General features: G+C 43.2%; 3 protein-coding genes and 1 pseudogene across 7 annotated transcripts in view; 2 read left to right on the forward strand and 2 right to left on the reverse strand.

Moving 5' to 3' along the window:
- The first annotated feature begins 2,135 nt into the window (after nt 1-2,135).
- Nucleotides 2,136-20,896, forward strand: anpepb.1 (alanyl (membrane) aminopeptidase b, tandem duplicate 1). Its single transcript, XM_061821663.1, has 21 exons — nt 2,136-2,779; nt 3,743-4,049; nt 4,435-4,577; nt 4,684-4,820; nt 5,852-5,978; nt 6,480-6,634; nt 9,414-9,527; nt 9,623-9,766; nt 9,905-9,970; nt 11,414-11,479; nt 12,084-12,259; nt 12,882-12,958; nt 13,930-14,063; nt 14,155-14,210; nt 16,627-16,774; nt 18,134-18,225; nt 18,561-18,668; nt 18,755-18,922; nt 19,018-19,158; nt 20,099-20,180; nt 20,531-20,896. Exons 1-21 carry the CDS (start codon nt 2,440-2,442, stop codon nt 20,687-20,689), a joined length of 2,940 nt encoding a protein of 979 aa, XP_061677647.1. The 5' UTR covers nt 2,136-2,439; the 3' UTR covers nt 20,690-20,896.
- A 4,489-nt stretch (nt 20,897-25,385) lies between these two features.
- Nucleotides 25,386-52,591, forward strand: LOC133501922 (aminopeptidase N-like; annotated as a pseudogene).
- Nucleotides 52,592-58,102: 5,511 nt separating this feature from the next.
- Nucleotides 58,103-90,160, reverse strand: LOC133501998 (synaptic vesicle glycoprotein 2B-like). 2 transcript variants are annotated; one of them, XM_061822238.1, is made up of 15 exons: nt 89,919-90,160; nt 87,920-87,931; nt 86,864-87,087; nt 82,350-82,530; nt 75,528-75,679; nt 75,304-75,437; nt 74,996-75,085; nt 70,910-71,023; nt 68,452-68,540; nt 68,270-68,345; nt 67,940-68,028; nt 67,081-67,214; nt 66,184-66,381; nt 63,178-63,337; nt 58,103-61,394 (listed from the first exon to the last, which is right to left on the reverse strand). In XM_061822238.1, the coding sequence occupies exons 1-15, from the start codon at nt 90,158-90,160 to the stop codon at nt 61,211-61,213; spliced, it is 2,079 nt and encodes a 692-aa protein (XP_061678222.1). In that variant the 3' UTR covers nt 58,103-61,210. The 2 variants fall into 2 exon arrangements, with proteins under 2 accessions (XP_061678222.1, XP_061678221.1); XM_061822237.1 differs by lacking the exon at nt 87,920-87,931.
- A 53,813-nt stretch (nt 90,161-143,973) lies between these two features.
- LOC133502609 (dual specificity tyrosine-phosphorylation-regulated kinase 4-like) overlaps nt 143,974-144,179 on the reverse strand; it is a 36,284-nt gene continuing 36,078 nt past the window's right edge. For all 4 annotated transcript variants that reach the window (XM_061823614.1, XM_061823612.1, XM_061823613.1 and 1 more), the window contains one exon: nt 143,974-144,179. This exon is cut by the window's right edge and continues 1,100 nt beyond it. The gene's annotated coding sequence lies outside the window, so the exon portion shown is untranslated.

Below are 144,179 nucleotides of genomic sequence, written 5' to 3' on the forward strand. Positions count from 1 at the left end.
ACGCGCGCTCGTTCTGCAATAGAAAGGTATCAGGAAGCCGGCATTTTCACACGAGTGGATTTATTCCTTCAACAAACACCTGGGTCTCGGGTCCCTCTCATTACAACCCTGTACGTCTCTGTTCCTTGCAGCCGACGTACTCTACATCCGAGTTTCCCAGAACAATTTTTAAAGTAAAATCTACTAATTCACTATTGGTTCTGTGTCTCCTTCAGGTATCCTTGGCGCTCTCTCATTGGTCTCCTTTGGTCCGCCGGATGTTGGCCCGACTCCTCTCCTGCAGACTCGCGTGCTGGCTCCTCCTGGTGAACCTTTCCTGACAGTAGTTTTTCCACCAACTGCCTCTGAGCCCTCTCGTCTCCCCACCCTCCTTGCAGTTACCACCGTCTGTTCTAAAACATTCCCTTCTTGCACATTCTTGCACCAAATACCCTGTTTCGTTCCACCAGTCACACACTCAGCACTTTACAGTCTCACACTTTCATACACAGGATGTACCAACATCTAATGAACTACTTCAAGCTCAAACTCTTATATTCCTTTAATACCCACATGCTATCTTGTGAATGTAGTTAATATAACGAATTCGAGAGGTTATTTTTGTTGTGGGACTCAGCTGTTGCTATGTAAAGAAATCATTATCACTCAGAAATCAATTTGCTGACTGCTATACTAAATTCTTATAGCTGGTCAAATACGACTGAAAGAGCTGACATAATAGGAACCTTTGCTTCAAGTTTATATTTTTACAGCCTTCACAAAGACGTTTCCTGCCAGCCATTCTGAAGAGAACAATTATCCTTTTATATTGTGCTCAAGGTTAGGTTGTGTACAACATTGGTAGAGTTGTAATTAGATGGAGATAAGTCTTCAAAAATCACTATCTGCTCAACATCACTTTTGTATTGGGAAAAGTAAATCATTAATTTACACTTGATTGTATATTTGTTGTTAGAATGGAACAAAGGCTATTCACCTCTGCTGTGTTTTACTGCATGCAGCTTGCTATTCAAAAGATAACACGATTGTTAACTTCTGTTCCTTTTCCTGCCGCTTTACAGATTAGGAAGCAACCCAAGCGTAACCCTTGAGAGATAAGATATCGCGATAATCTATATCATCTTTGTCTATCACTGGTATAAGCAACCATTCAGGTAAAATGTGAGAGAGCTAAGTATATACAGGGTGACCCAAAAAGATGCGTACCCATATTTTATTCGATAAAAAAATCATTTTTTTAACGAATGTCTTTTCTGTTGCAGGACGTGAAAGGTGAACCTATGGATGATCATTTGCAACTGTAGTTGCCCCGAAAATGTCTTGGACAAATCAGCAGAAGATATTCTCCCTGGAGACGTATTTTGCGACAAAATCATACCAGAGTGTACAGATTCAAGTTTCGAAAGTGTTTCCATTGTCGCAACTTTCCATCAAAATCAACGATTGTTAGTTGCGAAAGAGGAGTGTATAAAAGTGATTCAAAACTTTGCCAGATGAGGTCTTTAAGGGTCAGAATTCTAGCTGATAGACAGGTGTTCAAATACTTATTTGCAGCTGTATCACTCAAATAAATTTTTATAAAATCATACATTGTGATTTTTCTTTTTCGATTATCTCTCTCACAGTGGACATGCACCTACAATGAAAATTTCAGACCCCTTCATGATTTCTAAGTGGGAGAACTTGCAATATAGCAGGGTGTTCAAATACTTGTTTTCTTCACTGTATAAGATATCCATCTATTTTCCTCACCACTTATCCTCACAAGATTCACAGGAGTGCTGGAACCTATTCCAGCTGTCAACGAGCAGGAGGCGGGGTACACCCTGAACTGGTTGCCAGCCAATTAATTGCAGGGCCCATCGAGACAAACAGCCGCACTCACAATGACACCTCGGGGCAATTTAGAATGTCCAATTCATGCATGTTTTTGGGATGTGGGAGGAAACTGGAGTGCCTGGAGAAACCCCACACAGACACAGGGAGAACCTACAAATTCCTCACAGGCGGATTTGAAGCCCAGTCTCCAGAATTGTGAGGTAGATGTGCTAACCAGCTGGCACTGTGCTTCTAATCACATACAAAAATGGACATAAAAAGTCGCATCATAATAGTTAGCTATCTTAGTTAGTTATAAAAATATCTTTTTATTTTTACTTCCATATTGCTAAATATTCAGATTATGCCTTCATCCTGATAAATAACACACATGAGATCTGGTTGTGCTGTACGCAATACTTGCTACTTGCAGAATCTATAACAATTAGTAAATACTAACAAGTTTTGCAAATTGTTAATAATGGTTGTGGTAGTGAAGTCCCTCTTTGGTGCCTGCTTGTTTAAGTTGAATTTCACTGTTAAAGCATCACGTGCGACAGTAAAAAGGGAGGAGAAATGCTGTCCTTGTCTACATATAAAAGTTGACATTTTCTCTATTGCATGCACTGCTTCAGAGTGCGTGCAGTTTCAGGTGGAGAAATGGGGAAAGGCTTCTTTATCAGTAAAGGTGTTGGAGTTGTTTGTATCATTCTTGGAGCGGGAGCAGTGGCCACTATAATTGCTTTGAGTGTTGTTTACTCCCAGGAAAAATCTAAAAATGATCAAGTCTCCCCAACAAATGGAGCAACTACAGCCAAACCCCCTGTCATCACAACTCCCCAGTCCAACAATCCTTGGGACAAATATCGACTTCCCAAGACCCTGGTACCAGAAACCTATCATGTCTCACTGTGGCCCCGGCTTATTCAAGATTCAGTGACTGGACTCTATATATTTACAGGTAAGATCTTGATTTATCTATCTTCTCTCTACTCGTCCCGTAAAACAGGACTGATTTCTAGACAAGTGAAAATTTTTATCACCCAACTGCTTGTCATTGTTGTCAATTTAAGTATATATTTGCGACAAATAATAATACACATAAGCCTAATGATGACTGAGGGGGGTTTTATTTGGGAGTTGTGCACATTCTTTAACTACTGTGATCATGTATTAATCTCAACATATTGCATTAATGCATCCTGGTAAGTGCTTGGGTTACAAAGAATTTATCATAATCATTGAACAGCCGGAGAGCTGACTTTTTTTTTTGGAAAAAATGACTGGGACCTCATTGTTCGTCATACAGTGTCCACAGTGAAGGCGCAGTCAATATAAAAGTGCAAAGAAATCCACTGTTATCGTTGCCACACATTTTTTTTTTCTGAATAAAAAGTATATTTGACTTTTCCTTTTTTCATTTACACATTATAAATAGACTTTTACTGGCAGGGTTGCCTTTATGCGGGAGCCTAACCCAGCTTGACCGGGTGAGAGGTGGTGTATACTATGAACTGGTCATCACCCATTTGCAAGGCACATATAAACAAACCATTCATACTCATATTCACAACTACGGGCAATTTAGTGTCTTCAATTAACCCCCTATGCATGTTTTTGAGATGTGAGAGGAAACTGCAGTATCCAGAGAAAATCCACCACCTCTGTGAGGCTGATGCACTAACCAGTCGCCCAAGGGTGGAAATGTAACTTTAAATCTGAAAGAATCCTTAAATTCCAGGATGAAGTTTTGACACATGATATCCTTCGTCAACTGAATTTTCGCAATCTCAAATTATGTCACCTGTCCTATTATGACACATATTTGTATGTGATTACATTTATTGAACATAATTTTAGTTCATCATTTTCATTCAGTCATCTTCACCTTCTTCCCATTATATTATGCTAACTCTCATTCTAGGTGAATCCAGTGTCGAGTTTACATGTGCTGAAGAGACAAATCTGATTCTTATCCACTCCAATAAGCTGAACTACAGCAAATATGAAAATGACCAAATGGCGCAGCTCATCGCGTTGGATAGTGAACCCAAAGCTCCCTCAATAGTATCATCCTGGCTCAAGAAAGAGACTCAGTATATGGTCCTCGAGCTGGACGGTAAATTAATGAAGAACCACCGCTACAAACTTGAAACAAATTTCACTGGAGAGCTGGCTGATGACCTTGGAGGCTTCTACAGAAGTGAATACATGGACGATAAAGGGAAAAGGTATGTGCACCACTTTCTATTAATGTGTATGAACTATAGTGGGGAAAAAATGCATGACACTTGAATAACCCTTCACTTGTAAGATGAACTGCTTACCTATTTTCTTATCTATACAACTCTTTATTGCATTTGACATGGTTGATAAAAAAAAAACAAAAACAAAAAAACAATTCGACTGCCACTGGTGTGGGAGCAGCTTTTGTTATAGTTATCATAGGACAAGTCCCACAGATCCTGCTGTGACCCTGAAAAGGAGAAAAATTACAGAAAATGGACATAGAGGAGTATTATTCCTCTCTAATAGACTGGTTTAGAAGTGGAGGTTTTTCTGAGAACTTTGCTTAATTCAGTGAAATGATGAGTTAATATGTGCTTTATTCTTCAGGATTGTTGCAACAACGCAAATGCAGCCAACAGATGCCAGGAAGGCCTTCCCTTGTTTCGATGAGCCAGCTATGAAAGCAGTTTTCCACATCACTCTGATACACGACCATGGCACTGTGGCGCTCTCTAACGGCGAACAAAGAGGTTAACACACACTGGCGTGATCGTTCATCCAGATTGTGGCTATGTTTATTTATTCATTCATTTTTTTGTGGCAATTGATGATAATCTATGGTATTGTTTTTTGCAGAAACAAAAAATGTCACCATTCATGGTCAGTCTGCACAAATGACAGTTTTTGAACCAACAGAGAAAATGTCCACCTATCTTTTGGCGTTTATTGTCAGCGACTTTGCCTACATCAACAACACCGTTAATAACGTCACGGTAAAGTATTTAACTCGATTCCAACAATTGTATTGCCATTTTGATGTTTTATTGTCGAGGTTACTAAAGTATAATCATGTATGTATGTATGTATGTATGTATAGTTTTATGTAAATGTATGTATAGTTGCATTTTCTACAGTGGGGAGCAAAAATGTTCGAAATGAACAAAATACAGTGGAAACTTTTGAAATAATCACAATTGATTCTAGGTTGCTTTTTGACCTCTGACTTGGAAATAAGGCACAAATACAAATAATCCGGTTTAGGGCCAAACTGTTGACAGACAATGTTTACAAAAGTTACAGTTTAGCATTGTTAACCGTCATAGCAAGTTTACAAATACATTAGTAATGTTAGCATTAAAAATATGATATGATGCGTACTGAGGTTAGCCCTTCTTTTGGAGTACAAATAGAAAATCTGAAGCCATACAAAGAATTAAACCCTAGATTGTCAGGGTTACGTTGAAGGGAGCACTCAAGAGTGGAAATGAAAGAGAACAAACAGATTGAGATGATCCAATATTTCGTCACACCATTGGTGGAATGGTTGTTTGGTATTGAATGTTTTAAGCACAAATAGATTGAGTTGCTGGATGTTGAGTATTGACAATCGGGGGGTGTGGTGCAGCAAAAGGCCATCATAAGAAGGGCACCTGATTGCAAAAGGTATTCATTCAGTTGCTTAGTGACTTCAACTTGACACACTACAAGGACTTGCAAAAACTCACACATTCTGGGACAGACGTCAAACTGCTGAGACAGCAGACCTGACGTTTGAAGCTTGCTTAACGAACGTGAGCAATATCAGAGTCTCATGTGACCTCCACACTCCCACTCCTATAAATTTTGGTAAAAGTTTAAATTCCACAAAGTAAACTCAGGTTTACACTTTATTAATGATTACTAAAGGCAGTTTTTCCAAGTACAATATTACTGAGGCTAGCATTCAAGTTAATTTGATGGATTTCACTTCACGTGATGTGTTTAATATGTGCATTAGTTTATGTTCTGAGTTGTGTTGGTTTAGATCCGGATCTATGCCCGCAAGTCTGCTATTGAAGCTGGCCAAGGAAATTATGCCCTTAGCAAAACTGGAATAATCCTTCAGTATTTTGAGCGGTATTACAGTTCCAAATACCCTCTGCCTAAATCAGGTAAGTCAAATGCACAGTGTTTACTTTAAAGGGTACGTTAAACAACCTTTAATGAAATTTTATTCTTAGTGCAGATGATTAAAGTATATTCCCATTTTATATTTGTGTAGAGGTGAAGAGCACAGAGAACCCTTCAAAACAAAATTCTGTATTTCTCCTCTACTTGGGTGTGTGAACATAACTTGTGATCAAAATGAGCTTAAAATAACTTACAATCATATACTTTAAATTGCAAGTACAGCAGTCTTGCAAACATACGTTTGCTTTTAATAAACTGTTGTGCAAGAACTGTAGACTCATTCAGCAACAGTGTTTGAAAGATATGAGATGTTATTTTAGCTTGTCACACGGACATTTTTTTTTATCTCTTTGACTTTCATGACCCGATCAGGAACATAACTTGTCATAAAATTATAATGTTTGACAGGAACAACAATCATTGAAAGGCTGTGTTTTGCAGACAAGAACAATTTATTTTTATTGTACTCTTCCTGAATGCAGATCAGATAGCCCTGCCAGACTTTAACGCGGGAGCCATGGAGAACTGGGGTCTAATCACCTATAGAGAGACAGCTCTCCTCTATGATGAAGCCTTTTCCTCCAATGGAAACAAGGAGAGGATCGCTTCCATCATCAGTCATGAACTGGCTCACATGGTTAGTTTCTACACTACCGTAAAAAAAAAATGTATTTGCCCACTCCCTAATTTATTTTCTTTTCAAATCCACCACACACAAAGGTTTCAAATCATCAAACAAATTTTGATATCACTCAGGCAACCCAAGAAAATACAAAATGCAGTTTTCAAATGACAATTGAATTTATTAAGGCAGAAAAAAATTCCAAACCTTTTAGACAAACTGTGAAAAAGCAATTTCGCCCCTCTTGTTAAATCCTAAAGTCCCTGTGAGTAACCACAAATGTAGGAAGGGTATGTTCAAGCTAGAGAGGTTTGCCTGATTACCACCATACTTGTTGAATCAATAAATATCTTAAGTAGAATGTGTCAGAGAACGTGAAGTAGGCTACAAGATCTCAAGAACCAATGCCTCAAGCCATGATCCAAAGAAATTCAAGAAGAAATGAGGAAAAAAGTGATTGAAATCCATCAGTCTGTAAAAGATTAAAAAGGCATTTCCAAGGCATTGGGGCTCCACTGAACCACTGTCAGAGCCATTATCCTAAAAATGGAGAAACTGGGCAGAGTAGCAAACCTTCCCAGGAGTGGTTGGCCAACTAAAATTACTCCAGCAATACGACAACGACTCATCCAGGAGGTCACAAAAGAACATCGAAAAACATCAAACAACCTGCAGGCCTCGCTGGCCTCGGTTAAGTGTTCATGACTCTTCCATAAGAAAGATATTGCCTGAAAATGGCATCCATGGGAGTGTTCCCAGGTGAAAACTCCTGCTGTGTCACGAGTGTGTTGTCTTGTCATATTATATAACAAATAGTCGAGGCGTATTACCAAGGATTCCATCTTTATTTCCGAGATGTTGAACGTGTACTAGCTAACTGCACTTTGGCTACCTCTGTATCCTCTCCATCTGGCTACTGTCATGTCCCATCGGAAACGAGAGTAGGACCCAAATGCAGGAACTCGGAAGATGCAAGGTAGTTCAAGAATAGACACGTTTATTACATGCAGAGGTAGGGGATTGAGCAGGCAGTCCGGTGCAGCAGCGGTAGTTGGGACGTCGGGCGAAGAGAGTAGATGAGCGGACAGGCAGGAGTCGGTACACAGGAGAACAATCAACGCAGGCAGAAGTATCAAAGGAGTCAGGCTTACAAGGTTGGTCGGAGAACGGACGAAGGTCGGTACACACAGGTTCAATCAGGGATACCGGAGCACACGAATGGGACATGAAGATCATATGAACTGGCGCCGGCCATTTGTCATCGCGGTCATATAAATCCATAGCATAATCAGGCTGCATGAAGCGCAGGTGTGCACCTTCCAATCAGCGCACCTGCGCGGACACCCGCACAGCTCGTGCTGAAGCGGCAGGATCATGACAGCTACTGAGCATGCTGGGTAATGTTGTTGTCGTTCTATCTAAGTTATAACACCACATCTCCCCCCATATAAAGAAATATCAACCACTTAATAAAAACTTAAAATCAACATATGATTCCTGTTTTAGCTTTACTCTGAGCATTGTAACTGATTGTAAACAATTAACAATCTGCGTAAACATTATTTTCCATTGTAAAATAAAAACAAAGTACAGGTACCAGTTCTCAAGGCATCTGGCCAACAGCTTATCAACATGTCAACAATCCACTTTTTTTTAAACATATATTGCATCTGAACAGCAACTCAGAATACTCCACAAAGTGTTCAACAGCTCTCGATTAGCCTCTTAGGTGGCTGAACATGTCTCTTAGGTCTCGACAGTCTCTTAATAGCTGGTACTATCTTAATAACTAATGATCTACGGAAAAATCTATGCAAAATATTTCTAGATTTGACTTTTGTTGGAACTTACAAGATTCCATCATTAATTTGTTTCTAGTAGTAAACCCATCTCAAATCTTTCTTTCATAGCCAAGATTGTTGGGACAGTTATTTTTAATAAACTCACCAATTTCTTAAATTTAAATTGACTTTTTGAATTGACGTTTCTAAACTCATCAGAGTACAGTAGTTGCTCTTATCAAAATGCTAAATTATATCAGGTTAAATACTGGCTTGGGAAAGGTGTCAATTCAAGTCTTCCTGGATCTCAGTGCAGCTTTGATAAAGTAGATCAAGGTTGCCCAATGATTTGATCCCGATCTACCTTTCGATTTCTGAGGCAGTTTTGGCCGTTGTTGGTTTAACCAATCCCGGCCTCTCTTGATGTCACTGCATATGAGCACATAAAGGCGTGTTCTCGCGAGATGGGTTCCTATTTACTGCCTGTCCTTTGCTTTCTCCACAGCAGTCAAAGCCCCCAACAACCATTGTTTTTTAGATGCATTTATTCATGTAAAGCACATAGTTATGTTGTGTATGGAATGCATTATAATAATAAACTTGCTCTGCTTTACTATAGGCGGCACGGTGGAGGAGCTGTAAAGTGTTGGCCTCATAGTTCTGAGGAAAGAGGTTCAAATCCCAGCCCCGCCTGTTTGGAGTTTGCATGTTCTCCCCGTGCCTGCGTGAGTTTTCTACGGGCACTGTGGTTTCCTCCCACATCCCAAAAACATGCAACATTAATTGGACACTCTAGATTGCCCCTAGGTGTGATTGTGAGTGTGACTGTTGTTTGTCTCGCTGTGCCCTTTGATGGGCAGGCAACCAGTTCAGGGTGTTCCCCGCCTCCTGCCCGATGACAGCTGGGATAGGCTCCAGCAATCCCGTGACCCTCGTGAGGATAAGCGGCTAAGAAAACAGATGGATGCTTTAGTATAATTTCCCCTTAATTGTTTTCCTTTTGTGCTCTTTAGTGGTTTGGAAATCTGGTCACCATGAGGTGGTGGAATGACCTGTGGCTGAATGAAGGTTTTGCCTCATATGTTGAGTATCTTGGAGCTCACGAAGCAGAACCTGAATGGAATGTGGTGAGGATTGTTTTTTTTCACAAAAACTCTTTTGGGTGATAAATTAGTTATATCACTGCTGGTTAGTGACAGTAAGGTTTGTCATGCTTCAACAGAAAGACCTAATTGTGCTTAGTGACATGCACAGGGTGTTTGCTGTTGATGCTTTGGCGTCATCTCACCCTTTGTCCTCAAAAGAAGACGATATCCAGAAACCAGCACAAATCAGTGAGCAGTTTGACGCCATTTCATACAGCAAGGTGATCTCAAACATCAGTCCTTTCTCACATACCTTTGAACTCTTTCTCCAATTAAGACAAATCAAGATCTTTTTATTTGATCAGGATATAAGAAACTGAATCCGCACATTATTGGTGACTTTATTCCTTTATCTTTAGGGTGCATCTGTTTTGAGGATGTTGTCAGATTTCTTGACTGAAGAGGTATTCACAATGGGCCTCAAGGTAAGTATTTTTTTGCACCAATATTAACAACATGACAAATACTCACATGATGCTCTAAAGATTTAAAACTTTCACAATTTGTCCTTGACAAATATATTAACACATTTGAAACCCTATGTTAGATGGGACAAAAATAGGTATTTATCCATAGTCAGAGCCGTCTCTGACCAAAATGAGGCACTCAGTGAAATTTTATTTGAAGCCCCCCCCCCCACCACTCCCTGTCACAATTTTGGGTTGGTTGGAGACTGGTAGTTAAAAATTTGTAGCATATTTCAGACTGCTAAAACTAGGAATAGGTGAACACAGATACAAGGTATAGATACAGATACAATGCTGGCCTTACTTCAAGGTATTGAGTACTCGTGAAGGCACCCAATACCAGTCACCGAAACATCAGGCAAAAAAAAAAAAAAAAAGTCGCCCTTGCCAGTATTTGGTGCTGAACTGCACTGGTTTGACACACTGACAAATCATCATGTGTCAAAGAAAGAAGGAAAGGTCTTCATTTACATTTATATGTCATTGTGTTAATTGAAATTTTATGAATCATGTACTGGTGATATCTGTAGTTAGTATCACTGAGTACGCAAGAGTGAAAACACATTCTGGTATTGTTCTGGAAAACAAGTGCTGTGGGAAATCCCAAGTTAAAACTGTTCCCCAAAAAAGACAAACTATTGTTACACTTTCCTAATAAGAAGAGATCAGTGCCAAGATATTTTTGTGCAGTTATGTTCATCCTCAGAGTAAGGCTCTGAAAGGATGAGTAGATATATTTTACAATATGATGTTCATATTTTGAACCATTTGTAATTTATTGTTCAGATCAGATTAGGTTGGGACTTGGAAGCAATAGAAAAATGTTTGAGATGAGTTATCCACCTTCAACTGGAGCATGCACTTCCTCTAGTTTTGTTTTTTTTCCCACCCTCTTACTTATTCCTGACACATCAACTCAGTCTTTGTTCTGTAGTTTGCAAGCGCCAACAGGAGCAAAATGCATCCCTTTGATTGGTCAGATATAGAGTGCCGTCACTACAGTAACCATTGGCTACCTCCATCCTGCTAATTATGGTCCTCTTGTGTTAGATGAAGAGCACCTCAGCGGAAGGCATATGCCAAGCCTTGTCCATATAATATACTGTACGTCCATTGGTAAATGCGTCCCCTTGCCCAACATGTGGCCCCTCATGGAAGATGAGATCAAATGCTTTGTGCTTATGGGGTCAGATTATTTTGCACAGATCACATTTATCATGCATTATTTTAAATCCAAGTATGATGGTTGGTGGCCTTAACATAATATGGCACGCCACAAAGTTATGTTGGGTCAAAGATTAAAATAAGCAATTCTAAGGTTGCCAGGGGAAAAAAAAGATTCTAGACATTTAGAGTGTTGATCCACTGTCTTTTTTCTTTTCCCTGTCCATGTTCTTCTAGACCTACCTGGCGACATTTGCATTTGGAAATGCAGATTATAAAGACCTATGGAACCATCTGCAAATGGCAAGTATTTTTTTACGTATCACATATACAATTTTTTTTAAAAAAAAGGTACTGAGCCTGTATCTCGTAGTGGCCTTCAATTTACTAGGCGCACTGTCCGAATTACTCGTGTGTGTTGCCCATAAAAATAGATACTTGGCTCTCCCCAAAGTGTAAATCTTTTTTCTTGATTATCTTGACTTGGTTGTCATGGGGACAGTTGATCTGGTTAATGGTGGCACAATGGGTGTGTAGCTCTGTGTGTCACAAACTTTTTTTAGCCGAGGCACATTCTTTATTTTTTAAATCATGTCACTCTAAACTAACAAACAAAAATGTCACCAAAAGTATAAATATATGCTCATTGTATAAAATTATTGGCTCCACAGTTTAAATACATTTTCTGCCACGTGTTGGAAGAGGATTTCATTTTTCAGCCCATTAAATTCGATCCATCCATACATGACATCTCATGATCTTTTTCAATGGTGTAGCTGATGGTAGATTAGCACAACAGACCTCTGCACGACAGACAGTACAGTCCTGAAATTGTTCAAGTTTATAGCAACAGGTGGTAATTTGTGAGTCAACTGAACAAAAGAAGAAAACAATTCTGTCTCTGCAGGCTGTTGAGGTTGCCGGCCTTGGTGACCTTCCTGAAACTGTTCATGACATCATGAACACATGGGTGCTGCAAATGGGCTTTCCCGTGGTTACAATCAATTCCACAAGTGGAGTAATAACCCAAAAGCATTTCCTCCTGGATCCCGACTCTGAAGTTACTGTACCATCTCCTTTCAAGTATGAACTGTGTTCGCTTTTAAGTAGTTCAGAATGGTCTTTTTCAACCAAATACAGACATAATAATCAACAATCAAAACTTTCTTTCTGAACATGAATAACTTTCATTTGGTCTTAATAAATACATGAATGCATTTTTGTTGAACAATTTTTAAAAAATCATGAATAACAGACAGTTATATTTTAACAATACAAATCAATTTAGCAATATTATACTTACTGGGGTAATTAACTCTATGGAAGTAAATATGTGCCACCAGAATTTGAATTAAAAATGCCACTGAAAATTTGATGTTGTAAAATTCACATTGTTATTTAAAAGCGATCAAATTTTCAATAGCTGTATTTCAGTTTAACTTTTCAATGTTAACAAATTCGCCAATTGAAAAAATTCAACTTTTAAAATTCAAACGCAATATTTTTGTCTCCTGAGATTCAACTGACTACAATTTGCTGTCTAAATTCAGTGTTAAGAAGGCAGGGGTACTTCAGGTCAAAACCAACACATGAACAATCAAGTTATGCTTTCTTAGTCACGTGACGTCACATACTAAAGGCAAAGAAAGACAAAAGGAATTTAGCAGTGGTCCAACAAATTTCTATCTGCAATTGTCTTTTGCAGTTATGAATGGATTATACCCATCAGGTGGACAAAGACTGACGTCACCCAAAATCTACTATGGTTGGCAAATAAAACAGGTAAAATGTATTTATAGTTTAAAAAAAAGTTTGTTCTATGCTGTTATCAGTATTAGGCTTATAACTGCAAAACTATACAAAGATATAGCCATATCATATCCCTCCACAATTCCCCTAGCATTTGATTGCACCAGCAAATTAACTACTTTTGATGAAGTAAAAATATGTAGGTGAGTAGATATGCTGGTCTGCATCCTTTGTACAATTTACAGATAACATCTATCAATATAACAGTACATATGTATTTTAATAGTAGTCGTCGTGTCTCCATAAGCTATATGGTTCGCAGTCCAAACAAACAAATGCCTTATCTCAAATTGATGCCTCAATTGTACTCCTTCACGAGGAAAAAAATACCACATGGTGCCATGAGGCAGTTGAAACTACCTTGACTGCATGAACTTTCCGTTTGATATGTTCTACCCCAGCACATCAGCGTAGCGCATATCTGCATGAGCTCCTAAAGTGATATGACTTCATAGCAATAGGATGGCAAGCAAATTCAAAAAAGAAAATAAGACTGCAAATGTTTATTTTTTTATTCTCTATCCACCCTAACCCCCAGTTCTTTGATTTTCATTCTAGTCTTAGTCTCCCACATTGATACCAATACCAATGATTTAGGGCATAGCAAAAAAAAAAAAAAGTCAGTTCGGAATTGAAGAATTACAAATGACCTTATGTCATGGAATTTTATATCTTTTTTACTTGTTTATTTTTCTAGCTTTTCTGCTTCAAAATAGTCAAGTGAGTATCTGTCTAACAATGTATATAAAAGTAAATATCTCGGGAAAAGCAGACTTTTTGAAACAGCTCAGTTAAAGGGTGTTCAGTTGAGGTCTGTGGCTGTGTTGTCACCTACAATATCAGGTTATGTCTAATGTCCTCTTCACATCGCCACTGTATTTATAAACCTTGTACATATAGTATAGGCTAAAAGAAGTCACTAACATGTTTACGTTCTTCTCTAGATACAATAGAATCAATGAAGTTATCAGGGTCTGATTGGCTGCTGGCCAATCTTGGTGTTGTGGGTTACTACAGAGTTAACTATGACCAAAGAAACTGGGACAAGCTGTTGGAGGTTCTGAGCACCAACCATTCTGTAAGACGCTTTGTGACATCATCACATTGTTTCTCTCCACATTTTGACGAGTTTTTGTCAAGTGATAAGACTTTTCTTTTATTTTTCCAAGGCGATATCAGGGATCAACAGAGCTCAGTTAGTGGATGACGCCTTCAACTTGGCCAGGTACACAGTCTTTGTAACGTGCCTCACAGACATTTAGTTCCATTAAAAAAAAACCTTCTTATCTGCTTTGAATATGTAGCGGTGGCACGGTGGATCAGCTGGTTAGAGTGTTGGCTTCAGAGTTCTGAGGTCTGGGGTTAAAATCCCAGCCCCGTCTGTGGGAAGTTTCCATCTTCTCTCCGTGCCTGCGTGGGTTTTCTCCGGGCACTCCCGTTTTCCTCTGACATCCCAAAAAATGCAAGATCAATTGGAGACTCTAAATTGCCTTCAGGTGTGATTGCGAGTGCGACTGTTGTCTGTCTCTATGTGTCCTGCGATTTGCTGGCAACCAGTTCAGGGTGTACTGAACTCCCGGCCGACAATTTCTAGGATAGGCTCCAATAGATGGATGAAGTACATAGCATAGCTATTAAGACATGGCTTGGCAAAGAATAGAGTGAAGACTGCCCGGGCCTAGTGTACAACATTTCTTGACCAGCTGAGATCCATGGCCACTGTGTTCACATTAATTTCTCAAAGGATGCAACTTTAAAGTGGGACAGACATCCCTATAAACATTGTAAAATAGATATTGTAATGAAAACTACATATAACAGTATTCACTTCAATGTCTATACGAAAAACAAAAGTGAGCAGAGAGCGCGTCATCCATGCACAAAGTTGTGCAATTGTGGGTCCCTCGACATCCAAGTGGTCGCCATATTAGTCGCGTCCTCTGTCCTTGACGTCATCGTCACTTCCGCCGTTGAAAACGCGCAGTGCCTGCTACTATGGAAGCCGAACAACAGAGATATTTGCATTTTTCCCACACCCATTCTGACACCAAAGCTCTTTTCGAAAAGGACAACAGCACACAACCGAGTGAAGTTACCGGGGCAATATTACACTATTGTTTCGAGCACTCAGGGCAATATTACATTATTGTTTCGAGCCATATTCAGATGATATCCGATCACAGCCAAACCGCATCCCTTCCGATCCACTCCCGCGGCGGAGATGAACCATAGGGGCTCATCGCAGCTGGCCGGTGTGGCTTATGACGCACGTGACTGAGTAACGCATTCTCGGCTGGGTTCTTCAGAGCCGGTGTGGCTGAGTTTAGGTGCCAGTGGTGGCATATAAGGAGGAGGTGGAGCCATGTTGCTTTTAGGGGTATGTTCAAAGTCACTCAGTACGCGATGAACACTATCGAGACATTGTTGGCTGGGCGACCCGCACATCAGCACATTTCATACGCGGATCTTTTGTTCCGTTATGAGAGGGACCGATTACTGTCCGCCCCCAAACTATTATTTTTTTTCGTAGTTGTATGCGCACATCAACACATTTCATACGTGGATCTTTTGCTACGTTATGAGAGAGACCGATTACGTAGCCCGCCCCAAACTATTTTTTTTTTTTGAGCTGTATACACACTTACCTGTTATTTGGAACCCACGAAGCTCTCGTCCTCTACACTCGTGCAATCCATTTTTCACAACGAACAGGGTCTCTTTCAAACTTATGAAGGGTAATTCCATTCTCCCGAGTGTTCAAGCAATGTCCAGCAATGCAATGAGCCGGCATTTTGGCTAACACGAGGGAACAACGAGCTACCGTCCCGGAGGTAAATCTAATGGAAACAAATGAGTCCAAGAGGAGGCGCCACTGTCCTTTACGTCACTTCCTGCTTCTTCTTGAAAACAAATCCCACGAGAGGATTTTCATGGCAGGAGTTACAAAAAGCTGTATACGTCAAAATCATGTTTTGTGGTGAAAAAACACATGGGACCATACTGGCTGTGGGTTTTTCATTAATAATGTACCAAAAATAATCCGTTTGATGACACTTGACCTTTAAGAGACTTCAATTGTTTACTTAAGGTCTGTGATACCATTTTTCACACTCTAAATGGATCTCTAGGTGAAAATGCCAATAGAGGCAGGGAGAGGGCACAGAGATCAGAAATGACATTGACTGACACGGATAGTGAATGCAATTTCAGTTAAAACCCATCCATCTTTTCTCAATACCGCTTATTCTGTTTAGGGATGTAAGGTGCTAGAATTTAGCCTAGCTGACTTTGGGTGAAAGGTGGACTACACCCTGAACTGGTCACCAGTCATCGCAGGACACATGTAGATATGAATAAACTCAAATTGACACCATCACTTAGTGGAAGCAGAACTCGTGCTGCCTGCATCAGAGTCAGCCATATGTGCCAATACAACTGCAAATAAATAAATTCATATTTTTATATTTAATTAAAAATGTATTGACCTTTTATCCTCTTTCAAGGTAGTGACTTGGCTCACCAGTTTTTATCATTTATTTATCAATGGTGTTGTCACATATTAAATATCCATCTGAGATATGATAAAATATATAAACTGTATAATACCTTTCTGACATTCACAATGCTTTTAATCCAAAAAGGGCAAAGATCATCCCCACGGTTCTGGCTCTTAAAACCACCAAGTATCTGGATAAGGAGAGGGAATACATGCCCTGGCAGTCAGCCCTGAAGAACCTGGACTTCTTCTACCTCATGTTTGACCGTAGTGAGGTTTATGGTCCCATGCAGGTGGGCTATCTTTGTTTCCTTAAAATTGCAACAAATGTACTAAACTGATTAAATGAGGAAGGCACACCTCTTAATCATTTAATCAGTGGTTGGGTGAGACCCCTTACTTTCCCCTGAATTGACATTTTGGACAATTCGATGATTGGTACATTGCAGGAGAAGTTGAGTGAAAGTCTCAAAGCATGTCCCATATAGCAAGGATAGATGACTTTGCCAAGAAGTGCCTTGACTGGCCCACACCGATGAAGCAGTTTTGGATGACAGAGATTGTGATCCAACACCAGTGGCCTCTCAGTTCACTGAATGTTCTGCTGGATGAATTGACAAATATTCCAACAGACACGTTCCAAAATTTTGTAGAAAACTCCCTAGAAGAGTTTTAGCAGTAGCAACCAGATTAAAGAACCAGATATTAGCACACTTATCCATAGATCAAACTGCAGGACTTTAGCCCCAATATTTGCCCGATTAGCTATCACGCGTGATTTTCAGATCGAGCTTGACATATTTTGTTGGGAATGACAGAACTCGTTGTAATATGACATCATCCACAGCCAAAATGAAATGTAAAGCATGTTTAGTTTTCGGGATATTTTCCATGTCGTATGAAATATCGACAACTCTTGGCAGTGCACCTCGACGTCTGCCCGTAGGATTGCGTATGGTGACTGGCACATCGTTTCCAGTGCTTCCTGTTGTCAACATACTTGGTCACCGTTGTCAAGCTTTATTCACATGCACAAATTAATATTTACTGAAACTTTATTGCATTATTTGACAGAATGCTGCATGTTTACCTACAACCATTAGTGCTAGCACTAGCTTGTTAGGTTACAAAGTGTTTTGCTTTCTACTTGCGAACTGTTTTCTATTATAATATACAGTATGTGAACATACCTCAAGCAATCCTCAAATTAAGAAACCCAAAATATCATCGCCTCAGCACCCGGTGACACCGCATGCCATTTTTTTTTTTTTTTTTACAGTATTGAAGCTGTGATCTATTATTTGACAACTTGTCTTCGTGGTTGCAGCTATATCCAGTTGCGGTGAAGTGTGACCCTATTATCTGGTCCTACCTCCCCGATGGTGTTTAATTTGACAAGATAAAGTCCAGTGATCCTAAAAGATGGGGTACACTGATATCAGCATTGCGTGGTGTTGCCACCTTCTGAGCGATATATGGCAAAATTTAAAGGCAGTAGTTTGACATACACTTAGTGCCATGATGAAAGGCCAAATTTCTCTTGCAGTCTGATCCAGGCAATATTCGTATCGTATACATGCATGTACAATATGCTCATCCTAATGTTACGTTCTCTTTGCACATCAATCATTCAAGCTTCTTGTTTGTTTTAGAATTATTTAAATAAGCAGGTCATCCCACTGTTTGACCATTACAAGAAAATCACTACAAACTGGACAAAAGTACCAGAGGGGCACATGGACCAGTAAGTAAAGATTGAAGCCAATATTTGTTTGTGTATCTGCAACCAAAGATTGATTCTGTCACCTTTTGTATTAGACCAGACAAATGACACTTGGAGTATATCATGGCACTATAATGGCATAATTTCACATTTTACCAAGCTATCACTGGCCATGCCTGTGTGTATATTCGTCATGTACCCTATTTTCAATCATAGTTTGTCATGCTTCATGCTCACAAGTGCTCAACGTTCAGATTGCATTTCTAATCCTTTTCCCTAGCTAGTTATTGTACTGTCACACTTATAATAACAATGCACTCTTTACCAGTTCTTCCTAACTCTGGATTGACGTGCAGGTACAACCAGGTGAATGCCATCAGTCTGGCTTGCAGAACTGGTCATCAGGAATGTCAAGAACAGGCCAAGACGTGGTTCAAGCAATGGATGGATGAGAAAAGAAACCCGTAAGTGAATAGTGATGTGTCCATTTTGGCTTGTTCAAGTGCTGTTTTTACTGTTTCAGGCTTACTGAAACATCATCTGTCTGCAGAATACACCCCAACCTACGCTCCACTGTTTACTGCAATGCCATCGCAGCAGGGGGCATGAAAGAGTGGGAGTTTGCTTGGTCTGAATTTAAAATCGCTACTATTGCTACTGAAGCTGAAAAACTCCGTGCTGCTCTGGCCTGCACAAAGCAGCCTTGGCTCCTCAATAGGTATGCTCAGCCCACATTGCTATGATTGGATATGATACAGTAAAGAGGTGCAAATTTCTTAAACAATGCAAATGAATGTTATCGGGTGTTCTCAGGTACCTGGAGTACACTCTGGATCCCAGCAAGATCCGAAAGCAGGATGCCACCTCTACCATTGTCTACATTGCCAACAATATGATTGGACAGTCTCTGGCTTGGGACTTTGTCAGGGCTCATTGGTCATACATTTTTACTCAGTGAGTATAGTATTTATTAATTCCTTTTTTTGACAAATACAACCTGCTCATCATTGCAACCACAGCAATTTCATAGTGGAAATGTTTAAAGCTACTGAAACGAGCATTATAACTTTTAGTGAAGCTATTACATTATATGGTATGTCAGGTAACGTTTTTACATGTCATTTAACTACAACACAGTAATAAAAGTGTCTCACAAACTCAGCTCATATGCATGTCACAGATGAAAAGTGAACGGCAGCTTTACAGACAAGTTCATTGTGAAACCTGTCGTAATTCCATGTGTGCTGCACCGTTGCTCTCTGGGCAAGTGCAGCATGTTCACGTTACAAAAGACACCAACATGATGGGGATTCTATTTCAACTTTTGACAATATGACTTTTGAAAACTTTGTATTTAAAGCAATGTGTTTCATTTATAATACATGTAACTTTTTCAAGATCCTCCCCACCCCACAGATATGATTGCTGGGTTTTACTGCCTCACAGGCTCATGGTATGTGCAGGGTCCATTCTAAGAATTCACTTACCATATCCATATCGTAACGTAACCCATCAAATGGATAACAGAAAATAAAAGATTTTTAGTTCATGATTGCGTCTTAAAAATGAACAATAGGGCTTCACTGAAAAGAACAAAAACATTTTGTTAGTTGTGTTTTCTTTAACATTTCTAGTTGATGATGCCACATACTGTACTTTGCTCAGTGTTCTCGGTTTTTTTTTCATCTTGAACATACCACTCAAAAATTGATTTGAAAGTCCTTTTTTATTTAAAAATGCTTTCATATCCATACTAGATTGTTTACTCATTGTTCCTTAAATAATAGAAAACATATGCCTTTCCATAGACATTTCCTTCTACAATTACAATTAATGTTTCATTGATATAGTGGACGAAGGTAAAACAATATAATGTTTGTCTTTCCTCACTCAGATATGGAGGTGGATCGTTTTCCTTCTCCAACCTCATCAATGGGGTCACTAAGCGGTTTTCCAGTGATTTTGAGCTTCAACAGGTTCCATTATCTAAACTATTATCTACTTTTTTTTCGTCAAAGTGCTCAGTTTAATATTTTATCAGTTGTAGGGTATCATTCTTTAATGTAGGGTTATATATAATAATATACTCACAACTACCTGACATAATTGCACTAGTGAATGAGATCTCTATATCAAGTTGTATCTTAACATAAGAGATGCTCAAATAATAATAATAACTTCTATTAGTCTTGATCACAATATCATTTCTTTGTTTTTGTGGAAAACAATCAGTTCTGTAAGATAAATTCCGTCACCTTAGTCTGCTCACGATTACTTTATAAGCAGCAATTGTTTATAATAACGTATATTTTCTTTGTCCTTGCAGCTAAAGCAGTTTAAAGAAGATAATTCTGGGGTTGGTTTTGGCTCTGGGACCTTGGCAGTGGATCAGTCCATCGAGAGAACCATCGCCAACATGAAGTGGATTGCAGAAAACAAGAACAGTGTTCTAGAATGGTTCAAAGGGGAAGCAAAACCTTTATGATACCTTCCTTCACTTCCATGAACTAGAACAAAGTCTATTGTTTTAGCAAACTAAATATGACTAACATTGCTTTTTTTCTGTTTGACGGATGTATGCAATTTGTTGGTATTTTAATCCCTTTGTAAGGATAAGCGGCTCAGAAAATGGATATACTTGCTGGGGGTTTTGTCAGTCGAGGATCAAATCATGAGCTTTGATGACCATTTCAAAATTTAATTCTGTTATTTATTTAATTGTATTCAACATATAATAAAGCTTCATTGTTTGTTTTTTTTGTTTTTGTCATCAATATTCTTCAATAAATGTGTATACTGTAATTACTCATTTTGCCGTACTTTATTTTTCAAGTGGAATACTACGTACATAGAGGAATTTTGTATTGTATGATTTAGCATGAATAAATCTAAAACTAATTAATGCAGCCCTATGGGGGCACAAACCAGTGCAATCTGTAGGCCGGTCCCAAGCCCGGATAAATGCAGAGGGTTGCGTCAGGAAGGGCATCCGGCGTAAAAACTGTGCCAAACAAATATGAGCGTTCATCTAAAGAATCCCATACCGGATCGGTCGTGGCCCGGGTTAACAACGCCCGCCCCCGGCACTGCTAACCTGCAGGGCGTCGGTGGAAATTCAGCTACTGTGGGTCGAAGACAAAGAAGAGGAGGAAACCGGATCCAGCGTCAGAAGAAAAAGAGGAATGCACAGAGCCTACAACTGAGTGTAGGGACTTTGAATGTTGGGACTATGACAGGAAAAGCACAGGAGTTGGTTGACATGATGATTAGGAGAAAGGTTGATATTCTGTGCATCCAAGAGAGCAGGTGGAAAGGTAGTAAGGCTAGAAGTTTGGGAGCAGGGTTTAAATTATTCTACCACGGAGTAGATGGGAAGAGAAATGGAGTAGGGGTTATTTTAAAGGAAGAGCTGGCTAAGAATGTCTTGGAGGTGAAAAGAGTATCAGATCGAGTGATGAGACTAAAATTTGAAATTGAGGGTGTTATGTATAATGTGGTTAGCGGCTATGCACCACAGGTAGGATGTGACCTAGAGTTGAAAGAGAAATTCTGGAAGGAACTAGATGAAGTAGTTCTGAGCATCCCAGACAGCAAGAGAGTTGTGATTGGTGCAGATTGTAATGGACATATTGGTAAAGGAAACAGGGGCGATGAAGAAGTGATGGGTAAGTACGGCATCCAGGAAAGGAACTTTGAAGGGCAGATGGTGGTGGACTTTGCAAAAAGGATGGAGATGGCTGTAGTGAACACTTATTTCCAGAAGAGGGAGGAACATATAGTGACCTACAAGAGCGGAGGTAGAACCACGCAGGTAGATTATATTTTGTGCAGACGATGTAATCTGAAGGAGGTTACTGACTGTAAAGTAGTGGTAGGGGAGAGTGTAGCTCGACAGCATAGGATGGTAGTATGTAGGATGATTCTGGTGGTGGGTAGGAAGATTAAGAAGACAAAGGTAGAGCAGAGAACCATGTGGTGGAAGCTGAGAAAGGAAGAATGTTGTGCGGCCTTCCGGAAAGAGGTGAGACAGGCTCTCGATGGACAACCGAAGCTCCCGGAAGACTGGACGACGATAGCCAAGGTGATCAGAGAGACAGGCAGGAGAGTACTTGGTGTGTCATCTGGTAGGAAAGGGGAGAAGGAGACTTGGTGGTGGAACCCCAAAATACAGGGAGTCATACAAGGAAAGAGATTAGCGAAGAAGAAGTGGAATACTGAGAGGACTGAGGAGAGGCGAAAGGAGTACATCGAGATGCGACGTAGGGCAAAGGTAGAGGTGGCAAAGGCTAAACAAGAGGCATATGAAGACATGTACACCAGGTTGGACACGAAAGAAGGAGAAAAGGATCTCTACAGGTTGGCCAGACAGAGGGATAGAGATGGGAAGGATGTGCAGCAGGTAAGGGTGATTAAGGATAGAAATGGAAATGTGTTGACTGGTGCCGGTAGTGTACTAAATAGATGGAAAGAATACTTTGAGAAGTTGATAAATGAAGAAAATGAGAGAGAAGGAAGAGTTGAAGAGGCAAGAGTGAAGGACCAGGAAGTGGAAATGATTACTAAGGGGGAAGTCAGAAAGGCACTACAAAGGATGAAAAATGGAAAGGCAGTTGGTCCTGATGACATACCGGTAGAGGTATGGAAGCAATTTGGAGAGATGGCTGTGGAGTTTTTGACCAACTTATTCAACAGAATACTAGCGGGCGAAAAGATGCCTGAAGAATGGAGGAAAAGTGTTCTAGTTCCCATTTTTAAGAACAAAGGGGATGTTCAGAGCTGTGGGAACTATAGAGGAATAAAGTTGATGAGCCACACAATGAAGTTATGGGAAAGAGTAGTGGAGGCTAGACTCAGGACAGAAGTAAGTATCTGCGAGCAACAGTATGGTTTCATGCCTAGAAAGAGTACCACAGATGCATTATTTGCCTTGAGGATGCTCGTGGAAAAGTACAGAGAAGGTCAGAAGGAGCTACATTGTGTCTTTGTGGATCTAGAGAAAGCCTATGACAGAGTACCAAGAGAGGAACTGTGGTACTGCATGCGTAAGTCTGGTGTGGCAGAGAAGTATGTTAAAATAGTACAGGACATGTATGATGGCAGCAGAACAATGGTGAGGTGTGCCTTAGGTGTGACAGAGGAATTTAAGGTGGAGGTGGGACTGCATCAAGGATCAGCTCTGAGCCCCTTCCTGTTTGCAGTGGTAATGGATAGGCTGACAGATGAGGTTAGACTGGAATCCCCTTGGACCATGATGTTCGCAGATGATATTGTCATATGCAGTGAAAGCAGGGAGCATGCAGAGGAACAATTGGAAAGATGGAGACATGCACTGGAAAGGAGAGGAATGAAGATTAGCCGAAGTAAAACAGAATATATGTGCGTGAATGAGAAAAGTAGAGGGGGAAGAGTGAGGCTACAGGGAGAAGAGATAGCGAGGGTGGACGACTTCAAATACTTGGGGTCAACAATACAGAGCAATGGAGAGTGTGGTCAGGAAGTGAAGAAACGGGTCCAAGCAGGTTGGAACAGCTGGCGAAAGGTGTCTGGTGTGTTATGTGACAGAAGAGTGTCTGCTAGGATGAAGGGTAAAGTTTACAAAACAGTGGTGAGGCCGGCCATGATGTACGGATTAGAGACGGTGGCACTGAAGAAACAACAGGAAGCAGAACTGGAGGTGGCAGAAATGAAGATGTTGAGGTTCTCGCTCGGAGTGACCAGGTTGGATAGGATTAGAAATGAGCTCATTCGAGGGACGGCCAAAGCTGGATGTTTTGGAGACAAGATTCGAGAGAGCAGACTTCGATGGTTTGGACATGTTCAGAGGCGAGAGAGTGAGTATATTGGTAGAAGGATGCTGAGGATGGCGCTCCCAGGCAAAAGAGCGAGAGGAAGACCAAAGAGAAGGTTTATGGATGTGGTGAGGGAAGACATGAGGGCAGTTGGGGTTAGAGAGGAAGATGCAGGAGATAGGCTAAGATGGCAAAAGATGACACGCTGTGGCGACCCCTAACGGTACAAGCCGAAAGGAAAAGAAGAAGAAATCTTAAACTAATTAAGTAATTTTAAGTCATGACAATTATGGGGATCTGCAATTTAAGGTTTTAGAACCTTTTACAGGGCACCATCAATAATGATCTTTGTGTTGGTCAACATATTGTAGTTAAGCAATGATCTACTGTATGTCATAGTATTGTATTAATAGTGCACTGAGCTGGATGGGAATGATGTGTTTTTAATATTAGTTTTCAAGCCCTAAAATAAGCTCACCACTGATGTTGCATCCTAATTTCCCTTAGCGGTTAAGTTGGATGTAAAATCCTCAACATACAAATGTATACTGGGTTGAATTTAGGGGATAAAAATACTCATGTTAATCTGTCTGGAATGGCAGACTGCTTAAAGTGTTGGCCTCACAGTTCATGGGGACTGCGGTTCAAATCCCAGCTCTGCCTGTGTGGAGTTTGCATGTTCTCCCCAAGGCTGCGTGGGTTTTCTTCTGGCATTCCAATTTCCTCCCACACCCCAAAAACCTTCATTAATTGGTGACTCTAAGTTGTCCCGAGGTGTGATTGATTGTGAGTGCGACTGTTTCTTGTCCCCATGTGGCTGCGATTGGCTGGCAACCACTTCAGGGTGTACCCCGCCTCCTGCCCGTTGACAGCAGCAATAGTCTCCATCCCTCCTGCGACCCTTGTGAGGATAAGCGGCTAAGAAAATGGATGAATAATGATGATATCTTCGACAGCCTGATAAAATATGGCCTTAAACAATGCTCACAGTAATATTTATTTTAAACTGTTTATCAGGGGTTGACCATAGATTGAAATATGGTCACTGTAGTTTGCTTTTTTTTTATGACGGCGTGGGAACATGCACTGGATATAGTTAAAGATAATATTGTAAACGACATATTACTCCCGAGAGTCACATCTTATCAGCTGTATATCTCACTCCTCTGTCCTGATATGTCATCGTTTGATTTGTAAACAGTGAGATGACTGAATTCAAGGGGAACAAGAGATTATAACTCCGCTTGTTTTTCTCATTCTGGATTTGAGGCCCTGGAAAGTAAGCATGCTTTGGCTGAAGCAGCCTTTTGCTTTGAATACATTGTGATTCGACAGCAGAGGAATTGGGTGTTTCAACCTGTGACGATTCTTTCTGTTTTGTTTGTTTAGGCGATGGAGAAAAGACATCAGCTCAGCAAATTGCGCATTCTGTGTGTCCTGTTAGCCCTTGTCTCCGTAGCAACAATTATCACGCTGTGGACTATTGCCCTGACCAGAGGAGATGAAACTGATGATGTCGTCCCTCCTTGGGATAGGTACGATTATCGGTCTTTTGTGATGAATGATATTACAAGGACATGGTTAAAAAAAAAATTTGAGTTGATTATTCAGGTCACACGGTCACTCTTTTTGTCATAGTTACTTGATTAGGAGAAAAGGATGCTGTAAAACAGACGCACATGCACACAACCCAAAACAGCACTTCGTTATTAATTAAGCTCTGTATAGAATACTGAACATTAGCTTTAGAACAAACATTTATTTTTGTGTATTGGATAAAATTTCACCAATTTCATTTTTAGACATTGGTCCACCCTCCCAAAAAATAGTAATAATATATTGAAGAATATTTCAAATGTACACACTTTCAATGGGAACAAATTAAATTACATGATATACTGTGCTATTTTGAAGCTTAAAAAAAATGTATCCTACCCCATCACACCAAAACAATCTGTTTGTTCTACATATAATTAAAAAAAAATACACTTAAAAAGCAGTCCGTTGAACTCGTTACTTTATCCATATACTGTACGGTACAATGTATTGTAAGATTGCATGGGCATCTACCTATCTCACCTATCTTAAAGGTCAAGTGTCATGAAATGGATGATTTTTAGTATGTTATTAATGAAAGAATGGCAGCCTGTAATGACCCTTCTGTTTTTTCACCACAAAACATGATTTTGTGGTGAAAATGGCTTTTTGTAACTCCCGCCATAAAAATCCTCTCGAGGGATTTGTTTTCAAGGAGAAGCAGAAAGTGATGTACGGGGCAGGAGTGCCCTCCACTGGACTCGTATGCTTCTATTAGTTTTACCTGCGGGAAGCTAGCTTGTTGTTCCTTGTGTTAGCCAAAATGCCGCCTTGTTGCATTGCTGGATATTGCTCGAACACTTGGGAGGATGGATTTACCCTTCATAAGTTTCCAAGAGACCCAGTTCGTTGTGAAAAATGTATTGCATGGGTGCAAAGGACGAGAGCTTTGTGGGTTTCAAATGACAGGTAGGTGTGCATAAAGGTACAAAAAAAAAAAATAATAGTTTGGGGCAGACCACGTAATCAGTTTCTCATAACGTAACAAAAGATCCACGAATGTATGACAGGCATGCTAAATCTGTCGATGTGCGTGTCAGACGGCTTCCGCGTTGGGCTCACCGGCAAAGGCTGCTGCGTCGGGTGGCCAGCGAAGGGTGTTGCGTCGGTCTCGCGGACGGCAGCGACTATGAACAACGCTGGTGGCAATGGCACACTTAGCCACGTGCAACGACAACGCCGTAAAGCGGCCCGGCTCAGCGCTGTGATAAGCCACCTTGGTGCCGAAAATGAGCCCCCCCAGCCGAAGCCGCATCTGCCGGTCACGGCTTCAGCAAAGGCTGCTGCGTCGGTCTTGCAGATGGCGGCGGCTATGAACAACGCTGCCGGCAATGGCACACTCATCCGTGTGCGACAACAACGCCGTAAAGCGGCCCGGCTCAGCCCTGTGATAAGCCACCTCGGTGCCGAAAATGAGCCCCCCCGCCGAAGCCGCGTCCGCCGATCACGTGACTGAGTGCCCCATTGCCGGGAGTGTTGTTCATAGCCGCCGTCCGCGGCGTTGTTCACAGCCACCACCGTCAGCGATGAACAACACTGCCGATTATTGCCGCCGACAACACCATAAAATAGCCCGGCTCAGTGCCACGATGAGCCACCCAAGCTCGGCGCTCCGATGAGCCACCTCGGTGCCACCCCAGCCGAAGCCGTGATCGGCTTGTCGCACCCGGGCCGCGGCGTGATCGCTCGCGGCTGAGTATGCTACATACTGTCATCCTGTCGGGGAGTCTGTTGTTAGTTAGAAGTGATCAGCATATCATCTAAATATGGCTCGAAACCATAGTGTAATTTTGCCCAAGATACTTCACTCGATTGTGAGATGTTCTATTCTTCGAAAAGAGCTTCCATGTTTGAAGGGCATGTCCCACAGTAGGAGCCACAGCGTTTTTCAATGGCGAATGTCCGGGGTGACGTCTCGGACAGTAAATGCAGCCAATATGGCAACCACTTGGATGTCAAATGAGACTTCCGCAACTATGGGCATGGTGGTTGCACGCTCTCCGCTCATATTTATTTTTTGACATTGATGTGAATAATGTTATATGTATTTTTCATTTCATTATCTATTTTCTAATGTTTATGGGGATGACACTTGACCTTTAAGAAGGCCGTGGTAATCCGTAACACACGTTTGAGGATGATGAATTTGTCTTTTTCTTTGTCTCTCTCGCTCCTCTTGAAATTATGATCTGTTCAATTAATTGACTGTGATCGTCAATAAACTTCAATTAACATAAATCAGAAATCACAGAGGAAGCTCAAAAACTCCACTGTGACACAATAAAACTGTTCCGGCATAAAGGAGATCCAGATTCTCCATTGTGCTTGATCTAAAAGCCGTATAGGACAAAACACAAAAAAACAAACAAAAAAAAAAAACCCAACCAAGAATTATGAATTTTATTATGAAATTATGACAGTATATTCTAAATGCCTAGGGAATGTTTTGCAATCCCAGCTACTGTAGGAATGCCCATCTGACATCAACAGTGACTCATGTACGATATTCAAAGCTCTGGAACAATATTACTACAGTGTACTTAACATTGCAAATGTCAACAAAGACTTTTGCGGCCTTTCTCCACTTCCGCTTCCACATTCTAAGAGCATGGGTTAGGTTCATTGGGAAATATAAATTTCCCATAGCATGCCCATGTCATGATTGTTTTTCCTTGGTAGAAGTCTGTGTGGGGTAACCTTGAAACCTTGATGCTCAGCAACTTCAAAGAAAATGACAACAGAAATATTTGACTATGTGACAAAATGTTGAGGGAGAGGACACCATTTCATGACATGGGATAAGTGGTTTGACATTTATGTCCAAAAATAACATTGTTCACTCATGAAAGTAAACCTACCCCCATCATTAGGTTCATGATGATTGTGTAAAGACCAAAGTACATTTCTTTAAATTTGTTCTGTTCATCAGTTTGGACAGGTGTGAAGTGCGAAATTGGTCGATATAGCCAGCATAAAAGGGCACAATATTAGTTGTAGGGCTTAATCAATCTTAAATGTACCCATGGGGTAAGATTACCATTAAGATCAATTTACCCCATGTATTTATTTTGGCTGTACAATGCAGCCCTATGGGGGCACAAACCAGTGCAATCTGTAGGCCGGTCCCAAGCCCGGATAAATGCAGAGGGTTGCGTCAGGAAGGGCATCCGGCGTAAAAACTGTGCCAAACAAATATGAGCGTTCATCTAAAGAATCCCATACCGGATCGGTCGTGGCCCGGGTTAACAACGCCCGCCCCCGGCACTGCTAACCTGCAGGGCGTCGGTGGAAATTCAGCTACTGTGGGTCGAAGACAAAGAAGAGGAGGAAACCGGATCCAGCGTCAGAAGAAAAAGAGGAATGCACAGAGCCTACAACTGAGTGTAGGGACTTTGAATGTTGGGACTATGACAGGAAAACCACAGGAGTTGGTTGACATGATGATTAGGAGAAAGGTTGATATTCTGTGCATCCAAGAGAGCAGGTGGAAAGGTAGTAAGGCTAGAAGTTTGGGAGCAGGGTTTAAATTATTCTACCACGGAGTAGATGGGAAGAGAAATGGAGTAGGGGTTATTTTAAAGGAAGAGCTGGCTAAGAATGTTTTGGAGGTGAAAAGAGTATCAGATCGAGTGATGAGACTAAAATTTGAAATTGAGGGTGTTATGTATAATGTGGTTAGCGGCTATGCACCACAGGTAGGATGTGACCTAGAGTTGAAAGAGAAATTCTGGAAGGAACTAGATGAAGTAGTTCTGAGCATCCCAGACAGCGAGAGAGTTGTGATTGGTGCAGATTGTAATGGACATATTGGTAAAGGAAACAGGGGCGATGAAGAAGTGATGGGTAAGTACGGCATCCAGGAAAGGAACTTTGAAGGGCAGATGGTGGTGGACTTTGCAAAAAGGATGGAGATGGCTGTAGTGAACACTTATTTCCAAAAGAGGGAGGAACATATAGTGACCTACAAGAGCGGCGGTAGAACCACGCAGGTAGATTATATTTTGTGCAGACGATGTAATCTGAAGGAGGTTATTGACTGTAAAGTAGTGGTAGGGGAGAGTGTAGCTCGACAGCATAGGATGGTAGTATGTAGGATGATTCTGGTGGTGGGTAGGAAGATTAAGAAGACAAAGGTAGAGCAGAGAACCATGTGGTGGAAGCTGAGAAAGGAAGAATGTTGTGCGGCCTTCCGGAAAGAGGTGAGACAGGCTCTCGATGGACAACCGAAGCTCCTGGAAGACTGGACGACGACAGCCAAGATGATCAGAGAGACAGGCAGGAGAGTACTTGGTGTGTCATCTGGTAGGAAAGGGGAGAAGGAGACTTGGTGGTGGAACCCCATAATACAGGGAGTCATACAAGGAAAGAGATTAGCGAAGAAGAAGTGGGATACTGAGAGGACTGAGGAGAGGCGAAAGGAGTACATCGAGATGCGACGTAGGGCAAAGGTAGAGGTGGCAAAGGCTAAACAAGAGGCATATGAAGACATGTACACCAGGTTGGGCACGAAAGAAGGAGAAAAGGATCTCTACAGGTTGGCCAGACAGAGGGATAGAGATGGGAAGGATGTGCAGCAGGTTAGGCTGATTAAGGATAGAGATGGAAATGTGTTGACTGGTGCCGGTAGTGTGCTAAATAGATGGAAAGAATACTTTGAGAAGTTGATGAATGAAGAAAATGAGAGAGAAGGAAGAGTTGAAGAGGCAAGAGTGAAGGACCAGGAAGTGGCAATGATTACTAAGGGGGAAGTCAGAAAGGCATTACAAAGGATGAAAAATGGGAAGGCAGTTGGTCCTGATGACATACCGGTAGAGGTATGGAAGCAATTTGGAGAGATGGCTGTGGAGTTTTTGACCAACTTATTCAACAGAATACTAGCGGGCGAAAAGATGCCTGAAGAATGGAGGAAAAGTGTTCTAGTTCCCATTTTTAAGAACAAAGGGGATGTTCAGAGCTGTGGGAACTATAGAGGAATAAAGTTGATGAGCCACACAATGAAGTTATGGGAAAGAGTAGTGGAGGCTAGACTCAGGTCAGAAGTAAGTATCTGCGAGCAACAGTATGGTTTCATGCCTAGAAAGAGTACCACAGATGCATTATTTGCCTTGAGGATGCTCGTGGAAAAGTACAGAGAAGGTCAGAAGGAGCTACATTGTGTCTTTGTGGATCTAGAGAAAGCCTATGACAGAGTACCAAGAGAGGAACTGTGGTACTGCATGCGTAAGTCTGGTGTGGCAGAGAAGTATGTTAAAATAGTACAGGACATGTATGATGGCAGCAGAACAATGGTGAGGTGTGCCTTAGGTGTGACAGAGGAATTTAAGGTGGAGGTGGGACTGCATCAGGGATCAGCTCTGAGCCCCTTCCTGTTTGCAGTGGTAATGGATAGGCTGACAGATGAGGTTAGACTGGAATCCCCTTGGACCATGATGTTCGCAGATGATATTGTCATATGCAGTGAAAGCAGGGAGCATGCAGAGGAACAATTGGAAAGATGGAGACATGCACTGGAAAGGAGAGGAATGAAGATTAGCCGAAGTAAAACAGAATATATGTGCGTGAATGAGAAAAGTAGAGGGGGAAGAGTGAGGCTACAGGGAGAAGAGATAGCGAGGGTGGACGACTTCAAATACTTGGGGTCAACAATACAGAGCAATGGAGAGTGTGGTCAGGAAGTGAAGAAACGGGTCCAAGCAGGTTGGAACAGCTGGCGAAAGGTGTCTGGTGTGTTATGTGACAGAAGAGTGTCTGCTAGGATGAAGGGCAAAGTTTACAAAACAGTGGTGAGGCCGGCCATGATGTACGGATTAGAGACGGTGGCACAAGAAACAACAGGAAGCAGAACTGGAGGTGGCAGAAATGAAGATGTTGAGGTTCTCGCTCGGAGTGACCAGGTTGGATAGGATTAGAATGAGCTCATTCGAGGGACGGCCAAAGCTGGATGTTTTGGAGACAAGATTCGAGAGAGCAGACTTCGATGGTTTGGACATGTTCAGAGGCGAGAGAGTGAGTATATTGGTAGAAGGATGCTGAGGATGGCGCTCCCAGGCAAAAGAGCGAGAGGAAGACCAAAGAGAAGGTTTATGGATGTGGTGAGGGAAGACATGAGGGCAGTTGGGGTTAGAGAGGAAGATGCAGGAGATAGGCTAAGATGGGAAAAGATGACACGCTGTGGCGACCCCTAACGGGACAAGCCGAAAGGAAAAGAAGAAGAAGAAGAAGATTTATTTTGGCTGTACAGGCAATGTCAAAAATATAGCTACCTTACCCTTACCGATCCTGAAAAGAAAAGTGCCTCAACTTACCCCACTGTTTGCAAAATAGCATTTCCTCATCCTTAAACTTGTATATAAATATATGAAGGTATTCACAAAATAGATGAAAGCATGGAATCATCTCTGTTTCTGTGGTATCTCCCCAGGTACCGTCTCCCAACCGCTCTCATCCCTCTCTCCTACAACATTACCCTGTGGCCTCATCTAACCTCTGACCCCGACACTGGTCTCTACCTATTCACAGGTGAGTCGCAGCACTAAACTGTTGTAATGGGGAAAATGTTGCTGATACACCCTGCACAATATACACATTGCTGTTCAGCGTTTATGCCATTTTAGGACATTTTTTTGTTTCTTGTTTCCAACCAAACCACAGGGTGGTGCTGTGGGAAAGGAAAGGCTGACTGATTTGTTCGTGTCAGCTGTCACCGTTATTACCTACAATTTTTATCTGTCTTCTATGGAAGTGTATTGCTACCACATAAACACAAACATAAACAAACAAACATAAATAAATAAATAAATAAATAAATAAATAAATAAATAAATATCCATCCATTTTCTTAGCCGCTTATCCTCACAAGGGTTACGGGAGTGCTGGAGCCTATCCCAGCTGTCAATGGGCAGGAGGCAGGGTACACCCTGAAGTGGCTGCCAGCCAATCGCAGGGCACATCGAGACATACAGCCATAGTCACAATCAAACCTGGGAGCAAATTGGATGAATGAATGGATGGATGGATGAGATTCATGCTTTTGGTGCCTTTTTGTCTTCTTGTCAGTAATATCTACGATAGCTGGCAAGTAGTGTGTACTTTTGAGAACTATCAGAATCAGAATCAGCTTTTTTGGCCAAGTGTGTAAAAACCCAGGCAATTTTTCTCTGGCATTCGGTGCTGCTCTGGTATGACATTCAGAACAAAGAATAACAAAGTAACAATAACAAAGAACAAGAGACATTTTTGTTTATAGGAATTATTCCTTATAAGAGTCACAGATGTACAAGATGTAAAGTCTTCTTCATTTAGAACAAGTAAGAGATTAGAGTGTCAACGTCCCACATTGTGTTAAGCTTGTACAGAGTGCCTTTAGCCGTTCACGGTTTCTGTTATAGACCAGTGTAATTACGAATTGTGTGATAGTCTATAAAATATTTATTTTTTTAAAAATAAAATAAAGTAAAAATATTTTACCCGCAGGATGTGAGGGTGTGTCCCAACAACGGCACAAGGGAGAAAATAGTAGGTTTGCTGATCAAGAATTTAATGACTTAATTGCCAGATGGAAAAAAACAGTTTGAATGCCTGCTACTTTTGACTTGCATTGATCGGTAGCACTTTCCTGACGGAGCTGGAAGAGCTGGTGGCCAGGCTGTGGAGGTTCCGAAAGGGCCCTGTTATAGTTGGCATTGTAGCAACTACTGTTCTTATGACTAAAGCTTTTAAAATATTTCAATAAATTAAAGCATCTAACTTGATAACAGATCCTTTGTTCCTCTAGATTCCTTTTAGAGTAGAAACTGTCCACCTTAGTCGATTTTAGATACGTGTATAGGTTTACTACCTCCTGTATTGTCAATTTTAATACTACTCATCACAATAATTTCCACTACATCTTGTTGTCAATGCTCAGTTTAAACATTTTCTTTTCCCATCAGGTACTTCAACTGTGATGTTTGAGTGCACAACAGAAACCGATCTGGTCCTGATCCACTCTAAAAAACTAAACTACACTTTGCTGGAGAACAAACATATTGTGCTGCTTCTTACTTCAGGTAACATTGCATTCACATTCATCGGGCATCGGGCTTGCGAATGGCAGCGGCTCTGAAGAACGCAGCTGACAATGCCTCACTCAGCCACGTGCGACGACAACGCAGTAAAGCGCCCGGCACGACGGTGTTGTTCATTGCGTACTGCGGCGGCTATGAATAACCTCCTAAAGCAGCACGACTCGGCTCCGTCATAAGCCACCTCGGCCCCAAAAATGAGCCACACCGGCCGGCTGCGATGAGCCGCGATGGCTCATCCCCGCCGCGGAAGTGGACCGGATGGGGAGGCAGTTTGGCCGTTATCGCATATCATCTGAATATGGCTTGAAATAATAGTGTAATATTGCCCCGGTTACTTCACTCGGTTGTGTGATGTTCTCCTTTTCAAAAAGAGTTTCGGTGTCAGAAGGGGTGTGTTCGTCTCCCATAGTAGGGTCCACCGCGTGGATGGAATTTTACAACATAAAATTTTCAGTGGCATTATTAATTCATGATTATTTCCATAACCAGTCCCAGGAGGAGAGATAGCAAGGGTGGACGACTTCAAATACTTGAGGTCAACAAAACAGAGCAGTGGTGAGTGTGGTAAGCAAGTGAAGAAACAGGTCCAAGCTGGGCGGAACAGTTGGCGGAAGGTGTCTGGTGTTCTATGTGACAGAAGAGTCTGAAGAGGATGAAGGGCATTAGAAAGGAATTAGAAATGAGCTCATTAGAGGGACAAGGAAAGTTCGATGTTTTGGAGACAACGTTTGAGAGAGCAGATTTCAATGGTTTGGACATATCCAGAGGCGAGAGAGTGAGTACATTGGTAGAAGGGTGCTGAGGATGGAGCTTCCAGGCAAAAGAGCGAGAGGAAGACCAAAGAAAAGGTTGATGGATGTGGTGAGGGAGGACATGAAGACTGTGGGTGTTAGTGAGGAAGATGCATGAGGTAGGCTTAGATGAAAAAAGATGACACACTGTGGGGACCCCGAATTGGGACAGGTTGAAAGGAAAAGAAGGAGAATAGTGAAGGTAGGGGCTACCTGAGGGAAGGAGCTGGAAGAACTGGTGAACAAGATATGTTCTCAAATGGGTGTCGGGCGGTACCAGAAGTTTTGATTGTCTATTGGAGTTGGAGTTTGTCCTTTTTTGTCGCAGCACCAAAACAGGCTGTGATGAAAGAACTGAGGACTGATTTGATGACTGTTGTGTAGAACTGGCTCAACTGCTCCTGTGGCAGGCCATACTTCTTCAGAAGTTGCAGGAAGTACATCCTGTACTGGGTCTTTTTCAGGATAGATTTGATCTTGATCTCCCACTTCAAGTCCTGAGAGACTATAATTCCCAGGAACATGAAGGTCTCGACGATTGACACACGGCAGTTAGAGAGCGTGAGGGTCAGCTGTGACAAAGGAAGCCTCCTGAAGTTTATGATCGTCTCTACAGTTTTGAGCATGTTCAGCTCCAGGTTGAACACAGACTCGTCTCCGTGTTTTATGAGGCTGATGACTGTGGTGTCTTCTGCAAACTTCATGAGTTTTAAAGTGCGGTGCATTGAGGTGCAGTTGATCTTGTAGAGAGAAAAGAGCAGCAGGGAGAAGGCACAACCTTTGGGTGTCTCGGTGGTCGTGGTGCGTGTAAATGAGGTGTCCGCCAGCCTCATCTGCTGTGTCCTGCCCATCAGTCAGCTGTAAATCCACTGGCAAATGGCAGGCAAGACGCTGTTCTAGAGAAGTTTGGAGGAGACGAGTTCAGGGATGATGGTATTCAGCAAAGTGCCGAAGTCTGCAAAAAGGATTGTCATGTAGATCTCCAGGCCATTGAGGTGTTATCACATGAAGCACAGTCCTTTGTTGACTGTATCGTCTGCAAATCTGTTTGCTCAATAGGTTAGGATACAGGATACAGCAGGGCAACGGTGACGCTCATGTGGTGGTCCTGCATGAGGCATTCAAAGGACTTCATGACCACAGGTGGCAGGTTAATAGGCCTGTAGTCATTCAGACCCAAAATTTCAGGTTTCTTGGGGACTTGGATGAGTGGAGGGTTTGAAACAGGATGGTACTTTGCACAGTTCCAGCTCATCTGAGCAGACACAAGGTCTGGGCCTGCTGCTTTGTTAACCTTTTGTTTTTTGAAAATGGGTCTTACATCCTATTTGTGGATGGTCAAGGCAGAACTCAGAGGTGTGATGGTTTGTCTGTGGTGCATCTGGGTGGGTTTGTAGTGGGAAAGTCTCCTTTTCAAATCTACTGTAGAGGGTGTTTAAGTTTGTTTTTTCATTTTTTATTGTTCTCAGCTTTGGGGGTAGGTCTCTTGTTATTGGTGAACAATTGTAATGCATGCCAGACTGATTTAGAGTCAGCAGTAAACTATTTTTCTCACTTAACTTCATAGTTTATCATTGCAATGTTAATTTCTTTAGTCAACTGGTTTGTAGAGCCATTATACAGGCCCCTATCACACTTTTTTGGCCACATTGGGCCATGGATATGGCAACACTGCCTCTATAGGAGCTTGAAATGGAGTGGAGTGGGCTCAACGAAGCTGCGGCGTTGCATATCTCATCATTCTGTCAACAGAAACCCTGATTTTTTATGCTTGGTGCAAAGTTTCCTGATCTTGCGTCTAACGGGTTTCCTGTTTATTGCTTGTATAAAGTAGCACATCAATCTTCCAAATTCACTCACCATTCTGGTAGAGCTCGCAGGGTGGTGAGCCTATTGCTGTGAACAGGCACTGTTGCTCAGATTCAGGTACATCATCATTACTGAGACATTGAAGTGACAAGCCAAGGTTTGTGTGGACTTGGATACGTCCTCCAAGTGGCCCTGAATGCACTGATTCTATTGGTGTCAAGAGAAGTGGCGTCAAATCCGGTAAAAAACAGTAGTGGTTGAGTATGATCAAAAGTAGACAAGGGTATGTTGCAGAGGTGTTTATTTTTTTCTTGGAGTGTCATCACTGGATAGGTATGTTCTGAGAGAGCTAGATTATCAGAAGTGAATGCCTGATATACTCCATCCATCCATTCATTTTCTTAGCCGCTTATCCTCATAAGGGTCACTGAGTGCTGCAGCCTATCCCAGCTGTCAACGGGCAGTAGGCACATGGAGACAGACAACAGTCGCACTCACAATCACACCAACGGACAATTTAGACTCTCCAATTAATGTTGCATGTTTTTGGGGTGTGGGAGTAAAGCGGAGTGCCCTGAGAAAAACCCACACATGCAGGGGGAGAACATGCAAACTCTGACTGTAGGTGATATTTCTCCAGTGGTTTGTACAGGACCAGTATCTTAGCATGGTCTTTTGGTGAAGTGTTCTGAGGGTGAGTCTCATAGCCTCTGATGTGAGGTTGAAGCCTTTCACAGCTTGCAGCAAGGTGATGCTTTTCTCTGAGTCATTGTACTATACTGTGTAAGTCTCCAATGCGCTGTCTTCATTATGAAGAAAGACCTTCATCACCTTCAGCATCACATTGAGGGATCTGTTTCGGCGATCCACCGATCCAAGTACACCCTTGTTGTAGGAGCAGTCCCGATGAGGACGCTCTTCAGGATTTGCTGGACTGCTGCATGTAATGTCATCAGATGCCACTTTTTGAAGGTATTACAAGGGTGCTTGAGGTTGCAAACTTTAGGCATGTGAGATTATCTGTACTTTCAACACCACTGTCCATCTGTCAACCACCTACCTATCTAGTGTCTGTTCAATTTCTTGAAGTCTATGCAAGTTTTCCATAAATGCTCTATATTCTCACAGTTTGGACAGTATGGTTTAGGTTTGAAAGTTGATTCCCGTTGTGCAGTCCAACCTTTGGAGCCTTGGTCATTACAGGTAGTGAGAAAGAATGTTGTTCATTTCTCCTCAGGCTTTTTGAATTAGCTTTGTTCTTTCTTTATGATTATAGAGAGTTTCTGATCTCCATTGTTCCGACATTCCCCAAACCCTTTGGTGGACACCATTGGAAGGAATGACATCAAGTTTAAAGTGGGACTGACATCCCTATAAACATTCTAAAATAGATATTGTAATGAAAAATACATATAACAGGTTTCACTTCAATGTCTATACGAAAAAAAAAAGTGAGCGCAGACCGCGTCATCCATGCACAAAGTCGTAATATTAGACTATTGTTTCGAGCCATATTCAGATGATATCCGATCACGGCCAAACTGCATCCCATCCGATCCACTCCCGCGGCGGAGATGAACCATCACGGCTCATCGCAGCTGGCCGGTGTGGCTTATGACGCACGCGACTGGGTAACGCATTCTTGGCTGGGTTCTTCAGAGCCGCCCCTGTCGCAAAGCCCGACGCGCAGCCTTCGCAGAAGCTGTGACCGCCGAACGCGCCGCCTCAGCCGGTGTGGCTGAGTTTCGGCGCCCGTGGTGCCATATAAGGAGGAGGTGGAGCCGAGCTATGTTGCTTTTAAGGGTATGAACACTATTGAGACATTGTTGGCTGGGTGACACCCACATCAATACATTTCATACACGGATCTTTTGTTACGTTATGAGAGAGACCGATTACGTGGTCCACCCCAAACTATTATTTTTTTCAGTAGCTGTATGCGCACATCAACACATTTCATACGCGGATCTTTTGCTACATTATGAGAGAGACCGATTACATGGTCTGCCCCAAACAATTTTTTTTTTTTTGGAGCTGTATACACACCTACCTCTTATTTGGAACCCACGAAGCTCTTGTTCTCTGCACCCGTGCAATCCATTTTTCATAACGAACAGGGTCTCTTTCAAACTTATGAAGGGTAATTCCATTCTCCTGAGTGTTCAAGCAATGTCCAGCAGTGCAATGAGCCGGCATTTTGGCTAACACGAAGGAACAACGAGCTACCTTCCTGGAGGTAAAACTAATGGAAACAAACGAGTCCACTAGGGGGTACCTCTGTCCTGTACGTCACTTCCTGCTTCTTCTCGAAAACAAATCCCTTTAGAGGATTTTCATGGCGAGAGTTACAAAAAGCTGTATAGGTCAAAATCACGTTTTGTGGTGAAAAAACACATGGGACCATATTGGCTGTGGGGTTTTCATTAATAATATACCAAAAATCATCCGTTTGACGACACTTGACCTTTAAGAATAAGTCCTATAAAGCCTTTTTGGGCAGTGGGACTTCAGGGAAACTGATGAGTACAGACAGACCAAACAGAATATAGCTTTGGTGGTTGCTTTGGAAAAAACTCACGTGTATGAGGAGTTACATGAGGCCAGAGAGAGCCAGGCTCTTGCTTAGCAATAAGGTGAGAAACTTGTTCATCCGGGTGTGTCTCACAGGAGAGCTGCTGTTTCTATGTATTGAGAGAAGCCGGATGAAGTGGGTTGGTCATCTTGTTAGGATGCCCACTTGACACCTCTCTGGTGACGTGTTCTGGGAAAGTCCAACTGGGATGAGGATAAACCTCAGGATAAACCAAAATACACAAGAGAGACAATGTCTCTCAGTTGGCCTGGGAATACCTCGGGATCCCCTTCGAAGAGCTCGACAAAGTGGCTAGGGAAAGGGAAGTCTGGGCTTCCCTGTTTGTGCTGCTGCCCCGTTGACCCGGCCCCACAGAAGTGAAAGAAAATGGATGGATAGATGATTTTCTACAAGGGTGTGGTGTGGCATGTGATTAGCGCCTCTGCCTCAAAGTCAAAAGCATATGATTTCGAATCTTGGCTCAGGTCTCTCTGAGTGGAGGTTCTTTATTTTATTTATACTTGTCACATTAAATGGTAGAATAATTACAAGTCAATCAGTGTAGATGAGAGTGCATCATTGTCTGTATGTGTGTGCGATGTGATTTGGCAACCAATTGCCCTCTCACTCAAAGTCAGCTGGTGCTGGCCCACCTGTGATCCTGAACATGAAAAGTGTTTGAAAAGTAATGGAAATGGATGATTTCAAGAAGTGGTAGAGTATATATTACAACTCTTAGATATGCTGTATATTACCATTCAGGCAATGGCTTTGTTCCCACCATTACGTCCACCTGGTTGCAGCCAAAGACAGAGTACCTGGTGGTTCATCTGAATGGTAGATTAACTCAAGGAGAGACATATCTACTGCACACTGAATTCACTGGAGAGCTGGCTGATGATTTAGCTGGCCTTTACAGAAGTGTATATGTGGAGGACGGAGTCAGAAGGTACAGTAAGATTAATTGCATGTTTCTGTATTTCAAGATTTGCTTGGTGTGAAGTAAATTCAGCTGCTCAGAATGATGACAACTTTTTCACAGGATTGTTGTTACCTCTCAGATGCATCCAACTCATGCAAGGAAAACCTTCCCTTGTTTTGATGAACCAGCTCTGAAAGCTGTTTTCTACATAACGCTCATCCACTCACCTGAAACTGTAGCGCTGTCCAATGGACATGAAGCAGGTCAGTTTGAACGGCAACATTTATTTGTAGAGTAAATAGGGGGTCTGAGTCCTTTGTTTTAAAGTTATGAACAATATCAAATACTTATTTATTCTGGAAAAATGTGTTATATGTCATTTAGTCACTGCTCATCTACCTACCTTTTATATTACAAAGTAAGGTTTAAAGAATTGTCCATGTCCGTTTTCCAAGTATAATATATATATTATAATCTGTAAATTTCAAACATAATCCAACAAAACATTTGAAATCATTAATCAAAATATATTGTTGTGATTAAACGCAAAGCAAAGATAATTCAATTGTATAGTGAATTTCATACACAAGATAAATCAATGCACTTTACATTAAAAGCATTAAAATACAGTCAAGAAAATAAGAATTTGAACACCCTGCTATATTGCAAGTTCTCCAACTTAGAAACCATGGAGGCGTCTGAAATTTTCATCGTAGGTGCATGCCCACTGTGAGAGTGATAATCTAAAAGAAAAATCCAGAAATCACAATGTATGATTTTTTTAAATGATTAATTTGTGTGATACAGCTGCAAATAAGTATTTGAACACCTGTCTATCAGCTAGAATTCCGACCCTCAAACACCTGTTACTCTGCCTTTAAAATTCCACCTCCACTCCATGTATTATGCTGAATCAGATGCACCTGTGTGAGGTCATTAGCTGCATAAAGACACCTGTCCACTCCATACAATCAGTAAGACTCAAACTTGTAACATGGTCAAGACCAAAGAGCTGTCCAAATACACCAGAGACAAAATTGTACAACTCCAGACGGCTGGAAAGGGCCACGGAGAAATTGCCAAGCAGCTTGGTGAGAAAAGGTCCACTGTTGGAGTATTCATTAGAAAATGGAAGAAGCTCAACATGACAGTCAATCTCAATCGGCATGGAGCCCCATGCAAGATATCACCTCGTGGGGTCTCAATGATCCTTAGAGGATCCTTAAAGGACTGGGCCAATAACCTGAAAAGAGCTGGGACCCCCGTTACCAAGGTGACTGTTGGTAATACACTCAGACGTCATGGTTTGAAATCATGCATGGCACGGAAGGTTCCCCTGCTTAAACCAGCACATGTCAAGGCCTGTCTTAAATTTGCCAATGACCATTTGGATTGTACAGAGGAGTCATGGGAGAAGGTTTTGTGGTTAGATGAAACCAACATTGAACCTTTTGGTGATAATTCCACGAGGTTAGGGTTGGGGTTTAGGTTTTAACCATTTGTTGATCACCTCCATGCACTGTTTTTTTTGTTTGCACTCATTTCAGATGCTGTTAACACCACTATTGATGGAGTAGCCGTGACAAGGACCACATTTGAGCCAACTAAGAAAATGTCAACTTATCTATTAGCCATTGTCATCTCAGATTACACACATCTCAATTCTACACAAGGCAATATCTTGGTAATATTTGATTAGAGGCAGTTGCTTGTTCTACATGTGAATGACACATTAGCACATCCCCTTTGCAGTTCAGAAATTGTCGGTTTAAATCCAGGCTTTGGTCTTCCTGTGTCATTTACATGTTTTTCCTATGACTGCGTGGTTTTACTCACATTCCCCAAATATGCATCTTTAGCTAATTGAAGACTCCAAATTGTCCATTCGAGTGAATGTGAATGGTAGTTTTTTTATTTTTATTTTTAAAATGTTGTGCTATTGGCTGGCTACCAATCAGTGGTACCCCCTCTCACCCAAAGTCAACTGGAAAAGGCAAACACACCCATGACCCTTGCGTAGTTGGGCAGTGTAGAAAATGGATGGATGGAAGAATTTTTCACATCACATTTAAGAAAAAGATTGCACCTAAATTATAGGGTTTTGCTCCTCTTGTTTACACTTTGCTGCTGTTTGCTGTTTAATCTAAAAAGAAAAATCCAGAAATCACAAAATATGATTTTCTAATGATTAATTTGTGTGATACAACTACAGCTACAGATAAGTATTTGAACACCTGGGAAAATCAATGTTAATATTTGGTACAGTAGCCTTTGTTTGCAATTACTGAGGTCAAACGTTTCCTGTAGTTGCTCACCAGGTTTGCACACACTGCAGGATGTATTTTGGCCAGCTCCTCCACACAAATATTCTCTAGATCAGATGAGTTACCTGGGATGTCGCTGAGAAACATGGATTTTCAGCTCCCTCTAAAGATTTTGTATTGGGTTTAGGTTTGGAGACTGGCTAGGCCACGCCAGAACCTCGATATACTTCTCACGGAGCCACTCATTGGTTTTCCTGGCTGTGTGCTCTGTGTCATTGTCATGTTGAAAGACCCACCCACGACTCATCTTCAATGCTCTGACTGAGGGAAAGAGGTTGTTCCCCAAAATCTCACAATACATGGCCGCGGTCATACTCACCTTAATACAGTGCAGTCGTCCTGTCCCATGTGCAGAAAAACACCCCAAAGCATGATGCTACCACCCCAATGCTTCACAGTAGGGATAGTGTGTTGGGATGGAACTCATCATTCATCTTCCTCCAAACACGGTTAGTAGAATTATCAACAAAATGTTCCATTTTGGTCTCATCTGACCACAAAACGTTCTCCCATGACTCCTATGTATCATCCAAATGGTCATTGGCAAACTTAAGACGGGCCTTGACATGTGCTGGTTTAAGCAGGGGAACCTTCCATGCCATGCATGATTTCAAACCATGACGTCTTAGTGTATTAACAACAGTCACCTTGGAAATGGTGGTCCCAGCTCTTTTCAGGTCATTGACCATGTAGTAGTTGCAGCTGTATCACATGAATAAATCGTTAAAAAAAAATCATACATTGTGATTTCTGGATTTTTCTTTTTAGATTATCTCTCTCACAGTGGGCATGCACCTACGTTGAAAATTTCCGAACCCTCCATGATTTCTAAGTGGGAACATTTGCAATGAAGCAGGGTGTTGAAATACTTATTTTCTTCACTGTAAGTCGGTTGGAGACGACACAAAAATATGTCTTATAGCACAACACCCATATTTATTGCCAAAGTCGATGTTTTCGCCGATAAGAAATTGGACTGTTAATTTGCTTCTGCTTGTCTTGGACAACTGCATATACACATGTATCTGGTGAGTAAGTCATCGAGATTTACACAGAAAAGTTTGAAAGTGTATAAAAGTCTGGAAGTATACAAATACTTCGTTGGAATAAATCCGACATAGTGACAGCTTGACGGCTGGTGATCATGGAAGTGTATTCGGCTTGTTGCGGGTGTTATGTGGGTCAGACGGACTGCGCATGCGTTTTTGGTCAGAAGCGAGCGTGAAAGGAAAAATAAAGTTGATTCACGGCGACGAAGAATTGTTATGTGCAAAAATAAAATAAATCAAGTATAACAGCAAGTCGATGCTGCGTGATTTCACTACTCCCGCCATTGAGATTCTGAGTTGCGATGCAAGAAGGGAGTTAACCCTGAGGAGAGAAAACTCGGCCACGGAGAAGATGTCTCCTCTGCGTCTCCCGACCACGGTCAGGCCACCGGAGCAGGAACAGTTAACACTGGCAACCACGAAGGAGCTTTCTCACGTTGTCTAAGGAGTGGTGAGCATCGTCCCTTTTCTCCAGAATCGGTAATGTACTTGCTTTATTAACCAGAGTTAAGGTAACAAGTGATGGCTTCTGCAACAGGCTACATGTTAACCTTTGCCGGAATCCATCAGTGTTTTCAGATAGTATTCAATACAAATACTAATAATTAAATAAATCCATAAACTATGATTGGAAAAAAAAGAGGACGGGAAGTCGGCTCCTTCACACTGAAGCTTATTGCGTCCACGTGCGCAAACCTAAACCTCTCTGCGACAGACGTTTATTTTTTTAAAATAAGCATTGTGCTCAAATTAGTCAATTTGACATTATAAATACTTGATAATTTGAGATTAAGAATAATTCCTACGTGAAATGAAGTGATCGCTATTCAGGCGCGTGTATTTGGTTGGGCACCAGCCATCACGTTTAATTGCGGAAATCCATCAATCTTCTTTGGTCTTTTCAGCTGGTATGCTATAAAATGATTTCTTTGAATATCTGTCTTGTCTGTTGTGTCAACCAACAGCACAACAGGTCTCGGGTATTGTGAATATTCTCGTCCAGTTCAACGTCTCCCCCAATATTGAGCAGCTCAGCTTGACCGGCAATTTGGCGCCGTGAAAACGGTGATGTCACATGCACGAGCTCTATAGCCACTACGATAGTGTGGAAACATTTTGGATTTGAGCCAGAATAACACGGTCATCCTGCTTACACTAATGAGCGGAAATGCAACAAAGATAACAAAATTTACAACCCCAATACCAAAGAAGTTGGAGATGGCAGAAATGAGGATGTTGACACCTCCAATATCATGTATAGTATATCCTCCCCTGCCCTCTCCTCTGTAGCTACAAATCTGGAGATGAGGAGTGGCGGCGTGTGGATTCTTGCCAATGCACAACGTCACAGGTTATTATCGAGTAAATTATGATCTAGGAAACTGGTAAAGACTTCTTGCAGAGCTTACCAGAGATCATCAAGTACAGTATTTCAATACAGTATTTGAAGTTTTTGGCTTATTTTATTGCTAGCACTTTTGACCAATAGAATGAATATAATGGGTGTTTTATGTACCGTATATATCTTTGTCTAACATTAAATTCTCCTGTTCAGGTTATTCCACTAACAAACAGGGCCGAGCTTGTGGATGATGCCTTCAATCTGGCCAGGTAGATCACTCAAAGGTTTATGTGATTTGCAGAGATGGACTGGTTGGCTGCTTGGCGTGGGGGCTCCCCTCTCATGGCTTGTGACTGCTCCTTGGGTGCCCACTTTAATCGTTCTATTGTTTGGTGCCCCTATCCGCCCTCCTTTCCCAACAAATAAGGGACATTCTCCGCTTTGCTGGGACTGGCCTGCAGGTGGTGGTGGTGGGGGGGGGGTTATTGTACTCCTGGGTTTGGGGGTGGGAGATGTGGAGAAGGAAGGAAACAGGGGCAATGAAGAAGTGATGGGTAAGTACGCCATTCAGCAAAGGAACTTTGAGGGTCAGATGGTGGTGGACTTCGCAAAAAGGATGGAATTGGCAGGGGTGAACACTTATTTCCAGAACCGACAGGAACATAGAGTGACCTACAAGAGTGGAGGTAGGAGCACGCAGGTGGATTATATTTTGTGGAGATGATGTAATCTGAAGGAGGTTAGTGATTGTAAGTATGTGGTGGGAGAGAGTGTAGCTCGGCAGCATAGGATGGTGGTGTGTAGGATGACTCGGGTAGTGGGTAGGAAGATTAAGACAAAGATAGAGCAGAAAATCAGGTAGTGGAATTTAAGGAAGGAAGAATGTCACGTGGGTTTTTGGAAAGAGGTGAGACAGGCTCTAGATCAGGGGTGCTCAATGTGTCGATCGCCATCGACCAGTCGATCACCAGGCAGTCTTGGTCAATTGCGGGATGGGGTGCCAAAAAAAAAAAAAAAAAAACGTCAGCCAATGGTCCCTCAAAACTGCGCAAGTGTGCAATTATGCACCGCTGATGCAATCTCACAGATATTCTGCGTTGCGCGCAAAAAAAAAAAAATCCAAATGCAAACTTAAGTGAGTGCGGGATGACTGGTTGTTACATCCAGTGGTACAATTCACATACATACCGTAAAAAATAAAAAGAAGCCACTAGTTTCTTTTAGGCAGCACTAACAACGACCACTGCTCTGCCATACTCTCTTTTCCTAGTTTACCTTACACCCGCCCACTCCCCTCTTAAAGACGTACACTCATAATTCTAAATGTTACAGTACTTACGCAGCCCATCAATGTGTTTTATAATGGACGAGATTTTCTCTTTTCCGAGTGGGAAAGGTCTGGTCTGAAGCCAAAGCAGAAAATGCAGGATGAGATGGTGTGCAATTTTAAAATTCCACGTTGGCACATCCTGATCCATGGCAAAGTTAATATAACAGTGGTAAGGCCGGCCATGATGTGCGGATTAGAGATGATGGCACTGAAGAAACAACAGGAAGCAGAACTGGAGGTAGCTGAAATGAAGATGCTGAAGTCATTGCTTGGAGTGAACAGGTTGGATAGGATTAGAAATGAGCTCATCAGAGGGACATCCAATGTTGGATGTTTTGGAGACATGGTTAGAGAGAGCAGACTTAGATGGTTTGGAGATGTTCAGAAGCGAGAGAGTGAGTATATTAGTGGAAGGGTGCTGAGGATGGAGCTGCCAGGCATAAGATTGAGAGAAAGAGCAAAGAAAAGGTTGATGCATGTTGTGAGGGAGGACATGAGGACAAGTGGGTGTTAGAGAAGATGCACGAGATAGGCTTGGATGGAAGAAAATGACACGCTGTGGCGACCCTTAACGGGACAAGCCGAAAGGAAAAGAAGGAGAATTGTCGTTCTATATACTTCTATAATTCACTTAGCCAGTCCCACCACATTTCAGTGGCATAGCTGCGTTCATGATTCTTTTCTTGCTTGCTTCTTGTCCGGTCCTATCTTGTCCTATCGTTCCTTCACAGTGTGGAGCCCTACAGTCTGAAGCACCATCCATATTTAGTATTTATTTCTTGTAGCTATGGAATGTTTTACTTTTATTATCCTGTTTACATTTAGCCCTTTGTCTTTGTAACTTCCCCATCTAGAAATTTTGTTCTGTTCAACTGATCGACTCTGATCCTCAATAAACTTCATTTGAAATATTAAGAAATCATAGAGGAAGTTCAAAAACTTTACTGTGACACAGTAAAACTGATCAGGCATAAAGGGGGTGCAGAATTTCTATTCTCCATGATCAAACAGCCGAACAGGATACACACAAAAAAAGTGATTTTCATCTCCATTTCAAAACTTTTACAGTTAATTCATTGTCATGAATTCCAAAATTAAATTGTAATAGCAAAATTTAGTTTACTTTAATTCTGTACTGTCTACCATTGATGTTTAAGGCCAACATTCACTATTAACCAAAAACACAAAACAAGCACACACTTAAAACCATGCCAAACCAAAACAACAATCTACCACTGCAAGCCCAAATAGGATATCTGCTGGGATATTCAGTATTACTAACACAGGGGTGGATGGTATAGTCCAGAGACAAGCATATCTTTTCTTTTTTTCAGGGCTCAGATTATTTCTGCCTCACTTGCTCTGAGAACAACGTTTTATTTGTATGGTGAGACTCAATACATTCCCTGGCAGACTACTCTGAATAACCTTCACTATTTTTACCTTATGTTGGAGCAAACTGAGGTCTATCAACCTATGCTGGTTGGCAGATCAGAGCTTTTTAGCAAAACTCAAACATGTTATGTATATTGGACTCTAATGTCATGGAACGCAACATTTACAACCTGTACTTGACTCATCTGTTTGTAATACTTCTAGAAAAACATGAAGAAGTTAGTAACGCCTCTCTCCATGTATTTCAAAAACACGACATCAGACTGGATCCAGGTTCCACCGAGACACATGGACCAGTGAGTATATCACGTGGATTCAAGCGTTTTGTGATGAGACACTCATCTGATAGCAGGTAAATGCAGCCTCTGAAGATAGGCGGCTCAGAAAATGGATGGAGAGATGTCTTTGTGAGTCTTGTAGTGATGGATTAAATTAGTTGTTGTTGTTGTGTCTTAAATGCAGCCATGCAGGTTGCCATCCCCTTTTTGTAGACTCCATTGATCCCCTAATCCTTAAATCAAAATTGTACTCAACCTTGGAGGGCCTTCCATCGTTGTTCATTGCAGGTGGCTAGATCCCACTGGCAAGTGTGGAACAAGCTGGCAAGTGTGCAGACTGTTTTACCACGTTGGCACGAATAACCCCGCTGACCTCCCCCGACAAACACAAAAAACATTTATTTCTTTCATACAGAAAACTTCATTTATGAAAAAAGCCAACTCTAACCAATATAACTAGTGAAGTCATGTAGTTCAAGTCAAATTCAAGTCTCTTAGCTACCAAGTCCAAAGTCAAGTCTTTCTGAAGTATTAGGCAAGGAAGTCACATGCCATATAACTGGCAATGGGAGTTGACTGATTCATGTCTTGTACGTTTCACTTCTGCACCTCAAAAGGCTTCCTTTTTTCAAGAAACCCCTCAAACGAAAAAAATGGCAACCCCTTCGCCTCCTCCTGGACAGCAACGTGAGAAGGCGGCGACACCTTCCCCGCCTCCTGGACAGCAACGTGAGAAGGCAGCGACACCTTCGCCTCCTCCTGGACAGCAACGTGAGAAGGCGGCGACACCTTCCCCGCCTCCTGGACAGCAACGTGAGAAGGCAGCGACACCTTCGCCTCCTCCTGGACAGCAACGTGAGAAGGCGGCGACACCTTCGCCTCCTCCTGGACAGCAACGTGAGAAGGCGGCGACACCATCGCCTCCTCCTGGACAGCAACGTGAGAAAGCGGCGACACCAGCGCCTCCTCCTCGATAGCAACGTGAGAAGGCGGCGACACCAGCGCCTCCTCCTGGACAGCAACGTGAGAAGGCGGCGACACCATCGCCTCCTCGTGGACAGCAACGTGAGAAGGCGGCGACACCATCGCCTCCTCCTGGACAGCAACGTGAGAAGGCGGCGACACCATCGCCACTTCCTGGACAGCAACGTGAGACGGCGGCGACACCATCGCCACCTCCTGGACAGCAACGTGAGACGGCGGCGACACCATCACCACCTCCTGGACAGCAACGTGAGAAAGCAGCGACACCGTTGCCACCTCCTGGACAGCAACGTGAGAAGGCGGCGCCAGTACCACCTCCTCCTGGACAGGAACGTGAGAAGGTGGAGGCAGCATCACCAACTCCACCTCCTCCTGGACGGGAGGGTGAGGCGGCTGGGGAACTGTCGCCACCTCCTGGACAGGAACGTGAGAAGGCGGAGGCAGCATCACCAACTCCACCTCCTCCTGGGCGGGAACGTGAGGCGGCTGGGGAACCGTCGCCGTCTCCTGGACAGGAACGTGAGAAGGCAGCGTCAGTGTCACCGTCGCCACCTCCTGGACGGGAACGTATGGGCAGGCCGGTCGCCGACAGAGCAGGAACGGGGAGCGACCGCGGGCCGGTCGCCACTGGTACTCCAGAGCACGGACGAGAAGCGGCTGTGGAGACGTCGCCACCTCCTGGACAGCAACGTGAGGCGGCATCGGGTCGGTCCCCACTGCCACGTGAGCTTGCAGTGCATCCGTTGAAACAGCAACGTGGGCGTGGCGCGGTGGCGAATACGTTTCCAGGGCAACGTGAACGAGAGTCGGCAGAGAGTCAGTCGAAACTGACACGTGGGCGTGTCTTGGGAGCGGGTCAGTTCCAACTGCCGCGTGAACTCTGCTCGGAACAGCCAAAACCTCGACGTGGGAATGGCGAGGAGGTGGGTCCGTTTCCACAGCTACGTGCGCTTGGCGAGGTGGCGAGTCCATTCCCACTGCGCCGTGCACTTGGCGAGGTGGCGGGTTGGTTTCCATGGCAACGTGAACGAGAGTAGGCAGAGAGTCAGTCGAAACTGACACGTGGGCGTGTCTCGGGAGCGGGTCAGTTCCAACTGCCACGTGAACCTGCATCAGCGACGAGTCCATAGCCATTGCGACGTCAGCATAGCTCGGCTGGTTCGCCACTCCTTGCCGGACCTGGGCCGTGAGAGCCGCCAATTCCCCACTCTGCCGCTCTATCTCCGCCCACATTTCGCGGCGGAACGCCTCGTGATTTGGCGACCCTCCTCCCTCTGGGCTGGAAGGTTCCCCACCAGCTGCAGGTCCGCTGGTTTCGCCGTTGCCGGTGAGGAGCGGGAGGACGATGTCTTAGTTGCCGCGCAGCGGGAGGCACCGGGGAACGCCCGGACGGGGCGTCTCCTCTGGCCGCCACGCGGAGGCCCCGGGAAAGATGGCCAAGCGGGTTCCCTCATACGGATTGGTGTACTTAAACCTACTGGGCGAAGAAACTCGGGTGCTGGAAACGCGGGGAGGTGAAACAAACTGACTGGGATGAAAGATTGGATGAGCAGATTCATAATCAGAATAATCGGAGTTGTACTCCGGCAGCCGGTCATACAAATCACGGTCCTCCTCATATTCCGAAAAGTCAGAGTCCAGAAGAATATGAGGAGCCGGACGGGTCGTGTTCGGGACGTATTCATACCTCGCTGGCGGAGCGTAAGTCACGGAAGCGGAGGACATCAGGGATCCTACCCGGATCCGACAGGCTTGGTCCTCCGGCAGACAGTCTACCTTGCGTCGGTCCCGGCGACGCCGGGTCTTTCCTGCTGGGTCCTGTGATGGCCAGTTCGTTCTGTCTCGACCCATCGGAACGAGAGTAGGACCCAAATGCAGGACTCGGAAGACGCAAGATAGTTCAAGGAGACACGTTTATTATATGCAGAGGTAGGGGATCGAGCAGGCAGTCCGGTGCAGCAGCGGTAGTTGGGACGTCGGGTGAAGAGAGCAGATGAGCGGACAGGCAGGAGTCGGTACACAGGGGAACAATCAACGCAGGAAGAAGTATCAAAGGAATCAGGCTTACAAGGTTGGTCGGAGAACATGCGAAGATCGGTACACACAGGTTCGATCAGGGATACCAGAGCACACGAACGGGACATGAAGATCAACGAACTGGCACCGGCCAGTTGTCATCGCGGTCATATAAATCCACAGCACAATCAGGCTGCATGAGGTGCAGGTGTGCACCTTCCAATCAGCGCACCTGCGTGGACACCCGCACAGCTCGTGCTGGAGTGGCAGGATCATGACACCAAACACTAATATTAGTTATTCAGGGAGAGAACAGCAAATATTAGGGTGTACGATATCCCATACTTCTGAAGCACCCCCTATAGGACTCCCCATGGGACATGGTCACATGCCTTCTTTAAATCCACAAAACACCTCAACTGGCAATGGCCAATCTCCCATGTACCCTCAAGGACCCTGCCGAGGATATAGAGCTGCTCCACTCTTCCACAACCAAAATGAAAACCACACTGCTTCTCGTTAATCCGAGATTGGAGTTCCCTATTGACCCTCCTCTCCAGCACCTCTGAATACACTTTATCAGAGCTATTGAGAAGTGTGGTCCCCCTGTAGTTCGAACACACCCTCTGGTCGCACTTTTTAAAAAGGGGGAAGGCCACTCCAGTTTACAACTCTATATCAGCAGTGTCTCTGATGTCCATGTGATGATGCACAGGGCTGTCAACCAGTACACATGCACAACATCCACAGCCTTTAGGAACTCTGGATGAATCTCATCCACTCTCCAGGGCCCTTACCCAATGAGTTTTTAATTACCTCAGCGGCCTCAACTCCAAAGATAGCACAGCCCCCGTCAGAGATCTCAGACTCTGCTTTTTCCCAGGAAGGTGTGTCAGTGGAAATGAGGTCTTTGAAGAACTATCCCCACTGACTCACAACACCCCATATCGAGGTCAGCTGTGCTGCATCCCTACTTTACACAGTGTTGACGCTGTACTGCTACCCGCTCCTGAGACGCCGGATGTGGACCAGAATTTTCTTGAAGCCATTCAGAAGTCGTTCTCCATGGCCTCACGAAACTCCTCCCATGCCCAAGTTTTGCCCGTCCATCTTCCAGCACCCTCTCCTAGGACTCCAAAAAGTGTTGTTACTCTAAACTGTTGTTTGGTGCACTGGCACAAACAATAGTCATGACCCATTACCCACCCACAGGTGGAGGGAGATGACCCTATCATCCACTACGATGAGCCCCAAAGAACAGGCACCAAGTCTGGTGGCAGTAAGTACACTCAAACCAGCTCAGTGCATCTCACCGTGGGCAACTCCAAAGTGGAAGAGAGTCTAACCTCTTTAAAGAGGAGAGGTACTTGAGCCAAACTGTGTGTGAAGATGAGCCTGACTTTATCTTGTCAGAATTTCTCAATCTTACACACCAGCTCAGGCTCACCGTGCAAGAGAGATGATGTTACACATCCCTAGTGACAGGCTCTGTAGGAAGGGATCGGATCGGCAAGTCTCCTACCTGCCGCGACCGCCCAGCTCACACTGCACCTGACCCCTATGGTCCCTCGCAGAGATGGTGAGCGCATGGGAAGATCTTCAGATCAGTTAAATATTTTAGTCCATGTGTCTCTGTGGGTGGCACGGTGGAACCACTGGTTAGCGCATAGTTCTCACAGTTCTGAGGACTGGGGTTCAAATCCCTGTCCTGCCTGTGTGGAGTTATTCATTTTCTTCCCATGCTGGCGTGGGTTTTCTCTGGGCACTTTGGTTTCCTCCCACATCCCAAAAACGTGTCCTGCGATTGGCGAGCCACCAGTTCAGGGTGTAACCGTCTTCTGCTCGATGTTAGCTGGGATTAGCTCCAGTAATCCTGTGACCCTTGTGAGGATTCGCGGCTCAGGAAATTGATTGATGGATGTGTCTTAGTGCCTGTGTCTGAACTATTCCTCATGTTTCCTCTGCCAGCTGGAGGATTTTGTGAGTGACCACGAAGCAGCAGGCTTTGGTTCCGCAACTTTGGCATTGGAGCAGGCTGTGGAGAGGACCAGAGCCAATATCAAATGGCGACAGCAGAACAAAGAAGAAATCCTAGACTGGTTCATTAGCCAGATAGAAAAATGAAGTGTCCTAAATAAGTGGTTATACACCATGCTTACTAACTATACATTGGGGGTAAAAACTCTAAATTGGTATTGCTGAAGTAAAACAAATGTTTCACACATATTGTCGGCGACATATACATTATTTACAATGTCATTAATAAACGATTATTAATAAGCAAGACTACTTCTCCTTCTTTCTTGAAGTTTCTGAAGTTCAAAAATCAACAATTTCTAACAGAGAAGCTAGACATTCTAATCATTTAAGTGTATACAATATACAATGGGCCTCAAAACGAGTGAATTGTTATCACAACAGCCTTACTATTCTGAGATTGTGAGTTCAACCCTAGCCTCCACCCCCCTGTGTGAAGTTTGATTGTTCTCACAGTACTTGCTTGGGTTTTCTCTGGCTTCCGCTGATAAAAGTTGCCCACTTGACATCCATGACAGCCTGGTCACTCTGGAAGTAGCACTCCACCATCCATAGTCCATTGTCAATGTTTCCTTTTATTTATCCAAAGGTTTTGAGTGTTTCCTGGCTTGATTGGAGGTTTAGAGTAGGGAATGTCATCAATCATTGCTGTCTGTGGGCCTGTGAAAGCTATATGGCTTAAGGGCAATATCATGTGGGTGTCTAATGCAGAGGATTGTGTCAGGAAGGGCATCCGGCTTAAAACTTTTACAAACATATATGAGCATTCATCTAAAGCATAGGCCCACGGACCAGATTTGTCCAGCCATATGGTTTTATGTGGCAGGCGAAGGCAAATCATGTGTCAATTTCCAGGATTTTTGTTAAAATTTCAAATTGCCATGTCATAAATGACAACTTTGAGATATTGCAAGCATTTTTGTGTTGCCAAACATGAACAATAGTTGAAAAACCCATTTACCTTGATTTATTATTCCAAAACTAGCTAATAAATGGCATGTGTAAATATAATGAGGCGATTAAAATTTTTGATTGTTTCAAAATCATAACAGCCCTCTGAGGGAAACCGCAACTACACTGTGGCCCCCAGCAAAAATTAGTTTGACACCCCTGATCTAAAGAATCCCGTACTGGATCTTTCGTGGCCAGGATTAACATCGCCTGCCCCCGGTACCATTAACCTGTAGGGTGTCGGTGGAAATTCAGCTACTGTGTGTTGAAGGGAAAGAAGAGGAAGAAAGTGGATTCGTTGGGAGAAAAAGAAGAGGAATGCACAGAGTCTACAACTGAGTGCAGGGATTTTCAATGTTGGGACTATGACAGGAAAAGCTCAGGAGCTGGTTGACATGATGATAAGGAGAAAGGTTGATATATTGTGTCATCCAAGAGAGCAGATGGAAAGGTAGTAAGGCTAGAAAGTTTAGGGGCAGGGTTTAAATTATTTTACCATGGAGTAGATATAAAGAGAAATGGAGTAGGGATTATTTTAAAGGAAGAGCTGACTAAGAATGTCTTGGAGGTGAAAGGAGTATCAGATCGGGTGATGAGAAATTGAGAGTGTTATATATAGTGTGTGGGCGGCACAGTCATTCAGCTGGTAAATGACCCCACTCATGAAAATGAACTCACAGTTCTGAGGACCCGGGTTTGATTATGCCTATGCCTATGTAGAGTTTGCATGTTCTCCCTGTGCCTGTGTGGGTTTTCTCTGGGCAGTCCGGTTTCCTCCCACATTCCAAAAACATGCAACATTAATTGGACACTCTAAATTGCCCCTAGGTGTGATTGTAAGTGCGGCTGTTTGTCTCAATGTGCCCTGTGATTGGCTGGAAACCAGTTCAGGGTGTACCCTGCCTCCTGCCCGTTGACAGCTGGGATCGGGAGGATAAGCGGCAAAGAAAATGGATGGATGAATGGATGGATGGATGGATGGATAGTGTGACTAGGAGCTATGCCCCACATGTAGGATGTGACTTAGAGTTGAAAGAGAAATTCTGGAAGAAACTGGGAGCACTAGAACTAGGAGGTTACTGACTGTAAGGTAGTGATTGGGGAGAGTGTAGCTAGACAGAATAGGATGTTGGTGTGTAGTATAACTCTGGTGGTGGGGAGGAAGATTAAGAAGACATAGGTAGAGCAGAGAAACATGTGGTGGAACCTGAGAAAGGGAGAATGTTGTGCAGACTCTTGGAAAGAGGTGAGACAGCCTTTCGTTAGAAAGGAGGAGCTCTCAGAAGACTGGACTACTTTAGCCCAGGTGATCAGAGAGACAGGCAGGAAAGTACTTAGTGTGTCTTCTGGTCGGTAAGGGGAGAAGACTTGGTGGTGGAACCTCAAAATATAGGAAGTCATACAAGGAAAGAGGTCAGCGAAGAAGAAGTGGGACACTGAGAGGACTGAGGAGAGGCGAAAGGAATACATTGAGATGTGAAGTAGGGCAAAAGTACATGTAGTAAAGGCTAAACAAGAGGCATATGACAGCATTTACACCAGGTTGGACACGAAAGAGGGAGAAAAGGATCTCTACAGGTTGGCCACACAGAGCGATAGAGATGGGAATGGTGTGCACCACATAAGGGTGATTAAGGATAGAGATGGAAATGTGTTGAGTGGTGCCAGTAGTGTGCGAAATAGATGGAAAGAATACTTTGAGAAGTTGATGAATAAAGAAAATAAGAGAAGGAAGACTAGAATAGGCAAGGGTGATGGACCAGGAAGTGGCAATAGTTAGTAAGGTGAAAGTTAGAAAGGCATTACAGAGGATGAAAAATGGAAAAGGAGTTGTTCCTGATGACATACCTGTGGAGGTATGGAAGCAATTTGGAGAGGTGGCTGTGGAGTTTTTGACCAACTTATTCAATGGAATACTAGCGGGCGAGAAGATGCCTGAAGAATGGAGGAAATATGTACTGGCTCCCATTTTTAAGAACAAAGGTGATGTGCAGATCTGTGGGAATTATCGAGGAATAAAGTTGATGAGCCATACAATGAAGTTATGGGAAAGTGTAGTGGACGCTAGACTCAAGACAGAAGTAAGTATCTGTGAGCAACAGTATGGTTTCATGCCTAGAAAGAGTACTGCAGATGCATTATTTTGGTCTGGAGATATATTACCAAAGAGGCAGAAGTGGAAGAGAAATTTGTGGGCTTTTCTGATGTCACCACTGACATCACAACCGCGGTCCTGGCAGAGCATGTTTTTGCCTCTACGGATGAAATGCAATGTGGTGACAAACTTGTCAGTCAAACATATGACGGAGCCGCAGTTATTGTCGGGCGACCTAAATTGCTTGCAGGCCAAGGTGAGGGACTAAATGCCCATCTTGTTGTTTTGTGCATTACATTGGCCACATTCATAAATTGGTGCTGTCACAAGTGTGCAGCACCATCAAAGACCGCAAGTTTTTATTTTCCACTTTAAATGGGCTGGCATCATTTTTTACTGCCTCTACAAAGCGCGCCAAGGCTCTTGATGACATTGTGAAGCGGCGATTCCCCCGAGCTTCCCCAACGAGGGGGAACCACACATCCAGGTTAGTAAACACAGCAAAAAAATAACCACAAAGCACTAATCGAACTGTTTAATAAGATAAGAAACAATCCAGTGGACTCAGACGAGAGGTCTGTTTTTCCAGCAGGTGGCTGTCTGCAATATTTAGAAGACCCCAAAGTCGTGTTTCTCGTGCATCTTTTTTGTGATCTTTTTTCACACACTGATGTGCTTTTCAACATCCTGCAGTCCAAAGGCTTTGACATTGGCTATTGTGTGAGTCAAATGAAGAGAACAGCAGAACAGTTGCAAAGACAGAGAGGGGAATTTGAGCACTTTTTTGCTCTGGTCCCACAACCCAAGAACCCAGCAAAGAGGTGTCGAGGGGCAAATGACATAAAAATGGAATACAAAGAACTTTATTTGAAAGTGCAGCACATAATTGAGTCCCAAAACTAACAACGTTGGTGGAGGCACTGTTAATACCAGCCGTGTACTCATATCGTCTTATAAGGCTCAACAGAAAAAGGGAAGGGAAGGAATAAAATGTTAGGAAAAATGATTAAAGGAATTGGGAATGTTAAAATTTTCTTTTTTAGGTTGAGGGAAGTCAATTACAAAGGGACCTGAATGAGGCGGCACGGTGGCGCAGCTGGAAAGCGTTGGCCTCACAGTTCTGAGGACCCAGGTTCAATCCTGCCCCGCCTGTGTGGAGTTTGCATGTTCTCCATGTACCTGCGTCAGTTTTTTTTCCAGGCACTCCGGTTTCCTCTCACATCCCAAAAAACATGCAACATTAACTGGACATTCTAAATTATCTTTGCCGCTTATCCTCACAAGGGTCGCAGGGAGTGCTGGAGCCTATCCCAGCTATCAACGGGTAGGAGGCGTGGTACACCCTGAACTGGTTGCCAGCCAATTGCAGGGCATCAACATGGTACGTACCAAATTAAAGATGACAGAGAGGGAACAATAGAACGTGCACCTACGTCATAAAATCATGTGACATCGCCATATTGGCGGTCAAATAAAGCATTGTTACAAGGTAATTCCGATGAGATGAAATGAAAATATGTCTTATAGCACAACACCCAGAGTTTTGTCCCATACTGTTAAACATTTAGAAGGTGATAATAAATGGAAAAATGAGAGACAGTTGGCATAGAGGGCCCATATTTATTGCTGAAGTCAATTTTTTCGCAGTAAGAAATGGGACTGTTAATTCGCTTCCGCTTGTCTTGGACAACTGGATACACACATGCATCTGGTGAATAAGTCGAGATTCACATTGAAGAGTTTGAAAGCGTATAAAAGTCTGAACGCATACAAATACTTCATTGCTGGATCTGTTCTAAATCAGGAATAAATCCCACATAGTGATGGACTCACTCACATTTTTTCAATACAGATACCAATATTTAAATCAATGACCCCTGGTTTTACACAAACTCGCATTTATTAACTAAACTCCAAATTTAGGACACGGAGGCATCTCCTCTGTACATGAAAGAGTATTGTAGCCAAACAATTACATCCAAAAAACCTCTCTGTGACAGATTATTATTTTTTTAAATACGCATTGTTCTCAAATGAGTCAACTTGGCATTATAAATACTTCTTGGTTATTTGAGATTTAGAAGAATAGTTCCTCTCTGTAATGAAAAGATCGCTACACAGGCATGTTTATTTCGTCGGGCACCATCCATCCTGTTTAATTGCCGAAATCCATTGATCTTTTCTCGTCTTTTCAGCTCGTATTCCATAGAGTGATCTCTTTGAAGAACTGTGTCTAACTAACAGCACAATAGGTCTTACGCATTGGGAAAATGTGCTCCAGTTCAGCTTTGTTTGACCGGCAATGAATAAATGTTTGTGGTCTAATTCTTGGAAACAAATTGGCATCAAAGTTTATTTTGGCTCCCTTATGAGAGTAATAGTTAAAGTTTGCATCAAACAAAAATGACAATGATGCATCTGACTGTATGTAAAATGTATAAGTATGTACTGTATATGTTGTGTTACACAATTAATAAATAAATGTACTTCAGAGACTGCACAGCATTGACGATTTTGCTTTAATGGTCAGATTTGTCATTACCACCAACATACACACAATAAAGAGAAATCAAATCAAACTATTAGCCACGAATCAATGAAAGACAATATTTATCACAAGCACTTTGAACAAATAGTGGAGTTTGCTTTCACTTTTTCCAAACACAAATAATGACATGGGGAAATAAAAAATAGAAGCCATGAATATGGTATTATTTGTTTTTCGTAAACAATTTGGTTATTGGTATTATGACATCGAAAAATGAAAATAAGATACTCTCAACATTTCCTGATTTGCCCTTTTTTCCCACCTTGCAGCTGTGGTTATGATTGGACATTGAGTACAACTTAACAGTTTGTACATATTAATAATCAGTAAAATAACTGCTCACAACACAATAGTATAAAATAAGGAAAAGTAAAGATTTACAAAATGCCCACTATTGAAATTTAAGAACAAAAATAAAATTTGCACTCAATAACAAAATATTCTAGCCACATTCATCATAACTATTTGCAAAATTGCATTTGACAACAACAGCAATTTTAGAACATCACTATTGCTCTTTGTGTTTTTAATGTTTTTAGGTGGATCTCCAAAGCCCCCTTTTACACAGCGGGATTGCACTTTTGTTGTTTCGTTTGTTGTGGATGATGTAATACATGCTGCGGTGGCCAAGCCATGCAGAGGTGGCGAGTAACCAACACCTCAACACTGTATATTATTTTTCCAGTGCTCGTGATTATGTTCACTTTATTACACTTACTTGTTCATTTTCAGAATCTGGATAATTAGTTTGGTCACAGCTTAGTATGTACAGTATCTTCACTTAAAGCGAAGTACTGTATATCTTTTGGTGCAATTGTCATCAGATGTCAACATTGAAAGTCCACAACCAGAGCCGAGCAACAGATGATGCAAGCTCAAACCTTGAAATCCATTTCTTTATCTTTGGAGAATGCTGAGTTAAGTATCACACAGTGTCTCATACAATATGAGCTGTGAATCATATGTGGAGAAATGAATGAATGTACGCATAGACCAGATGAAGACATTTCTAAAGGGACACATAGACAGACATAAGAGAAAAATGACAAACATGCAGTTAGTCACTTACACAACCAATTGCGGCACAGAACCACTTCCAATAAATACAATGTCGACATCAAATTGTACAAGAAAAATAAAACCTAGCTCCATCGCTCACACATGTAGTGTCCTACAGTGTGTATGTGTGTGTTTGTGTCTGTGTGCATGCATCCGTGTGTATTTAGTGTGTTGATGTGTTCATCACTTGTGGGACCTACTTCGAATGGAATATTTGCATGCCCGTTAACAGTAAGCACTTTAGCCGCTTTAATTACATATGCATATTAGGCTTTTTTTTTTTCAAATACAGTTGTATTAAATAGTTTACCTTTACAAAGGTAAGCATGCTATTTTTGGCTGGCACTATTAGAGATTTTAGCATTCATGTTTGAGGTGCATCACAGTAGATTTGATTTAAGTGGACTTTTGTTTACTTGCTGCAGTCATGAAAATGAGCATTGTTGCTATTGCTGATGACGTAGTAGTGGGTCACTTCTGTTCAGGCAGACTGGGTTTGTTTCCCACTCACGGACAATTTAAATGCATGAGAATGATTGTCTCTATGTGTTGTGATGATTGGCGACAAGTTCAAAGTGTTGTCTCGCTTTCATAAAACAACAGGCTAATAGGATGACAGATTATGATTGCATGAATATGTAAGGCATTAACACCTCTCTGATCGTGTCATTACAAAAATGAACAGCATCATTGTAAAAGTAGTTTATGAATAACAATTACATAACTGACTGTGGTAGTGAAAACTTAGTTTGGCAACCCCCCAGCAAAAGGAACATGTCATTTTTTCATTAGAGGTCCCATATTTTGGTTGACCTCCACAGAGTGACTAACATAGACTTAGTATAATATGGAAGTGTATTGCTGCCCCCTTAAAAAAAGAAAATGTTCAATATCGTTTCATAATGTGTTACGTTTCATAACGCGATGCTGTTCATGTTGTCATGTGATACATTTCATGTGAAACATTTGAAAATATCACATCATAATGTGAAACTTATTACATTATAATGTGATATGTTTATTTATTTTGGGGGTGTGGCAAAAATATCCTTCCATAGTATAAACGTCTCAATTTCAATTGAAAAAAAAACACCTTGGTTTTGTCATACAGATGTCCAGAAAAGAACCATCTGACAGCTATTTCTCTTTGAACCTGCTTTATATCTGCTTTGTCCATATTTGGCTAAGACTGCCCCCTTTTCTCTGATTGGTTGCCTCTGTGCAGAAGACTCACATGTGAGAGTACATGTGTTTTTTATAATTGCAGTACTAGTTCAATAGTGGAATGGGAAGGTGCAAATATTCACTCGTGACATACTGTAGATAACGTTCAGAAATTTGAATGACCTCATTTCAGGCCGAAGTAAACATTTAGCAAGGACTCAATTAATGGCATTTGGACAAGCTGGATTTTAGCTGCTCATAATTGTAGTGTGATGTTTATTTATTTCGACTGAGACAAACCTGGTCTTCAGTTGAAACTTTGTAATGACATTTTCCCCCTCCATTATTCATGTATTTACCATAAAGCAGGTGAAACATCATTGTTCAATTAGTTCATGTGTTTTTTGTCATCTAATGTGCTTGGATGTGATTTTAATATAGTTGTTTATTTGTAAGTGGCCTGCAATTGACTGGCAGCCAAATCGGGGTGCACCCCGCCTCTTGCCCGACGATAGCGGGGATTGGCTCCAGAATTCCTGTGAACCTCATGAGGATAAGGAGCTCAGAAAATTGATGGATGGATTTATGTAAATTTGATTAGTGGAGGAATATTCTTTTGACATTTTTTAGGATCATCCCATCCCTGATCCGTAAAGCAATCTATATTTATCTCATCACACACTGGCAGAGCAACCTCTCAAAACACACATTGCCATCATAAAAAAAAAATATTCCAAGATGGCATTTTATATTTGAAAAGTTTTAGTTTTTCTCCATTCTTGCTTTGAAAGGGCAATTGCTGTCAAAGGCAATCCGTGCTGCAAAGATTTCAAAATCAAGCAAATGCAAAATGCCTTAAACACTCTCAATTACTTGACTTCAAGAGATTTCAGTGGAGAATTTTATCTCGTGTGTCAGGCAACTTGAGGGCAACCATGCCACCGCAGACCAGTGCGGCAAAGGACAGCAGGATGGGGATGGCTTTGGTGATACCCCCAAAACTGGCGAAGATGGAGCTTCCAAGAACTGCTCCCACCTTACAGAGAGCATTCAGAACGCCAAAGGCTGTTGCCCTATACAGATGAAACACTTTTTTGTAAAAGAAAAAAAAACTTCATGTGACTTTATTGTTACATAAATCTTGAAACTGTAATTCCCTCCAGAATTGGTGTGCCCAAGATTAAACAAGTGAGGTGCGGTGAATTGAGGCGGACTCGATGAATGTGATGACTTTAGACTCAACAATCTATCAAAAGACTTGCATCTCGACTTGGACTTGAACAGCTATGACTCGTGACTGCACTTGGACTTGAACCTACTGACTTGAATGTATTGGTTAGTTTTACCAAAACACTGGGACTCCAATGATCTCTTTATATAGCTACAGTATATGTGCAACTTACTGTTTTACTAAAGGAAAATATGATCAATAACATAATACTGAACATGTTAATGGTAATTTATGATTGCGACCTATGCTATTATTGCCAGTGTGTAGTTAGATCTTCTTCTTTTGCTTTTTAACAGGAAACTCAGTGGAGGAATTGTCTACATGATACCTAAAATAATGGTTCCATTTATTAAAAAAAAACATTAATTCATACATGAATTCATTTTTCTTCCCGCTTATAGTACATCATAAAATAACAATAAATGTCACCGCTAAATAGGATATACATTCTAGAACCACTGTTAACATACACAGCAATAACCATGACACTGAATGTTACAATAAGCATGTTAATTATTGAAAATAAATCCACATTGCATTGTGGGAATCTTGTGGTTTGAAGTCAGGTATGGTTGTTTTTGTGAGCATTAGCAGCTAGCTTTGTGAATGATCACAAAAATAGTTACACTGCGGGCCGGCCGGGAACTTTTTGGGCTTGCTGTACATTCCAGTCTGGTTTAGTCAATGTAGTATTGTTAAGAATCAGTCATGTACAGGTTCTCCATTTCTATTTTTATTCATTTTATTTACTATTTTTCATTTACCACTTGATCATCAAACAGCTAGGATCTATTCTACATGAAACAACAATCTTGTTCGTGTCCTATTTTTTTTTTAACCTGGACTTAAAAGCGTTCAGACTTGGGGCTGACGCAACTTCTGTTGGCAACTTTCATTAGTGTGCAGCATAATAGCTAAATGCTGCTTCACATGTTTACTTGGACTCTGTGCTCCACGATTTAGCCAGAGTCTGCTTATTTCAGGGCCCTACTGGGTTTACTCATCCGTTAGCATTTTTTTTAATGTATTCAGTACCATTCATGTATTCAAACCATTTAGTGTGAAACCAGAGTACTTGAACAAAACCCATGCAAGCAGGGGGAAAAAATGAAAACTACTCAAAGCAAGGGCGGATTTAAACCCCACTCTTCAGGACTATGGGGCAGATGTGCTCATCAGTCGTCGTCCACTGTGCTGCCGATGATAGAAGGCAGTTTTTGAATTTGATTTTATTTGAATTGAATGTCGCAATAGTACGAGGTCTCACACTTGGTCTTGGTTTTCAAAGAGAGTGACACATTGATGTCGGTTTTTGATGCAGTGCTTCCTGATGGATCAAAGATCACAAGCATTCAATGTCAGTTTTTTGGCCTCACCGCTTACAAAACTCCAGATACTCTGAACCATTTTATGACATAAAATTCCAAGTTAATTATTATTTGCTAAAAACAATAAAGTTTATCAGTTTGAACATTAGATATTTAGTTTTTTTAGTGTATTCAGTTAAATCTTGATTATATATGATTTCAAAATCTTTGTATTCTGTTTTTATTTATGTTTAACAACGTCCCAACCTCATTGGAATTTGGTTTGTAGAACATGCATATTGTGACAAAACCGGATACCTTTTAGAAGTAGGGTACAGCTCTACTGTCACCACCTCGATGCCATTCCATGCAGCCACACTGACACCACAGAAGAGACACTGTAGAGCGATGATCGCTGATTGGGTGAAGCTTAGAAACAGGAAAAAGGTACACCCTGCTGAGATGAGCATGGAGCCACCTGAGGAGATCATGATAAGCCCAATTAAAATGACTATCCATACCAAGGTTTCACAATTAAACTCACAATATTGGTCCCTAAATAATCAATTTCACACATAAAGCTTGAAAGTGGAACATGACCCCAGATGTGAAAACTTCCTGTTAAATTGTAAAAGAGGAGATCTTCTGGATCTGATGCTGTCGCTTTAAATCCAAGCCCGGCTCCACAGGGGGACCTTGGTGACACGTGTCCAGGCAAGGGAAACGTGAATCCATTTGTTTTACTCATCATAGGGGTTTATGGAACCTCACTTTGGCTGGTCCCTCACCTAGAACCTATTTCCCATGAGTGACCCTACCAGGGTAAAAAACTCACTTTAGCTCCAAGGATCATCGGGACACACAAACCCCTCCACCACATTATACTTTTTAAATACTTTTTATATTCAAGCAAACAGCATCAGACAAAAATTTCTAGTCACATTTTAAATATGCAGTAACAGGAAGTTTCTCTTGTTATGTTCCCTTGTAAAGACTCAAGGGAGATGAATATCAATTTTCTGCACTGTTTCACATTTTGACAGACTATTCTGCAACAAGCTGAGAGTTCCAGACCCTAACCCTAACCCCAGCAGTGGAGGTTAGAGAAGTTTTTTTTTTTTTGGTGGCAGGGGATGGGGGTTTTATTACAGGGCCACAGTTTTAAACATCCGTGGATGTACACACGCATACGCCGACACACAGCTACACACACACACACACACACACACACACACACACAGATGTCAAAATTGCTTCTCTCTAAATTATTTACGGTATTTTTTGAATGAATTCATGAAAAAAATCAAACATTTAATTACGTTTTTCAAACTTGTTGAGAGAGCTTCTTTAACTCTTTAGCTTTTAAATCAGCATGAGGCTCTGCACTGTTTTATTCTTTAATGACTTTTACAGTTTTTCATACTGAGCAAACAAAAATATATTTCAATCATCCATCCATCCATTTTCTGAGGCCCTTATCCTCGCAAGGGTCACAGGAGTGTTGGAGCCAATCCCAGGTGTCAACGGGAAGGAGGCGGGGTACACCTTGAACTGGTTGCCAGCCAATCGCAGGACACATTGAGACAGACAAACAGCCGCACTCACACTCATACCAAGAGGCAATTTAGAGTGTCAAATTAATGTTGCATGTTTTTGGAATGTCGGAGGAAACCGGAGTGCCCGGAGGAAACCAACGCAGGCATGGGGAGAACATGCAAACTCCACACAGGCGGGGCTGGGATTGAACCCAGGACCTCAGAACTGTGAGGCCAATGCTTGACCAGTTGAGCTACCGTGCTGCCTATTTTGATAATAATGGGAAAAAAAAAAAAAAAAAAATTCCTGACAGTGTCCAAGTCTTCCAGACTTATTAGAGTGGACTGTGGTTAACTTGTGTGTGTCAGGTTTAAACAGCCTAGGACATTTAAAGTAAAATTATCAAAGAAGGAAGACAAGAGGAACTTTTGGTTCGCGAGGAAAACGTGGGATGTGTCTCTTTCACAATCTCCAACCTGTTCTAATCACATATCCATGTCTCCACTTTTTTATTCCTTAGCGTGGTCCGCATCACACAAAGAAATTGTGACAAACAAAGCAACCATGACAAAAATAGTCTATGTGAGTCTTTACGATATCTTCACCATCCTCTGGATATCGTCAGTCTTTGTTGTCTTCTGCATCACTGTCTGGTGTTTCCACGGCACCCAATGTAAATTGATTGCATCACATTGTTAAAGTACATCAGAGCAAAGTTTCCATGGCACCCAATGTGCCTCTCGATTGCATTGCATCACAAAAGCATTAAAAACCCAAGAAAGCAAATATGAGATAACTTTATATCCAATTAATCTAACAGTCTGCCTTACAGTTTTGATGTTCTAGGTTTTACTCTTGGCTCGGGCAGTCCTCTGTGGAGTTCACACGTGCATCCATGGTTGATGAATGCTTTAAAGTGCCCATGGGTGTGAATGCAAGTGTGAACAGTCGTTTGTCAAGATGTATGTGGCCTCGGATTGAGTGGCAACCAGTCCATGTTGTACCACATCTGTTCTTCAGAGTCACCTGTGATGTAGGCTCCAGTTCATACCTAACCCGAATAAGGACAAGTCGAACAGAAACTTGATGGCTGCGTGGATGTATCTATGGATCATTGGTTGATAAAGTACTTATACTGTATATTAACAATAAGTAATGAACGATTTAAAGTGCCTAAAGAAAAATCTAGGACATATTTATACATGACTATGGAAAAGTTTGATTGCTACACTTGGATTTGATATTTTACCAGGGTTATCAGGATCACTATGAATTTATATCTAGCACGGACTTCTGCCATGGCTGGAAAAAAAAATAGTGGTGCGCTCTACGGGTTCATTCATTCACTCTTTCCCTCATACTCACTATTGTCACAGGCATGCCTATCCCAGCTGACTCTGGGCAAAAGGCAGGGTACACCCTGAACTGGTTGCCAGCCCCTTGCAGGACACAGAAATAAAGCATCACATTCACACCAACAGACAATTAAGAGCCTTCAATTAACCCACCATGCATGTTTTTGGGTATGTGGGAGAAAACCCATGCAGGCACAGGGAGAACATTCAAACCCCACACAGGCAAGGCTGGATTTGAACCTAGGTCCTCAAAATTATGAGACAAATATGCTATCCATTTGCCCACCATGCCACCCCTGTGTGGGTTTATGAGGCGTAAAAAGTCAATGTATTGAAACGTGTTTCCAGATGCCAAAACTCAAATCTCACAGAATCTTTAAGGTACGCAAATCAGTAATGCACATCAGAGGCATCAAAAGTGAATATACATCACCGATTATCTTGACTCTGCCAATTTTCTCCATGAAGAGGGCGGAGACGATGTTGCCAGGCAACACAGCCAGACTGCCGAGGAAACTGACCAGATATATGAGGACATCATTCTCTTCACCAGTGTCCAGGTGGCAGCCGTGTTTGTTTTGCTCAAAGGTGTTGTTTTCCATTTTGCAGTCAATGAACTTCTCCTTCAGATCTAGTGAATATAGAAAAGAGGATGACAGATAAGAGAGGTTCAAAGTGTCATCTTTGCGTCTTGACAAAGCCACATGACGTGAAAAAAGAATACTCGGTGTGTAAGAAAAGACTGGACTGTTACAAAAGATATATTTCAAATCCAAAATACAATTCCCTCCTTTGAAGTAATCCCCCTGGAATCTAAAATACAAGCTATTTCTGCTATCCTTTCATGAAGTCCTTCAAGGATTATTCTGGGATTCTCTGCAACTCTGTCATCACGGCCATCTTGGTATCATCCATGTTCCTTGAACTTGGGAAAAAGGACAAATTCACACAGAGCCTGGTTGGGTGAGTAGAGGTGTTGCTTCATCCTTGCGATGTACTTCTCAGACACTCAGAGCATTGTGAGCAGATGTTGTTGTCATGGTGAAGCAGAAGCCATGGATTGAACAAATCAAACACTACTGGATTTATTTGTAGACCATGTAGGCCACAATGATGAGAAAAGCTTGGAATCTGTAGTTTGGGTTTGAAATAATACAGCTTTTGTGACACCAGTTCTGGACCATTTTTGAAACACCGTGCATATGGGGCTGTAAAGAGAGTGGCTAGCCCAATGAACTGAGTTATTCTTTCTATAACCTTAAAACACTCCAATGTGTGAACATACCAGCTAGACCAGCCCCACCGACATGAGCTGCTTCACCTGACCTACCTGTATTGGTGAAGACAGTGTTGCGTATGGTGCAGTTCTCGAACACTGTGTCAGTGGACCTGATGTCCTCGAAGAGACAGTCTTCAAACAATGAGTCCTCAAACTTTACAGACTTCAGTTCTATTTTGATGAACCTACAGGTATGGGATGGGACACAAACAAGCCAATAGACAAAGGAAATGTGGACTCGGACTTCTATTGCTGGGGCATTGCAAAATGAGCAGAATGGCCTCAGTAATACAAAGCAGTCAATCACAACTGGATAGTACTGCTATGCAAACAAGCTTTCTCACATGCATTGATATGAACACCATACATTGCATCCATGTATGCATACATGATCTTCATGGTAGGATCATACTTTAGGGAGAAAACTTGTTCATGTATTAAAGTGACATCCTATTCTGTCAGTTTTAATTCTGCAATAGCATAGAAGTCAAGTAATATGCAGTACTAGTAGTCACATACAGTGCTGTATACTGAAAACTTCACAACTTCAGCATTAAGCAAAAAATACATGGAAGAGCAAAATGATTAATCACTAACATATATTGTTTCACATATAGCACAACATGCACTTTGTGATAACAACAAATGAAATGGTTGATATGCTGCATTAATCCTTGTGTAGTTGCCACAAGGCACTCAAGATGCTTATCAAACTGGAAGGCAGAGAATCCTGACCACATTCATAATACAGAAGCTTAACACATCCCATCAGGTTTATCTACAGTACTTGCAGGTGGAATAATTTTAGCATTTAATATTTTGATATGTATTCAGTACCCTTGGAATTGTATTTAACTGACAATTAATGCGAATGTAAATGAAACAACTGTAGTGGCAAAGAAGCACCTACTTGTCACGGACGTATTCCCCTTCTTTGTGGACTTGGTTCTCTAAAGAAAAGTTGAAATGGAAGTTCTCCACTTTCTCTTTATGGAATAACTGAAGACGGAAAAAGTTTCAGCCTAACACAAATATTCATAAACTGGTCTAATTTAACCAACTTTATACAGTGTGACTGTCAGTCTATTTCAAGTACAACATTTCACAGACATTCATATGTATTGTTCCAAAAATTTAAGAAATATAGTCTGTGTGGCACAGTACAAAATATGTTTAATGTGAATAAAAGCATTACAGGTGAAGGTTTAGATTATTGAATGCAGAGCAGTGCTAACATTACCTTGACTTTCGATTCATACTCTTCATATTGAAGGTGCTTGATCATGTCTGGGAACCACACAGATAGGCCATAGTGGCTGTGACAAAATCAGTGGGATGAAAAGTACATGTGAGTTGCTTTACTTACAGTATAAACCAATGACTGTATAGTTATAAATGCACTGAGCAACAGTGTGAGCAAACCTGAAAGCCATGCAGAACCAAATGATGCCCATGAAGAGAGTAGCAAACCTCAGCTCAACAGAAAAGAGAGATGCTATGTTCTTTAGCACCTGGGTTCAGGACACAAATGACAGAAAAATTTAATAATACTTCCCCTCCTGGAAGCTGTCCCCTTATTGTGGTGGAGGGTTTTGTGTATCCCAATGATGCCCCTGCTAGGGTCATCCATGACAAACAGGTCCAAGGTGAGGGACCAGACAAAGCGCGGCTGTAAGACTTCTATGATAAAAAACAATATGGATTATGTTTTCCCTTGCTGGAAAGTGACCGAGGCCACTCTCTCTAGCCAGGCTTGGAGGTGGGGCTCAAAGGTGAGCGCCTGGTGGCCGGGCCTGCACCCGTGGGGCCCAGCCAGGTAACGTGAATCCCCTTCCTATGGGCTTGCCACCTGTGGGAGGGGCCACAGGGGTCGGATGCAATGCGAGCTGGAAGTTGGCCGAAGGCAGGGACCTTGGAAGTCCGATTCCAAGTCGATGGAAGTCGATGGCTACAGAATCTGAGTCTAGGGACGTGGAATGTCACCCCTCTGGGAGGGAAGTAGCCCTTGTGATGTCAAGAAATGTCCTGGCTGTGCCGGTCCCTGTCCTCGCCGTAGTGATCCCCGATGTGGCACACACCTCCGCCTTGTCTCTAGTAGTTATGTCCCAGTTATATAGAACCACACGTACGGTCTGGCCTTTGCCAAATCATTGCTTCATGCCCCGTTCCCGCACTCTCGTAATCCCATTCCTGATTTCCCATGTACTGACGCCTGCCTGCCCACTGACCTGCCTCCTATACCTGACGTCCATGTTACTGCTGCTCCCGTTGACTGCCTGCCTGATCTCTGGCACTGGACTGAATAAGTGTTTCCCGAATTGCCTCTAGGTCTCCTAAGTCCTGCATTTTGGTCCAACCCCGTGTTCTGGTCGTGACAAGAGGTTTCGACTGGACATAGTTGGACTCATCTCCAAACACCGGTTGGGATCTGGTAGCAGCCCTTTTGAGAGGGTTGTGAGTCGGTAGGGAGAATACCTCAAAGACCTCCTCAATTCCACCAACACGCCGTCCCATAAAGAAGCAGAGTTTGTGTTCTCTGTGGCGGGCTCTCCTCTTTCTAGGATTGAGGTCCCCGGGGTGGTTATAAAGCTCCTCGGTGACAAGGAGTGCATGAGTTCCTGGAGTCCCTAAAGGCTCTGGATGTTGTGGGGCTGTCCTGGTTGACACGCCCTCTACAACATCGCATGGACATCGGGCTCTGGATTGGCAGACTGGGGTGGTGGTCACCTTTTTTGAAAAGGGGGACAGGAGTGTGTGTTCCAAATCCAGGGTAATCAGACTCCTCAGCCTTAGTGGTAAGGTTTATTTAGGGGTGCTGGAGAGAAAGGTCCATTGGGAAGTTGAATCCTTGATTTAGGAGGAGCAGTGTAGTTTTCATTCTGGCTGTGGAACAGTGGACTAGCTCTACACCCTCGGGGTCCATGAGACTTCATGGCAATTCGGCCCCAAGACAATCAGTGTCGGTCCACATTGCTGGCATTTCCAGTGAGGGCTGGACTCAACTAAGGGTGCCCTTTTTCACTGATTCTGTTGATAACTTTTATGGACAGAATTTCTTGGCACAGCAGTGGCGTAGAGGGGTGTAGCGAAAGAGCAAGCGTCACGGACACACCAACGTAATTTAACAAAGAGTGAAAAATTCAAGGCAGTCTGGATACTTTCTGTATCCACTGTATATAACATGAATTCAACGGGGACTTGATGATGATCTAATGGAGCCAATGGGATTGTTAGATTTTGATGGAGAAGCAACAAACACTACACGAAAATTACGCATTTCTCTTAAATTTGTTAAATCCATCTCATTTATATTCTGAAAGCAATAAGCTAATACCCAAATATTACCTCGTGAAGTATTTTATTTCCACTGAAAGCATCTCAGCTATATTCGTACAGTTTTTACATTTTTTTCCTCAAAGTTCAGCCAGACAAAAACGCCTGTTTAAAAACTGAAAAATCTTTTCTTCTTTTTGACTTACCTTAGGGACAAAATATCTTGTATTAAGTGAAAAAAACTCTGACACACAAGACGATTATGAGCTGTCATGATAAGAGCGTTTAAATAAGATCTTCCATCTTAAAACAAGTCTTTATGACTACATAGTTCAAAATTAGGGGCAAAAATAGTCAATGTGGTCTTAAAATAAGTACAGGAAGATAATTTCACGAGAAATAAGCACAAACAATTTCACAACAGAGACACACAAAAACAGATAAGTTGTGCTTGGCAATCTCAACATTACTCGATTCCATTCCAGCGGACCAATTGAATTGTTGTACGACATGAGATACAATTGTCTTTTGTCAGTACTGTGTATTACACATTAAAAAAGAGCATATAAAGATATCAAGGAAAAGCAAATTGGTATGACATACGTACCAGTTTACAGAGTGTAAGTGAGCGAACAAAACAGCGTTGCGCAGCTGTTCCCGTAGCACTTTGAATCTCAATTAACTCATCTTCTGCTGTCTTTGGTGCCTTGATGTGGGTCGCCTAAAGTTAAAAGAGAATTGTCACACCGAGCTGATGTTTGTAGAACTACCAATTCGAATTCTTTACCTTCCCCAATTGCGTAATTTTTCATTTAAACCAACTTTCAATCAGAGAACTTTAAACGACGTAACAAAACTTTTCAACAAACCCAAGAGATAGAAGAGCCCGCCTCAGAGCACCCAGATTCAACTTCCTCATGGGAAGGCGTGTTGGTGGAATTGAGGAAGTCTTCGAAGTCTTCTCCCCACCGACTCACAAAATCCAGAGTTGAGGTCAGCAGTGCCCCATCCCCACTATACACAGTGTTGATGGAGGACTGCTTCCCCCTCCTGAGATGCCGGATGGTGGACCAGAATTTCCTCAAAGCCATCTTAAAGTCGTTCTCCACGGCCTCACCAAACTCCTCTCACGCCAGGGTTTTTGTCTCAGTGGCAACCCAAGCTGCACTCTGCTTGGCCAGCCAGTACCTATCAGCTGGCTCGGGAGTCCCACAGGCCAAAAATGCCCGATAGGACTACTTCTTCAGCTTGACAGCATCCCTCACTGTTGGTGTCCACGAATGTGTTCGTGGGTTGCCGCCACGACAGTCACTGACCACTTTACGGCCACAGCTCTGGTCGGCCGCCTCACCAATGGAGGCGCGGAACATCGTCCACTCGGACTCAATGTCCCCCGCCTCTTGTGGGTCGTGAGCAAAGTTCTTTCGGAGTTGGGAGTTGAAATTCCTTCTGACACGGGAATCTGCCAGCCGTTCCGAGCAGACACTCACAATACGTTTGGGCCTGCCATGCCGGACCGGCATCTTCCACACCAATGGAGCCGACTCACCACCAAGTGCTGATCAGTTGACACCTCTGGGCCTCTCTTCACCTGAGTGTCCAAGACATGTGGTCGCAAGTCCGATGACACGACCACAAAGTCGATCATCAAACTGCGACTTAGAGTGTCCTGGTGCCAGGTGGACATGTGGAGACCCTGACAGTATGCCTGAACATGGTGTTCGTTGTGGACATTCCGTGATACGCACAGAAGACCAGTAACAGAACACCACTCGGGTTCTGACCAGGGGGGCCATTCTTCCCAATCACACCCTTCCAGGTCTCACTGTCATTGCCCACGTGGGCATTGAAGTCCCCCAGCAGAATGATGGAGTCCCCATAGGGGGGCGCTCTCCAGCACTCCCTCTAAGGACTCCAAAATGGGTGGGTACTCTGAGCTGCTGTTTGGTGCATAAGCACAAACAAATGTCAGGACCCGTCCCCATACCTGAAGGTGGAGGGAGGCTAACCTCTCATTCACCGGGGTAAACCCCAACATACATGCCCCAAGCCGGGGGGCAATAAGTATACCCACACCTACTCGGTGTCTCTCACCATGGGCAACTCCAGAGTGGAACAGAGTCAAAAACCCTCTCAAGAGGAGTGGTGCCAGAGCCCAAGCTGTGCTTAGAGGCGAGTCCGACTTTATCTAGTCGGAACTTCTCGACCTCATGCACCAACTCGGGCTCCTTCCCTGCCAAAGAGGTGACATTCCATGTCCCTGGAGCTAGTCTCTGTAGCTGGGGATCGGATTGCCAAGGTCCCCGCCTTTGGCCACCACCCAGCTCACATCACACCCGACCCATATGGCCCCTCTCACAGACGGTGAGCTCATGGGAAGGGGGACTCAGGTTACCCTTTCAGGCTGTGCCCGGCCGAGCCCCATGGGTGCAGGCCCGGCCACCAGGCGCTGGCCTTTGAGCCCCACCTCCAGGCCTGGCTCCAGGGTGGGGCCCTGGTGACCCGCGTCTGAGCAAGGGAAATGAGGATCCAATTTTTGAACTCATCATTGGGGTTTTGGAGTCGTACTTTGGTCCCTCACCAAGGACCTTTTTGCCATGGGTGACCCTACAAGGGGCATGAATTCCCAGACAACTAAGCTTCACCATATTTGCTTTGGACTCTGCACTCCACTATTTGACCTGAGCCTATAGATCTCAGAACCCTGATGGTTTTATATTTCTTTAGTATTTAGAGTATTTCATGTATTGAGGACTTAAACCATTTTGTGATTCATAGACCAGTAGCAGAATTTTAAAATCTTTTCGAAAAATTACTGGAAGCCAGTGTAAAGACTATATTTTGAGTGTGGTTAGCTCTAACCTCTTTGTTGTGGTTAGAACACAAACTGCAGCATTCTGAATGAGTTGCAGATGTTTAATACTCTTTCGCAGGAGTCCAGTCAAACAACCATTACAATAGTCAAGCCTACTTGAGATAAAAGCATGGGTGAACTTCTGATCTTCTTGGCAAATGAAAGTCTTCACTCAGGATATCACCTTCAGATGGTAGAAGACAATTTAGTAATTGCTTTGACATGATTTGATCCGGCGGCACGGTGGGGGAGCTGGTAAAGCGTCAGCCTCGCAGTTCTGGGGGCATAGGTTTGGTCCCAGCCCCGCTTGTGTGGAGCTTGCACGTTCTCCCCGTGCCTGCATGGGTTTTCTCCAGTTTCCTTCCACATCCAAAAAACATGCAACATTAATTGGACACTCTAAATTGTCCCTAGGTGTGATTGTGAGTGCAGCTGTTTGTCTCTATGTGCCCTGCTGGGAACCAGTTCAGGGTGTACCCTGCTTCCTGCCCGTTGACAGATGGGATAGGCTCCAGCACTCCCCGTGACCCTTGTGAGGATAAGTGGCAAAGAAAATGGATGGATGGATGATTTGATCCATTATCCAAGCCGCTTATCCTCACAAGTGTCACGTGAGAGCTGGAGCCTATCCCAGCTAGCTTCGAGGTAAAAGGCAGATTACAACCTGAACTGGTCACCAATCATTGGAATCATCACCATCCCATCCATCAACACCATCAATGAGCAGGTATGGATCCCACGCTGCCTGCAGCAAAGTCAGGCACGTGAACCACGACATCCCTGAAAATCTTACTAGCACCACCACTTACCACTGTCCTGTTAAGAATGCTCTCATTACCACAAACTCCAAAACGTTTTTTAAAATCTTATTTCTTTACTTTGACGAGCCCTGAGGCTAATTACATGTAAATGCTGCTTGGATATCCATCCAACTATCCATTCATCCATCCATCCATTTTCTTAGGCGTTTATCCTCACAAGGGTCGCGGGGAGTGCTGGAGCCTATCCCAGCTGTCAATGGGCAGGAGCCAGGGTCCACCCTGAACTGGTTGCCAACCAATCACAGGCACATGGAGACAGACAACAGTCACACTCACAAATACATCTCGGGGAGATTTAGAGTGTCCAATTAATGTTGCATGTTTTTGGGATGTGGGAGGAAACCGGAGTGCCCATTGAACACCCACACAGACACGAGAAGAACATGAAAAGTCCACACAGGCGGGTCCTGGATTGAACCCGGGACCTCAGAACGGTGAGGCCAACGCTTTCCAGCTGATCCACCGTGACACGTGCTTGGACATATTTTCAAGTAAAATTGTCAACACGAACCAACCAAAAGTGTAAGAATATATCATGCCTTCCCGAGAGTATGAAGGTATGATTAAATTTTTCCATCAAAGTTTTCAGTTTCGTCATTAAAACTATCTAAAATTATCTACTTCCTCTAAGGTGGTAAAAAAAAAAGAAAACGGTAAAATTGTCACGGTGATGAAAGTACGTGCTGTCTTCATTTTGCATCAGCAGAGGGTTACTATTGATGAAAGATAGAAACTTGATTGGAAGAATCTGCATTTGACTACTTGAGAGTTTTCTGTGAAAGAGCTTTAACATTGATTTTTAGTGTGTGGGTAGTCTTTATTGTTATTTTTTTATTCATTAATTTTATTTATCCATCCATCCAATTTTGAGCCACTTATCCTCTCAAGGGTTGGGGGAGTGCTGGAACCTATCCCAGCTTTCATTGGGCAGCAGGTATGGTACACGCTGAGTATAACAGGGCAACAATATTTTCATACAGGAGATATCATGCATATGGTTGCCTCTTTATTTACTCACGGTGAAAACCTTTTCTGGCTGTCCTTTGGCTCTCCAGTTGGTGTCGTGGACCTGCTTCAGAATCATCCATGCTTCATCGTGCTTAGCATTCTACACCAAAGAAAACTACAATTTTATTACTAATTTTGCACATTATGTCCATAGTTCGGTTCTTGTGTTTGTAGATCAATACAAGGATAAGAAGAAGATAAGCTCTTGTACATTGTTGCAAAATGAGTTCATTCCAGAGGCCATGCAGATTATTTAAATTTCTATAAATCATGTGAAAACATTTGCAGTTTGGAGTCCAAAAATGGTGCCAGTTTCACCTCAAGCAAGAAGCGAGGACTTTCAGGCATAAAAGTTAGTCCGGCAAGAGAGGCAATGGCAGGAAGAGCTGCAACCAGAACAAATAACCTCCAACTGTGGAACTGAAATTCTGTGCCCATACTGAACCCCCAACCTACACAAAATACAAACACACTTTTAAACTCGAGATTGTATGCAAAATTGTATTTGTCAATACAATACGATAGAAATGTTAGAATCTTACCATATCTGGGAATGATTCCCCAGGCAGTGAAAGATGCATATATTCCACCAATCATCCAGAACATACACAACCAGGACAGATGCTCTCCTCGTTTGTCCATCTGGAGGAACTCAGAGAAGTAGGAGTAGACAATCGGCACTGTGCCACCGATACTGAAAAATAGATAGAATCTTGTAATTACGACTGTTTGAACAGTTTCCCCCCTAAATAAAAACAGTGAAGAAAATTGCTTGACATACACACAATTTGCGATGAAAAATAGTGATTGAAATACAAGTCCTGAAAATGACTTGTGACAGTCATCAACAAACAACAAATCCCACTTAAACCACTTGAATACAGCTTGGCATTTTCTGTAACATTTGAATGTCTGTTTTAATGCTAACACTGTCCATGTGTTATCCATAGATAAATGGATGAATGAATTAGGTGGAAAGGTGGAGCAACTGGTTAGAGCATTGCTCTCACATTTCTGAGGACTGGGTTCAAATCCTGACCCCAACTGTGTGGAGCTTGCATGCTTTCCCGTGCTTGCATGGGTTTTCTCTTGGCACTCCAGTTTCCTCGTGTATGTTGTTACATACTTGGCCATTAAAGCTGACTCTGATTCTGGTGGAGTGGTACACTTGACTGACTTTGGTGCAGACAGCGTGGGTTCAGTTCCCACTTAGTGAGGATGAGAATCTGAGAGTCAATGGCTGTCTGTGTCTACAGTAGGTATGGAAAATTTTCATTTTTTTTTTACTCTGTTACATTGCAGGCGGCACAGTGGAGCAGCTGTTGAGGATGTTCTCCCAGTCCTACGTGGGTTTTCTCCTGGCACTCCGGTTTCCTCCCACATCCCCAAAGCATGCATTAATTGGAGACTGTAAATTGCCCCTAGGTCTGTTTGTGAGGGTGACTGTTATCTGTCTACATGTGCCCTGCGATTCGTTGGCAACGAGTTTATGGTGTACCCTGCCTCCTGCCCGATGAGAGCTGAGATTTGCTTCAGCAGCTCAGAAAATGGATGGATCTTACATTGCAGCCATTTGTTAAAATAATGCTATTCTTTTCCCTCAATGTACAGACGCCAGACAATACTGACCAAAAAAAAAAAAAAAGCTGAATTGTTGAAATTTCTTCTCATTTATGTTTGAAAAAAAGAAAAACAGAAATATCAAACAGCCATCAGTATTCAGACCCATTGCTGTGACACTCATATATAGATAAATAAATTATAACATAATAATAATAATAATATTGGGCAGCACGGTGGGGCAGCTTTAAAGCGTTGGCCTCACAGTTCTGAGGTCCCGGGTTCAATCTCGGACCCACCGCTGTGGAGTTTGCATATTCTCCCCGTGGCTGCGTGGGTCTTCTCCGGGCACTCCGGTTTCCTCCCACATCCCAAAAACATACAATATTAATTGGACACTCTAAATTGCCAATAGGTGTGATTGTTAGTACAGCTGTTTGTTTTGATGTGCCCTGCGATTGGCTGGCAACCAGTTGAGGGTGTACCCTGCCTCCTGCCCATTGACAGGTGGGATATGTTCTAGCACTCCCGCAACCCTTGTGAGGATAAGCAGCCAAGAAACTGGATGGATGAATGGATAGATGGATGGATATCCAAGCAGCATTTACATGTAATTAGCCTCAGGGCTTGCCAAAGTAAAGAAATAAGATTGATGGATGGATAATAATAACAATAATGTAAAAAAAATGAAAAATTAAACACTTTACATACCCACTGTATGTCTATGTCCTCTGTGACTGACTGGCGACCAGTTCAGGGTGTAGACTCTGCTGTAGACTGCTGTAGTCTACACCTTGAACTGGTCTCTACATTGTAGAGACTCCGGAGCCCCGTGACCCTAACTGTGTTCAAAATGGACAGAACTCCCACAAAAACGTTGATGCTACGTTAATTGGAGACTCCAAATGGCTGAAGGTATGAAAGTGAAGTGGAACTCCACACGAACCTGGACTCGCTCATCACCCTCGCCTGAGGATCGACCAGAGACTCACTCTACAGGAGAGGGTCGAAGCGCTACAGGGAGACGCACAACGGAATCTCGTACCACAGGCCGCACGCCAACTGGTCCAGGCTGCTGAGATGGAGCCCATGCAAGTTGAGGGGTTCTTCCGCCTCACCGGCCGTATGACTGTGCCATTGAATTATTGCCCGGCATCTCACGCGTGGGAGACTGTCTTCTCTTACAGGCCCAGAAAACCAAGCCATAAAGTACGATGTTGAGGAGTTGCTGGTGGCGGGCCTTATCTGACCCTCATCTTCACCTGCCGGAGCCAGCTTGTTCTTTGTCAATAATAAGGACTCAACCCTGCACCACTGTATCGACTACCGGGGTCTAAACAACATCACTGTTAAGAATAGGTATTCCCTTCCCCTAATTGCCACAGCCTTCGGCCTGCTGCAAGGGGCTCGAATTTTCACCAAATTGGACTTACGGAACGCATAGGGCAGATGGCGACGAGTGGAAAACCGCCTTCAACACGCCGAGAGGTCACTACAAATACCTGATGATGCTGTTTGGGCTCACCAATGAGCCTGCAGTGTTCCAGAATTTCATGAAAAAATGTTCTGCGCGAGATGCTGAATAAACGTGTTTTTGTCTATCATGACGATATTCTGATTTTCTCTCCAGACGAGGATTCCCACGTCGGGCACGTTCGGGCTGTGCTGGCAACTCCTGCGGCACGACCTTTATGTCAAAGCAGAAAAATGCAAATTTCACCGGCAGTCCGTCACGTTCCTGGGTTTTATTCTAGCGGAGGGGGAGATCCGCATGGACCCCAGCAAGGTCAAATCTGTTATTCAGTTGCACAGCACCATGAACCGCAAAGAGGTTCAAAGGTTCATCGGATTCGCTAACTTTTATCTGAAGTTCATTAGAAACTTCAGCTCCATAGCTGCCACGTTACATGCGCTCACCTCTCCCTACAACTCTTTTGAGTGGAACACTGCCTGCCAGACGGCCTTCAGCAATGCAAGGACGGGTTCACGTCAGCCCCGGTCCTCATCCTGACCGACCCGAAAGACAGATCGTCATTGAGGTGGACGCATCAGACTCGGTGATGGGAGCAATACTCTCCCAGAGGAGCGCCAGGGATGGAGACTACACCCCAGCACCTTCCTTTCCAAGAGGTTGACTTCGGCGGAGCGCAACTACGACGTCTGTAACCGTGAGTTGCTCATGGTCAAGACCGCTATGGTGGAGTGAAGACAATTGCTGGAGGGGTCCCAGGTTCTGTTCCTGGTACTGACGGCCCACAAAAATCTCGAGTACCTCAAGTCCGCCAAGAGGCTAAATGCCCGACAGGCCAGGTGGGCACTATTCTTTACTCATTTCCGGTTCGCATTGTCCTTCCAATCGGGACCAAGAACGACAAGCCCAATGCCCTTTCACAGAAAAAAGATAGGGAACGAGCGGAGGCTGGGCACGGCCCAATTCTCCCAGAATCCTGCTTCTTCTCTTCACGTGGGAGATTGAGACCCAAGTGAAGGAAGCGCTGAAGGACATTCCCAGCCCAGCTGGATGACCTGCCAATAGACTGTTTGCCGTGCCCCCACTGAGGGGGAAGGTGATTGACTTGGCCCAGACGAATCGAACGGTGAGTGGTGGAGCAACGTTTTTGGTGGCCTCAGAACCTCAAAAAGGACATACAAGAATTCGTTAATGCATGCCTGGTTTGTGTGGCCAACACACCCTCTCGTCAACGGGCTGTTGGGGAGCTACATGCGTTGTCCCATTGTCCCACATTATCTCTTTCACAGTGGACATGGTCCTACGATGAAAATTTCAGACCCCTCCATAATTTCTCAGTGGGAGAACTTGCATTATAGCAAGGTGTTTAGATACTTATTTTCTTCACTGTACAAAGTAGGCCAGCACGTCTGACACTCAATGAAAGGCCTCCGACTCCGGATGGAGTCCATAAAGCTGGTTCCCAGGTTCTGTGGTCCGTTCCCCATCACTCGGGTGATTAACTCGGTTGAGGTTTCTTTGAAGCTCCCCAGACAACATGTGTCTACCCGACATTCCATGTGAGCCTGCTAAAGCCGGCTCGGTCCTCCCCGTTGGTCTCTCTGGCTGATCACACTTCACCCACCCGCGTGGTTGATGGAGGCCTAGTTTTACACGGTGTGCCGGCTCCTGTCGTCCCGCCGCCGGGGGAGGGGTATCCAGTATCTGGTGGACTGGGAGGGTTATGGCCCGAGGAACGTCATGGATCCCGTTCCAGTTCATGGTCGATCCCAACCTCATCAGTGACTTTCATGCCTCCCACCCTGAGGCACCTGGGCCATCTGGGGCCAGCCGTTAAAAGGGGGGAATCCCCATACTGTCCTGCGGGTCCCTGTCCTGGCTATGCCGGTCCCCGACACAGCACACACCGGCAGAAATCAGTGAGGCGCACAACTGCGCTTTGTTCCCCATAATTAGGACAGATACAAATTGGACTCCTCATACAGTCTGGCCAGTCTCTCCTCAAGGTTCGTCTGATGAAGTGGAGAAACCCAGGTAGCTGGGCCGCCCCGCCTGTCACCCGAGGAATGCCTATGCCGGCAGAGGGAGGGCCTCTGCTTCTACTGCGGGCAGTCGGGGCACACAGTGACCCACTGTCTGGTCAAACCGGCTGGTACCTCAACCTGAACACCGACCGGGGTGCGTCTCAATCTCATTCAGGATAGTCCGGACCAAGCACTGCCAATCTTTTAAATTCTCAGCTGGTCAAAAGCATGGGTCTAAGGACCTTCACAGTAAAGTGACCCCATAAGGCTTACACGGCAAATGGCAGTTTCCTCGGTGAAATAACCCGCTGCACTCAGACGCTCACCCTGACATTTCCGTACTCACATATGGAACGCACCAGCTTCCAAGTTTTTGAAACCGTACGTCTTAACGTAATCTTGGGGAGTCCCTGGCTGAGAATACATAACTACCAAATTGGCTGGTCAACCGGACAAATCAAGTCCTGGGGAGCCAAGTCCACATGCACATGCTTCTCGTCTCAGGAAGGAAGAGGCTCCAGGAGAAGAGGCGGACCTGTCTTCAGTTCCATCCTGTTACCATGACCTGAGGGAAGTATTTTCAAAGTGTAAGGCCAAGTCGCTTCCTCCTCACATGCCGTATGACCGCTCCAAAGACCTGCTTTCCAGCTCCTCACCCCCTCGCGGGAGACTTTTCTCTCTTTCAGGTTCGGAGCATCAAGCCATGGAAGCATACGTGGAGGAGTCACTGGCCGCAGGACTGATCCAGCCCTCATTGTCACCGGGCGGGGCAGGCTTCTTTTTCATAGAAAAGAAGAAGAAGACACTGCTGCCCTTCATCAATTACCAAGGACTGAACGACATCGCCATAAAGAACAGGTACCCTCTCCCCCTCATTGCCATGACCTTCGAACTTCTGAAGTGGGCCAAGATTTTTACCAAGGTGGACTTGAGGAATGCATACCACCTGGTGGGGATAAGAGAGGGAATGAGTGGAAGACTGCTTTCAACATGCCCATGGGACATTATGAATATTTGGTGATGCCCTTCGGACTCACGAATGCACCAGCCATATTTCGTAATTTGGTCAATGATGTTTTACGTGAAATCCTTAACATATATGTTTTTGTTTACCTAGATGACATTCTGATTTTTTTTCCCCCTGGATGAAAAATCCCATGTCATGCACCTTCGTGCGGTGCTGCAACAGTTATTGTGCCACGACCTGTATGTCAAGGCTGAAAAGTGTGAGTTCCACCAACCCTCCATGTCGTTCTTTGGTTTTGTCTTGGCGGAGGGGGAGATACGCATGGTCGAGGCCATTTTTCATTGGGTTAGGTTCGCCAACTTCTACCGCAAATTCATCTGAAACTTTAGTACGGTTGTGGCCCCATTGCATGCACTAACCTCACCCCACCTGCTAGGTGGCCTTCCATAAGCTCAAGGCCAGGTTTATCTCATCTTCGGTCCTCATCTTGCCTGATCCAGACGGGCGGTTTGTCATCAAGGTTGATGCGTCAGATTCAGGGATAGGAGCGGTCCAAGGACGGAAGATTACACCCCGTGCGTTCTTATTTAAAAAAGTAACTCCAGCAGAATGAAATTACGACATAGGAGACCACAAACTTGTACCAGTCAAGACAGCGATGTCGGAATGGAGACATTGGTTTGAGGGTGGGCAAATCCTGTTCTTGGTATTAACAGAACAAAAACTTGGGATATACTACGTCAGCCAAAAGGCTTAGCGCAGGCAAGCAAGATGGGCACTCTTCTTTATGCAGTTTTGCTTTGTGATGACCTATCGCCCGAGGACAAAGAACGAGAAACCCGATGCGCTGTCGCGTGAGCATTATGGGGGAAAAACCGAGTCCAACCCTGTGCCTATCCTCCCCGTGGCTTGTTTCATCTCACTCCTCACTTGGGAAATTGAAACTCAGGTCAGAGACACATTAAAGGACTCTTAGCAGTCCTGAAGGCTGCCCCGTGGACAGGTTATATGTCTTTACCCAGCTCAGAAGAAGAGTAATTGACTGTGCCCACACCAACCGCAGAGTACAGAACAATGAGGCAGATCTGCTAAGTACTATTCAATTGTGTTTTAGCAAATTTTCAAATGTCCTTATATCTGTGCTCTTGAACTGTCGGATAAATAATGACATCATCACCTTTTCCAGAATTGTATTTGTCAAAAATGTTATTTACCTGTATGGAATGGCTGATGGAAGTGTAACATTACAGCACTGAAATTATGTGTGAAAAAATCTGAAGGCACGCAAATATCAGCAAAGGAAAAAAAAACGTGATTCTGTGTGTTAATGTGTGTGAGTTACCCAATGCCTGACAGCAGCCTGAAGAAGAGGAAGAAACCGTAGCTTTGGGCAAAGGAGGACAGGAAGACAAAAACACAGTCTATAGCTAATGCTACAACCAAACAGCGTCGACGGCCAACTTTGTCAGCGAGACCACCCCATATGAATGCTCCAACCATCATACTCAGGAAGACAATTAGACCTGCAGAGAGAAAAACAAGTATTATAATTGCGAGGTTGTCCTTAACTCCGTTGCCTAGTCCTTACTTATGCAGGGTTCGCTTGTTTTTTATTTTTTTTTAATTTATGGGGAACATTTTTCTAGTCCTCAGTAGTATAAAAATAAGTCAAGAATTGGCACCATATGAATACAATTTAATTAATTGGCTCTATGTATGATTGTGAGTGCAACTGTTGTCTGTCTTCATGTGCCCTGCGATTGGCTGGCAATCAGTTCAGGTTGTACCCTACCTCCTGCCCGATGACAGCTGGGATTGGCTCCAGCAATCCTGCGAACCTCGTGAGGATAAGCGGCTCAGAAAATGGATGGATGGATGGATGGCTTAGAAGTCACATGGCATGACATATATCGTGTGACTAATTGTGTGAGGTGCACAATTTACACATCTTGCACTTCAAACTCTTCTGATACAAGAGCATGAAAGGATGCGCACTTCATTCCTCCCACGTCTTTGTCCAATTGTCATAATGGTAAAAACATTTCTGAAATATTCATAAATTTATACATATTCATGTAAAGAATTATTTATTTTGCTCTCTGCTATTGCGTGAATGTGAAATGTTTGCCTCATCCTGGTACTTCAGCTCACAGAGCTCTCTGCTGTATTACAAAAACATGCAAAAACAGGCTCTCTTCAGTGGTGTTCAAGATAAAGACAGTTTGAGTGCCAAACTAAGAGTGTGGAAGAAGCAACAAAAAAAAAAGGAACTCAGAAGATAGATGCGTTTGTGATAGTTTTCATGGAAAAGACCTATTAAAACATCGATCCATCCATTTTCTGTACCAGTCATTCTCAATCGGATCGCAGGCGTGCTGGAGCCTATCCCAGCAGATTCTGGATGAGAGGCCGGGCACACCCGGATCTGATCGCCATCCAATCACAAGGCACCTATAAACAAACAACCACTTCCACTCACATCCACACCTAATTTCCAATGGTGAAAATAATTTTGAAGAAAAATAATTAATTTTTTTCTGATAAATAATTGACCTTTTGAAACATAACTGCTAATAATTTGAATACTAATGTACACATTGAACTGATCACTAATTAATCGCTAATCACATCTCTTATTGACAAATTGTCAGGGGCATGGCCAAACCATTGCCCTGGCGGTAACGCCTCTGGCAGCTATCACACAGCCGCTTCACATTGGATGCTAATTAGACCAGGCATTTAAGTTTTGAATGTGTCATCGGCATTTGTCAGTTTGTTGCCTTGCGTTACTGCATGTTAGATTCTCCGCTATTGTGCGTAAGTTCGCAAGCCTTGTGTAGAGCATACATTTGTCACAGCGAGTCTGTGGCTTCATTACGTTTTTGTTCATATTTCCAAGTTTTGCCTCATAGTCATCAGACCTTCCTTAAAGATTTTGGACCTTGCCTGTAGCCTCACGTTTTTGTGCTTCTGCTTTCCCGGACTGCTTAAACTGTGTATGACCACGTGTTTGGAATAAAACCACTCGCAACATGATGCCTTTGCCTGGGAGTCCTGCATTTGGGACCATGGTCATGACACAAATGACTATTCACACTTGCATTTACACCTATGGACAATTTATACTTTGATGAACCTAACATGCACATTTTCGGGATGTGGTGGGAATGTGGAGAACATTCAAACTCCATGCATAGATGTTCTGACGAAGAATCAAACTCAGATCTCCTGACCGAGAGGCCAACCGACACACAATTCTATCATATTCCCTTGAAAAAAAATCTGCGAACATTGAGTAGATGATTTAATAATAGGATATGATCAAAAGCTTTTCTTTGGTGGATGGAATATCACCATTGTTTCCAAGTGACTCAGAGAGTTGTGTGCAAATAATACATGATCTTTTTTGGGGGAAAAACAAACTGGAATGCCACACCAGTGTGCAAATGGCCATACAACAGGGGCAGATGAGGATGTGGTATTACATTATGATTCCCTTTTTTTTTAAACTGCAAACACGTGATTTAGTTCGGTGAATATATGAAAATACCTCATAACATTTCACATGAATCATAGCATTTGTGTCTAGACTCCATTTTAGAATACCTAATCACCCTCCGAAATGGTTCATGGTGGCTGCACTGCAGCAGTCTTCACTCCACCCATAGTTAAACACGTCACTTCTCCATTTCCCTTCTTCCATCCACTGCCCTGCTTATTTGTTAACACACTCTAGTTGTCATTATCCCCCAGACGCATGTGCAGATGCACTTGACATCTATTTGCTTTTTGTTGTTTCTGCTGCTGTTCATTGTTATTTCTTGCTCTTCTACCACAGGGGTTTGTTTGGTTACTTCACCCTTTTCCCCACTAAATTAATTTTACAAAGATCAGATGTACAAATAAAAGATTTCACTTCGAACCATACCTTACCTAACCTGTAAAAGACAAATGATCAACTTGAGGATGCCTTTGTTATGCAGAGGGAACGCAAAACAGGCACAGCATGCAATCTCCTGCCAGCAAGCTGATTCCTTTCTGGTCCCCACTGCCAAACTGGCTAACCTGACTCACAAGGTAGTTTGAGTTTTTACTGCATAAAGAAGGCTCTACATTATTGTCATTCATTTATAAGTACTGTACCGATGTGTCCCAAAACAGAGAGACAGGATCTGATTTTAAGTGTGACTACTGTCTGTCTCCATGTGCCCTGTGAGTGGCTGGCAACCAGTTCAGGGTGTGCCTTTGGGCAGGCACAATGACCGTTGGGATTGGCTGTAGCACCCTCATGAGGATAAGCAGCTCAGAAAATTGATTGATGGATTAAACACAATAGCATGGTGATTGACACATTACCACATCCACCGCAGTGTTCTTAGGACCTGGGTTAAAATCCAGGCTCATTTGTGAGTTGTTTTCATGTTCTACCTTTGCTTGCATGAGGTACTCTAGTTTCCTAACACACCCCAAAAACATGCCTGGGAGGTAGAGCGAAGTCTCTAAATTGGCCATTAGTGTGAATGGGAGTGTGAATGATTGGTTGTTTATATGTGCCTCCCGACTGGCTGGTGACCAGTTCAGGGTGTACCCCGCCTCTTGGGATAGGTTTCAGCACGCCAGCGACCCTAGTGAGGACCAGTAGAGTAGTGAGAAGAGAAGTAGAGAAAAAGAATGATCACACACCTAATATTCTTTTTTTCTTAGTATGTGGATGAAATAAGTGCTAGATCCATATGATGTTCGCATATCATATTTTGATCTGCAGTGAAAGCAGAGACTAGGTGGAGGAACAATTAACAAAGATGGAGGCACGCACTGGAAAGGAGAGAAATGAAGTAGTAGTTTAGTAGGGAGAAGAGATAGTGAGGATGGATGACTTCAAATACTTGGGGTCAACAATAAAGAGCAATGGAGAGTGTGGTAAAGAAGTGAAGAAACGGGTTCAAGTGGGGTGGAACAGTTGGCGGAAGGTGTCTGGTGTTCTATGCGACAGAAGGGTCTCTGCTCGAATGAAGGGCAAAGTTTATAAAACAGTGGTGAGGCCTGCTATGATGTACGGATTCGAGACAGTGGCACTGAAAAAACAACAAGAAGCAGAACTGGAAGTAGCAGAAATGAAAATGCTTAGGTTCTCGCTTGGAGTGAACAGGTTGGATAGGAGTAGAAAGGAGCCCATTAGAGGGACATTAAAAATTGGAAGAGCAGACTTAGATGGTTTGGACATGTTCAGAGTTGAGAGAGTGAGTATATTGGTAGAAGGGTGTTGAAGATGGAGTTGCCAGGCAAAAGAGCAAGAGGGAGACCAAAGAAAAGGTTGATGGATGTTGTGAGGGAGGAGATGAGAACAGTGGGTGCTAGAGAAGAAGATGCACGAGATAGGCTTAGATGGAAAAAGATGACACGCTGTGGCGACCCCTAACAGGACAAGCCGAAAGGAAAAGAAATGTCGGAGCCCAATCATGCTGACTTTGGGTGAGGATAACATTGCCAGTTTAGTTATGTAAGTTGTACGTTAACTAACAACTATCAAACTAACAAATATCAAAGTCTGTTACTTTTTTTTCTTCAATTGGACCAGAATCACCACACGAGGAGCAAACTTTTATTGATAAGTTTTTAAATATCTTTATGCCTCAAAAGTATTCTCTGGCAATTGACTGTCTGTTGTCGTAGCAGAGTGGCTCCAACTACCGGAGATAAATTCCTTGGGGACTTTCATACACCTGGCAAATGAAGATGATTTGGGATTTTTTTTAAGACAACACTGGAATGCAGCATCATGTGGAATCACGGATGGGGACAAAAACAAGAAGAAACACAACACAAGTTAGTACCAAAAATCAGTGAGCCACTTACCGAGCATTCCTTTCTCTGCATTGGACAGGCACAAATCCTTTTCGGCGGATGGTAGAACAAAGGCAACCACAAAACATTCGACCCCATCAGCCATCAGAGCCAGCCCGAGCACCATGAAGAGTGTCCACTGGAACTTCCCATGTCCACAATCTTCCATGATATCCTCATACTGTTCCGATAACTCCTGCAGCTCTGAGAGTGTACCGCCAGCTCGAGATTTCACCCTGAGATTGTGCAGGAAAAAAACCAATTGTTCTGTTTGAATCACTCCATACTGAGCTCATATTAACATAAACAGAATAGATTATGGAAATTGCAAAATAACTACAAAATCGACAAATAAAACTTAAATTGAGTCTGAGTGAACATAATTCCCTCACACAACTTTTTTGATAACGTCAAAATGTAGATCTAGATGTTATTACTGTACTTAATACACCATTAATTGTACATTAATTTAACTGAGGTTTACAGTGCATTTGTAAACTATTCACAACGCTTCACTTATTTCCCCCTCTAATTCTACACAAAAATTAAACTGCAACTGGCGGCACGGTGGATGACTGGTTGGAGCAGGGGTGCTCAATGCGTCGATCGCGACGGCTTGCCGAGAAAAAACAGGAAAGAAAAGTATTTTTTATTTTTTTTTAACTTTAGCGCACCGTGAACGTGCAAACAACGACAGTACAGGAAAACACGCTGCCAGTGAATACCCCCACCCCCATTTTAAGCTCTCACAAAAGAAATCTTAGCAAACATGAGTATGAATACTGCAGTAAAGAAGACAAAAACATATTACTTTCATATGGAATGGGAGGCGGACATTTTTTTTTTCGACGATGCCATTTTTGAAGTGCGTTTGCCTTATCTGCCAGTGTAGTGAATGGTGGAACAGCATTTTTTAACTGTTTATAGAAAATACGACACCAACATTCTGCCGAAAAGCAAGCTGATGATGAGAAAATTGAACGAACTAAAATCCCAATTGGCTGCATAGCAGTCACCGAAGCATCGTTTCCGAGTTCCTCACATCACACATAAAGAGGCATACCTGACTCGTTCTCCGATCTTTTAAAAATAAGGCGGAAATATTATCTTAAATAAAATCTAATAAAAATCGATTAAAATAAAACAAAAGATTAAAGTTATGTTGTGTCGTTTGGCTCATGCAGTTATGCAAGGCCCACAAACATACATTTAAACATAAAGAATCCTAAATATACTTGGTCATTCTATTTCATCATTGGTCATTCTAAAAAAAAAACAAAAAAAACGCCTCCCTCCCCCCTCGATCGCGGAGGCTAGATGCTCGAGAGTAGATCATGGAGAAAACCAATGTTAATATTTAGTACAGTAGCCTTTGTTTGCAATTACAGAGATCAAATGTTTCCTGTAGTTGTTCAACAGGTTTGCACACACTACAGGAAGGATTTTGGCCCACTCCTCCACACAGATCTTCTCTAGATCAGACAGCTTTCTGGGCTGTCACGGAGAAACATGGCGTTACAGCTCCCTCTTAAGATTTTCTATTGGGTTTAGGTTTGGAGACTGGCTAGGCAAGGCCAGGACCTTAATATACTTCTTACAGAGCCACTCCTTGCTTTTCCTGGTTGTGTGGTTCGGGTCATTGTCATGTTGAAAGACCCAGCAATGACCCATCTTCAATGGTCTGACTGAGGGAAAGAGGTTGTTCCCCCAAATCTCACAATACATGGTGGTGGTCATCCTCTCCTTAATACAGTACAGTCATCCTGTCCCATGTGCAGAAAAACACCCCCAAAGTATGATGCTACCACCCCCTTTCTTCACAGTAAGGATGGTGTTCTTGGGATGGAACTCATCATTCAACTTCCCCCAAACACGGTTAGTGGAATAGTTCAATTTTGGTCTTATCTGACCATAAAACCTTCTCCCATGACTCCTCTGTATCATCTCATCACGGATTGTCTATAACAAACACCATACTCAAGCATAAGGGTGGCCACACATACACTTACCACCAAGACACCCTAGGTCGCAATTCGAAGTCCTCACCCTACCCCTGTTAGAACCCAAACAGTGGTTTATTATTGGACTTCTGTGCTCATCATGGATTGTCCATAATGAACGTTATCTTCAAACCTAAATGTCCATACGGGCACGTGGCACCAGAACACCCTGGGTTGATGATCTACTTTCAAGAATGAACAAGATTGTGGATAAAAGCAGCAAAAATGACTTTCCTGCGCAGGTTGTCTGTGTTCTTCCTCAGAAATTGGGTGAAAAACTAGGTCATCCAAGAGGGTCTTAGAATAGAGATGCTGCCTCTCTGCATTAAAAGGAGCCAGATGATGTGACTTGGGCATCTGTTTAGGATGCCTCCCTGGTAAATGTTCCAGGCAATTAATTAGGACGTGTTGGAGGTTCTGTCTCTCAGTTGAACTGAGAACACCTCTAGATCCGTTTCTGAAGAACTGGATGAAGTGGCTGGGGAGAAGGAAGTCTAGATTCCCCTTCCTAAGATGTTGCCGGATAAGTGAAAGAAAATGGATTATTGATTGGATGAATGTTCATAAGTATTCACAGCCTTTGAACAATACAATACTTTGCTAATACATGATTTGTGGAAAATGTGAATTTATTCATTTTCAAATAACAGCATCAGAGCAAATGTGGTGTGTGAACACTTTAACGTAGTTGATATTTTCTTTGAATACCACACAAACACTTATAAGACACAATATTACATGCATTACTTTAAATTAACAAGGATTGAGCCCACTACAACTGCGTGAAATACAACATTACCAATGACATACTGTAAACAGAATGTGTTACAGTACTTATGTATGTATATCATTGTAGTTTGCTGTGGTTTTGGTGAGTCCTGTGTCTAATATTTTCCTATATATTCTCAGTAAAACTAAATACTAGAGTGATCTAACTCGTGAATCTAACTCAATTCAGATACAAATGTCCCCCAACCCGCATTGCTGACTCATAGCCAAAACAGTACCAAAATATTATGTTAGTGCTGAATGTTGTGTTCAGTGATTGCATTAGAAAAATGTCTCACCTTTCAGCTCTTTGTGTGGCCTTGACCTCATCAGGATGTGGTATACCTTGATATTCTCCTTCGTACATCTGGTCTTCTTCGTCATGACCTTCAGTTACATCACTAGCAGCATCCTCTTCCTGAGGAGGGTATTCAGCCTGGTAGCCATATCCATCATGACCACCTCCACCACCTTCATCGTATGTCCCATACCTTTCCCCTTCACTTTGGTGGTATACGTTGTTTTGGTAACAGTTGGCCATGCTGTTTCTGTGCTGAGTAATTGTACACCAAGTGGAACGTGTCCTGCCTGTGTGTTTTGTGAGAGGAGGATGCCTGACCTTTGAAGGGTAAAAACAATATGAACCTTCAGTTACAGCATGATGAGTAAATTGCTTGAAAACATGGGATTCATTGGTCACAGTTACTGCACTTGCTGCTTTCTCCTAGTGAGTGTGTGATAGGGCATGCCAGAATTTGATTTCAGATTGAAGATTCCCAATTTCAGAGGACTTCAAAAAATTGAAGAACGTGTCTCCAAAGTCCACCCCTAAAGACAGAAAAAAATATTTTGTTAATTCTCAAACCACAATGAGATTTTACCCATCTTTGGGCTACATTTATACTATGTTGGCTATGTGTATGCACCCTCAACACAGAAGACCCCATTGCTGAAAAAGGTCATTTAGAGTTTACTGAACAACATTTGGACAAGCTAGTTAGTTACTGGGACAACATAGTCTGGTCTGATGAAAGCAAAATTAAACTGTTTGAATGCATAATCCACACCACATTAGGAAGAGCAATGGCCCTGGAGATTAGCATAAAAATACCAGAGTAACAGTAAAGTTCGGAGGTGGGAACATGATGGTGTGGGGCTGCTTTACAGCAAATGGCGTCGGTAAACTTAACACTACTGAAGGAAGGTTGAATGGAAAAATGTACAGAGAAATTTTTGATAAAAAAAAAAAATCTGTTGCCATCTATGAGGATGTTGAAAATGAAAGGAGTGTGGATATTTCTGTAGGACAATGATCCAAAACGAACTGCCAAGGATACTCTGGATTTGTTTCAATTTTTAAAAAAATAAATAAAGTTGTGAGAATGGCCCAGCCAATCACCTGACTTGAATCTAACTGAAATCTATGGAAAGAACAGAAACTTAAGGTCCATGAAAGAATCCCTAAATTGTCTTTATTGGGGTTATGAGTGAGGTGGAGCCCAGTCCCACTAACTTTGAGAAATAGACATAGGTACAGTCTAGACTGTTTGCCAGCCAATCGGGGGGCATGTAAAGACAATCCTTCACACGCACATTCACACTAATGGACAATTCAAAGTAGTGGTTCTTAAAGAGCCACTGTCATGAAATGCATGATTTTTAGTATGTTATTAATGAAAAAACGGCAGCCGGCATGGACCCATGCATTTTTTCACTCCAAAACATGATTTTGACGAAAACAGGCTTTTTGTCACTCCCGCCATGAAAATCCTCTCAGGGATTTTTTTTGAGAAGAAGAAGGAAGTGACTTGGATTCGTTTGTTTCTATTAGTTTTACCTCCGGGAAGGTAGCTCGTTGTTCCTTCGTGTTAGCCAAAACGCCGGCTCGTTGCATTGCTGGACATTGCTTGAACGCTCGGTAGGATGGATTTACCCTTCATAAGTTTGCAAGAGACCCGGTTTGTCGTGAAAAATGGATTGCACGGTTGTAGAGGACAAGAACTTCGTGGGTTCCAAATGACAGGTAGGTGTGTATACAGCAACTAAAAAAAAACAATAGTTCGGGGCGGACCACGTACTCGGTTTCTCATAACGTAACAAAAGATCCGCGTATGTATGACAGGCATGCTAATTGTGTCAATGTGCGCGTTGGACGGCGTCGGGCTGCTGCGTCGCTTCGCTAGCGAAGGCTGCACGTCGGGCTCGCGGACGGCGGCTGCTCTGAAGAACGCTGCAGACAATGCCGAACTCAGCCGCGTGCGACAACAACGCCGTAAAGTGCCCTGGCTCGACAGTGTTGTTCATCGCGTACTGCGGCGGCTATGAACAACCGCCTAAAGCAGCCCGGCTCGGCTCCGTGATAAGCCACCTCGGCGCCGAAAGTGAGCCACACCGGCCGGCTGGGATGAGCCCCGATGGCTCATCTCCGCCGTGGAAGTGGCTCGGACGGGAAGGCTATTTGTCCATGATCGCATATCATCTGAATATGGCTCAAAACAATAGTTTAATATTGCCCCGGTAACTTCACTTGGTTGTGTGATGTTCTCCTTTTCAAAAAAGAGCTTCCGTGTCAGAAGGGGCATGTTCGTCTCCCATAGTAGGGTCCACCGCGTGTTTTCATTGGCGAAATCCGGGTGACGTCACAGACAATATGGCGACCACTTGGATGTGGTAGAATGACACTTCTGCAACTTTGTGCATGGATGACGCGCTCTTACAATATCTATTTTAGAATGTTTATAGGGATGACACTTGACCTTTTACAATGTACTTGGAGTTAATGAATCTGTTCCTGAAATTTCACGGAACACTTCACAATCCTTCACAGTGGACAACTGGTTAGCACATGTGCCTTAGAGTTCTATGGCCTGGGGTTCAAATCCCGGCCCCGCCTTTGTGGAGTTTGCATGTTCTCCCCATGCCTGCGTGGGTTTTCTCTGAGCATTCCGGTTCCCTCCCACATCCCAAAAAGATGCATTAATTCGTGACTCTAAATTGCCCTTAGGTGTGATTGTGAGTATGAATGGCTGTTTGTTTCTCTGTGCCCTACTGACAACCAGCTCAGGGTGTACCCAACTTCCTACCCGAAGATAGCTGGGATTGGCTCCTCGCACTCCTGTGACCCTTTTGAGGATAAGCAGCTAATGGTTGGATGGAATAGATACATTCACAATATTTTAAAGCGTTTTGTTGAATCAAACTGTAATTCAGAGATGTGAGGATGCAGTTCTTGGATTTAATTTAATGTTGTCAAATACTTGTTGCTTGAATGAAATCAGGCGCCATGGTGGAGCAGCTGGAAAGTGTTGGCCTCACAGTTCTAAGGACAAGGGTTCAATCCCGGCCCTCCCTGTGGGGAGTTTGCATGTTCTCCCTGTGTCTGCGTGGGGTTTCTCCAGTCATTCCACTTTCCTTCCATATCCCAAAAACAAGCAACATTAATTGGACACTCTAAATTGTCCCTTGGTGTGCTTGTGAGTGCGGCTGTTAGTCTGAATGTGGACTGCGATTGGCTGCAACCAGTTCAGGATGTAGATCGCCTCCTGTACGTTGACAGGTGGGATAGGCTCCAGCACTCCTGCGAACCTTGTGAGGATAAGCGCCTAATAAAATGGATGGATGGATGGATGGATGGATGGATGGATGGATGGATGGATGAAATCAGCCAAGGGTCTGTGTTGTTCTACTTATTTGTACATTTGGGTCGAGACGTGGGAGTAGCTTTAGCAAGTGTGTCCTGGGTTGTCTCTGGGGTCTCTTTCCGGTGTGGCATGCCCGGAACACATCACCAGGGAGGCGTCCAGGAGGCATCCGAATAAGATGCCCCAGCCACCTCATCGGCTCCTCGCAACGCAGAGGAGCGGCAGCCCAACACTGAGCCCCTCCTAGATGACCGAGCTTCTCACCTTTTCTCCAAGGGATAGCCCGGACACCCTGCAGAGGAAACTCATTTTGGCCGCTTCTATCCAAGATCTTGTTCATTCGGTCACGACTCACATCTCCTGGCCATAGATGAGGGTAAGAACATAGATCAACTGGTAAATTGAGAGGTTTGCCTTCCAATTTAGCTCCTTCTTTACCACAACGGACCGATACAAAGTCACTATCACTGCAGACTCTACAAAGAGCCATCGGTCGATCTCCCACTCCATTCTTGTCTCACTCGTGAACGAGACCCCCAGATACTTGAAATATCTAGGTATGGTAAAGGGTTAGTCAGTGTGCATAGACAATGGGCTCTGCAGAAACCCAATCCAGAAACAACAGAAATTACACTAAAACAAAAGTACAGTGTCTCATATTATACTGTAAAACATAATCATATACTGAATTGCGTTTACAAATTTCAGTCATTAATTTATTTATACAATTAATACTTAACAAAATCAAAAAGTTTACTAAAAATGGAAAGTAAGATAACATTTGATTTGATTTCTCATAATCCTCCTGGTTTTGAAGTCATTTCCTTTTTGTCTATATTTGAGATTACGGGTATATCCACATGTGGGATTAAATCTCATTCCACATACAAAATGCATCAGATAAAAAATATTGAAAAATGAAAAATATTTTTGTAAGAACAAGGTCAAATCTCATTTCACTTTATCTCCTGTATGTGTTGAACAGTACTTTTTTACTTTACAGTCCACATTTTTTGTTTGGTATTTACCTTCTTCTCTTATTCTTCAAACCAACCAATAATGTAAACCACAGAAAATAAAGACACAATAATGCTTTATGTGTACGACAGTTGACCACCACTGCTCCAACCTTTTAACATCATGTAATATTTCCTACTGACAGATGGGGAGCAGGAAATTAAATTCTGGCACCGTCATCAGTTTGCCATTGTTGCACTGCGAGGCTTTAGCTGCTCTCCATCTTGAAATAACAAACATAATTAATCTGATAAAGTCAGCAGCATAGACTGTGGTTTTCAACACTTTGTAAAACTATAATCAGATCACTGTGATTCCAAGAATGTGAAATTCCCAAATAGATGTTTTCATTTATTATGAATCCCTTTGAATTTTAAAAGGCAATAAGCAATTACTTTGAAAACCTCCATTCATCCATCCATTTTCTGAGCTGCTTATCTCCACAAGGGTCATTGGAGTGCTGGAGCCTATCCCAGGTATCATCGGGCAGGAGGCAGGGTACACACTGAACTGGTTGCCAGCCAATCGCAGGGCACACGGAGACAGACTTAATATTTATCAATAATTATCCTGGTCCTTATTGCAGAGTGTAACGTACAAACACAAAGACCGTTCTTTCATCATACCCACTCCATAATCATTTTGGCTACTCTCGTTAGACAGGTATATCTTTGCATCATATGTATTTTCTGTCAACTTCATTTGAGGCACAGTAGACTCAGGCTCAGGCTATTATAGTGCAGTTTCAATTTGGGGATGTTTTATGCATTGAGGTATATCTATACAGTATCCTGATAATATATATATTTTTTATGCTAAATGACCTTAATATTCATCCATAAAGCATAAAACAAAATTCAATATAAAAAAAAGCAAAACACACAACACCAACCCAATTATTATTTCTGTTCAAAAACAAATCCTTCATCCATCCATTTTCCTCGCCGCTTATCCTCACAAGGGTTGCGAGGGTGCTGGAGCCTATCCCAGCTATCAACGGGCAGGAGGCAGTGTACACCCTGAACTGGTTGGCAGCCAATCACAGGGCACATAGGGACAAACAGCCACACTCACAATCACACCTAGGGGAAATTGAGAGTGTCCAATTAATGTTGCATGTTTTTGGGATGTGGGAGGAAACCGGCGTGCCCGGAGAAAACCCACACAGGCACTCGGAGAACATGCAAACTCCACACAGGTGGGGCCAGGATTTGAGCGCTGGCCCACAGAACTGTGAGACTAATCCTCTGACCATATGTTCCACTGTGCCGGCACTTTACCAATATCTGCTGCCACTTCGTTCAATCATGCACAAATATGACCAACTTGCATCCATCCTTGAATTTCGTTCAGTTTTCTGCCATGATTCTTCTCAACATCCTTGGGAAACAAAATCACGGAGTGCAGGGTATCAAGTCATTATGAGAGATGATATATCCCTTAATTCCCTATCCACGTTTCTCCCTTTTAATTTCACACCAAAAATTGTACTTTCAGTTAGAAATATGATAGCACCAATTTGACCCTGGCAATTATTCCTTTCAATTTCCTAAGGGAAAATGTACAGTTAAAATGCACATATTCTTGGTTGACCATTGTCCTTTAAATTTGGAACTTCGACTTAACTGGGAAAATTGTTCTACATGCAAAAGACCAGAGCTGAAATAAAATCAAGACTGAAGTTAATTTAAGTGACAAAATGAAAAAATGTTTAGGTGCACTGACTTACAAAAAATAAAAAATGATGATGAGTCGGCTTTCGGCTTGTCCCATTAGGGGTCACCACAGCATGTCATCTTTTTCCATCCAAGTCTATCTTGTGCATCTCCTTTTCTAACGCCCACTGTCCTCGTGTCCTCCCTCACAACATCCATCAATCTTTTCTTTGGTCTTCCTCTTGGTCCTTTGCATGGCAGATCCATCCACAGCACCCTTCTCCCAATATACTCACTCTCTTGCGTCTGAACATGTCCAAACCATCGAAGTCTGCTGCCTCTCACCTTGTCTCCAAAACATCCAACTTCAGCTGTCACTCTGATGAGCTCATTTCTAATCCTATCCACCCTGTTCACACCAAGCGAGAACCTCAGCATCTTAATTTCTGTTTCATCCAGTTCTGCTTTCTGCTGTTTCTTCAGAGCCACCGTCTCTAATGCGTATATCATGCCCAGCCTCACCACTGTTTTATAAATTAATAAATAGTAAGTTTCTTTCAGCTTGTCCCGTTAGTGGTCACCACAGTGTGTCATCAGAGATGAAAGCTCAGATTTTTGTGGCACAATTTTTACGTTAGATGCCTTTCCTGACGCAACCGCTCTTGGGGAGTAGAAGCTCCAGTGAGATACGAACTCATGACCCCTGGTTTACCAAACCAATGCTGTAACCACTGAGCTTTGGTGCCTCTTGTTTTATTAAGAAAAATCAATTAAAAGGATAAACATTTGTGTGTGAAATCAACCATGCAAACAAAGCACGGCATCTGTTCATGTTGCCAGCCAGAAGCTATTCCTAACTTCCTACTGAAAGAAGAAGGCTTGGGGGGGGGGGGGGGGGAATTCCAGTTATGCTCTGTAAAAGTTCCACTGATTAAACACGAGGACACTTATTTAAAAAAAGAAAACAAACAAAAAAAAAACATTCTGGGCAAAACATCTATGAATGCAATATATCAACAGAAGTTAATTTTCTATTCTTCATCTGTTTTTCTGCTTCATCCTTTAATTAGTGACTTGGTAAATGAGTTATGTCTAGAACAGATGTTAGCTCAGGTTGGAATCTGATGGTTGATTGAATTTTAACTTGGTTAAGGACCGCACAGAAGAGCTCATAGAAAAACACACATGCACGCATGCACTCACATAAACTGTCAAAACTAATAAAGACTCAATGAGCCTGAGTCGAAAGGTTTGCACATGCAACAACAGACGAAACTTGACTCATCATGCAGACAGATATGGAAGCTGATCTACACACCAGGTGCAGCCAGAATCACACCTGCCAGACACGCCAAAGTTCAAACTGATAAATTTAGTATGTGCAAAGTTGATTTATCAAACCGGAGAAGAAGTGTGTCGGCTGATTTTGCGTCTTTGCCACAAAACAGAATGGGAGAAGCAAGAGCTCTTCAGGTGATTTGGTATTTATTTTTGAAATGCTAACACAAATTAAGGTGGCATATCAGCTATTCACCATTACAATTTGGGAGTTTCTACTGTATATGATGTGATAGCTGAGTTGGAGAGGGGCCCTGCCGTTATGAATCTCATTTCAACTCAGCATTTCTTTGTGATTGGGTCATTTCAGCACACTGTGACAGTTGGTGTTCCGCTCTCAAAGCAGTTTTCCGAGTGTTCCGTTCTAATCTTTACACGCAATGGTATGCTGGATGGGCATATAGAGTACCCTTTATCCATCCATTTTCTTAGCCACTTATCCGCACAAGGATCGGAGCCTATCCCAGCTGTCAACGGGCAGGAAGTGGGGTACACCCTGAACTGGTTGCCAGACAACTGCAGGGCACATAGAGACAGACAACAGTTGCACTCACAATCACACCGAGGGAAAATGTAGAGTGCCCAATTAAAGTTGCATGTTCTTGGGATATGGGATGAAACCAGAGTGCCTGGACAAAACCAACGCAGGCACGGAGAGAACATGCAAACTCCACATAGGCGGGCGCAGGATTGAACCCGGGTCCTCAGAACTCTGCAGCCTACGCTTTCCAGCTGCAGCACCATGTCACCCATATCTATTTCCACCGACTCAGGATGGTTTTAATCAAACAAATCAGAGCTTTTATGCGGCCCTGACTCTCCCAAAATTAACAATGATGAAAGTATTATGTGTAAATCAGTAGTATGTCTGTTCGGCTCGACCACTAACACTTTCAATTTTATCAATCTTCATTTTGTACGTGTAGTGCTCAGCCTAACTGCCACGTTTATACAGTGTCTTGTGAAAGTATTCGGCCCCCTTGAACTTTTCAACCTTTTGCCACATTTCAAGCTTCAAAAATAAAGGTATATATATATATATATATATATATATATATATATATATATATTTGTCAAGAATCAACGTCAAGTGGGACACAATCGTGAAGTGGAATGAAATTTATTGGATGTTTCAAATAAAAACCTGAAAAGTGGTGCGTGCAATATTATTCGGTCCCCTTGCATTAATACTTTGTAGCGCCACCTTTTGCTGCAATTACAGCTGCAAGTTGCTTGGGGTATGTCGGCATCAGTTTTGCATATTGAGAGATTGAAATTCTTGCCCATTCTTACTTGCAAAACAGCTCGTACTCAGTGAGGTTGGATGGAGAGCGTTTGTGAACAGCAGTCTTCAGCTCAGCCCACAGATTCTCGATTGGATTCCGGTCTAGACTTTGACTTAGCCATTCTAACACCTGCATACGTTTATTTGTGAACCATTCCATTGTGGATTTGGCTTTTTGTTTTGGATCACAGTCCTGTTGGAAGACAAATCTCCGTCCCAGTCTCAGGTTTTTTGCAGACTCCAACAGGTTATCTTCCAGAATGATCCTGTATTTGGCTCCATTCGTCTTCCCATCAATTTTAACCATCTTCCCTGTCCCTGTTGAAGAAAAGCAGGCCCAAACCATGAGGCTGCCACCACCATGTTTGACAGTGGGGATGGTGTGTTCAGGGTGTGTTGCTTTTACGGCAAACATATTGTTTTACATTGTGGCCAAAAAGTTCAATTTTGGTTTCATCTGAACAGAGAACCTTCTTCCATGTTTGGTGTGTCTCCCAGGTGGCTTGTGGCAAACTTTAAATGAGACTTTTTATGGATATCTTTGACAAATGGCTTTCTTCTTGCCACTCTTCCATAAAGGCCAGATTTGTGCAGTGTATCCCTGATTGTTGTCCTGTGGACAGACTCTTCCACCTCAGCTGTAGGTCTCTGCAGTTCATCCAGAGTGATCATGGCTGCATCCTTGATCAGTCTTCTCCTTATGCGAGGTCAAAGTTTAGAGGGACGGCCAGGTCTTGATAGATTTGCAGTGGTCTGATACTCCTTCCATTTCAATATGATTGCTTGCACAGTGCTCCTTGAGATGTTTAAAGCTTGGGAAATCTTTTTGTGTCCAAATCTGGCTTTAACAACAGTATCTCAGACCTGCCTGGTGTGTTCCTTGGTCTTCATGGTGCTCTCTGCACTTTCAACAGAACCCTGAGACTATCACAGAGCAGGTGTATTTATACGTATATTTATACATTTAGAGTTGATTACACACAGGTGGATTCTTCTTATCATCATCAGTAAACAGTGGATCATTCAGAGATTCTGACTGAACTTCTGGAGTGAGTTTGCTGCACTGAATGTAAAGGGGCCGAATAATATTGCACGCCCCACTTTTCAGTTTTTTATTTGTGTAGCCCCTCTAGTATAAAATACTTTGACGAGGTAGCCACCTGAGTTTTTTTCTTACTCCAAAGTACGAAACTAATAAATTAACTCAATGTTAATTACTCTAAATGTCTATTACAATTTGACTCTTTACATGGGCATTTAATTCTCTATCAAAACACTCTGAAATAATATTTCTCCTTATGAGTTAATATTATCCTAATTTAAATAATCAAGCTACCAAATAAACTCACCACTATTTCAACTGTCTTGCAGATAGTCAAATAATAAACCTGGTTATGTAACAAAAAGTGTGAAGATTTAATAACAAAATAAAACATCGCACAAAGAAAACCTATAACCGAATTGCTATTCTATTATACTGAAATTTTACCTGTACCAACTTTTAACCGGGTTACACCTGTTAAAAAAAAGTATAAAGTATGCAATAAAATTTGTTCCATTTCATGAGAGTGAGTCCCCCTTGTTGTTGATTCTTGACAAAAAAAAATGTAATTTTATATCTTTATATTTGGAGCTTGAAATGTGGTGAAAGGTTGTTCAAGTTAAAGGGGGGCAAATACTTTCACATGGCAATGGACCTGTTGCCATCAGGTCACGCAATCTACTTTGTACTTTGTCACTCACTTTTCGGACTGACAAATTCCTGGACTGTAATGTAAAGAACTGCAATCTTAATCATTCACAACACGCTCAGCAACATTGTGCACCACTGGTTATAGGGAAAATTATTTGAGTTCTTTGTAAAGGTATATGAGAAATCTTCCCGTATAGTAGAAGGTACATGTCAAAGTAGCAGACAGCAGACAACTTGGAAGAGCCCATGATAACTGTAGTGTTGAGCTGTCAGAAACAGCATTGCCTTCTGTTTTGGCCAAAACATGATCAGAAACACTGACCTTCATTTATAAAATACTGTGTATTTGAACTTTTTTTTAAAATGGAATTTAATTCATTTACTGTACTCCCGACATGCATTTCACTTTTATTTCGGAGTGTTTATCTTGGCTGCACCACTTTCAGGACTGCACATGAATGTTAGATTTTTTTGTCCAGTCAGATTTTAGCCCGCTTCAGACCTCTGCACTGCCATGTCAGTATATTCTGCCAGGTGTCACCAGAATCAGTACTGTTGGCCTCTCACCATTTTCTAAACTACTTCTGCTCACTAAGATCATGAGCGTGCTGAAGACTATCCCAGCTAACAGTTGGCAGAAGGCGGGCTACATCCTGAACTTGCTATATAGCAGGGTGTTCAAATACTTCTTTTCTTCACTGTATAAATAGCCAACCAGCCACAGTCGCATTCACACCTACAGACAATTTAGAGTCTTCAATTAACTATTACTATGCATATTTTGGGAATGTAGGATGAAATCGGACTACCCAGGAAAAACCGACACAAATACAGGGAGAACATGCAAATTTCATGCACGGAAGCCACATTGTAACAGGGGCCCTCAGAACTGTGAGACGGATGTGCTAACCAGTCGTTCACTGTGCCACCTAGTGTTTGACTACATAAATTATTTGAAATGGGATGGTTTATTTTAGCTGATTTTTTTCCCAATTGTTTGTTTAAAGTAATTGTTTTTGTACTGTTATATTGTTAAAGCCCATGACTGGATTGAAGTTGACTTCTGCCAGTCCCTGCTAACCTCCCTGAAAAGTATTTGGAGCAGGAGCCACCTCTGAGAAAACTGGCAACTGGCAAACCCTCAGCTTTTAATTGTGAGTAAACCAGAAATGCGTGGGAAGCCCTGCAGTGATTGAACTGGGCAAAACAAAGGCTGAACAAACTAGAGACCCTGCTCGGGGCTATATTTTTGGCAATTTGTAGTGAATAGTGCAAATTCTTGTTTACTGTTATTACAAATCACCTCTAAAACTGTTCACCGTCCGCAGTATATGGCCACTCCCAGTTTGTCTTCTGTCACTGAACATTAAAGAAATACTGTGATTGTTCAGTAAGACATGACTTGTCAATCTTCTAGGAAGAGGTGACAGTTGTGCCCTGTTGTAGTTGCAGCTCTGTTGTACCACCAAAAAGAAAATTGGTGGGGGTTGACGGCTTTTAAGAGGCATGGCTACGCTTTGTGTAATGGTGTGCAGTCATGCTGGAACCAAAAAAGGGCCTCCTTCAAGTCATTCCCACGAGGTTGGAAGCCTACAAATGTCGAATGTCTTGGAAATAAATATAAAGATTCCTGGGATCTTACATGGAAACAATTGATTTTAATGAACAAAATATGGGTCACAAGATGAACCAAGGAGTGTCAGCCTATGGCAAGATTACACAAAAGGGTAGCTCGATCCCTCCCTCAAATCCATTTCCTTCCACCCTCACTGCTTATAAATGTTGCATTGCTGCTTCTGCCTTCATATATATTAAATGAACATTTGGTACCCTCTCAGGTTTGTTGTTTAAGGTATCTCTTCTCAAACACAAGAGGAAAGCACAAAATACTCCCACTTTCTTTGAAGCCACCTGCTATCCTGTAAAAAACCTTGGGAAAAACAGTAAGACCCAACAAATGAGCCCAAGAGATACTGTAGATATGCTTAAAGTAAAGGCTTAGCATGAGCTATTGTGCTAATAATTTCCATTTCTTTTGCATATGACAGATTAATTAATTCATTAATTCATTCATTCATTCATTCATTAGGTAATTAATTAATTAATTAATTTGTTCATTCATTCATTCGTCTTCTACCGCTTATCCGGGTTGGGTTATGATGCCAGTAGCTTTAACAAGGATGTCTAGACTTCCCTTTCCCCAACCACTTCATCCAGCTCTTCCAGGGGGGATCCCAAGGCATTCCCAGGCCAGCCGAGAGACATAGTCTCTCAGCGTGTCCTGGGTCGTCCCGTGGTCTCCTTCTCACCAGAAAAAAAGACCTCTAGATACGATAACTCATCCACTTGGGGCAGGATCTCATCCCCAACCTGGAGAGAGCACTCCATCCTTTTCAGACTGAGGACCATGGTCACAGATTTGGAGGTGCTGATTCTCTTCCAAGCTTGTTCACGCTCAGCTTCAAATTGCTCCAGTGAGAGTTGGAGATCATGGCTTGATGAACCCAACAGAAGTGTATCATTACTGAGACCACGGAACTAGATCACCTGTTTTGCCTTGCCTGTGCCTAGAAATCCTGTCCATAAAGGTTATGAACAAAATCGGTGACAAAGGGCAGCTTGTAAAACTACAAATCTCACTGGAAACCAGTCTGACTTACTGCCGGCACCACGTATCAAACTCTGACACCTGTCATACAGGGACCGAACAGCCCATATCAGGGAATTTGGTACCCCATCCTCCCGAAGCAACCCCCCCCCCCCCCGCACACACACACACATACAGGACTCTCCAATTGAAAATGGTAGAATACTTTCTGCAAATCCACAAAACAGGTCGACTGGTGGGAAAAACTCCCATGCACGCTTGAGGACTCTGCTGTCTGTAGAGCTGGTCCACTCTTCCATGGCCAGGATGAAAACCACATTGCTCCTCCTGAGATTCATCTTCACAACAGACCCTCCTCTCTAGCATTCCTCAAAATAGCCCTGACTGGGAAGGTTGAGGAGTGTGATCCACCTGCACTTGGAACACACCCTGCTGTTCCCCTTCTTAAAAAGGGTGACCACCACTCCAGTCAGCCAATCCAAAGGCACTGTCCCCGATGACCACGTAATGTTGCAGAGGTGTGTCAATCAGAGCAAACCCACAACAGTCAAAGCTTTCAGGAACCCTGGGCAAATCTCATCCACCTGGGGCCTTGCCACTTTTTAAATACTTCAGGAACCTCAACCCTGGACTTTGGAGACTGTCTCAGAGAACACAGATTCTGCTTCCTCGTGGGAAGGTGTGTCTGTGGAACTGATAAGGTCTTCAAAATATTCTCCCAACGACTCACGATGTTCTGAGGCGAGGTCACTAGCGCCCCATACTCATGATTTTGTACTGCTTCCCCCTCCTGAGAGCCAGATGGTGGACCATTATATCCTCAGAGCCATCTGGAAGTCTTTCTCCATGGCCTCACTGAACTTCTCCCATACCTGAGTTTTGGTTTCAGTGACCACCAAATCTGCATTCCACTTGTCCAGCTGGTACCCTTCAGCTTCCTCGGGAGCCCCACAGTCCAAAAAGGCCCAACAGGACACCTTCTTCAGCTTGTTGACATCCCCTCACCATTGCTGTCCACCAACGTGTTCAAGGATTCCCACCACGAAAGTCACTGACCACCTTACAGCCACAGCTCCGGTCTGCCACCTCAGCAATAGAAGAGCGTAACATGGGCCACTCTGACTCAATCTGACCCCCACTTCCTCAGAACATGAGCAAAGTTCTTTCGAAGGTGGGAGTTGAAACTCCTTCCGACAGGGGATGATGCAAGACGTTCCCAGAAGACTCACAATAAATTTGGGTTGCCCACATCAAACATGTCCCCCACAATCGGAGCCAACTCACCACCAAGTGGTGATCAGTTGACAGCTCTGCCCCTCATTTCACCCGAGTGTCCAAAACATGCGTCCGCAAGTCCAATGACACAACCAAAAAGTCAATCATTGAACTGCAACCTAGGGTGTCCTGGTGCCAAGTGGCCATGTGGACACCCTTATGTTTGAACAGTGGACAAGCCATAATGAGCACAGAAATCTAATCACAGAATACCACTCGGGTTCTGATCGGGGGGCTGCTCTTCCTAACTACGCCCTCACAGTTCTCACTGTTATTGCCCATGTGAGCATTAAAGTCCTCTAATAGAACAATGGAGTCCCAAATGACAAAAAGTGTGGGTACTCTGAACTGTTGTTTGGTGCATAGAAGGAACTCAAGGTCAGGACCCATCCCCCCACAGGACCGATCCCCCCACCGAAGGCAGAGGGAGAGTACCATCCCGTCCACTGGGGTCGACCCCAATTTACAGGCACTGAGCCAAGGAAAAATAAGTATACCGACACCTGCTTGGCGTCTATTAAATGCAAATGTAATGGTATGTATGATGTTGTGTGCTATAATTGGAACAGGACGTGGAAGCACACTTTTATTTCCATGCAACATTAATTGGACACTCTAAATTGCCCCTAGAGGTGATTGTGAGTGCGACTGCTGTCTCCATGTGCCCTGCAATTGGCTGGCAACCAGTTCAGGGTGTACCCTGCCTCCTGCCCGATGACAGCTGGTATAGGCTCCAGCACTCCCACGACCCTAGTGAGGATAAGCGGCTCAGAATATAGACGGATAATAATTAGGCTCAGTGGTCTGCAATGAGGGTTTTTAAATCTGAACTTAATGCAAATGCGAATGATATTATTTGGGGGAGAAAATCTAAATACGTGTGACTCCTTTATCTGTAATGTTAATTGAGATTTGGCTATAGCCAGATTCAGACTTTCACAAACATCACTTCAAATAGGATGGTAATGTGACAGGAACACGCCCAGAAGCTTTCATGGTTTGCTTCGTGGGTGTCAAGTGGTGGGGAAATGAAAGTATAGCTTTGAATATATTCAAATTGTATCCTTTTCACTTGCATCAGGGTATATTTTTACATCTTTACATTGGTTCATTGGTGGATAGTAATTCAATAGTGATTGTAAGGGACAATAAAAATCAATCTTATGTGGAATAAATTGTGTATTTTACATCAGTACTTTTAAGTCCCAAAGATTTCTTCCTCTACATAATTAATATGCACCAAGTCTGCTCTCTAAGAATCATCTTTCATTCTATTTTTAATTTTACTCTAATGGATGAAATATATTTATCTCAGTAATACCCATCCATCCATTTTCTAAGCTGCTTATCCACACAAGGGCCGTGGGAGTGCGGGAGCATATCTGAGCTATTATCGGGCAAGAGGCGGGGTTCACCGTGAATTGGCCAATCGCAGGGCACATGGAGACAAACAAGAATCACACTTACAATCACACCTAGGGGTAATTTAGAGTCTCCAATTATAGCATGTTTTTTGGGATATGGGAGGAAACCAAAGTACCCAGAGAAAACCCCCACAGGCACAAGGAGAATATGCAAATGTCACACAAGTGGAGCTGGGATTTGAACCCCATTCCTCAGAACTGTGAGGCCAACACTCTAACCAGTTGCTCCACTATGCAGGCCTCAATAATACCATCAGAATTTACTTGACTGGACATATGGTGGAGAGGAATGAAAGCACGCTATAAATATTGTGAACTCAGCAGCATGGTAGATGACTGTTAGCAAGACAACCAAAGTCAGCTCAGCACACCCACGACCCTTATTTAACAAGCACTGAGAATGGATGGATGGATGTTTCAAACTCATCAAAGAATAACACAGTTAAAAAGAACTTAATTAAATTGGATCACTTGGACTCATTAAAAAAGTCATATATGTCCCAAAATGGGCTGCAGCTGTGCTATGACTGAGCAGCCTGTGTGAGACCAGTAGGAAGAGTTATGTTGAGGAGGCTGCTGTTGATTTAATACTTTCACAGCATGGAGCTCAGAGCTCTGCAGATATGAATAATACCGCATCCTTTAAACACAGAGACACTTCCAACCAAATAGTTTGTTTTCAATGGAAAAACTTCCTCTCAAGTAGCTTTCAGTATTGAAAATTGCAAGTGATGTCATCAGAGTGATAAACAGGGCTGCGATGGATGTAAAGAGAGGAAGCTGAGGCATAAGCTGAGCCATTTAGACATGATTAATAATGCACATGTTCCTATCTAAAGCAGGAAGAGGCTCTCCCTAGTTCCCCACTTTCTGTCTCTCTGTCTCTCTCTCTCTCTCTCTCTCTCTCTCACACACACACACACTTTTAAGTACAGTGCCGTCTACTGAATCAAATTGGAGCTGAATTAATCTGCTCTACATCATAGCAGCATCACCAGATCGGAATCCAGCTGGTTTTGAAGTACAATAGAGCAGTCTTTGGATATTCTGAGCTACTTTTAGTGGCCAAATATGACACTAATGGTCATTTATAGAGCTAGTTCACTGTGAGGTGACTGTCCACACCCATACCACAGCTCAGCAGGATTGGAGCTAAAGCCTTCAGCTGCTCTCACACCTGTATATCACTGTTTCGGTAACTTTAATGTAATTATACTATTGATAAGGAAGCAGATCTATTTGATTTCTCCCCATCTTCTTCAACTTCAACTTTTGCCATCTTAGCCTATCTCCTGCATCTTCCTCTCTAACCCCAACTGCCCTCATGTCCTCCCTCACAACATCCATAAACCTTCTCTTTGGTCTTCCTCTCGCTCTTTTGCCTGGGAGCTCCATCCTCAGCATCCTTCTACCAATGTACTCACTCTCTCGCCTCTGAACATGTCCAAACCATCGAAGTCTGCTCTCTCAAATCTTGTCTCCAAAACATCCAACTTTGGCTGTCCCTCGAATGGGCTCATTTCTAATCCTATCCAACCTGATCACTCTGAGCGAGAACCTCAACATCTTCATTTCTGCCACCTCCAGTTCTGCTTCCTGTTGTTTCTTCAGTGCCACCGTCTCTAATCCATACATCATGGCCGGCCTCACCACTGTTTTGTAAACTTTGCCCTTCATCCTAGCAGAGACTCTTCGGTCACATAACACACCAGACACCTTTCGCCAGCTGTTCCAACCTGCTTGGACCCGTTTCTTCACTTCCTGACCACACTCACCATTGCTCTGGATTGTTGACCCTAAATATTTGAAGTCATCCACCCTCGCTATCTCTTCTCCCTGTAGCCTCACTCTTGCCCCTCCACCTTTCTCATTCACACACATATATTCTGTTTTACTCTGGCTAATCTTCATTCCTCTCCTTTCCGGTGAATGTCTTCATCTTTGTAATTGTTCCTCTGCATGCTCCCTGCTTTCACTGCATATCACAATATCATCTGCGAACATCATGGTCCAAGGGGATTCCAGTCTAACCTCATCTGTCAGCCTATCCATTACCACTGCAAACAGGAAGGGGCTCAGAGCTGATCCCTGATGCAGTCCCACCTTCACCTTAAATTCCTCTGTCACACCTAAGGCACACTTCACCATTGTTCTGCTGCCATCATACATGTCCTGTACTATTTTAACATACTTCTCTGCCACACCAGACTTACGCATGTAGTACCACAGTTCCTCTCTTGGTACTCTGTCATCGGCCTTCTCTAGATCCACAAAGACACAATGTAGCTCCTTCTGACCTTCTCTGTACGAGCATCCTCAAGGCAAATAATGCATCTGTGGTACTCTTTCTAGGCATGAAACCATACTGTTGCTCGCAGATACTTACTTCTGTCCTGAGTCTAGCCTCCACTACTCTTTCCCATAACGTCATTGTGTGGCTCATCAACTTTATTTCTCTATAGTTCCCACAGCTCTGAACATCCCCTTTGTTCTTAAAAATGGGAACTAGAACACTTTTCCTCCATTCTTCAGGCATCTTTTCGCCCGGTAGTATTCTGTTGAATAAGTTGGTCAAAAACTCCACAGCCATCTCTCCAAATTGCTTCCATACCTCTACCGGTATGTCATCAGGACCAACTGCCTTTCCATTTTTCATCCTTAGTAGTGCCTTTCTGACTTCCCCCTTGGTAATCATTGCCACTTCCTGGTCCTTCACACTTGCCTCTTCAACTCTTCCTTCTCTCTCATTTTCTTCATTCATCAACCTCTCAAAGTATTCTTTCCATCTATTTAGCACACTACCGGCACCAGTCAACACATTTCCATCTCTATCCTTAATCACCCTTACCTGCTGCACATCCTTCCCATCTCTATCCCTCTGTCTGGCCAACCTGTAGAGAGCCTTTTCTCCTTCTTTCGTGTCCAACCTGGTGTACATGTCTTCATATGCCTCTTGTTTAGCCTTTGCCACCTCTACCTTTGCCCTATGTCGCATCTTGATGTACTCCTTTCGCCTCTCCTCAGTCCTCTCAGTATCCCACTTCTTCTTCGCTAATCTCTTTCCTTGTATGACTCCCTGTATTTTGGGGTTCCACCACCAAGTCTCCTTCTCCCCTTTCCTACCAAAAGACACACCAAGTAGTCTCCTGCCTGTCTCTCTGATTACCTTGACTGTCGTTGTCCAGTCTTCCGGGAGCTTCTGCTTTCCATCGAGAGCCTGTCTTACCTCTTTCCGAAAGGCCGCACAACATTCTTCCTTTCTCAGCTTCCACCACATGGTTCTCTGCTCTACCTTTGTCTTCTTAATCTTCCTACCCACCACCAGAGTCATCCTACATACTACCATCCTATGCTGTCGAGCTACACTCTCCCCTACCACTACTTTACAGTCAGTAATCTCCTTCAGATTACATCGTCTGCACAAAATATAATCCACCTGCGTGCTTCTACCTCCACTCTTGTAGGTCACTATATGTTCCTCCCTCTTCTGGAAATAAGTGTTCACTACAGCCATCTCCATCCTTTTTGCAAAGTCCACCACCATCTGTCCCCCAAAGTTCCTTTCCTGGATGCCGTACTTACCCATCACTTCTTCATCGCCCCTGTTTCCTTTACCAATATGTCCATTACAATCTGCACCAATCACAACTCTCTCGCTGTCTGGGATGCTCAGAACTACTTCATCTAATTCCTTCCAGAATTTCTCTTTCAACTTTAGGTCACATCTTACCTGTGGGGCAGAGCCGCTAACCACATTATACATATCACCCTAAATTTCAAATTTTAGTCTCATCACTCGATCTGATACTCTTTTCACCTCCAAGACATTCTTAGCCAGCTCTTCCTTTAAAATAACCCCTACTCCATTTCTCTTCCCATCTACTCCGTGGTAGAATAATTTAAACCCTGCTCCTAAACTTCTAGCCTTACTTCCTTTCCACCTGCTCTCTTGGATGCACAGAATATCAACCTTTCTCCTTATCATCATGTCAACTAACTCCTGAGCTTTTCCTGCCATAGTCCCCACATTCAAAGTCCCTACACACGGTTGTAGGCTCTGTGCATTCCTCTTTTTCTTCTGACGATGGATCCGGTTTCCTCCTCTTCTTTGTCTTCGACCCACAGTAGCTGAATTTCCACCGACGCCCTGCAGGTTAGCAGTGCCGGGGGCGGGCGTTGTTAACCCGAGCCACGGCCGATCCAGTATGGGATTTCTCCCCATTGACAACAAAAAATATTCAGTGTCATTAAATTGTGTGTTCAACTGTCCATTTCAATCACCTTGCCCCCAGTAGGGTCTCGGGTGAGCTGGAGTTTATCCAAGCTGAGGTGAGGTGCACTCTTCCTGCTCCTCACCATTCAACCATAGGGCACGAACAGAGAAGCAATCATTCACGCGCATATTCACACGTGGACGCAACTGCTTGTGTTTTTGCAAGATGAAGGATGCAGGATGAAGCTGGAGTGCCTGCACAAAACTCGGTTAAATACATAAAGAACATATAAACTCCACAGGCAAACATTTCGAACCAGGGACCTCTCGACAGAGGCCTAGTCCAACCGAAAAAAATGTGTATTTTAATCATGATAAATATTGACATAATGAGTTGGGAGGGAATTAAATTAGCCAAGTGGAATAAATACTTAATGTAACAATTTTCTGGGTTTGAATTTTAAAATTTCCAAATACAGTGGACCCCTACATATTCACACCCACAATTTTACATATTTGAGAATTGTTGAAAAATTTTGTTTTTCTTTCTTGGTACAGAACCAACCCCCAAATGTCCCTTAGTGGTAAATGCCTGTTATTAAAAAAAAAAAAAACACACGCAAAACTAATGGTAAAATATTCGACAAAATAGCAGATAAAATCCTCTCCCTATGCGCCAGAAATAGCAGCGTCCAGTGTTTTTAAATGAGTGTCTTATACATTTTTTTTATCATATTCTTGAGAGTCAGCATAAAAATAAATTCCATTTTACGTTTTGAGAATTTTGAAAGGGTCTTAAAATAGTTTTTTTTTTGTCTCAAGAAAAAGGTTCACATGATTACAGGCTTTCATTAAAATGCAAAACTTCAAACAGTTTGAAGAGTCGTGCTCCTTTACAAGCTCACCTTTTGATGTGAAAGTACAGTAGAAGTAGGTTAACAATAACAATACACAGCCATGTTCCAGTTGAACACGTGGCCTTGTTTTTCTATTTTGCATGAAGACTTCAATATGATATGCTTATGTAACACTGGCAACCAATCTTTGTGCTTTCGGCCAGTTATTAATACATTCAAGTCATTTTTTTGTCATACTTCAACACCATATGAAATTGCATAATTGATGAGTTTGACTTGTGTCCCAAATATTGTACACAATGGTACACATAATTAATGTGCATTGCTTTGACACATGAAATAAAAGTATATTGCATGCATTGTTATGCATACAAGATTGAGAAAAATTTCAGCCATCAAAAAATAAATATTTGGTTGGCATTTTAGAGCCAGTAGATACACCTTTGGACACAAATGTTCCAATAAAAATAACTCTCCTCATTCATTTCAAAAGAAATACTGTATATTATAAATAGTTGACTTACCGTAAAGGAATCAAAGTGAAGTTTACAAGTAGTCAGTGGTGTCCCAGTATCGCAACAAATCAATCTCATCGTTCAATAATCAACCTAAAATCTGAATATGGAGCTTGAATACTGTACGTTGCGAGAGCATCAATTTGACGACACAGGCAGCACACAGACAGAGTTGAGAGATTAGAAAAGCAAAGGATTGATATAGGCTCTCTTTTTCCATCTGACTGTCGGTCTCTCTCTCTTTGCAACCCTCCACTCTGCTGCGTCCTTCCTATCGGACACACAGTGGTACAGTCACCCTCTGTCCCATACTATGTGCAGGACGATTCCATTAGTCTTGCTGCAGGGGGAATCCAGGAGTGATGTGAGCAGGGAGCTGATGGTTTTGAGAGAAGCAGATGGGTGGCTTGTGGGAGGGGGATGGATAGAACCAGGGAGGAATGAATAGATGAGGAGGTGGCGTAAGTGAATGGGGGTGCCAGTAACAGATGTGTTGATTTAGTGTGAAATGCTTTCTGCACATTGATGCGAAGGTCCTGCAGATTTGCACACATAAGACGCTTTCTCCTCTCTCTGTGGGTACAAAATTCCTGACATCCTTTTTTGATATTTAGTTTTCCCAAATTTTACACCACATCAGATCGACACTCAGTAAGCACAGACCTTCAAAGACGACCTGACAATCCCGATTAACCTCACACGTTGGGTGTTCTGTCATTGTGTCATTAAACATAATCATAGATTAATAATATTATTCACAGATAGTAAAATGTTGGAAATTCTCTCTGTTGAATTACAAACAAACGTGAACATAATTATTTGTTGTTCTGTTGCTATGCTGCTTGGCTTTGGCATCACGGTTGCTATCAAACAAACAAATGGAGATGAAAAGTAATTATAATATTAAAGGGCCACTGTCATGAAATGCAGGATTTTTAGTATGTTATCAATGAAAAAACGGCAGCCGATATGGGCCAATGCGTTTTTTTCACCACAAAACGTGATTTTGATGTATACAGCTTTTTGTAACTCCCACCTTGAAAATCCCCACGAGGGATTTGTTTTCGAGAAGAAGCAGGAAATGACGTACATGGCAGGACCGCCCTCAAGTGGACTCGTTTGTTTCTATTAGTTTTACCTCCGGGAAGGTAGCTCTTTGTTCCTTCGTGTTAGCCAAAATGCTGGCTTGATGCATTGCTGGACATTGCTTGAACACTCAGGAGAATGGAATTACCCTTCATAAGTTTGCAAGAGACCCGGTTCGTCGTGAAAAATGGATTGCACGGTGCAAAGGACGAGAGCTTCGTGGGTTCCATATGACAGGTAGGTGTGTATACAGCTACAAAAAAAAAAATAGTCTCTCATGTAACAAAAAATCCACGTACGTATGACAGGGGTGCTAAATGTGTTGATGTGCACGTCGGGCTTGCCCACGAAGGCTGCTGTGTCGGCTCGACAGCGCCAGCTCAGTCTTCCCACCCTTGTTGACAAGGCCAAGCCGACCGGGGTGGGTAGTCGTGGCGCCGGGCCACGTTGGCTCATCTCCGCTGCGAAGTGGATCGGATGGGGAGGCGGTTTGGCCATGATTGCATATCATCTGAATATGGTTCGAAACAATAGGGTAATATTGCCCCGTAACTTCACTCGGTTGTGTGATGTTCTCTTCTTCGAAAAGAGCTTCCATTTCAGAAGGGGCGTGTTCGTCTCCCATAGTAGGGTCCACAGCATGTTTTTAATGGTGAATGTCTGGGGTGACGTCACGGATAGTAAATGCAGCCAATATGGCGACCACTTGGATGTTGTCGAATGACACTTCCGCAACTTTGCACGTGGATGATGCGCTCTCCGCTCATATTTATTTTTTCATATAGACATTGAAGTGAACAATGTTATATGTATTTTTCAAGACAATATCTATTTTAAAACGTTTATAGGGATGACACTTGACCTTTAATGTCAATTTATTGACCAATAAGAAGAAGTGATGGGCCTCGTTTACCAAAAAAAAACTGCTTCTTTTGAAAACAACACAGATATATATTTGAAAATCTTTTTTTTTCCAAACAGATGGCATGTTTGCATCTTCAGAGTTTTGTGTAGGCATGCACAAGAACAGTATGTCACAATGGCAAAAATCAGGTCACATTGCTGTTGCATTTGTGCTTCTAATGATTCTCAAGCAAAGTTTCCATGTGTGTGAAAGGGTGAGGAATCTTCACCACAGAGAGCATGAATAGAAAAAACTATTAAGGACTAATTAGAACTACGTTCACGGTACTATGAAATTAACACACACATCCAGATGGGACGCAACTGGTGTGTACTTTGCCTTTGGGAGCCAACCATCCATCCATCCATTCATTTTCTGTGCCACTTATCCTCACTAGGCCCACGGGGGTGCTGGAGCCTATCTCTATTTTTGTCAAGGTACATGCTGAACTGGTCGCCATCCAATCCCAGGGCACAGATTAACAAACGACCATTCAGACTCACACTCACACCGATGGGCAGTTTAGGGTCTTCAATTAACCAAGCACACATGTTTTTGGGATCTGGGAGGAAAATGTGGGAGTGCCCGGAGAAAACCCACGCAGGCACGGGGAGAACATGAAAACTCCACACAAACAGGGCCGGGATTTGAACCCCAGTCCTCAGAACTGTGTGGGAGATGTGCTTACCAGTCGGCAATTGTGCTGTCCCCTTGGTCGGCAAGTATTTTAATAATAGCAGAAAAGATACAACATTATATGTTCATAATGAGACTTTTTCTATTAAAATTCTGCGATTTGCATTTTGTTCCTCTACACACCCAACTAAATATACCAATTGTTTGATTTGTTTTTGTCGGCATGGTGGCGCAGCTGTAAAGCTTTTACCTCACAGTTCAATCTCGGCCCTGCCTGTATGGAGTTTGCATGTTCTCCAGTGCCTGCGTGGGATTTCTCCAGGCACTCCGGTTTCCTCCCACATCCCAAAAACATGCAACATTAATTGGACACTCTCAATTTCCCCTAGGTGTGATGGTGAGTGTGGCTGTTTGTCCCTATGTGCCCTGTGATTGGCTGGCAACCAGTTCAGGGTGTACACTGCCTCCTGCCCGTTGATAGCTGGGATAGGCTCCAGCACCCCCACAACCCTTGTGAGGATAAGCGGCGAGGAAAATGGATGGATGAAGGATTTGTTTTTGAACAGAAATAATAATTGGGTTGGTGTTGTTTTTTTTTTATTTTGAATTTTGTTTAATGCTTTATGGATGAATATTAATGACCAGGTCATTTAGCATAAAAAATATATACTATCAGGGTACTGTATAGATATACCTCAATGTATAAAAAAAATCCCCAAATTGAAACTGCACTGTAATAGCCTAAGTCTGAGTCCACTGTGCCTCAAATGAAGTTGACAGAAAATACATATTATGCAAAGATATACCTGTCTAACGAGAGGAGTCAAAATTATTATGGAGTGGGTATGATGAAAGAACGGTCCTTGTGTTTGTATGTTGCACTCAGCAGTAAGGACCAGTATAATTATTGATAAATATTAAGTCAAACAGTATTTACTTTCTGCATCCATCCGGACGAGAACCTCCCACGCCGTGGTTGCGAGACGACCAGGGACTGGTCGCCACAGACCAAACAGACCAAAACAAACGGACCAAAACAAGATATGATAATCCCCATGTAGTTGCTGGTCCAGTGGCATTACAGCTGTAGTTAGAGCTCTTTCAAAATACTGCTATTCAACCCAAGGCAAAGATCTTACTCTAATTAATTATTTATTTGTACTGTGGAAATTATAGGGCACATTGAATTCATACCGCATTGAATGTTAGTCAGTTTACTTCACATAACTTCCAGTGTGTATTGATATTTTCTTTACACATACTTCTCTGAAGATCCCTTGTTTAGGCCATTCTTTTTTTTTTTTTTTTTTATTAAATAAGTACTGCAGTAGGAAACAGAAATGTAAAAGAAAAGTAAAGCACCCTATGTATGACCATTTGCTAGTTTGGACTATTGAATTATTTGTCTGTACAGCAATCCATCGACCAAAACCATTCTTGTTTTATTTTGGGTTCAACGACATTTAATAAAGCAGACACTATGTCCCTTGCTTACCCTTGAAACATAATCGATTTCATATTTGTGATTAAACAAGTGCAATCACCTCCTATTCTGTTCCAACAATGCCATTGATTTGACATTCTTTGGATTCACTCATCATTTGAAGCTAGAAGCGGTTTATGCTGCAAAATACACATATGCGCGGGGGAATCCTTAATCCCAGTGGTACATTTTGGCAGAACACTACAAAGCTGGTGGTAAAGGATTAAATCAGTGTCATCAGTCTACTAGTCAACCGAACAGTCAGTCTGTGTGAAGATGATATACAAATGAAAATGAAAAACCCCATTTGTCATGATCCTGCCGCTCCAGCCCGGGCTGTGCGGATGTCCGTGCGGTTGCGCTGATTGGAAGGTGCACACCTGCGCCCCATGCAGCCTGATTATGCTGTGTATTTATATGACCCCGATGACGACTGGCCGGCGCCAGTTCGTTGTGCTTCATGTCCCGTTCGAGTGCTCCGGTATCCCTGATTGACAACCCGTGTGTACCGACCTTCGCCTGTTCTCCGACCAACCTTGTAAGCCTGACTCCTTTGATACTTCTGCCTGCGTTGATTGTTCCCCTGTGTACCGACTCCTGCCTGTCCGCTCATCTACTCTCTTCGCCCGACGTCCCAACTACCGCTGCTGCACCTGACTGCCTGCCCGATCCCCGACCACGGAATGATAAACGTTTCTCCCTGAACTACCTTGCATCGTCCGAGTCCTGCATTTGGTTCCTACTCCCGTTCCGATGGGACGTGACAGAACGAACTGGCCAAAACAGGACCCAGCAGGAAAGACCCGGCGTCGCAGAGACCGACGCAAGTTGGACCGTGTGCCGGAGGACCAAGCCTGTCCGATCCCGGTAGGCTCCTTGACGTCCTCCGCTTCCGTGTCTTACGCTCTGCCAGCGAGGTATGAATACATCCCAAACACGACCCGTCTGGCTCCTCATATTCTTCTAGACTCTGACTTTTCGGAATATGAGGAGGATCTTGATTTATATGACCGGCTGCCTGAGTAAGACTCCGATGATTTTGATTATGAATCTCTTTGCCCGGTCTTTCATCCCAGTCAGTTTGTTTCCAGCACCCGAGCGTCTTCGCCCGGTAGGTCCAAGTACACCAATCCGTATGAAGGAACGTGCTTGGCCATCTACCCGGGACCTCCGCGTGGCGGCCAGAGGAGACGTACCGGCCGGGCGCTCCCTTATGCCTCCTGCTGCGCGGAACTAAGACACGGTCCTCCCACTCCTCGCCGGCAACGGCGAAACCGGCAGACCCGCAGCTGGCGAAGCTTCCACCCCAGAGGGAGGAGGAGCTGCCAAATCACGAGGCGTTCTGCCACAAAATGCGGGCGCAGATAGAGCGGCAGAGCGCCGAATTGGTGGCTCTCACGGCCCAGGTCCGGCAAGGATTGGCGAACCAGCCAAGCTACGCTGATGTCACAACCGCGACGGACTCGCTGCTGACGCAGGTTCACATGGCAGTTGGAACTGACCCGCTCCCGAGACATGCCCACGTGTCAGTTTCGACTGACTCTTGTTCACGTCGCCGGGGAAACAGAGCCGCCCCCTCGCCAAGCGCACGCTGCAGTGGGAACGGACTCGCCACCTTGCCAAGTGCATGTCGCAGTTGGAACGGACTCGCCACCTCGCCAAGCGCACGTAGCTGTGGAAACTGACCTGCCTCCTCGCCCTTCCCACGTTGAGGTTTTGGCTGTTCCGAGCAGAGCTCACGCGGCAGTTGGAACTGACCCGCTCCCGAGACACGCCCACGTGTCAGTTTCGACTGACTCTCTGCCGACTCTCGTTCACGTTGCCCTGGAAACGGATTCGCTACCGCGCCACGCCCACATTGCTGTTTCAACGAATGCACTGAAACTCACGTGGCAGCGGGGACCGACCCGATGCCGCCTCACGTTGCTGTCCAGGAGGTGGCGACGTCTCCACAGCCGATTCTCGTCCGTGCCCTTTAGTACCAGTGGCGACCGGTCCGCGGTCGCTCTCCGTTCTTGCTCTGTCGGCGACCGGTCCGTGGTCGTCCCCTGTTCCTGCTCCGACGGCGACAGGCACGTCCATATGTTCCCGTCCAGGAGGTGGTGATGGTGCCACCACCTTCTCACGTTCCTGTCCAAGAGGAAGTGGCACTGGCGCCGCTTTCTCACGTTCCTGTCCAAGAGGAGGTGGCACTGGCGCCGCCTTCTCACGTTCCTGTCCAGGAGGAGGTGGCCCTGGCGCCGCCTTCTCACCTTGCTGTCCAGGAGGTGGCGATGGCGATGGTGTTGCCGCCTTCTCACGTTGCTGTCCAGGAGGTGGCAATGGCGATGGTGTCGCCGCCTTCTCACGTTCCTGTCCAGGAGATGGCGATGGTGTCGCCGCCTTCTCACGTTCCTGTCCAGGAGATGGTGTTGGTGTCGCCGCCTTCTCACGTTCCTGTCCAGGAGGAGCTGTGGAATTCTGTGGAGCCACCCCGGAGCTGGAGAGACTTCGTGATGGTGGTGGTCATGGCTCTGGTCCTTCTCTCCATCCTCCTCTTCGCTCCTGAGGGCTCCCAGCCGCTTCAGGACCTGGCCTCGTTGGTGACCAATCCACGGCTTCCTCCTGACGAAGCCTCTGTGGCGACCAGTCCCTGGTCGTCTCGCAACCACGGCGTGGGAGGTTCTCGTCCGGAGCAGTTGCCTGCCTCGGCCTGGTTCCTGCTTCGTCGTTTGGTTCCTCACAGAGGTTGTCCTCCCGAATCGCCCCATGGGGACCCTGGTGCTTGGCGTTCGGGTCGTCCTCCTGACTTGTCTACCCGGACGCCTTGCATTTGGTGGCCTGGATGGCCACCAGACTGGCGTTCAGGGGGGGCGTGCCCTCCTCCGGACCCCGCTTCCGCCCACCCCTGCCTGTGTTAATTATTGTCTGTTTCTTTTCGTTTAGGCAGGTCTGGGAGCTGTCATGATTCTGCCGCTCCAGCCCGGGCTGTGCGGGTGTCCGCGCGGTATATTATATGACCCCCAGTTCGTTGAGCTTCATGTCCCGTTCGAGTGCTCCGGTATCCCTGATCGACAACCCGTGTGTACCGACCTTCGCCTGTTCTCCGACCAACCTTGTAAGCCTGACTCCTTTGATACTTCTGCCTGCTTTGATCGTTCTCCTGTATACCGACTCCTGCCTGCCCGCTCACCTGCTCTCTTCGCCCGACGTCCCAACTACCTCTGCTGCACCTGACTTACTGCTCGATCCCCGACCATGAAATAATGAACATTTCTCCCTGAACTACCTTGCATCGTCCAAGTCCTGCATTTGGGTCCTACTCCCGTTCCGTTGTGACGTGACACCATTTCATTTTCTGTTCATCTCTTGAAGCCCTCGGTAGCATTTGGTCCTTGGCGGTCATGTGGATTTTTAGATGAGTGTACTGAAAAACTCATTTATAATAAAACTATATTTACCCAATAAGCGGTCTCTCATGGTATATTAACATGTGGGCGATTGGGTAAATGTAACACTGTGTTAAGCACTTTGAGCAATGGGAAGGTGTTGTAATGGAGTTTTACATTGTAGGTGCAGTCCATTTACCATTTACCTGATGATGATCGCAAGCAGGCATGGAAGAAGAGTATATATCTCATTCACACATTGATGAAGGAGTAGCAACTGGGGGATGAGTATTTTACTCAAGGAGTCATCCACCGGACAGTAGAAAGACGGAACACAAATCTGAGAGCTTGACATAGATCAAGTAGCCTGATCAAGTTTACCCTCCAATTGTTCCTTGGTAGAAAATAAATAGTAATTTGCACTGACACCATCATCCTGCCTGACCCGGTGAGAGACAGTTCGTCGTTGAGTTGGATGAGTTAGACTCGAGGATACGGGCGGTCCCCTCATAGAGGAGCACCAGGCACAGGAGACTACACCCCTGTGCCTTCCTCTTCAAGAGGTTGACTCCGGCGGAGCGTAACTACGACGTCGGGGACCGTGAGTTGCTCGCGGTCAAGAGCGCTATGGAGGAATGGAGACACTGCCTGGAGGGGACCCAGGTTTGGTTCTAAAAAAAGGTCCACTTCATTCCGCTGCCAAAGATTCCCTCCGCCAAACAGACTGCCGAGCTGCTGTTGGATAAGGTTTTCCATTTCCACAGCTTGTCCACGGATGTGGTGTAAGATAGGGGCCCTCAATTTAGCTTCTGATTTTGGGCCCACAGCAAGTCTGACCTTGGGCCAGAATCTGGAGTCCAACAGCCAGACCAAATGGGTAAACCAGGACTTGGAGACTGGATTTAGATGCCTGGCCTCTTGCGACCACAGCACCTGGAATCGGCAGCTCTATTGGGTGGAATACGCTCACAACCTTCTCTCCTCGGCATCAACAGGTATGGCCCCCTTCCATGTTGTTCATGGCTACTCCCCTTCTCTCTTCCTGTCCGTAGGTGCTGAGTCGTCGGTGCCAGTCATAGTCTTGCCAGTCCTTGTCCTGGCTGTGCCAGTCCCCGACACGGCACACACCGGCAGCAATAAATGAGGCGCTCCCTGTAATAGCCTGCAATTCCCTGTAATTACGATGGATATAAATAGGACCCCTCATACGATCTGGCCTTTGCCAGATAGTTGCCTCATGCCTTGTTTCCGCACTCTCTTGATTCCGTTCCTGATCTCCCGTGTACCGACCTCTGCCTGCCCACTGATTTTTCTGTAACGTTTACGTGATATGCAGTGAAAGCAGGGAGCATGCAGAGGAACAATTAGAAAGATGGAGACATGCACTGGAAAGGAGAGGAATGAAGATTAGCCGAAGTAAAACAGAATATATGTGCGTGAATGTGAAAAGTGGAGGGGGAAGAGTGAGGCTACAGGGAGAAGAGATAGCGAGGGTGGACGACTTCAAATACTTGGGGTCAACAATACAGACCAATGGAGAGTGTGGTCAGGAAGTGAAGAAACGGGTCCAAGCAGGTTGGAACAGCTGGCGAAAGGTGTCTGGTGTGTTATTTGACAGAAGAGTCTCTGCTAGGATGGAGGGCAAAGTTTACAAAACAGTGGTGAGGCCGGCCATGATGTACGGATTAGAGACGGTGGCACTGAAGAAACAACAGGAAGCCGAACTGGAGGTGGCAGAAATGAAGATCTTGAGGTTCTCGCTCGGAGTGACCAGGATGGATAGGATTAGAAATGAGCTCGTTAGAGGGACAGCCAAAACTGGATGTTTTGGAGACAAGAACCGAGAGAGCAGACTTCGTTGGTTTGGACATGTTCAGAGGCGAGAGAGTGAGTATATTGGTAGAAGGATGCTGATGATGGAGCTCCCAGGCAAAAGAGCGAGAGGAAGACCAAAGAGAAGGTTTATGGATGTGGTGAGGGAAGACATGAGGGCAGTTGGGGTTAGAGAGGAAGATGCAGGAGATAGGCAAAGATGGCAAAAGATGACACGCTGTGGCGACCCCTAACGGGACAAGCCGAAAGGAAAAGAAGAAGTTTACATGTTGTTTTCAGGAATAATTGGGAACATTTTACAGTCAAATCAAACTGAATTTTTTACAAGGCTGTTTGTGAACCTCATCATTTTTCCCCAATAAAAATGAATTTGAATTTATCTGTTGCAACACATAACAAAATTATGTTTACCTTGGGTTTTGTTAAGAGTCAAGAGATACCATATTATCTTCCATCTGTCTCAATCCTTTAACTTGTTGGTCTCCAGCGGTACAGTTCACCAAAACAAACTGCATAGTAAGATTAGAAACATGGAGAGGGAGGATAGGTGCGTGACATGTAGGTCCACCACATGCTGTGACACCATGAGAGACAACGAGAATTCCCAGATGAAATTTTGGCGGCTACACTGCCAAATCAGATTAGGAACTCAGAGATTTAATTTCCTTGTCATCCAATTTTTTTCCACCCTTATTTTGGGGCTGATTATTATTGATTACTTGCTTCGAATCCCTCGTGATGCCAAGTTACCATTACAGAGTTCCTCCAAAATTGTATGAATGGTTCTTTCGATCGCTTCTTCATGCAAGATAGCAGATCCCACCATGATAACGCCAGCAATCTGGTGAAAAGATAAAAGGCAAACTCTTCTAGTATCACTGAAGATTTTCTACTCAGTCCACATGATGCCTTTATTCAATTCCTCTCTTCTATAACAAGAACCTATCACTTCTTGATCTATTACATTAAGATTCATCCATTTGTCAACACCGCTTATTCTGGTTAGGGTTGAGGGGCGCTGGAGCCTATTCAAACTGACTTCGGGTGAAAGGCGGACTACACCCTGAACTGGTGGCCAGTCAATTGCAGGGCATATGTAGACATGGACAGCCATTCACCCTTACTTTCATACTGTCACTGAGTCAACTGAACCTCTAATTTCAGGCAGAAACAAGTCAGAGACCTCAAAGAAGATATTGCCGAACTTCAGTTAGCCATGAAAGCGATGATGACAGAGGTAGAAGTTCCGAAGAAAGAAGACATAACAAAACGAAAATCTAAGAATCAGTGCAGGGTGTAGGATTTACGGTCAATAAGCATTCAAGATAACCTCATGTTTCATAGCATTTTGAGAGTACACTTGATAATCCAGAGACTCAAGTAAAAAATATAATGTCTATTGCCCTGAAAACCCCAAAGTTGACACTCACTACCATCACCTACCACAGAGGACAGACTAGGTAAACTGCAGGCAGGGAATCATCCCTGTCCAATCACCACCAAATTTGAACATTTCCAGCAGAAAGTCTTTGTAAAGTCAAAAAGAAAGAAGCAGAAAGGTACACTGTTTGGGATGAATGACCAGTTACCATGCGAAATCCACAAGCAACACAAAGTATTGTACCCTTGAATGAAGTATTACCTGCAACAAGGGAAATGCTCCTCATTGGTTGTGAACAACCTATACCTAGATGGCCAACTGTTTTGACGTTCTAAAATCCCATAGCTTTTGTAATTGATAAATATTCATTTCAAGTTTGCTGTATTTGTTAAAAAGTGTAGAAAAAAATGTGTGGTAATTTGTTTAGGGGGGAAAAAAACTAAAGAGAATCATAGATGAGCCTATTCATTGACATGGAACATTGGCCTTGTTTTCTTTTTACTTATCTTTCTCTATGGTATTTCTTTTCCCCCTATTTATGGTACCCCCTTCACCCACCCAACCACAAACACACACACACTACCGAAGAAGGAGGAGGAGTTCAGGGTGCATGGTGCTGAGGCAGCAGCCCTGACAAACAAGGAAATATATCAAGAGTTATAATAAAAGCACAAGTACCATGCAAATATTGTACATATGCATACAGCAGGGGGAGTGAGTATTTAGCACGTGTGTGTGTGTCCGTGTCCGCGTGTGTGTTTTTTCGTAGGTGTGTCTGTGTGCACGTGCGTATAGTAACTGTGTCTATGTGCAGGAGTGGAGAGAGTAGTTTGGGCCAGGACCAGCTGCATTTTATCTTCATCAACGGTGTACTTGAGCCTATCCTTAACGCCACCTCATCACCAGAACCTCTTGCGGAGTTGTATTGTCAGTCGCATCTAGCTCGCAAAACTATACACACTTAGTTCGAAGAAATACTGAATTTTTTCCCCCCTTTTGGCACCCAGATACTCCCCCGCACCTCCTTCGGTCTCCTCGGCTGCACATCCTTGTCTGCGGAGAAACACCACACCTGCCATCGCTCCTAAACAGGGGGGACTATACACACTTTTACACCCAAGTTACACCCATCAGGTGGAGCTATTTTTACTGTAGAGCACACAAGCCCACAACAGCCACTGAAATTACTGCAGGAATTCCATCCATCCATTTTCTTATCCTCACAAGGGTCGCTGGGAGTGCTATCCCAGCTGTCAATGGGCAGGACGCGGGGTACATCCTGAATTGGTTGCCAATTGCAGGGCACATCGAGGCAAACAGCCGCACTCACTATCACACCTAGAGGCAATTAAGAGTGTTCAATTAATGTTGCATGTTTTGGGGATGTGGGAGGAAACCGGTGTGCTTGCAGAAAACCCACACAGGCACGGGGAGAACATCAGGTACCAGATGAACCACAGCTCATGTCTCAACGGGGCCTACTCCATGGCTGCCTCTTGCTCATGTTGAGGCTGCGCTTGATCCACAGCTGCCTCTCGCTCATGTCTCAGTGGCGCCGGACTCCCTGCTGCCTCTCACTCACGTCTCGGGGGTGCTAGACCCCCAGCCCCTTGTTGGTCATGTCTTGGTGGAACCAGACCCCCAGCCGTCTCTCGCTCATGTCTCGGCGGCGCTGGACCCACCAGCAGCCTCTTGCTAATGTCTCGGCAGCGACCAATGCCCAGCTGCTTCTCGCCCATGCCTCAGCGGTGCCTGAGCCCCAGATCATAGGTAAAGGTAGGAACGTAGAGTGATCGGTAAACTAAAAGCTTTAGCTTTTGGCTCAGCTCCTTCTTTTCCATGACAGGCCCATTCAGTCTGCATTACTGCAAATGCTGCACCAATCCATCGGTTAATCACCCGTTCCATTCTTGATGAACAAGACCCCATGATACTTGAACTCCTCCACTTGGGGCAGGATATCTTCCCTATCTTGTACAGAGCACCCCACCCCTTTACGACTGAGGATCATAGCCTCAGATTTGGAGGTGCTGATTTTCATCCCAGCTCTTTCACACTCCGGTGTAAATGAACATAACAGGTTTGAACTGGATTCTCTATCGCATATTCCAGATAATATTGGGGTATGTTTTTTGCCAAATGCGTCAGAGTTGTCCAAGAGAGTTCTATAGAGACGTCTCAACTGTTTCAAGCAAGGATATGTACACGGAATTAAGATTTTGGACGGAGCAGGATGCAATGTCAGAGTTAAAGCAAAATGTTGGCGATTGATGCAAAAAAGTTTGACGCCTCACAAAGTTCATATTGAAATCCAACAAGATAAAAAAGTGGAATCGTACTGTGCATGTAAAGCAGGGTGAGTACTTTTTACTTGGAAAGATCCCAAGTAATATCATTGTAGTCTTTGTAAGTTAGTGGGTGTATTCATTTGACTTGGCTCATAATGGAACCCCAGTGCTATGTCTTAAAAGTCCAATGTGATACAAATGGGCAAATAGAAATTTCTCTTGCATGCCATCGTGCATTTACATATTCCTAACCCGACTCTTCAGCAAAAAAATATAACACATTTCATTCAGCAGGTCAGTAATACACTAACAAAGTGAAACTTGTTCTTCTGCAATGTATAAATCACTGATAATAATGAAATCAAACTCAGAGAAGATACTTCTCCCTCACTTAACTTCGAACATACAGCCTTGTGTTTGATTATATTGTCCACATTTAGTTGTACGTGCGGTCTTCTGCGAGCCTTAATCCATCGTAGACACTTGGTCAACTGTATTTTATGCTTTGGAAAATGAATCAACCAGGCCCCTTGTTACCTAGCAGGATATCTTTCATCAGAATTGCAGGTTCCCCAAGCGCATCTGAGGGCCATTTTCTTTGTAACAATAAGTTTTCCAAGCGCAAACGTCTGACAATCAGCATTGCTTGTGGGACAATACGGCGAGAGGGGCGTGTCAAGCCAGGGGTTAAGACAATGCGGCTACCTGATTGGCTGTTATTGTACGAGTGATTGACAGGTCGGCAAGGTCCATTCAGTCGAGATAAGTACCAAACAGAATAAGTAACAAATGGCAGCTTGGGGGAGTCCAAGTCTAACTGGCAATTAATCCATTTTACTGCTGGCAATGTACACCAAACTCTGACGCCAGTCGGGCAGGGAACGAAAAGCCTGTATCAGGGGTCCCGTACCCCATACCCTGGAGCACCCGCAAAGGACTTCCCAAGGGGCACAAGTAAATGCCTGTTCCAAGTTCACAAAAGACTGTAGAATGTAGACTGCTTTGGTGAACTCCCATGCACCACCAAAGACCCTGCTGAGGCTCTACAGTTGGTCAATCTCTCACGGCCAGGACAAAAAAAACACATTTCTCCTCTTACATGTGAGATTCAACTTCCTGAAAGACCCTTCTCTGCAGAACCACAACTTCTTGAAAACCACTACCAGAAACTCCACCCTGGTCTACCAATCCAAGGGCACTGACCCTAATGTCTACGCTATGTTTCAGAGGCATGTCAACCAGAACAGCCCCATGACAGTCAGAGCCTGCATGAACTTCAGGTTGATCTCATTCTCCCTGGGGGCTGTGCCACTGAGGAGCTTTTCAATCACTTTGGTGACCTCTATCCCAAAGATATAGTAAGAGAACCTCCCTTAGAGTCCCCAGACTCTGTTTTCTCATGGAAAGAATGTGTGTTGGTTGAAATGAGACCTTCAAAATATTTGTCCCAAAAACTCACGACTTCCTCCTCCTCCTTGTTGAGAGCAGTACAACCTCATCCCCACTATACACAGTATTGATGGGGCAGTGCTTCCCCCTCCGGAGATATCAGATGGTGGACCTGAATTTCCTGGAACCCATACTGAGGCCATTCTCTCCAGCCTTATCAAACTCCCAATACCCATCACCGACCTCCAGAATCCCACAGGCCAAAAAGGTCCGATCGGACTGTTTCATCAGCTTGACGTCAACCTTACCAATGATGCACCACCAACGGGCTGGTGATTGCCACAAAAACATGCACTGACCACCATACGGCTTGTCGCCCACCTTAACAATGGCGGCACGGAACATGGTCTATTCTGACTCAATGTCTCCCATTGCTCCTGGGTCGTGGGCAAAGTTCAGTCAGGGGTGGAAATTGAAGGTCCATCTGACAGAGGACTCTATCAGATGTTCACAACAGATCCTGACAATGTGTTTGAATTTGGCAGATCAGACCTGCTTCCTCTCAAGATGTGTGTAGAGGTGAGACCAACTACATCTAATCGGAACCTCTCGACCTCCCACACCAGCTCGGGCTCTTTTTCCAGTTCACTACCCAGCCAAGCCCCTTAGGCCCTCCTACAGTTGGGAGCTTATGGGGAAGGGGACCCATGTTATCTGTGAAGAGTGCCCTGCCAGCCCCATGGATGCAGACCTGGGCACTTCGGAGTTGGGGCTGGTGACCCGCATCCAGGCAAAGGAAATGTAGACCTATTTACATTATTCGTCATAAGGGGTTGCTGATTCGCACTTTGTCTGGTCCCTCACCTAGTTTGCATTCCTGTTTGCCATGGGTGACCAGACCACGGGTGTAAGATAAGGTGGAAGCTCAGGGAGTGATTAAGATCGCCAAACACATGTAAATAGAGAAAGATAATCCACATTAGTAATATTCTTCTTTTTCTTTTGGCTTGTCCCATTAGGGATTGCCTCAGCGTGTCATCTTTTTCCATCTAAGCATATCAAATGTGACCTTGATATATCAATATATGTCAATCAATGAAAAAAAGACCAGCTCAATAGATACATCCACCTTCTTCTTCTTTTCGTTTTGGCTTGTCTCGTTAGGGGTTTCCACAGCGTGTCATCTTTTGCCAACCAAGCCTATCTTGTGCATCCGCCTCTCAAACACTCAAGGTCCTCATGTCCTCCCTCACAACATCCATCAACTTTGTCTTTGCTCTTCCTCTCGTTCTTTTGCCTGGCAGCTCCATCCTCAGCAACCTTCTACCACTACACTCACTCTCTCGCCTTTGAACATGTCCAAACCAACGAAGTCTGCTCTCTCTAATCTTGTCTTCAAAACATCCAACTTTGGCCGTCCCTCTAATGAGCTCATTTCTAATCCTATCCAACCTGCTCACTCCGAACGAGAACCTCAACATCTTCATTTCTGCTACCTCAGGTTCTGCTTCCTGTTGTTTCTTCAGAGCCACCGTCTCTAATCCGTACATCACCTCACCACTGTTTTATAAACTTTGCCCTTCATCCTAGCAGAGACTGTTTTGTCACATAGAACACCAGACACCTTCCGCGAATTGTTCCATCCCGCTTGTACCCGTTTCTTCACTTCCTTACCACACTCACCATTACTCATTAGCCTATCCATTACTACCACAAACAGGAAGGGGCCCAGCGCGGATCCCTGATGCAGTCCCACCTCCACCTTAAATTCTTCTGACACACCTACGGCACATCTCACCACTGTTCTGCTGCCCTTATACATGTCCTCTTCTATTCTAACATATTTCTCCGCCACACCAGACTTGCGCATGCAGTACCACAGTTCCTCTCTTGGTACTCTGTCACAGGCTTTCTCCCGGTCTACAAAAACATAATGTAGCTCCTTCTGATCTTCTCTGTACTTTCCCACGTGCATCCTCAAGGCAAATAATGGATCTGTGGTACTCTTTCTAGGCATGAAACCATACTGTTGCTCTTAGAGACTTACTTCTGTCTTGAGTCTAGCCTCCACTACTTTCCCATAACTGCATTGTGAGGCTCATCATCTTTATTCCCCTATTCTTTCCACAGTTTTGAACATTTCCTTTGTTCTTAAAAATGGGGAATAGCACACTTTTCCTCCATTCTTCTGGCATCTTCTCTCCTGCTAGTATTGTATTGTATTGTATTGTATTGTAATATGTTGGTCAAAAACTCCACAGCCATCTCTCCAAATTGCTTCCATACCTCTACCGGTATGTCATCAGGACCAACTGCCTTTCCAGTTTTCATCCTTTGTAATGCCTTTCTAACTTCCCCCTTACTAATCATTCCCACTTCCTGGCCATTCATGCTTGCCTCTTCTACTCGACCTTCTCTCCCATTTTCTTCATCCATTAACTTCTCAAAGTACTCTTTCCATCTATTTAGCACACTGCTGGCACCAGTCAACATATTTCCATTGCTATCCTTAATCACCTTTTCTTGCTGCACATCCTTCCCATCTCTATCCCCCTGTCTGGCCAACCTGTAGAGATTCTTTTCTCCTTTGTTTGTATGTGGTGTACATGTCGTCAGATGCCTCTTGTTTAGCCTTCTCCACCTCTACCTTTTCCCTACGATGCATCTCAATGTATTCCTTTCGCCTCTCCTCAGTCCTCTCCGTGTCCCACTTCTTCTTCGCTAATCTCTTTCCATGGATGCCTTTGATGTATTTTGGGGTTCCATCACCAAGTCACCTTCTCCTCTTTCCTACGAGAAGACACCCCAAGTACTCTCCCGCCTGCCTCTCTGAATACCGTGGCTGTCGTATTACAGTCTTCTGGGAGCTCTTCCTGTCCATCTTGAGCAGTGGTTCCCAAAGTCAACCGGGGCCCAGACCCCAGTGAGTCGTTCAAAAATCTCCCGGACTCCCAACCTCAACTTTCGCAAATAATGTAATGTAAGCTACCGGCACCGTAGGGCTGGGGCGTGCCGCTGCCTGAATCACTCATCTGGGCTGGGCTCAAAATAGGATAGGTAGGATGTGAGACATAGCGAGACAGAAAAATATTTTATTATTATTATTACTCTGTCTCAGACATCGTGTCGCGGACCCCCTGGAAAGACGTTTTTCACCCCCTGAGGGTCCGTGGACCCCACTTTAGGAACCACAGATCTAGAGCCTGTGTCACCTCTTTCCGAAAGGACACACAACATTCTTCCTTTCTCAACTTCCACCACCCGATTCTCTGCTCTACCTTTGTCTTCTTAGTCTTCCTACCGGCTACCAGAGTCATCCTACACACCCCCATCCTATGCTGTCGAGCTACACTCTACCCCACCAATACCTTACAGTCGGTAACCTCCTTCAAATTACACTGTCTGTACAAAATATAATCCACCTGCATGCTTCTACCTCTGCTTTTGTAGGTCACTCGATGTTCCTGTCTCTTCTGGAAATAAGTGTTCAGCACTGCCAATTCCACCTTTTTTGCCAAGTCCACCACCATCTGCCCCTCAAATTTCCTTTGCTGAATGCAGTACTTACCCATCACTTCTTCATCGCCCCTGTTTCCTTCGCTAACATGTCTATTGAAATTGATGTTTCATTCCTCTTCTTTTTCTGACTAGTAGAAAGCCCGGGCCACAACCTAACTGTTATGGATTTCGTGTGATGAACGCTCATATATGTTTGGCACAGTTTTATGCTGCATGCAATTCCTGACGCAACCCTCTGCATTCATCTGGGCTTGGAACCGGCCAACAGCTTGCACAATATTGTGCTGCCCAACGGGCTGCAGAGAGTCAAAATAAATAAATAAATTAATAAATAAATAAGCAATCAAATGAACAAAGTCAGCATATAAGATACACAAATCACGTACTACCTAATCTATGTAAAAGTTACGGTCAAATGAAAGCAATCACATAAACTGTCAGCACATAAACACAGTCAGCACATATGGTACACAATTCACATACTACCTGTGTGAAAATATCAAGTGTCAGATACGTTGCCATACCACAAATAGCAATGGAGCGAAGTGATAACAATTGAGGTGTATGGCTTAAGGTTCATGTTTTGAGCTGAGCCACCAACTCTCAAATTGGACACCAGATGTCGCCAAACAAATTTACACTCGATTGGGTCACCAGCACGGCAAAGATCTCTCTGATAAACGTAGCCTACCCGCTTAGCTTCTCATTGCATTGCATACGTATACCAAATTCAGTAACCTTATATAAACCCGATTATTTTTCATATCTTTGTATTACATACATATATCGGGGTTAGCAACCTTAAGAACCCAATTATTGTATTCACATCTTATTTCTGATATAAAGACAGTGACAGGATGCAGCTGTCAAGCCACACCTAACATTTTTCAAGATGGTTGCAGCATCAAGTTACTGAACAGGAAGCCCGTCACACTCGAATGACCACGCGGGAAGTCGGCAAGGAGAAATAGATTTCAACTATTTTTCCACTGGACTTTTAGCAAAAAATAAGATGCTTCGAAAGAGCTTTGTGAAAAGAATATAACCTGTGTATGGCTGTCTCTCTCAGACAAGGCAACACATAATGAGGAACCAACTAAAACAAGCCTGAGAATGCACGAGAGAATTGTATTCACAAGAATGTTGATACATTTATGCTATTGTTCAAAACTAGGGTGAAACCGAACGCGAGTTGTGGTTATATTTTTTAAAGATGCATTTATTAATTAAATGGAGAATGACAAAATTGAGTGAAGCTAAAGAGGGGCGTGACAAGTCAAGTCAGGAATGGCAAATGGAGCCCAATAGGATGAACCAAAGGAGGCCCTTCCTACTAGGCGTAGATTCAGCCAACATTTTCCACAATGTTCCACCAAAAAGCTATAAAAACCTTGGATACGGAAGTTCGGGGCTTTTTGTTCAGTTTTCGCTGACAAAGAGACAAGGTCTTTCTATAAGTGTAATAGTCGTGCGGCAATCTGGCGGGGAGAAGGAATTGGCAACTTGGAGTGCCAAAATTGACAACTCTTTTTGAGATTGGGCGCAAGTAAAACTACTATAATAAGGTAATGGCAGGATAATACCAGCGATATTACGTGGTTACCTATGAAGGGCAAGTTGGCTTGACAATTTATCCGTAATCCCGAAAACCCTTATTTTTAAATAAGGCTTCGAGCTATATAGGACTTGATCAACCCTAACAGGCTCACTCAAAAATGTCTATTATCCCTAATTTCTGATGCTTTTACATGCTTTGAATCTCACTTCACTTATATTGATTTTTGATATTTTTATCATTTACCTTATCCTTCTTACCATCAATTTTATCATTTCAACCATTTTTACTTTTATTGATTTATGTTCAATTAACATTGAATTTTGCCTTAACATCGCAACTTTACCTCGCGTCTGGCGGGGATAACTGTAGGATGAATGTTATCTGAACAATTTTCATCATTTTAACTATTTTTACTTTTATTGATTTATGTTCTATTAACATTGAACTTTGCCTTAACATCGCAACATTACCTCGCGTCTGGCGGGGATAACTGTAGGATGAATGTAATCTGAACAATTTTTATCATTGTATTAAATTCTTAAAATTTCCATCTTCATCTATCTTTGTCATTCTTATATTTAGTTATCTCATTATTACCATTCTACCTCATTAAAGATCGAACGTCATCGACATTAACATCATTTAGTCGTAAAAATTCTATTTTAATCAGTCACTCATTGATAATCTCCGGTTTAAGATAGAACAAATCTGTACGATCCTAATAAGGATTGTTAAATTTGCTAGGTCAATAACAAGGGCAATCGATTCATAAGAGATGGAGCTGTTGTAAAAGTAGAGCGAACACTTTGTCACCTTGTTACTCAGAAAGGTTACTCGACAAGGCGGACAAGTGGAGGCAGACTGGATTGGCTCTGCAAAACTAAAGGCAGTTAGTAGACCTAGGCGAATTCATCTCGACATCGACTTAAGAAGCTCCTGCCCTCCTGCACGCACGGCGTTAGAGTCGGCTGGAGTAAAGGGGTAGCTTAACCCTTTAACTGGAGAGTCGGTCAGGACATTTCTCCCGATTAGTCCTGCGGATAAGAGGAATCTGACACAAGGCTATGGCGATTTAAAGATATGTGGATGGAAGGGATTCAAACCACAATGGCCCTCACTCTAGTAGTTGAAAGTTGGGTTGGGTCCACGTTCGATGTTTGGTCCTCATTGTATATTCAACGAAGGTAGTGTTGTTAGTGCACTAAGCTCAGCTAACTTAGCCCGAGCAGCTGCAATGGGAACGATACAGCTCCAATTTGGGTACTAAGATGTACTAAAATAAGACTTGTTAAATTTCCTTTAAGTCCTGACAGCCCTCGTTGTACGAGTTATTAAATTACTCACGTTCGATGTTTCTTCCACAGCACAGATTAATCACAAATTTGTCACGTTGTTAACCTGCTAAACTACGGTAGTCTGGGCCTATAAGCGAGTTTAAGTTTACGTTTCCACTCGTCCAACTTCGTAATATGTACTCACATTCCTCGTTTTATAAGTTGTGTAAGTACTAGCGTTTGATGTTTCCCTCCTCAGCAAATATTTGACACAACTTGATGTTAAGGACCTAGGCTAGGCTAGGCCACACAGCTTCAAACGAATGAATACGGTTCCAATTTGGGTCCTAAGATTACACAGATGATGGTTTTAGTCCACAGGAGTCGTCACCAGGGGCGTCCCATGTCGAATATTAACCACATTCAGTCCAAATTCAGCAGGATTTATTTATTGTACAGTCATGCAGGTGGGAGCCGCCTTGATTTGATGTTACCAGTACGGGGACCGGAAGCCAACCCATTATAACTACTATATATTATTACATGTTAACCTATTATAGTAATGAAGGGAAAAAAATATTCTAAGCTACCAGACCCTTTGTGAAAAAGTAATGTTCCCCTAGACTACAGGTGTCACACTCAAGGCCTTGGGGCCAGATCTGGCCCGTCACATGATTTTAAGTAGCCTGCGAATGTAAATCTTGTGTGAACTTTGGTGATTGTTGTTCAAATCTGTACTAAAATTTTGAATTATTACATCATGAATGATAATGTTGAAATATTGCAAACATTTTTATTTTACCAAACATCACCAATAGTTGAAAAACCTATTTCCCTTGAGTTCTGATTAAAAAAGTAGCTCATAAATTTTGAGTGTAAATATGATAAAGCGAGAAAATATTTTTATAGTTTCACTTTCATAACGGCCCTTTGAGGAAAACAGTAACTACAAGGTGGAGAGGATCTTAAAAATAAATTGGTGAAATTGTGTAAAAAATATTCTTTGTACTTGTACAGAGCAATTTAAAGGATGCAATTAGTAGTACAAGCCATATTCGTAACCAAAATATAATGGCCATAGTGTACAGTATTTGGCAAACTACCACTACCAATGTATTTGCTTTTGTCACAAGCTAGAACTTTGTTTTTCTGCAACATACCCTCTATTTTTTTTTATTAGGTAAGAAAGCATGTGTCAACTGTTTTACATTTATTGTCATCAACAAATGAGTGACTGGCTGTTCTTGATTCTGTGTTTGCCAGAAGTAACTAAAGGCAGCAATATTTTATTCTGAGCATACCTAGACCACCCTCAGATTTTTGCTTTGAGCTGAAAATCTGCATATTCAGCTCGGTGGTGTCCTTAGCTGTTGTCCAGTGTCCACCAGTGATAACAAAGGTTCCAGACAGCCAAGCTACTTCTCTATTTGAGCACAATGGACATGATCGGACCTTATTGCTGACATTCCCAAAAGCCAAATTGCATGTTGGCTTTGACGGATTGCATGATGTGTTAATGTGCTAGTGTAGCACGGTTTAGGTAGCTCTGATTGTTTTCTACCATGGAATTTTTGGGAAATCACCACAAGCACAAAAAGAGGTTTCAGGTATTGAATTGGAAGTGTTAATGGAAGAGGCAAACTAATCCTGGCTATTTCACACCAATATTTGGTATGACCAATTTTGAACCACACAAAGCACATTCAAAGAATGTGAGTCTGTATGATTGCGTTATATAAAGTCCTTGCTTGAGAGGGCAACACGTTTCACATGAGAACAGTCGCTTTCACATGAAATATCTTTAATACATGACTCTGGGTCTTCCCGTGAACAATCAATCCCTGCTTAATACATAAATAATGAAAGAAACTGTGTGCATGGTAGATAATTAAAATTGGAACACCTACAATGAATAACTGCACAGTCATTGTTATCTAAATGATTAATATGCCAAGAACCATACAAGTGCGAATTTGGCAGCGGTTTTTGGCTAGTACATAAAAGTCAGTGCTAATCAGCTAATGAATGAAGTGAATTAGTGAAATTCTTGCTTTGAATTTACCAACATCTTGTTCACTATGTTAGCTTTTGCCTTTACCACCAGTATTGTGGGTCACACAGTATATTGATTTAAAATCACACAACTGAGTAAAGAAAGAAGTTCTCATCTGCAAAAGACTATTTTGACAAGGATCCAGAAGCAGTGCTTTACTGAGATTGATGTCTAGTACTGCAGTGATGCAGTTATGGGTTGGATGTGAGTGGTCTGCCAAATGACACTTTCCGATGCGACTATCAAGGTTGACTAAAGCAAAAATTAAAACAATAAAAAATATGTCAATTAATATGTTCATGTACTTTTTTCTTAACTCATTAAATGGTACCATACTGTGCACGAATGTGTTAATATAGCAAGCTTTCTGAGAACTAAAATTGTGTTTTCTTGTCAATACAATTTAGATTGGGGGGGGGGCAGAATTCTTCAAGAAGTAACCATGGATTTGCAATGGAGAAATTAGTTATCAACTTGTGAAAAAGTGAGTTGCCCTCCATTCCGTCCAATAACAGGTGCATTCATTGCTATGTCATGCTCAAATGACTTTTAAATACATATTACCACAAGATTCTGAACCTTGTGGGAACAGTAAACTCATCACCAATTCTCATTATAACAGTGTCCTTTGTTAAACCTAAATTCCTGCAACCACTACGCGCAAAAAATGTCTACCTGCATTCACTTTATGTATTTGTGTATAGCAGGCAATATTAATGTCAAATTAGGAAAACATTTTAATAATCTTAGTTATTTGTTTAATGAAGTTGATAAGGTAATATAACATTTTAATATGCAGTATTCACCGAAATGCCATAATTAGATTTTAACCAATGCAGAAACAAATTAACTAAAGTTCTCTTTATTGTTCCCAGTAAAATAATTTAACAAGTGAATGAGGGGTTATTTAGAATTCCAGCTCAATGCATCAGGAGGTTTATCATGTAAAAATGCACTATATGAGTTGGGGATAACCCATTTGCTAGAAAAAAACATGCAACTTGCTTTTGACTTTTCCAACAACATTGTATGGTGATAAATATAAACTGTTATACACTGCATATCTTTCTTAGTTTAAGAATGCAGACACTAAATTTCAACAATTGGTTTGAATTAGAATTTTATTTGGAATTAATATTAGCTCTAAATCTTTAAAGCTGGGAATCATGTTTAAATGTTCGTAAGTTAATTAATTGCAAAGAGAAAAAACAAATTTGGTGAGGCTGTTTACTTGCCTTGTCGTTAACATCCAACGTAGGTGATTGGGGTTTCTCTTTCCTTTACAAAGGATGCTGGAGATCCCAAAGAGATGATGCAGGGGAAAAATAAGGAGTGAGAGAGAGAAAAGAGAGAGAGAGAGAGAGAGAGAGAGAGAGAGAGAGAGAGAGAGAGAGAGAGAGAGAGAGAGAGGTTTCATGATGCAGTCTAGACAAGGTCTGAATACATATCAGCTTAGTAGTTTTCTGGGCCGGGGGCGTCATAGTGAGGGGGAACATTTTCATCCAGTTTGCTGTTGCTCACCACATCTACATACACACTACTACGACAATAGGGTAGACTAAGATTTTTTCCAGTGTCAGAAGCTGTTTTATTTGACGCAATTATCATATGCTAAACACATCTATTCATTTTCTATACCTGCATTACTTATCCTGCTAAGCAATATATTATATCTGTCTTCTTTTGTACAGTATGTAGGAATTTTAGTGGAGAAATATTTGGCACAGGGCGACTGGTTAGCACATCTGTCTCACAGTAATGAGTACTCCGGTTCAAATCCAGCTTCTCTTGTATGATGTTTGCGTGTTCTGCCTGTGCATACGCCCCAAAACCATGCATTGTTGGTTAATTGAAGACTCTAATTGCCCCTAGGTGTGCATGTGGGGGCAAATGATTGTTTATATGTACCCTGCAATTGGCTGGTGACCAGTTCAAGTTATACCCCGCCTTTCACCTGGAGATAGCTGAGAGAGGCTCCAGGACGCTTATGACCCTAGTGAGGATAAGTTTTACAGAAAATTGATGGATGGATATTTGGTGGATGTGGTTATATATAAGGCTTTTGGCTCTGAGATGTCTCGGATTTTGGGTTTTCAACAGGTACTCTAGTTTCCACTCTTAACCCACAAAATATCTTCTTCTCCACCACGATCTGTCCCTCAAAGTTCCTTTCCTGGATCCCTTACTGACCCATCACTTCTTCACCGCCCCTGTTTCCTTTACCAATATGTCCATTACAATCTGCACCAATCACAACTCTCTCGCTGTCTGGGATGCTCAGAACTACTTCATCTAGTTCCTTCCAGAATTTCTCTTTCAACTCAAGGTCACATCCTACCTGTGTGGCATAGCCGCTAACCACATTATACATAACACCCTCAATTTCAAATTTTAGTCTCATCACTCGATCTGATACTCTTTTCACCTCCAAAACATTCTTAGCCAGCTCTTCCTTTAAAATAACCCCTACTCCATTTCTCTTCCCATCTACTCCGTGGTAGAATAATTTAAACCCTGCTCCTAAAGTTCTCGCCTTACTACCTTTCCACTTGCTCTCTTGGATGCACAGTATATCAACCTTTCTCCTAATCATCATGTCAACCAACTCCTGAGCTTTTCCTGTCCTAGTCTCAACATTCAATGTCCCGACACACAGTTGTAGGGTCTGTGCATTCCTCTTTTTCTTCTGACGACGGATCCGGTTTCCTCCTCTTTGTCTTCGACCCACAGTAGCTGAATTTCCACCGACGCCCTGCAGGTTAGAAGTGCCGGGGGCGGGCATTGTTAACCCGGGCCACGGTCGATCCAGAATAGGATTCTTTAGATGAACGCTCATATTTGTTTGGCACAGTTTTTACGCCGGATACCCTTCCTGACGCAACCCTCTACATTTATCCGGGCTTGGGACCGGCCTACAGGTTTGGTTTAGTTTGGGAATTAGGTGGATAAGTGTTAATGTGAAAATGAATGCTTGTCTTGTCTCACCCTGCATCCATGCAGCAGTCTTGTGAATGAATGGTAATCACGTCATCAGTCCAAGGTATACCTCACCTCTTGCTCTATCAAACAGCTGGAATAGACATCACTTAAGCAGGATATGAACATTCAGTATAATGTTCAACAACGTTTTTGAAAATCATTTTCTCGGTGAACGTGAACAGATGTATCTAAAATACAGTATAGCTTTGCTAGACTGTTAGTTTGATATAATATACAGAATGTTATAAAATACCACGACGGCTGATGCTAATACTGAAGTCTGTTAGGCAATGCTGCTCCCGATTATACAGGTACTGTAGTAAAATTATTTAGATATACTGTGAAGAAAATAAGTATTTGAACACCCTGCTATATTGGAAGTTCTCCCACTTAGAAAACATAGAGGGGTCTGACATTTTCATTGTAGGTGTCCACTGTGAGAGAGATAATTTAAAGAGAAAAATCCAGAAATCACAAGTTATGATTTTTTAACAATTTATTTGTGTGATACAGCTGTGAATAAGTATTTGAACACCTAAAAAAAACCCAATGTTAATATTTGGTACAGTAGCCTTTGCTTGCAATTACAGAGGTAAAACATTTCCTATTGTGGTTCACCAGGTTTGCACACACTGCAGGAGGGATTTTGGCCGACTCCCCCACACAGATCTTCACTAGATCAGACAGGTTTCTGGGCTGTGGCTGACAATCACGGAGTTTCAGCTCCCTCCAAAGATTTTCTATTGGGTTTGGTCTGGAAACTGGCTAGGCCACACCAGAACCTTGATATGCTTCTTACAGAGCCACTCCTTGGTTTTCCTGGCTGTGTGCTTCGGGTCATTGTCATGTTGAAAGACCCAGCCACGACCGATCTTCAATGCTCTGACTGAGGGAAAGAGGTTTTTCCCCAAAATTTTACAATATATGGCCGCGGTCATCCTCTTCTTAACACAGTGCAGTCGTCCCGTCCCATGTGCAGAAAAACACCCCCAAAGCATGCTGCTACCACCCCGGTGATTCACAGTAGGGATGGTGTTCTTGGGATGGAACTCATCATTTGTCTTCCTCCAGACATGGGTAATAGAATTATGACCAAAAACTTCCGTTTTGATCTCATCTGACCACAAAACTTTCTCCCATGACTCCTCTGTATCATCCGAATGGTCATTGGCAAACTTAAGATGGGCCTTGCCATGTGCTGGTTTAAGCAGGGAAACCTTCCATGCCATGCATGATTTCAAACCATGACGTCTGAGTGTATTACCAACAGTCACCTTGAAAACGGTTGTCCCAGCTCTTTTCAGGTCATTGATCAAGTCCTGTGGTGTAGTCCTCGGCTGATTCCTCACCTTTCTAAGGATCATTGAGACCCCACGAGGTGATATCTTTCATGGGGCTCCACTCCGATTGAGATTGACACGTCTAGCTTCTTCCATTTTCTAATGATTGCTTCAACAGTGGACCACAAGGCTCCTTGTCAAGTTCTCCGTAGCCATTTCCAGCCGTGTGGAGTTGCACAATTTTGTCTCTGGTGTCTTTGGACAGGTCTTTAGTCTTGACCATGTTACAAGTTTGAGTCTGAGTGATTGTATGGGGTGGACATGTGTCTTTATGCAGCTAACGACCTCACACAGGTGTGTCTGATTCAGGATAATACATGGAGTGGAGGTGGACTAACAGGTCTTTGAGGGTCAGAATTCTAGCTGATAGACAGGTGTTCAAATACTTATTTGCAGCTGTGTCACACAAATAAATCATTAAAAAAAGTCATACATTGTGATTTCTGGATTTTTCTTTTTAGATCATCTCTCTCACACTGGACATACACCTACGATGAAAATTTCAGATCCCTCCATGATTTCCAAGTGCGAGAACTTGCAATGTAGCAGGGTGTTGAAATACTTATTTTCTTCACTGTAGTTATGTGCATTGCTCTTATCCCCATTTCCATAGTGTTAGTACTTTGTCCTCCTTTATGGAAGGACAGAACATCTATGCAATCACATTTTGAAACCAAATTACATCCACTGGAGTTTTTTAAATCATCAAACTCAGTTTAGTTTTCAGCCTGTGAAATTCCTCATATTCTGTTCCCAATCTATCTGTTTCAACAGCTGCAAATTCCAACATTCAGTGTCAAATGTTCAGTGATTAAGTGGCAAATTCAATATTCAATGCCAAATATTCAATGTTTCATTTACGAATTCAACATTCAGTATATATTTCAACTTTTGACATCGCTTGTCTGGTTCTGCTTCTTCTTTTCCTTTCGGCTTGTCCAGTTAGGGGTCACCAAAGCGCGTCATCTTTTTCTATGCAAGCCTATCTGCTGCAGCTTCCTACCAACTGCCCTCATGTTTTTCCTCACAAAATCCATGAGCCTTCTCTTTGGTCTTCCTCTCGCTCTTTTGCCTGGCAGCTCCTTCCTCTCCACCCTTCTACCAATATACTCACCAACCGTTGGCTGTCCTTCTAATGAGCTCATTTCCAATCCTATCCAACCTGCAAACTCCTAGCGAGAACTTCAACATCTTCATTTCTGCAACCTCCAGCTCCGTTTCCTGTTGTCTCTTCAGTGCCACCATCTCTAATCTGTACATCATGTCTGGTCTCACCTCTGTTTATAAACTTTGCTTTTCAGCCTTGCAGAGACTCTTCTGTCACATAACACACCAGACACCTTCCACCAGCTGTTCCAACCTGCTTGGACCTGTTTCTTCACTTCTGTACGACACTCACCATTGCTCTGCATTGTTCACTTCTTTACTACACTCACCATTGCTCTGCATTGTTGATTCCAAGTATTTGAAGTCATCCATCCTCGCCATCTCTTCTCCCTGGAGCCTCACTCTACCCCCTCCACCCCTGTTACTCACACACATATATTCTGTTTTACTTCAACTAATCTTCATTCCTCTCCTTTCCGGTGCATGCCTCCATCTTTCTAATTGTTCCTCCGTGTCCTTCCTGCTTTCACTGCAGATCACAATGTCATCTGTGTTCATAGGGATGCCAATCTAACCTCATCTCTCAGCCTATCTTGTACTTCTTCCGGCTTCTGAGGAAGCACAGCCTGTCACAAGAGCTGCTGAAACAGTTCTACACATCAGTTATCCAATCAGTACTGTGTGCATCCATCACAATCTGGTTTGGGGCCGCCACAAAAAAAGGACAAACTCAGACTGCAACAGACAAAACCGCTGAAATGATTGTCGGCACCACGCTACCAACTATCAAAGACTTGCACGCAACGCGAACTAGGTCCAGAGAAGGCGGGATCCTTTCGGACCCTCCACATCCTGGCCACCAGCTCTTCAAGCTCCTTCTTTCGGGAAAGCACGAGAAATCAATGAAAGTCAAAATTATTAGGCATTCTAACAGTTTCTTTCGTCTGGCTATTGACTCATGAAATTATTGATCACCAAACCTACTTTTTTTCTGCCTTGTGCAATGTTATTAGGACACTCACTTAAATCCTGCTGGTCCAATCAGTATTGCTTATATATATATATATAATATATATATATATTATATATATATATATATATATATATATATACACACACACACACACACACACACACACACACACATATAAGAGGCCCCGTAGCTCAGTGGTTAGAGCACTGGTTTGGTAAACCATGGGTTGTGGGTTTGCCTCCACTCGCTGAGAAGGGTTGCATCAGGAAGGGCATCCGGTGTAAAAATTGTGCCAAACATATATATATGAGTATCGTCTGAGATGATATGGTGTGGCGACCCCAAAAGGGACAAGCCAAAAGGAAAACAACAACATATATATATATATATATATTATATATATATATAATATATATATATATAAATGTAATTTTTTCTACATTTATTTTTATATATTTTGTAAACTGCACGATTCATCACTTTAAACAGCTCCCTTTGCACAATTGACATTGTTAACACACTTATCTATATAGATTTTACATCTTGCACATTTTATAAGGAATAGTTCCTATAAAGAGTAATGTCTCTTGTTCTTTGTTCTTGTTGCTATGTTGTTCCTTTTTCTTTGTTCTGTATGTCGCACCAGGGCAGCACCGACTGCCAAAGAAATTTTTTTTACACACTTATCCATTAAAGCTGATTCTGATGCTGATTCTGGTTCTGATCCATTACCACAGCAAACAGGAAGCGGCTCAGAGCTGATCCCTGATGCATTCCCACCTTCACCTTAAATTTTTGTGGCACACCTACATATACTTTACCACTGTTCTGCTGCCCCAATACATGTCCTGTACTATTCTAATATATTTCTCCACCATACCAGATTTACACATGTAGTACCACAGTTCCTCTCTCGGTACTCTGTCATAGGCTTTCTCTGGATCCACAAGCTCCTTCTGACCTTCTCTGCACTTTTTCACTCGCATCCTCAAGGCAAATAATGTATCTGTGGTATTCTTTCTAGGCATGAAACCATACTGTTGCTCGCAGATACTTCTGTCATGAGTCTTAGCTTCCATTGCTCTTTCCCACAACTTAATTGTGTGGATCATCAACTTTATTCCTCTAAAGTTACCATAGCTCTGCAAATTGACTTTGTTCTTAAAACTGAAAACTAGTACTTTTCCTCCATTCTTCAGGCATCTTCTTGCCTACTAGTATTCTGTTGAACAAATTGGTCAAAAACTCCAGTCACCTTTCCAAATTGCTTCCATCCTCCATAGGCATGCCATCAGGACCAATTGCCTTTCCATTTTTCATCCTCTTTCGTGGCTTTCTAACTTTCCCCATACTAATGACTGCCACTTCCTTGTCTATCACACTTGCCTCTTCTACTCTTCATTCACTCTCATTTTCTTCATCCATCGACTTCTCAAAGTATTCTTTCCATCTATTTAGCAGACTACTGGGATCAGTCAACACATTTCCATCTCTATTCTTAATCACCCTTACCTCCTGGACATCCTCCCGATCACTATCCCTCTGTGTGGCCAACATGTAGAGATCTTTTTCTCCTCCTTTCATGTCCAACTTGTCGTCATATGCCTCTTGTTTAGCATTCACCACCTCTACCTTTGCCCTACGTTGCATCTCAATGTATTCCTTCCATCTCTCCTCAGTCCTCTGTGTCCCACTTCTTCTTTTCTAACCTCTTACCTTGTATGACTAACCGTATTTTGGGGTTCCACCACCAAGTCTCCTTCTCCCCTTTCCTACCAGAAGACACCACCAGGTACTCTCCTGTCTGTCTCTGATCACCTTAGCTGTAGTAGTCCAGTCTTCTGGGAAGTCCTCAAGTCCGAGACCCTGTCTCACCTCTTTCCAAAAGGCCGCACATTCTTTCTTTCTCAACTTACACCACATGGTTCTCTGCTCTACCTTTGTCTTCTTAATATTCCTCCCCACCACCATCCTATGCTGTTGAGCTACATTCTCCCATACCACTTAACCTCCTTCAGATTTAATCATCTCAAGATAATGTAATTCACCTTCATGCCTCTACGGCCACTCTTGTAGGTCACCCTATGTTCCTACCTCTTCTGGAAAAATGTGTTCACTACTGCCATTTCCATCCACCAGTCCACCACCATCTATCCCTCAAAGTTCCTTTCCTTGATGCCATACTTACCCATCATTTCTTCACCGCCTGTTTCCTTCACCAGCATGTCGATTATAATCTGCACCAATCACAACTCTTGTGTCTGGGATGCTCAGAACTACTTCATCTAGTTCTCTTTCAACTCTAGGCAATATTCTACCTGTGGGGCATAGGGGCTAATCACATTACAAATGACACCCTCAATTTCAAGTTTCAGCCTCATCACTCGATCTAATACTCTTTTCACCTCCAAGACATTCTTTGCAAGCTTTTCCTTTAAATAACCCCTATTCCATTTATCTTCCAATTTACTCCATGGTAAAATAATTTAAACCCCATCCCTAAACCTCTAGCCTTACAACCTTTCCACCTGCTCTCTTGGATGCACAATATAGCAACTGTTCTCCTAGTCATCATGTTAATCAACTCCTGGACTTTTCCTGTTATAGCCCCAAGATTCTAAGTCTCAATGTTCATTTATAGGATCTGTGCAATCCTTTTTCTTCTTCCGAAGAATTCGCTTTCTTCGTCGTCTTTGTTGTCAACCTACAATACCTGAATTTCCATCGATGCCCTGCACGTTAATGGTGACGGGGGCAGACGTTATCCCAGGGCACGACCAATCTGGTATGGGATTCGTTAGATGAACACTCCTATTTGTTTGGCAAGTTTTCAGCTGGATGTCCTTCTTGACGCAACCCTCTGCATTCATCTGGCCTTGGGAACTGCCTACGGATTAGACTGCCTTGTGCCCCCATAGGGCTACATTGTCTAGTCCTATTTACAATGCCAATTAAATAATCAGCTTCAAATTCAACATTGAGTGTTTCTTTTCCAAAAATGTCAATTCTATTCAGAGTCATATCCAGAGTAAAGGCTTCCATGTGCCAAGCAGATCAGAAGAAGCTCATCCATGCTTTTATATCAAGTAGACTTGAGTTTTATTATGGTTTTCTGACTATACTTCCCCAAAAGAGCATTAAACAACTCCAACTCATTTATAATACTCCAGGTCTGATTATGACCACAACAAAGAAGTCAAAACGTATTACTGCAATTTGGCAACATGGCAATTAGGCTGAAGCGAGCGTCATGACAGGAGACACAGGGGGGGACTGGAGGAGCAGGAACAGGGAACCAACAGTAAGTTCGAGCACAGGTATCAGCGAAACAATTTACGATCACGAAACGGGCGTCAGGTGGTGTTATGTAGAGGTGTGAGAAAACTGGCGCTGGAACACAGGAACAGAGAGGTTGTGTATTGGGCTGATCGGAACCATGTGCACAGGCAAGGAGGTAGTTAGTGCTGGAGACTTAGAAGAGAAAAAAAAGAGGCACAAGGTGCCACCCACACCCCGCAAAGAAACTGCAGGGCACAGATCATGACAATTTCATGTACTGTATGCTGTTTTAAATGTACTTATAATTTTCTTTGTTTTCAATGTACACAAGCTGCTTTTTTGTGTATAAATGTTTTTAATCATGGAAAGCACAGCGAGTGAGTTACTTTTTTATGAACTGCACTATAGAAATAAATTAAGATTTGTTTTTGCTTTACTCCTGAGGTAAATATCAAATCAATCAGAATCAGAATAAAAATCAGCTTTAATGGCAAAGTATCTAACAACTCACAAGGAATTTGTCTCTAGCAGTTGGTTCTGACAGTGTTATAAACTATATTGGCAGTAGTTATGTTTCATGCTGAAATAT

The sequence above is a fragment of the Syngnathoides biaculeatus genome, chromosome 6, assembly GCF_019802595.1.
Source record: "Syngnathoides biaculeatus isolate LvHL_M chromosome 6, ASM1980259v1, whole genome shotgun sequence".
Classification (NCBI taxonomy): domain Eukaryota; kingdom Metazoa; phylum Chordata; class Actinopteri; order Syngnathiformes; family Syngnathidae; genus Syngnathoides; species Syngnathoides biaculeatus.

Bases quoted from the DNA above. Each gene is read 5' to 3' on its own strand.
- anpepb.1 (XM_061821663.1), top strand. From the start codon at position 2,440: ATGCACTGCTTCAGAGTGCGTGCAGTTTCAGGTGGAGAAATGGGGAAA. The intron at 9,971-11,413 runs GTAAGTATTTTT...ATGTTCTTCTAG, and splicing joins TATTCACAATGGGCCTCAAG to ACCTACCTGGCGACATTTGC. The intron at 20,181-20,530 runs GTTCCATTATCT...TTGTCCTTGCAG, and splicing joins GTGATTTTGAGCTTCAACAG to CTAAAGCAGTTTAAAGAAGA.
- LOC133501998 (XM_061822238.1), bottom strand. From the start codon at position 90,160: ATGGCCAACTGTTACCAAAACAACGTATACCACCAAAGTGAAGGGGAA. The intron at 75,086-75,303 runs GTGAAACTGGCA...TCTTTGGTGTAG, and splicing joins GTCCTCGCTTCTTGCTTGAG to AATGCTAAGCACGATGAAGC. The intron at 68,346-68,451 runs GTTTGCTCACAC...ATTTTGTCACAG, and splicing joins TGGTTCTGCATGGCTTTCAG to CCACTATGGCCTATCTGTGT.